The sequence below is a fragment of the Cervus canadensis genome, chromosome 4, assembly GCF_019320065.1.
Source record: "Cervus canadensis isolate Bull #8, Minnesota chromosome 4, ASM1932006v1, whole genome shotgun sequence".
NCBI classification, from domain to species: domain Eukaryota; kingdom Metazoa; phylum Chordata; class Mammalia; order Artiodactyla; family Cervidae; genus Cervus; species Cervus canadensis.
Genome location: NC_057389.1, coordinates 85958590 through 86078181, shown reverse-complemented (window position 1 = coordinate 86078181; position 119592 = coordinate 85958590). Strand labels below are relative to the sequence as shown.

The 119592-nt window shown below is 53.7% G+C and overlaps 6 protein-coding genes across 11 annotated transcripts; 4 read left to right on the top strand and 2 right to left on the bottom strand.

The window, feature by feature from the left end:
• Positions 1–1309: 1309 nt before the first annotated feature.
• Positions 1310–21581, top strand: LMNB2 (lamin B2). Its single transcript, XM_043466082.1, has 12 exons — positions 1310–1626; positions 10004–10140; positions 13391–13547; positions 13697–13822; positions 15440–15610; positions 15700–15825; positions 15953–16173; positions 16290–16578; positions 16671–16778; positions 17271–17390; positions 17555–17668; positions 18855–21581. Exons 1-12 carry the CDS (start codon positions 1354–1356, stop codon positions 18894–18896), a joined length of 1884 nt encoding a protein of 627 aa, XP_043322017.1. The 5' UTR covers positions 1310–1353; the 3' UTR covers positions 18897–21581.
• A 391-nt stretch (positions 21582–21972) lies between these two features.
• TIMM13 (translocase of inner mitochondrial membrane 13) lies at positions 21973–23204 on the top strand. Of its 2 annotated transcripts, none has more exons than XM_043466084.1 (3): positions 21973–22117; positions 22255–22323; positions 22494–23204. In XM_043466084.1, the coding sequence occupies exons 1-3, from the start codon at positions 22043–22045 to the stop codon at positions 22590–22592; spliced, it is 243 nt and encodes an 80-aa protein (XP_043322019.1). In that variant the 5' UTR covers positions 21973–22042; the 3' UTR covers positions 22593–23204. The 2 variants fall into 2 exon arrangements, with proteins under 2 accessions (XP_043322019.1, XP_043322018.1); XM_043466083.1 differs by having other exon boundaries at positions 21983–22162.
• Positions 23205–31859: 8655 nt separating this feature from the next.
• Positions 31860–88205, bottom strand: TMPRSS9 (transmembrane serine protease 9). Its single transcript, XM_043466081.1, has 19 exons — positions 88100–88205; positions 60600–60766; positions 57722–57849; positions 55661–55728; positions 55377–55552; positions 54486–54527; positions 50379–50492; positions 48473–48644; positions 43593–43867; positions 41879–42015; positions 40795–41113; positions 39664–39835; positions 38926–39197; positions 38242–38378; positions 35677–36070; positions 33577–33748; positions 32717–32982; positions 32468–32604; positions 31860–32021 (listed from the first exon to the last, which is right to left on the bottom strand). The coding sequence occupies exons 1-19, from the start codon at positions 88198–88200 to the stop codon at positions 31860–31862; spliced, it is 3411 nt and encodes a 1136-aa protein (XP_043322016.1). The 5' UTR covers positions 88201–88205.
• A 2443-nt stretch (positions 88206–90648) lies between these two features.
• SPPL2B (signal peptide peptidase like 2B) lies at positions 90649–105666 on the bottom strand. 5 transcript variants are annotated; one of them, XM_043466077.1, is made up of 15 exons: positions 105538–105666; positions 100840–100959; positions 99883–100065; positions 99405–99494; positions 98826–98965; positions 98192–98334; positions 97909–98005; positions 97383–97499; positions 96092–96173; positions 95199–95273; positions 95001–95063; positions 94821–94920; positions 94356–94433; positions 93024–93184; positions 90649–92301 (listed from the first exon to the last, which is right to left on the bottom strand). In XM_043466077.1, exons 1-15 carry the CDS (start codon positions 105595–105597, stop codon positions 92053–92055), a joined length of 1758 nt encoding a protein of 585 aa, XP_043322012.1. In that variant the 5' UTR covers positions 105598–105666; the 3' UTR covers positions 90649–92052. The 5 variants fall into 5 exon arrangements, with proteins under 5 accessions (XP_043322012.1, XP_043322011.1, XP_043322009.1 ...); XM_043466079.1 differs by having other exon boundaries at positions 92157–92301; positions 92957–93184; XM_043466076.1 differs by lacking the exon at positions 93024–93184 and having other exon boundaries at positions 98875–98969.
• LSM7 (LSM7 homolog, U6 small nuclear RNA and mRNA degradation associated) lies at positions 105581–110170 on the top strand. Its single transcript, XM_043466080.1, has 4 exons — positions 105581–105760; positions 105881–105971; positions 108533–108604; positions 109949–110170. The coding sequence occupies exons 1-4, from the start codon at positions 105596–105598 to the stop codon at positions 110089–110091; spliced, it is 471 nt and encodes a 156-aa protein (XP_043322015.1). The 5' UTR covers positions 105581–105595; the 3' UTR covers positions 110092–110170.
• A 505-nt stretch (positions 110171–110675) lies between these two features.
• On the top strand, positions 110676–113907 carry LOC122440908. Its single transcript, XM_043467578.1, has 5 exons — positions 110676–110700; positions 112495–112562; positions 112695–112952; positions 113120–113264; positions 113467–113907. Exons 1-5 carry the CDS (start codon positions 110676–110678, stop codon positions 113727–113729), a joined length of 759 nt encoding a protein of 252 aa, XP_043323513.1. The 3' UTR covers positions 113730–113907.
• Positions 113908–119592: the final 5685 nt, after the last annotated feature.

Below are 119592 nucleotides of genomic sequence, written 5' to 3'. Positions count from 1 at the left end.
GTTCCAGGATTAGGGGAAGTGGTTCTCAACTGAGGGTGACATTGCCCCCTTGGTGATAGGTGGCAAAGTCTGGGGACACTTTGGGTTGTCTTGACTGGAATGGGTGCTGGTGCTCCTGGCATCAAGGTGGCGGGGAGGGGGAGGGGAGCCCAGCGATGCTGTCTGCCATCCTATAATGAATGGGACGCCACCTCCCCCTCCCTACTCCCCCCCCACCCCCGAAATCGCAGGGGATCAAACCCATTCCCCCTGCACTGGAAGCGTAGAGTCTCAACCACTGGACCTTCAGGAAAATCCCTGGACATTTTATATGAGTGAAATCATACATTTGTGTGGCCTTTTGTGTTGCTTCTTTCACTGAACATTTTTTTTAAATTGAGGTATAATTGTCATAACATTATATAGCTTCAGATGTACAAACTAATAGTTTGATAAGTCTAGGTAAACATCTGTCACCTTACATATTAATAGTTACAGAATTTTTTCTTGTGATGAGAATATTTAAGATCTGTTTCAGCAAATTTCAAATATGCAATATAGTATTAACTCTAGACACCATGCTGTCCATTACAGCCCCATGACATTTATTTTGTAACTGGAAATGTGTAATTTTTTACTTCCTTCACCCACTTCACATCCCCAAACCCCAGCCACCAATCTGTTCTCTGTATGTAGGTGCTTGGGCTGTGCACCTGAAATTAACACGACTTTGTAAATAACTATACCTTAAAAACCACCCCCCCCAAAAAAAATCAAACACACACAAAAAAAACTGCAAAACTTTGCTTATAGACCTAAAAAGAAATTAAAATAAATGAAATAATTAAAAAGTTAGATGATGCATACATCTTTGCAAAAATGTAAATTGGTAAACTTCTTCAGAGGATAACTTGGCAATATCTCTATAAGCCTGGGAAATATACATGTATACTGATATTTATTTATTTGGCTGCATCAGGTCTTAGGTGCAGCCTGGAGTATTTCTGATGTGTTGGGTTTTTTGTTTGTTTTTTTGTTTGTTTTTTATTCCACATATTGGTGAGATCACCGGACATTTCTGAAGTTTCTTCACCACTCCACTTGTAATTTTAATGAGGCTCCGATGACGTAGGTAGGGTTAGGTTATGCAAGAGGGGAAACTGAGGCCCGGAAAGAAACCCAGGGGTCACACAGCGATCAAGCTGGGATTTGGGGTCCGGTTGTTTGGCTCCCGGACAACGCGGGAAATTGAGCAGGAGACTACAGCTCCCGGCGTGCTGCGCACGGCGCCGGCCGGACTACAAGTCCCAGGCTGCCCCGTCGCGGCGGCGGCGGCGGGCGACGGGCGCCATCTTGGTCGGCGGCGCGGATTGAATGAGCCCGCCGAGCCGCGGCCGCCGTTCCGAGCAGCGCGGACCCCGAACGGCTGCTGCCGCCGCCGCCATGGCCACGCCGCAGGCCGGCCGCGCGGGCGGGCCCTCCACGCCGCTGTCGCCCACGCGCCTGTCGCGGCTGCAGGAGAAGGAGGAGCTGCGCGAGCTCAATGACCGCCTGGCGCACTACATCGACCGCGTCCGCGCGCTGGAGCTGGAGAACGACCGGCTGCAGCTCAAGATCTCCGAACGGGAGGAGGTGACCACGCGCGAGGTGAGCGCAGGCGCCGGGGGCCCCCGCTGGGGCGGGCCGGTCTCTCAGGGTCCCCGGGGGTTTCGGGGAAGCTCCTGCAACAGGGGGAGACTGGGGCGGGCCCTGCCCACCAAGGGGTCCCCAGGGAGCTTCGGGGGCCCCGCGCGAGGGTCACACGCTTGACTGAGCCGCGGCCTATGAGGGTCCTCGAGGGTTTCGGGGACTTCTCCCGTGCGAGAGGTAGACTGGTTCCTGCCCCGCCCACCGAGGAGTCCGGGAACTTCTCAGGGTCTCTCGAGTGAGGGGTGCATGCCTAAGGGGCCCCTGGGAAGGTTCAAGGGGCTCTCAGTGAGGGGTGGGGGCTGGGGCGGGCGCCTACGAGGGATCCCCAAGGGTTTCTGCCGCCCCTACCCCATGCGAGAGGTGGAGACTGGCACTAGCTCCGCCCCCGAGGGATCCCTGCCGATCTGGGGATCCCCTGAGACAGGGGTGCAGGCTAGGGTGAGTCGTGTTCTCTGATGGGTACCCAGGGGGGGCTGGGGGACCCTGAGTGAGGGCTGCACCCTGGGGCAGGTCCCCCCACCCATCAGGGGTCTCCAGGGTGTTTCCTGTATCCCTTGAGTTTGGGGCTGACCTGTCCCCTGAAGTGGACTCGGGATTGGGGGGGGCCCGAGTGAGGGGTCCATTAGGGTAGTCTCCCCCTCTGAGGTGTCCCCAAGGGTTGGTGGGAGGTGCCCTGATTGAGGGATGCAACCTGGGCAGGCCCCACCCTTTGAAGGGTCCCCAGGGGACCTTGGAGGGTAGGGGGAGATGGAGCAGGCTCTGCCTACCAAGGGATCTGAGGAGATCGGGGAGCTCCTGAGTGATGGGGCGTGAGCCAGGGTGGACCCCCCCAACAAAAGGAGTTGTGGAGAGTCTTCAGGGATGTGTTTGGGTGTTCTACAGGAAAACTTGGGGGAGATTTCTCCAGTCTCTGAGGAGGAGTGGAGGGTCTGGGGTGAGTCAGTGGTCTCAGTTCTCCTTGAACTTTGCAGGAGTCCCATGATGAATCCTGGGGAGTTTGGGGATTGAGTGGGATTAAGCAGTAAATTCAGTCTTTTACCAGGACCTGGGGCATAAAGAATCTGCCTGCAATGTGGAAGACCTAGGTTTGATTCCTGGTTTGGGAAGATTCCCTGGAGAAGGGCATGGCAACCCACTCCAGTATTTTTGCTTGGAGAATCCCCATGGACAGGGGAGCCTAGGGTGCTTCAGTCCGTGGGGTCACAAAGAGTCAGACATGACTAGGTGACTAAACACAGCACAGCACAGGCAGTAAGTTCAGTCTTTTACTAGGACCTGGGGGGTAGGGGTCAGAGCAGGGGAGTCCAGTGTCTCCCTGGTCCCTTGGGAAATTTGGAAGGCCCTTCGTTGGGCCCTGGGACCCCCTTGTCTAATGGGCAGGAGCCTACGAGAGTCTGGTAGCTTCTGCCCTGTCCTGGGGGGGTGTGAGGGGCGGGGGAGGTGTGAGGCCTTGGGGAACCAGGAGAAGTTTTGGTGCACCTGAGGGGGCAGGGGCTGGATAAGCCCTGCCCCCCAAGTGGGTGTGAGGGCAGGGGTCTGGGGATCCTGGGTGGGGTGTATCATGACTGGCTGCCAACCTAGGGGGCTCCTTTTCTCCCACAGGCCCCCCCAACCCAAGGGCAGGCCCTCAGAATAAGGGGGAGGGGGCCACCATGTGGTTCCCTGTGGGCCCGGTGGAAGAGCCAGGACCTGAAGCTGGCACTTAGTGCTTGGAGCCTCAGCTTTCCTCTCCGAAGAATGGGCGCAGTGACGACCTCTGGGAGGAGAGCGTGGCGGGCGGAGTGGGAGCTAGGGGGGTGGTCATTTCTGAGAGCCACTTACTGTGTGTATAACCTTGGGCAGATCACTTAACCTCTCTGAGCTCACTGCCTCTTTTGTAAAGTGCAAATAATAATAAATACCTATTTGGGGGGCTTGTATGTGGGGCCACCATGAATTCACATTTGTTTTATAGAATAAAGGCAATAAAATACATGACAGTGCCCTGAGGGAACACTCCGCGGGCTCTGTTGCCCCTGCCTGGGTCCCCGGGATCAGGATGGGCCCGAAAGTGTGTCTCAGGTGTCTGGTGGCTGGTAGTGTGTTAGGTCATCTGGGATTAGATTAAAGCTTGGGATCCAAACCCTGCTTTTAATCTGTGACCTTGGGTGGGTCACTCAGCCCCCCGGAAGCTTGGTTTTGTCGTCTGTGTGATGGGACTGGAGTGGCTGCCCCAGTGGTGCCGCCTCAGCAGTGCATGCGGGTCCTCGGAGTGCAGGCCCAAGTTCTGCCTGCTGGGCTGGTCAGTGCTGGGTTCTTCACCCCGGCCTCTCCTCCCACCTGCAGGCAGTGGACGTGGGGTGCTGGCCCCTCTGGATGAGTGTGGTGCCTGAGAGCGCAGGTGCCCGGGGAACTCGATGCTGTCCACGTGTCTAGGCAGTGGCATGGTTTACTTCTCGGCTGCCCGTGCTGGTTGGGACGCAGGACTGCTGGGTGGGAGCGGGAGGGGCCCCGCCACACGGTGCCCCCCAGGGCTGTGCCCAGGATCTGGAGCCACCCAGATGACAGGTGTTTGTTCACAGCAGGAGTGGGGCGTTCCCACCAGCCTGATCTCCTGAAACTTGGGGGTGAGGTGACAAATGCCCCCTCAGCTGGTCAGTGGAGGGAGCCAGTAACCTGCTGGAGCAGTGAGGTGGGCTGGTCACGTGTGCTGCGTGGAGGGAGTGACCTGGAAGAGGCCAAGGGCTGTGGGAGGGCATGGTGTGTCAGGCCTCTGACCTGGATGGCAGCTTCTCACCTGGAAGAATCTGCCCCTGGGGGACACTGGGTGATGGCTAGAGATGTCTGTGGTTGTCACACTGGGGGACTCCTGGCATCAAGGCAGTGGATCCCCACTGAGCCTAGGACATCTCCCTACAGAGAACGATCCAGCCCCAAATGCTATTAGTGTCAAAGCTGAGAAGCCACTTAAGGAACCCAGTGGTGATGCTGTTTAAAATGTGAGCGTACTTGTAATCAACACAGAGGGTTCAGGTGCCTAAGGTAAAAGTTATGTTCTGGTCCGCAGACCCTCGCCGATCGTGTGTGGATGTTTGCCTTTCCCATCAGAAATCAGATGATGGGTGTTTTGGCCTGGTGAGCTGTACAGGGTGAATGGCCACGTGTGTACCCGAAGGACTTCTGGGAGGCTGAGGGCTGGCCAGATTTCTATGTTGGAAGAGTCTTGGGTGCTGGGAGGCGGAGGGTGGCTCGAGTAGACCAGGGAGGAAAGGGTTTTCTCCAGGGAGCCCCCAACCAGGTGTTGAGTTCCCCTGGGCTTCACATTTTTTCCCTTCCTGCCCAGGTATCCTGTTGCTGTGGGGATCAGGGGGCGGGTGCTCCCCAGATGGACCCAGGGAGCAGGAGCTGGGCTCTGGGAGTTGGAGGGTTTGCGGAGGGTCAGGGTTTGTGGAGTTTGGCGGTGGTTGTCAACTCCGGGGCAGTTTTGTCCCCGGGGACACAGGCAGGGCCTCACAGGGCAAGTCTGGGACCCTAGGAAAAGGCTACCTCAGGTTATGCGAACTCTGCTCCCTTCACGGCCACACATGCTAACGCATCTGTTGGGATTCCTCAAGTTTTACACTTGTGCAGCGCCGGTCGTTAAAGACAGAACAAAAGCCAGAGCTGTGCCCGGGGCTCCCACGGGACACCCCAAGCATCGTAGCACATGGAGGCACAGGCCTGCCGGGAACACCTGTTCCCTGCTCTGAAAGAGCCTTTGTGACCTCGCGTCCTCCTCTGCAGAGTTTTCTCCATCGTCCTGGTGCCATAGATCAGGTTCCAGGTTTGGTAGAAGTTTTTGGGAAAGGGCTGGGGTTTCAGCTCTGTGGGTCTCAAGTGTAAGCACTCAACTCAGGCATCACGGCTGGTGGGGAACCTGCCACGGACAGTACACGGAGGGGCAGGCCAGGGTGCGTGCCAATAAAGCTTTATTTGTGCACACTGAAGTGTGCATTTCATATGGGTACCTGTATCATGAAATATTTTTTTGTTTTTTTCTACTCAGCCATTTAAAAATATAAAAGCCGTTCTAGTCCCGCAGGTGGGTGGCTGGGGTTTTGTGCTGTGGGCCTGGCTATAGAGGATCATCTGACTGAGACACAGTTTTTTAATAGAAGGTCTGCGGCAACCCTGCCTCTGGCAAGTCTGTTGGTGCAGGGCTTCCCTGGCAGTCCAGTGGTGAAGACTCTGTGCTTCTTTGCAGGTGTGTTGGTTCAGTCCCTGCTCAGGGAACTAGGATCCCACAAGCTGTGCAGCCAAAAAAAAAAAGCTGTCGGTGCTATTTTTTTCCAGCATTATTTGCTCTCTTTGGGTCTCTGTGTCACATTTTGATAGTTCTTGAGATATTTCCGACTTTCTCATTTGTAGTATTTGTCAGAGTGATCAGTGACCTTTGATGTCACTATTGCAAAAGGATTACAAGTCACTGAGGCTCAATCGACGGTTGGCATTTTTTAGCAACAAAGTATTTTAAATAAGGGCTATACATTGTTGTTTTCCTTTTTGCTTTTTGTTTGTTTGTTTTGGCCTCACCTCATGGCATGTGGGATCTTAGTTCCCTGACTAGGAGTCAAACCTATTCCCCTTGCATTGGAAGCGCAGTCTTAACCACTGGACCATCAGGGAAATCCCCATGAATGGCATCTTAATGAGATATTTAAAAAATCAAAATTAACTCTGAAGTCACCATCAGTTAAGTGTCAGGTGTACGTGCGGGGTTCCCTTCACCCTGGGCTCTCAGGGAGGGACAGCTTCCCATCTGATCTCGCCTTTGTTTCCTGCTGTCTTGGCCTTCAGTGCTCCTCCTGCCGAAAGGGGAAGCTGGGGAGGAAAGCCCAGTAGGAGCCAGTCTGTGGGGCCAGAGATCTTGTCCGAGACTGCAGCCTGGGTGCCAGGCCCTCCTTTGGGGTCAGGAAAGTTCTGGAAGATGAGATGGTGGGAGACAGGGCAGAGACACTCCTGTGAACCCGGGTGCCCAGTGAGGTTGGCCGCTCTTGGTGATGGTGGGTTTATTCCAGAAGGTGGAGATGGGGCGGGGTGAACAGAGCACAGGAGGGAGAGGCTTGTTTCATCTTGATCCCCACGTGTGTCTCTCTCAGAACTGTCCCCAGCAGACCTCTCTGGCCTGTACCAACAGGAGAGGGCGGTGTGCTGTCCCGTGCCTCAGTTTCCGCATCTGTGAAATGACTAAGAGCCCACACCTGTGGGATGAAATGACGAGGAGAGCTGGACTGCGGCGGGAGGGCTGGAGAGGGTGGGGGTCTCAGACCCGCTATCAAATCCAACTCGCACAGGCTGGTCCTGACCTGCCTGGGACACTCTGGTTTTAACCCTGAGAATTCCCAGGTCTCAGGCAGACCAGGATAGTGATCCCCCCCACCAAGCGGCAGGGCCCAGGCAGCTCCTGTGGGCCTTTCCTGTGGAAGGAGGGCCCCTCGCCGGCTCTGAGCCGCCCTCTGAGCCCGGGCACAGACACTCACTGCTGTCTTGCAGCTTTGTGGGAAGTGGTGGTAGTTGTTCAGCTGTTCAGTCATTCTGACTCTTTGCAGCCCCATGTATACTGCAGCACGCCAGGCTTCCCCATCCTTCACTATCTCCCGGAGCTTGCTTAAACTCCTGTCCATTGAGTAGGTGATGCCATCCAGCCATCTCATCCTATGCTCTGTTGTCCCCTTCTCTTCCTGCCTTCAATCTTTCCCAGCATCAGGGTCTTTTCCAGGGAGTCGGTCCTTCACATCAGGCGGCCAAAGTACTCAGAGTTTCAGCTTTGGTGTCATTTCTTCCAATGAATATTCAGGGTTGATGTCCTTTAGGATTGGCTGGTTTGATCTCCTTGCAGTCCAAGGGACTCCCAAGAGTCTTCTCCAGCACCACAGCTCGAAGACACTCAGCCTTTTTTATTGTCCAGTTCTCACATCCATACACAACTACTGGAAAAACTATAGCTTGGACTAGACGGACCTTTGTAGGCAAAGTAATGTCTCAGCTTTTTAATATGATGTCTAGGCTTGTGACTGCTTTTCTTCTAAGGAGCAAGGGTCTTTTAATTTCATGGTTGCAGTCACTATCCACAGTGATTTTGGAGCCCAAGAAAATAAAGTCTCTCACTGTTTCCCTTGTTTCCCCATCCATTTTCCGAGAAGTGATGGGATTGGATGCCATGATATTCGTTTTTTGAATGTTGAGTTTTAAGCCAGCTTTTTCACTCTCCTCTTTCACCTTCATCAAGAGTCTAATTCCTCTTTGCTTTCTGTCATAAGGGTGGTGTCATCTGCATATCTAAGGTTATTGATATTTCTCCCAGCAATCTTGATTCCAGCTTGTGCTTCATCCAGCCGGGTATTTTGCATGATGTACTCTGCATGTAAATTAAATAAGCAGGATGACAATATACAGCCCTGACATACTCCTTTTCCAATTTGGAACCAGTCTGTTCTTCCATGTCCAGTTCTAACTGTTGCTTCTTGACCTGCGTACAGGTTTTGTAGGAGGCAGGTAAGGTGTTCTGGTATTCCCATCTCTTTAAGAATTTTCCACTCCCATCTCTTTAAGAATTTTCCACAGTTTGTTGTGATCTATACAGTCAAAGGCTTTAGCATAGTCAATGAAGCAGATGTTTTTCTGAAATTCTCTAGTTTTTTCTGTGATCCAGTGGATGTTGGCAATTTGATCTCTGGTTCCTCTGCCTTTTCTAAATCCAGCTTATACATCTGGAATTTCTCTGTTCACATACTGTTGAAGCCTCGCTTGAAGGATTTGGCCACTTGCAAAGCTAGCTGCCTTGTCACCCTCTGTCGGCCTTTTGTCAGTCCCAGGAAGGGTTTTAACTGCTTTTTTTGTTAGTTGCTCAGTCGTGTCTGACTCCGCAACCCGTGGACTGTAGCCCGCCAGGCTCCTCTGTCCATGGGATTTCCCAGACAAGGATACTGGGGTGGGTTTCCATTCCCTTCTCCAGGGAATCTTTGTGACCCAGGGATCAAACCTGGGTCTTCTTTGGCAGGCAGGTTCTTTACCGTTGAGCCTCCAGGGAAACCCCTGTAACCGCCTCATAGAGGCAGAATTCCCATCTCATGCAATTCATCCAATTAAACTCTTAAGTTCGGTGGTATTTAATTGATTTACAACTGGGTAACCATCACTTCTAATTCCAGAACATTCCATTCCCCTAAAGGAAGCTCCTTCCTGGGGAGGGGCAAGATAGTGGTAGGGAATTAAGAGGAACAAACCACTATGTATAAAGTATATAAATTACAGGGATATACTTACAACACAGGGGGTATACTCAGTATTTTATAATAAGTATAAATGGAGAATAACCTTTACAAATGGTGAATTACTATATTGTACACCTATAACTTATATGGTGTGGTACATCAATTATGTTGTTGATGTTCAGTTGCTAAGTCATGTCCGACTCTTTCTTGACCCCATGGACTTCCGCATGCCAGGCTTCCCTGTCACTCACCATCTCCTGGAGTTTGCCCACGTTCATCTGTATCTCTAACAAGGATCGCACTTAAAAAGGAAACCTCGTCCCCATAGCTTTCTCCTCCCCCCATACTCCTCCCCCAGCCCCTGACAACCAGGAGCCCACTCCCTGTGTCTGTGGATCGGCCTGTTCTGCACGTTTCCCATCAGTGGAATCGCACCGTGTGTGTCCTGTGTCTGCTTCTCTCACTGAGCATTGTGTTCTCAGGGCCTGTCCACGTGGTAGCGAGTGTCTGGGCTTCACCACTTTTCAGGGCTGAGGGATGCCCCAGGTGTGGAGGGACCGCATTGTGTCCATCCATCACCTGCTGATGGGCCCTTAGGGTGTTTCCCCTTTGGGGCTGTTAGCAGTGATGTGGCTGTGAACGTGTGTGCATGGGTTTTGTGTACACGTGTGTTACTTCTCCCAGGTAGATGCCAGCGGGCGGTGGGGGTGGCATTGCTGGGTCGGTGATTGCTGTTGGTCCATCTGAGGAACTGCCAACCTGTCTTCCATGATGGCGGCACCAACCCCCCCTGCCATGCATGGGGGTGCCAGCTTCTCCCCATCCTCTTGACACTTGCTGTGGTCTCTGTGATGGCCATCCTTAGGGGGGAAAAGGCATCTCCCTGTCCTTTTGGTCCCTGATACTTTTAAATATGTGCACAGCTCCGGGCCCCTTGGGGTAGAGCAGGGAGACCTGAGTGTGTGTCCAGCTGACAGGTGTGACCTGATGGGGGCTGGTGACCTGGGCAGGCTGCAGGGGGGCCCTGCCGGGGGGGCCCATGCGGGTGAGTGGCACTGTGTTGGTGGGGAAGAGGGCTTCACCTCAGCCCGCTGTCCCCACAGGTGAGCGGCATCAAGACATTGTACGAGGCGGAGCTGGCCGACGCCCGCCGGGTGCTGGATGAGACGGCCCGGGACCGTGCCTGCCTGCAGATTGAAATGGGCAAGCTGAGGGCCGACCTGGAGGAGGCCACCAAGAGGTGGGGCTGTGGCGGTGTGACCGCGCATGGGGCAGGAGGCGGGGGTCGTCACCCTGTGTGTGGTGGGAGGGCCCCGACTTGCAGGGCCCTCCTGGGAGCGGGCCGTGTGGGTTCTGGGGCCTGGCCCTCTGGCTGCCCTGTCCAGCACCATTATCCCCTCCAAAGAATTGGCCTCCAGAGGTGAAACCTCAGCAGATCCCCTGGGACTGAATCCTCTGGTAGCTGGCACCACCACGCCCCCCAACCCTTCCCCAGCGAAGAGGTGCTCTAGGCCACAGAGCCAGCCTTGACCCCCTTTCCCCCCTTGTGCCCGCCCTGGGAAGCCGGGGAGCGGTGGGTGACCTTATCTTCCCGATCGCAAAGCACCATCTCCTGGCTGCTCCCCAGTAAAAGTGTCACAAGTCTGGAGAACGAGGCAGCGCTGGTGATGACGGTAGCAGAAGGAATGAAGTGACGTGAACTCAGTGAGTGTTTAGATCAGGACCCCTCCACCCTTGCTCACGGCGACCCCGGCAGGCCAGCCTGGCTACAGGGACGCTGAGCACGAGGTCTGGAGACTCGGCCAGGATCCCCTGGCTCAGCGGAACCAGCTCCGGAGGCGCCGTTCACAGTCCCGGCGGCAGCTGAGGGTCGCCTTCATGTGTGTGGGATTCTTCTTTTCTAATTAGACTTTTTTACTTTTTTGGGGAGGAGCAGTTTTAGGTTTGCAGGAGAATGAGTGGAAAACACAGGGTGCCCCAGACCCCCCTCCAGGGTCCCCTGTGGCGAGCATCTCCCGGTAATGGGTGTGCTACATTGTTACACTGATGAGCCCATATGAACACATTTTCATCAGCTGAGTCCCACCTCACACAGGGGCTGGCCCTTGGTGTCCCGCGCGCTCTGGGTGTGGACACGTGTGCACCAGCATGGTGCTCACCTAGTGTGCACATCGTGTCACAGGGCGTGGTCCCTGCCCTCAAAATCTGCACCTCCCCACACCGCCAGCCCCTGGAGGCCGGGGGTCCTTCCTCTCTCCACAGCGCTGCCGTTGCCACAATGCCCTACGGTTGGGACCAGCGTGTGCCGCCTCCGCGGACTGTCCCCTGTCACTTAGCGGGGCGTTTCTGGTTCCCGCCTGGAGCAGAGCAGCGAGCCCAGAGGCAGACCCGCACGGCACGGTCACCTGGTGTCTGGCGAGGCAGTAGGGCCAGGTAGACAGGACAGCCCATCCGTGTGTTATGACTGTGAATTAAAAAGTGACATGCTTTTTGGAGAATGCTGGAGAGTTCTGGAATTCCCCCAGCCTCTCTCTGTCACATCCACACAGGTTCTGGAATCTTCCAGACACCCTGAACCTGCGTGTGACTCCTTGGGTGGGCTGAGAAGTCAGGTTTCTGCTTGTCAGAGACATAGATGCTCCCTGGGGAGAAGGCAGATAATGCAGTTAACGTAAGGAGGAAAACGAGGGCTCCCCGGGTGGCTCAGTGGTAAAGAGCCCACCTGCCAATGCAGGGGACACGGTTTCCATCTCCGGTCTGGGAGGATCCCACACACCTCAGAGCAGCTGAGCCTGTGCACCGCAACTGCCAAGCCTGTGCTCTAGAGCCTGCAAGTCGCAGCTACTGAAGCCTGTGTGCCCTAGACCCCGTGCTCGGCAATAAGAGAACCCTCACACCACAACTAGAGAGTAGCCCCCACTTGCCACAGCTAGAGAAACGCCTGCGCAGCAGTGAAGACCCAGCACAGCCACAATACAGAAGTAACATTTTAAAGAGAGAAAAGTGAGCGTGTCTGTGAGCCTCCGCGCACACAGAACCTCTGAGGCCGATCTGGGGCATGCTTTTCCGCCTTTCTTAATTTACACTCAGGGTGGGCACCCTTAGATAACAGAACGCTTTGTCTAGCTCGAGCCTGGCATTGATGTCACATGTGTCACGACGCCTCCCCAGGGCCTGGGCCTGTCACAGGCTCCTATGACGGCTTCAGTGACAGCTTTGCCCCTCCATCGGGCACCCGGGCCGGTGACTTACCTTGGCCCCCGCTCTCGAGGAAAGGCTTCCCCAGTCTCGAGTACTTGGGTCTGCAGGCGATTTGCCTACCGGCCTTACTTCCTGCTCTTGGGCTCAGAGCCCTTGCAGACGGTGTGGGTGGCCCGTGACCCTGAACAGGGTGTACCTGCTGTGAGGTGACAGCCTGTGCTTTTCTTTTTTTCAACCATGAGTACTGCGAAAACCCTGTGATGACGGAAACGCGGGTGGAGGACCTGACAGGCTGGGCTCTCCTGCCTAATCCTCCAGGAATTACGGTTCCAGGGGAGGAACTTTGTACCCTTAAGCTGTCAAGCATCAGAAACTTAAGCCACTGAGGGTCGCCAGCACCCCTGCTTCCCAGACCATTCTGTGTCCTTCTTCAGCTCCGTAGCACAGGGTGACAGTCTTGAGAGATTCTCCACATTTCCTAATGCCTCTGCTCCTGTCGCCCTGGCGACACCGGGCCATGTCTGGGGACGTCTGTGGTCATCAGGACCCAGGAAGGGTGATGCTGATCCAGCCACCACTGTGCTGTCCCCACTGGTGCTGGGCAGGGCGCAGTTTCAGTTCCTTGGTGGGGAAGTGGGTAGCTTTCAACCCCAAAGAGATTTAGAGCGCCATTCAGAAATGTTCACGCTATTAAGAGTTGTATGTTAAAAAAAAAAAAAAGAGTTGTATGTTGGTACTTCTCTGGTGGGCCAGTGGCTAACTCCGATCTTCCAGTGCCGGGAACCTGGGTTCGCTCCCTGGTCAGGGAACTAAGATGCCATATGCTGCACAGTGCAGCCAAAAAAACAAAAGAGAGAGTTGTGTATTTAGAAAGTCTCTTTGGCATCTTAGATGTTTCACATTGGAGATATCTATTAGAAGTTCAGGGAGCCTGCCTGAAATAGCTTAACTTTACAAATGAGATCAACGTTTAAAAGGCCAGAGTTTTAATTTGTTACTTTAGTAAATTATACATTAAAAAAAAAAATCAGAGTTCTCCTGTAAATAGTCCCTCCTCCTGTGCCCAAAAGTCAGGGAAAAGGACAGGAAAACCCACATCTTGAGGGTTATTTTCAGTGGCTGGCGGGGTCCCTGTGGGGCGGAGCGGATTTGAAGACAGGGCCCCTTTGGTGCTGACGATGAGGCTCTGGTACTGAGAGCATGGGTAGGTGAGGGTCTGGGCCCCGAGGCAGCCATGAACTTGTCCTTGGGGTCAGTGCTGCCTACTAACTTCTGCTCCTGACTTTCAGCGCCAAGAAGAAGGAGGGCGAGCTCACAGTGGCCCAGGGCCGCGTCAGGGACCTGGAGTCCGTGTTCCACCGAAGCGAGGCTGAGCTAGCGGCCGCACTCAGCGACAAGCGCACCCTGGAGAACGATGTGGCAGAGCTGCGGGCCCAGCTGGCTAAGGTAGCTGCAGGCAGTGAAGGCTGTGGGCTCCCCCTTCACCCCCACCCCTGCCTAGTCCATACCCCAGGGGAGTTCGGAGGCTCAGGAGATCCCCGAGGACCTTACGTGGCGGCAGACAGTGTCACCAGCTGCTTGTCCTGCATTTCCAGGCAGAGGATGGGCACGCGGTGGCTAAGAAGCAGCTGGAGAAGGAGACACTGATGCGCGTGGACCTGGAGAACCGCTGCCAGAGCCTGCAGGAGGAGCTGGCCTTCCGCAAGGATGTCTTTGAGGAGGTGGGTCATCCCCCCCACCCCCTTGCAGGAGCCAGGGTGTTCCCCTACTTCCCGCTTTTCCCTGCCTCAGGGACTCATCTGATACTTGCCTCCATCATCACGCCGCTGTCTTCTCTGTCTCTCTCTGCATCTGCGTCTCTTTATAGCGACACTTGTCCTTGGGTTTGGGGCCACCCGGATAGTCCAGGATGGTCTTGAGCCCTGTATCTTAATCACACCTGCAAAGACCTTTGTCCAGGAAGGCTACATTGGCAGACCCTGGGGATCAGCACATGGGCATGTGTCTCGGGGTCATCATTCAGGCTCCTGCAGACTTTCCCCGGCCTCCTTGCCTCTGGGCCTCGGCTCCCTGGTTTGGCAGGACTGACTAGGCCCTGCCCCCACTGGCCTCCCACCTGGTCCTGGCCCATTGTGCTGTCACAGCCCAGATGGAACCCGGAGGCAGCCACTGCCAGGCTCGCTGCAGTGTGCGGTCGGGGGAGATGCCCATGCAACTGCGGAGTGGCCTCCAGCTCCTGCCGGGCCCCGCTGCAGCCAGAGCCGCCCTGGATCCCGTGAGGAGGCCTAGGGGGCGGGAGGGCCCCTGAGGTGGGCCAGGGGTGGGGTACGGGCTGAGGGTACACTGTGCTCCTTGGCTGTGAACGCAGTGGCTTCCTGTGGACACGTTCCTGTTGTCTTCACCCACGGGGGCCAGACACATGTGACTGACGTCTGTGCAGGGAGTTTTGTCAAGTGGGGCTTCCCCACCTGCCCTTGACCCCACCACTGCCTGGTCAGCTCCTGGTGCGTGCGGTCAGGGCCAGCTGGTCACTGCCATGACCCACTGCTGTTCTATCCTAGATCCCAGGCCCCTGTGATGGGCCATATTAGGAATTTTTTTTTTTTTTAAGAATTCTTTTTTTTATTAACAGCTTTATTGAAATAGTCCCCTACCAGAAAGCTTTCAAAGTTTACCATGTAGACTGGATCTTAGTCCATTCCCAGAGCTGTGCAGCCATCCCCTTAATTCCAGAACATTACCCCCAAAAGAAATTCTGTAGGTGCTTCCATTAGCATTCTTCCAGTTTTCCTATATAACAAAACTATTTTTAAAACATACAATTTAATGAAATTTAGTACAGGATCGTTCAGCCATCACTGTTTAGTTCCAGAACATTCCATCACCGCAATAGAAGCCCACCCCCATCAGCAGTCACCCCCATCCCCTCCCCTAGTCCCTGACAACCAGGAACCCACTCTTTCTGTGGATCAGCTTTCTCTGGACGTTTCCCATCAGTGGAATCACACCCTGTGTGTCCTTCTGTGTCTGCTTCTCTCACTGAGCGTCCTGTTCTCAGGGTCCACGTGGTAGGGAGTATCAGGGCTTCTCTCCTTTTCAGGGCTGAATGATGCTCCTGTGTGTGAAGGCATAGGTGTGTTAATCGGCAGTTAGCTGGGGGCTCTGGGTCATGGTTCTTGGGTGGTTGTGAATCGTGGTGTGGGTGTGAACAGGTGGCCCGGGTCTACCCCAGACGGCCACCAGTGGCAGAATCGGGCGCCCTCGTTCCTGCTGCGGGGGAGTCAGGGACGCCTGTGACAGGACCAAGGCAGGCAGTGAGCGCGGGGCTATGTCTGCAGGAAGTGCGTGAGACGCGGCGGCGGCACGAGCGCCGCCTGGTGGAGGTGGACAGCAGCCGGCAGCAGGAGTATGACTTCAAGATGGCCCAGGCGCTGGAGGAGCTGCGCGCCCAGCACGACGAGCAAGTGCGGCTGTACCGTCTGGAGCTGGAGCAGACCTACCAAGCCAAGGTGCGCACGCAAGCATGCCTGCCGGTGGGCATTGGGCCGTCCACCCCCGCCCTCTGTGCCGGCCCTCATGCCTGCCCTTGTCTCCGCAGCTGGACAACGCCAAGCTGAGCTCCGACCAGAACGACAAGGCTGCCAGCGCCGCCCGGGAAGAGCTGAAGGAGGCCCGCATGCGGGTAGAATCCCTCAGCTACCAGCTCTCCGGCCTCCAGAAGCAGGTGACACACCAGAGCCCCAGCCCCGATCCCTCCTCGGGCCCTGTCCCGCCTCATCCCCTCCCACGGCCCCAGAGGCCTGCGGCTGGGTGGGCTTTCCCCACCATGACGCGCGTGGACCCTGTTGCAGGCGAGCGCGGGCGAGGACCGGATCCGTGAACTAGAGGAGACTGTGGCTGGGGAGCGGGACAAGTTCCGGAAGATGCTGGACGCCAAAGAGCGAGAGATGATGGAGATGCGGGACATGATGCAGCAGCAGCTGGCCGAGTACCAGGAGCTGCTGGACGTCAAGCTGGCCTTGGACATGGAGATTAGCGCCTACCGAAAGCTGCTGGAGGGCGAGGAGGAGAGGTGGGCGTAGCAGGGACGGGGCGAGAGAAGGGGGTGGGGCGAGTGCGCTGTCTCTCCCCCTCCAATACCCGACCCCTGGACCTCAGCCCCTGATAACCCCGCACCCCCGCCCCCAGGCTGAAGCTGTCCCCCAGCCCATCGTCGCGGATCACCATCTCACGGGCCACAATGAGCAGCAGCGGCAGCAGCGTGTCCACACCCGGGCGCCCGGGCCGCAGCAAGCGGAAGCGGCTGGAGGTGGAGGAGCCTCCGGGCACAGGCTCCAGTGGCCTTGGCTCCAGCAGCGGTACCAGCAGCAGCGGCAGCTTCCACCTGGCGCAGCAGGCCTCGGCCTCAGGCAGCGTCAGCATCGAGGAGATCGATCTGGAGGGCAGGTTCGTGCAACTGAAGAACAGCTCTGACAAGGTGAGGCCTCACCCCGTGCCGCGCCAACCCCCTCAGGGGAGGCCCCCCGGGGTTGCCCAGAGCCCTGTGCCAACGCCAGCGCCCTTCCTCAGGATCAGTCTCTGGGCAACTGGAGGATCAAGAGGCAGGTCCTAGAAGGGGAGGAGATTTCCTACAAGTTCACCCCCAAGTATGTGCTGCGGGCTGGCCAGACTGTCACGGTAGGTGGCTGCGGATGGGCAGGTTGTGAAGTGTAGCTGGGATGGGGCAGGGGGATGGGCACCGCAGGGGACCCACCACTGAGAACAGCTGACTGCGATCGCAGATGGCTTGTGTGTCCACATTTCTTCATCGGAGCCTTCCCTGGAGCTCTTGGGAGGCCTGAGTGATGTGCCAGGGGCCCACGGTATGGGTGGGACTGGGTCTAGGCTGTCTGTCTGGGCTGGCAGGCAAAGTGCCAGCCATGTTAAAGTCACAGGCACAGACTCTAGGTCACCTGATCCCAGCCTGGCTCATTTACTGAGATGAAAGCCCTTGGCCACTGTGAACCTGTCTCTTCTTCCATACTGGAGTGATTAACATCCCTGGGCAGGATCTAAGAGTCCTAGAAGGATTAAACACCCAGGGCATCAAGGGGACCTGTGATGAATGGCTGGCTGGTGACCAGTAGAATTGGAGCCCACTTTAACAGGGAAGCCTTCCTGTGTCCCCAGGTGTGGGCAGCTGGAGCTGGGGTGGCTCACAGCCCCCCATCCACACTCGTGTGGAAAAGCCAGAACAGCTGGGGCACCGGTGAGAGCTTCCGGACCACCCTGGTCAATGCTGATGGGGAGGTGAGTGCCTCCCGCTGCCTGGGTCTTGGGGCCCCTCCTGGGTGGATGGAGCCTTGGCCGCCAGGCACATGAGTGCAGCCTGGGCCTGGGTGTCCGACTGCCTCCCCTGCAAGCTGGGCTCCTGGGGTGGGGAGGGGTTTGTCTGCAGCTCTCATCTTGTACAGGAAGTGGCCATGAGAACCGTGAAGCAGTCTTCGGTGGTGCGGGAGACCGAGAATGGGGAGGAGGGCGAGGACGAGGCAGCTGAGTTTGGAGAGGAGGATCTTTTCCACCAGCAGGTAAAGGCTCCCAGGCACGCACGCGTATACACACACACACAGGATCTTTTCCACCAGCAGGTAAAGGCTCCCAGGCACGCGTATACACACACACACACACACCCCAGCCCTGTTCAAACACACACACACACACACACACACACCCCAGGCCCTGTTCAAACACACACACACACACACCCCAGCCCTGTTCAAACACACACACACACACACACACACACCCCAGGCCCTGTTCAAACACACACACACACACACCCCAGCCCTGTTCACACACACACACACACACACACACACCCCTGGCCCTGTTCAACACACACACCACACAGCCCTGTTCACACACACACACACACACACACACACACACACACACACCCCAGGCCCTGTTCAAACACACACACACCCCAGCCCTGTTCACACACACACACACACACACACCCCAGGCCCTGTTCAAACACACACACACCCCAGCCCTGTTCACACACACACACACACACACACACCCAGGCCCTGTTCAAACACACACACACCCCAGGCCCTGTTCAAACACACACACACACACCCCCCAGGCCCTGTTCAAACACACACACCCCCCAGGCCCTGTTCAAAAACACACACACACCCCCCAGGCCCTGTTCATGCAGCTGCCCTGGGCATCACCCAGGCCACAGAGCTCACAGCAGACAGGCTGTGGGGTCAGCTGCCCTGCCCCCTGGGCCTGCCTGTTGTGTGGACCTCTGGTACCCGCCTAGGGACACCGGGAATGGGGTTGCAAAGCTGATTATATCTCAAAGTGACTCTGGTACAGCCCCAGGGCTTCTCAGCCCACCTGCTGTTACTGTGATTCCACCAGACTGATAAGCTGGTGACTTCATAATGGTTTTGTGGGGAGGATGGGGGGCTGAGGAACCACGCTGAACGAGACATGAGTGCAGGGCTTTTCTGGCTCTAAGACCATTGTAATGAGTCTTGTGGCTCAGAACAGGAGTGAGGGAGACATGGAAGGTTCTGGAACAGGAGCCATGGAGGCTGGGGTCATCTTGTTGGAAGCTGAGCTTCCCTGGTGGCTCAGGCCCCAGCCTGGTTCAGCCCCTCCTGGTGGGAGGGCAGGGGGCCACCAGCTACCTGCCTGGCCAGGTTGGCATGTGCCTGCCACCCCGGGCTCACCTCACTGCACCATCCTTCCTTCCAGGGGGACCCGAGGACCACCTCTCGAGGCTGCCGCGTCATGTGAACCGAACACGCCTCATCACATGTCTTTCTTTACCCAGAGCCACTGAAAACTATTTTTATATCATTGGCTTCTTTAATCCTTGGTACATTTCTAGAGAATTTTTAAGCAAACTGCCAGAGCATGGGGGTGGGTCTCTACTGATCTTTCCTGTCAGCGGGTTTCCTGGGACCCTTCACCACTGACCAGACTGTGTGGGTGCCCTGACCACCAGCCCAGGAGCCTAGTGGCTAGCAGACTTTGGGGAGTCCAGCAGGGGTGGGAGGAGGCCCATCAGCTGCGTGGGTCTCTGCTGCAGCCTGGAGTCGGGGCAGGAGAGGAGGCCTGGGGTGGACAGAGTGAAACTGCATAAGGATCCCATAGTTTGTTTCATTTAAGCTTTCAAAAAAAACAAATTCAGAATCCAGCTTCTGACCTGGTGGGGAGGAGGGGCACCCCTGCAGAGTTTCCGTGGCTCAGCCAACTGAGCACCGGAAGGAGGGCTGGAAGCAGCTTGTACTGTCAGACCTGGGCTTCGGGCGGTTTCTGCTCGGCCCTTGGGAGTCGGGTGTGTGGGGCGGGCCGCTTGGCTCCCTCTCTGGCTGCCGGAGCCTCACATTTCTGGACCTTTCTGCAGTCAACTTCCTCACCCTGTGGGACAGGCAAGAAGGAAGCTTGGGACCTGGGGACGATTCCTCTCTGAGACTTACCTCCAGGTCAGTGTCAAAGGGATGAGTGTGACAACCTTGGACATGATGGCCATGTGCGACACCGCTTTCTGCCCTCCAGTCGGCGGAGGGCGACGAGGGCGAGCCGTGGGACTCCGTGGCTCCAGCTCTGTGCCTTGCGCACAGGGCACACCCACTCCTGTGTTCTTGGGTGCACACTGATACACTAGTTCCTCTGTAGCTTCCTGCTGAAACGAGGTTTCTTAGACAGACCTGCCCGTGCCAGCGGACCTCTGTGGGATGCTCCATGCCACAGCCCAGCTTTTGATCACCCAGAGACCCCCCTCCCTGCATCAGTTCACCTTTGACCCGCGCCACGTAGATACACAGAAGTTATTTTTTTAATGGATATTTATTTTTTTACATTGGTCAGTACACAGGTTGCCAGGCTCCCACCTCAGGGGCTCACTCAAGGGTCACTGGGACAGTCCCACAGTGGGGGTGGCATCAGGGGGCTCTGTCCCTGTGGGCTTTGCACCCTTGGCTGACTCTTCAGAAAGCGCAGCTCAAGTCTTAAAGACGCAATACTGAGCCATGGAGGCGGGCTGGCCCCTGAAGGCAGCGTGCTTCCAGGTAGGCTGAGTGCCAGCCCCTCGGGATTTACCCAAGGCTGGAGCAGCCCATCCACCTCCTTTCTGTGGGAACTGCTCATGGTGAGGAAGGCCCAAGCCCCAGAACAGAAAAGTGTCAGCCACTGGGAAAACCAAGCTGCTACCAGGTCAGAATCTTCCTGCAGGCCAAGGCTTTAAGTCTGGGCATCTTTCCTTGGCCACCAGAGTCCTTGGCCCGAGGGCTGTGCTTGCCCTGTGGAGGGAGGTGGCCTCTCCAGAAAAATGGTGCCGCCCCTGAGAAGCGTCCTGTCCTGACAGCACCTTCTCTGTACCCGCCTCCCTCACCCCTACCCCCCTCCAGGAGTGCCTCCGGGTGCAGGCTGCTCCCTTCCCCTGGCATAACAGGAGCTGAGTGGACCATGAGGGTCTGGAGAGCATGATGGGGTCTGGGTGGTCCTGGGACAAGTGGAAACTGCACTAGTCTCGGCCACACCCTTCAGGGTGTTTTGGAAATCTCTGGGGATCGAAGCTGTGTCCTGGAATTCCGGGTGTGAAGCAGGAAGGCTGGGCTTGAGGACTTCAGGAAGGAAAGGAGAGGGCCCCTCCCTCCCGGCAGGCCCAGAGGGCCTGAAAAACAGCCCCAGGGTTTGCCCAGTGCTTGCAGAACCCCCAGGCTCATTAGATGACTTCTTGATTTCAGCCAGGTCTTGGTCTCATCCCCGCCCAGTGATTGCCTGACTGAGGTCTTGAGTGGAGCCGGGGAAGTGGCCCTGGCAGGCTGGGATGCCCTTGACTGGTGAGGGGAGGGTCCGCTGGACCGGTGGCCAGTTGTGGCTGGATGTTGGTGACAGTCTTTGGTAATCAAGTAGTTGGAAACACAAGACAAAGTCCAATGTTACAAGGTCAGCCTTGGCCTGAAAAACAGAATTTGCACTTGTTCTTAAACGTGCTTAACTTTAAGCCACTTGAAATGATGCAGAAGCGATTTTTTTCTGAGCCGGTGTCATGTGAGGAGAAACAACCACTCGGCCCAGCCCTCGGAAGGGACCCAGTGCCCGGGAGACACGGACGCCTTTTCCCCCGTGGTCTGGGCTCAGTTTTCATCACAGCCAGGCTCTGACCTGGGCTTGTTTTTACCACACCGTCTACCCAGCAGTTCTATTTATATCAGCACATCCGAGCGGGGACTGCCATTCCTCAAGGACATTAACGCTATTGGAAAGGTCTTAATTCCGAGCCCAAAAGGGTCATCAGCACTACACGCCAGGGGACTCAGTTTCAGCAACCGGCTGTCTAGACACATTTCGGATGGTGATTTTTAAGATGCATGCCAAACGTGTGATCTTTTCTTTCCTCCAATGATTTGTAAACTACGTTTTAAGACTGGAAACTTTTTTGTACAACATCCAATAAAACATTTTGGTTTTAAATTCTGCCCGTGAGTTACTACTCCCACGCCAGGCTGCTGCAGTAGGAGCCCAGGCCACTAGTTAAGCGGGTGTCTTAGGACCCCCATCTGACCGCGCGGACCGCTAGGGTTTTCTGCATTCCCCCATCTGATCCACCGACCCCCCGCAGCGCTCTTGGTCCCCTACGGGGCTTGCAAAGCGCAGGGTAGGCGCGCCCATCGTCCAGTGTGCACGCGCGGCGGGACCTTGGGGGCGGAGCCTAAGCACGGAGGTGCGGGCCTCTCGACACGGCAAACCCGACTTCGGGGCCCCTTCCTTTCTGCTCGTGCGCGGGAAGCTTCGCGCGGCCTAATGGGACTTGTAGTCCGGACCCTGCTCCCACCCACCGGAACTCCATTTCCCGTGGGGCCCTGGGGCAGCGAACTTCCGGCGTGAGTGCGGGTCGGCGCACGCGGCGGCGGTCCGGTTGACTTTGCGGAGCCATGGAGGGCGGGTTCGGCTCGGATTTCGGGGGCTCTGGCGGCGGGAAGCTGGACCCAGGGCTCATCATGGAGCAGGTGAAAGTGCAGATCGCCGTGGCCAACGCGCAGGAGCTGCTACAGGTCCAGGGCTGGCCAGGGGCTGGGTGGGGGGCTGAGGGCTGCGGGATCCGCCGGGGCCGGTGTCGCAACTGAGGGCTCGCGTGTCCCCACAGAGGATGACGGACAAGTGCTTCCGGAAGTGTATCGGGAAGCCGGGGGGTTCCCTGGACAATTCGGAGCAGGTAAAACCAGGGGTGGCGGGGTCGCGGGCTGGACCCGGTGGGGTGGCCTCCGCGCGTGCGCTGACTTAATGAGGCGGCGTGAAGAGTATGCTGCGCGTGCGCAGTCCGCTGCCGGGGTGGGGGCACCAGCAGAGGTCCAGACCTGAGCGGCTCGCCCTTCCCTTCCCCAGAAGTGCATCGCCATGTGCATGGACCGCTACATGGACGCCTGGAACACCGTGTCACGTGCCTACAACTCGCGGCTGCAGCGGGAACGAGCCAACATGTGACCGCGACGCGCCAGCAGACCAACCCCCCACCCTGGCCCTACCCCCGGACCCATTTCCATAAACGCTGTTTGTGAGGCGGGGTCCTGCATGTGCGTACTGCCTCCCAGATGTTTGTGAGGACGACATTGGTGCTGGGACCGTTGGGACTCTGCCTGTCTTTTCCGCCTAGCCGCCCACCTGCTAGCCGGTGTAGCTTGGGTCTTGGTGGGGGCGGCCCTGGCCGCGGTGCCACCTCCCTTTGTGCGCCTGTTAACGGATTATGTCGTATGGACCGTCCGTGGTGGGGCCTCAACCCCGCTTACGCTGTCTGCCTGGGAGGAGGGTGCTGCTTGACACATCATAGGCTTCAGTGGCCAGAGAATGGAGAAGTTTGAACTCGTTCAGGGCTGAATTTCACAACCCCCTGCGAGAGGGATTTAATTTTAAAGGGAGGAGTGAGGTCAGTGATGGGGAGCCATGTTTATTAGTTTACCTGGGAAGGGGCAGGGCTTTTTTGAGGGAGTGGGGGACCACCCCCTCTTTATCCTGTTTTGGTCTTTTAGTGTATGGTACTGGCTGCTGGGAGGTGTGTTGTTTAATACGTTCATAAAGTAAAACCAACATGTAATGAGATGCAGGGTCTGTTGGAGTTTGAATTGCTGCCATCTTGGTCTCAGCTGGTTCCACTTGTTTTTTTCTTTGTGTGTGGTGGGGGGCGTTTCCTTTTTCATCTCTGGACCCTTGAACTTAAAGGTTTATGTTAACTCTTGCTAAACGTGGGGAGGGGGGTGTGGTTGGCAGGTTTTAAGCAAATTCCTGGCTTATCCCTGGTGACAAAGCCTCCCTTTTTCTTGTTACTGCTCCTCATTGTTGAGGCACGCTGGAGGACAGATGGTTTGACTTCTGAGGCTGTTTTTTTTGCTGAATACGGGTGTGGTGGTTCCCTGGTTGAGGGGGGCAGAACTGTTCCCTGATGAGCCTAAAATATATGTGATGGTTACCAGGCTGCAGTCCCACATGCTTGCATCCTTGCATTCGAATTGTCCTGAAGTTTGATGACTTCAAGCTGTTCACTGATGGAAGTTGAAGAGGCAATTAAGGAGGCCTGCCCAGAGATGAGCAGGCAGATGATAGCAGTTAGTGGTAGAGAAACGGAAGAAGCCGGGCTAAGCCAAGGAGGCCTCTGTTTGACCAATTCCAAATGGAGCTTGGGTTGGGACCGAGTGTGTTATATCTGTGTAACCACTGAGCTTGCTCATACCTGTGTTGTGTTTACCTTGATCTGGCCAGAATGATTGACACCCATGTAGCAGGTCTTAACTGTGCAGACTTCCCCTTAGATAGGAGATAATCAAGGGGCAGCCTGTCTTTGAGAATATTTGCTACTGAGTCCAGAGAAGAGTGGAGTCCTTGTAAGGCATCCGCCATGTTTTTAGACAAATCCTCTGGGGCCTGCGTGAGACTCTAGGGGGCTGCTAGTCGGAGACTGATGACTGATCCCTTCTCCTGCCACAGTGAGTCCCGTTGCTCTTCTATCTCGGGGCTGGGTGATGTCGTGAATGGTTATATCTGGGTTGTGAGAACTTAGCCGCGTGCATTGTGCACAAATTGGGATTTGTCTAAGCAAGGGTGAGCTGGGGACTTCCCTGGCAGTCCAGTGATTGGGACTCAGCGCTTTCACTGCAGGAAACCAGGGTTCAATCCCTGATTGGGGAACTAAGGTGCCACAAGCTTTGAGGCATGGTTAAAAAAAAAGGGGGGGTAACCTAAGGTCTGTGGTAGGTTCACTGGTATGTTGAGTGGGTGGCTCAATAACTTCTTTCTCAGGTGTAGGTGATGTCATTTTAGCATGGTGGCCCGTGGAATCATGCCCTGTAATCATCAGGCAGAGTGGGTGGTTGAGATTACTAGGGAAGGTCCTGCCACCTATGGTCTGGGCTTCCCAGGTGGCTCAGTGATAAAAGGATCCTCCTGGCAATGCAGGAGATGCAGGTTCGATCCCTGGGTCGAGGTGTTCCCCTGGATGAGGAAATGGCTACTCACTTCAGTGTTCTTGCCTGGAAAATCACACAGACAGAGGAGTCTGGCAGTCTACAGCAGCACCTGGGGGTCTGACTGGTCTTGCGGATTTCCAGCATCCCAGGTTCTCAAACCCAGTCCCCAGGGAGAAAAGGATGTGAAGTGATGTCAGAAGGGGAGGCAGCTCCAAACCCTTGTAGGTGTGTACAGCTCTGACTCCTCTCTAAGGCGTGTTTCAGTGCGTCCGTCTCCCTGAGGTGGGTTTTGGAGCTGGGTGCTAGAGGAAGGGGCATCCCTCACATGCCCCCACGTGGACCCCACCTGCGTGTCCCTGAGGGGCTGTCCACGTTCTCACAAGTGCTCTAGGGGAGGGAGAGCCGGGGCAGATGAGTGTCTGGACATTACTTGGCTGAGTTTCTTTTGAGAGTTTGATTTGTTTTAGTTTTCCTGACAATTGTGGTCTCCAAGTGACATGAAAAGCCCACTTAATTCCTAGAGCTCTAGAGACTTCCTTAGAAATTTGGGAAACAAAGGCAGGCCTGTCGTGACTCTGGATGGACTTGGGAAGCCCAAACCGAGGGGTTATTTCCTTGAGCAGGGTCTTGGAGAACTCCAGGGCAGTATCTGTTTGGGTGGGGCACGCCTCAGTCTAGCTGGCAAGGGTGTCAGTGACAGCCAGCAAACATCTGACGTTTCCTTGTGTTCGGGGCATCCCTAGAAAATCAGTCTGCCAGTCTTGACCTGGATGTGTGGCTCTATCCCACATGGGGGTCACTCCATTGACCTTGCGGGGGGTGGTGGGGGGTGAGTGTTGGGCTTATTCTGGAGGCAGACAGAGTGAGCTTCAACTGCATTTAAGCAGACTGGAGAACAGGGATGGTGGTGGACTTGATGAGCCACTGACATGGGGCCTCCTGACCGTACTGTGTACTCAGGTGAGCTGCCCGGATGGCCTGCAGTGTGATGGCCGACAGGAGGATCAGCTGCCTGTGACCATTAACCATCTACCCCAGGCATTCAGGGTTTTTAAGATATCACCATCTGAAAGCCTGCTCCCTTTGTTCTGGGGTGTAGATGGGAGCATACCGAAGTCCGTGATCCCTGCCCCGCTTGTTCAGCTGCTGTGTCTGCCCTGTTATTCCTGCATCTCCCTCTTGGTAGCCTCTGTGGTGAGTGACCGCTGCCTCCTTTGGCTTTAGAGTCAGTGTAGCTGCAGACAGCTTGCCCTTTCCCCAACTCTAGTGCCCTGGCCTGTACGCAGAGCAGCCAGAGGGCAGAGCTGTAGCGTCCTCTGCTGGAGTGATGGACCCGGGGCACGCCCTCCTTTGCGTTTCCATCTTCTGTGACGCTCCTCCCATGGGTGAAACACTCATGATTCTGCAGGTCCAGAATCCGGGGGTGACCCTGTCCCATGACTTCCTCCCAATCTCGGATTAACCTTGGACCTGGCTGAGGGTGCAGGCAGGCGAGGTGAGGACATTGCAGGACCTCCGTCACCAACAGGTTGTCTGCCTCCCGCCCCTTATGAAGGGCAGGACATGGTCGGGGTGAGGGGGGTCCAGATGGTCAGGAGCTGTCCAGAGGTTAATCCTCACCTCTCTGAGGAGCCAAGAATTAACAGCTACAGCCTGTGAGCACAGGGCAATGCTTCAGAACTTTGGTCCAGTTGCTCAGAATAGGCTGCAGCCTGAGTCAGAGGCCCCAGGTGTGGGGAGGCGCCCCTGGTGAGTTCTTCCGTGTGTGTGTGTGCGTGCGTGCGTGCGTGTGTGTGTGTGTGTGCGTGCGTGCGTGCGTGCACGTGCGTTCCCCTGGTGAGTTCTTCCTTGTGTGTGTGTGTGTGTGTGCACATGCGCTCCCCTGGTGAGTTCTTCCTTGTGTGTGTGTGTGTGTGTGCGCGCGTGCTCCCCTGGTGAGTTCTTGTGTGTGTGTGCACACGCGCGCACACATGCATGTGGATGGAGCAGCTGCTTGGGTCCCGTGAAGCTAACGTGGGGACTCCCGTGGGAGGCCTTTTCAGTTCCAGGAGCACTTGGTCACAGTCAGGGGTCCACTCTAAAGGGTCAGGCTCCTTCACTTTTTAAAAATTTGTGTTTGTTTATTTTTGGCTGTGCTGGGTCTTCGTTGCTGCGTGGGCTTTTCTCGTTGGGGAGAGCGGGGACTTCTCTCCAGCTGCAGCGCACTGGTTTCTCCTTGCACTTGCCCTTGTTATGGAGCACGGACTCCAGAGGGCATGTGCTTCAGCAGCTGCGGCCCCTGGCTCGCTCAGTGGTTATGGCGCAGGGGCTTAGTTGCCCTGGCGTGTGGGACCTTCCCCAGACCAGGGATGGATCCTGTGTTTCCTGTATTGGGTTCTTTACCAGTGAGCCCCCAAGGAAGCCTGGTCCTTCCCTTTTTTTTTTTTTTTTTAAAGATTTATTCTTGAGTCGTATAACATTTCTTTCTCATATTAAAGTCTTTGCAATCTGCTGTGCGTTTTGTGCTCAGCTGTGTCCTACTCTGCGACCCCATGAACTAGCCGGCCAGGCTCCTCTGTCCGTGCATGTCTCAGGCCAAGAATACTAGAGTGGGTTGCCATTTTGTTCTCCATGGGCCCTCGCTTTTAATTGTTCATACCAGAGCTTAGTAATCTAAGCTAAAGTTAGGGATCCCTATACAACAGAGCCCGGCCATCCCAGGAAACGCCAGAGCTGCTTTCTTGTACTGAAGGTGCCCCCTGACAAGGCCCCTCTCTCCTCTCCCTCGACTGTGCCCTGGGCCCCTCTGCGATGATGAGCTCTGCCTGCTGCGGGAGGGTTGGGCTTTCTCCTTTGAAACTTGAGGTCCTCTCTCAGCCAGGATATTGACAACGTTAACTGTGCTGTGGCAGACAGCTCTTGGATGGACTGGCAGAATGTCATCCACTCATCGGGTGGCACTGGTCGTAAGGAACACATCTGCCAGTGCAGGAGACATGAGACTCGGCGGGGGGTCATGCCTGGGTGGGGAAGATCCCTGGAGCGGGGAATGGCGACCCATTCAAGTCTTCTTGCCCAGAGAATCCCATGGACAGGAGCCTGGTGGGCTATAGCCATAGGGTCGCAGAGTTGGACACTACTGAAGCGATTTAGCAGACACACACCACTCATTGGAGAATACTTCCTATTCTGACTCGAGGTCCCTACAATCCTCAGCTTCTTGCTGTTTAGTCACTAAGTCGTATGCAACTTTTTGCAACCCCATGGACTGCAGCACGCCAGGCTTCCCTGTCCTTCACTATCAGAGTTTACTTAAACTCATGTCCATTCACCCATCTCATCCTCTCTCGTCCCCTTCTTCTGCCCTCAGTCTTTCCCAGCATCAGGGTCTTTTTCAAATGAGTCAGTTCTTCGCATCAGGTGGCCAAAATTTTGGAGCTTCAGCATCAGTCCTTCCAGTGATTATTCAGGGTTGATTTCCTTTAGGATTGACTGCTTTGATCTCGGCACCATACAGAGGGACTAACCCCCTCGAGATTAATTAGGCCATTGGTGAAACCGCTTTCCCCAGTGGTCCAGTGATTAGTACTCTTCACTTCCAGTGCACAGGGCAGGGGTTTGATCCCTGGTGGGGAACTAAGATTCCACATGCTGCTCAGTGCTCCCCCCCCCCCCAAAAAAAAATTATTCTTGGCAAAGGGCAATAGCACTAGGGTGACAGAACAAGCGAATCCACAGTCAAAGGTGTTTCAGTGTTGAGGTGTTTGTCTCGGAGATAAACCATAGCCTCCAGTTTCTATAGTATGTCTTTCCATGTTAGAGAAAGCAGGTGTTCCAGGACACATAAGAAAGAGTGAGATGACCTTCTCCCGAGTCGCACTCAGGAACTCTGTTCCTGTAGCTTCCCCTCCACTCCCGTCATTCTGCATTTATCTTCACTCATTCTGTCCTGTCAAGTGTTCAAGACAGAGTCGGGCCCCGTGTCCACTAGAAAGTCCACCGTTTTGCCCCCACGGTCAGGCAGCCAAGGCTCCTCCAGGGAGTTTCCTGGGCACCTTCAGTCCTCTTGAGTGTGTGCAACCGGCAAGGATGAACCAGGTTGCGGTGGTCCCCTGGGCTTGCTTCAAGACATTTGGGTCATCCCCCTTCCAGCGGCCCTGCTGCAGGCCTTGTGCATGATGCCTGGCTTTGAGTTCTGCTCCCCACTGTGGTCTTTGGAAGCCAGGGCGACTCATTGATATCACATAGTCCCTTTAGGGGGACCAATCGCTGAAGCCAGGTTACTGGCTGTTGGTTCTGCTCGTCTGTCTTCCTTGGCATCTGCCTCCATAACCCAGTTGTTGAACACCCTAAAGGCTGATTCCACCCCCGGGAAGTGGGTATCGGGGGCCCTGTCTCCAGCTTCTGTAATGTTCTAATGTCTGGGACGTTCTGGAAAGTCAAATGGGACTTTGCACATTATTAACCAAGGGATTTTTGAGGAACTAATGTCTGTGGCCAGTGATTTGTTATGTAAGTGAATATTGAAACATCTCCAGTCAATACTGTTCGGGTAACCAAAGATGCATTCATCCACCTGTGGTCAATAAGTTGTTAAGAATGGCCTGCCCATCCACTGACCCTAGGTTCACGTTTATGTACACGCAAAGGCATTCCCTGAGGCATTCCAGGAACCCTACAAATCACATCCCCGAGAGTGAGGTGCTGCTGGCTGTCTTCCTCTCGATGGTCCCACCTGGGGTCCATGTTGAAAACAGCCTGAATTCCAGGCTGGTCTGGGCTTCCCTGGATGCTCAGACAGAAAGAATACGCCTGCAGTGCAGGAGACCTGGGTTCAATCCCTGGGTTGGGAAGATTTCCCTGGAGAAGGAAATGGCAACCCATTCCAGTATACTTGCCTGGGAAATCCCATGGACAGAGGAGCCTGGCAGGCTATATGGTCCATGGGGTCGCAAAGAGTCGGACACAATTAAGCAACTAACACACCACAGAGCGTGTCCGGCATGACTTTGATGGGTCTTATCAGCTTCCTCCTTTGTATTAGTTATAATCAGTGCCTTTTCTTCCCCAGGAGAATAGAATGTCACCAAGCGGGGAAACAGGTTTGAAATATTCCCTGGACTAAATTAAGAAGGACTCTCTTAGGGTCCCCTTCAAACCCTTGGATCTGTCCTTTCAGTCCTATAGATCTGGGAGAAGAGTGCTACATACAGAGCGGTCACACTGCTCCCTCCGCTGGGGACCTCCCAAGGCGGGGAGTTGCCTACTGAGCCTGGAGGGTGGGCGTGCCGTGGACTGATCCCCCTAGGAGGTGCGGAGAGTTAGGGGTTGGAGAGAATAGAAGGCATGGGAACCAGGAGAGGTGGGATAGATGACTCAGGACTTCTGGGTGAGCCGGCGGAAGGGGAACACGGTCCTTGGTGGGGGAGGAGGCCATGAGGACCCTCAGGCTGGGGCCCCAATACCAGGAGTGAGGTTAGAAGTAACCCCACATTTCATGCATAACACAGAAACTGGAATGAGGTCTTGGGCCATGTTCTTCAGATGCTGGCGGTAGAGAAGTTGGGAAATGGTGTTAGGATTTAGAGAGCATGGTTGGGCATCTCTCCCCCTCCGCCGGTTTATACTGGGGCCAGGTGACAATTCAAAAGGTCATGAGTTCTGTGTTAGTGGCAGTGATGTCCAGCTATGGAGGGTTGCCCCCCAGTGGCCGTTCTGCTTGTCTGGCAGCTTGGTCACACACACATGCACACACAGTCCCCCTCCCCAGCCTCCCGGGAGCCCTTGCTTCTAGTCTGTCTCCAGCTCCCTGGGGCCTTGCTGGCTAGCTGGTGATGCTGCTCCCACCACATCCGGCACCCACAACGTGGTCTAGGTGCTCTGCCTGAAATCTGACCCAGTCCTCGTGAGGCTGGGAGCAGAGATGCTGTGGGAGAGGGCTGAGGTGATAAGGTCCCCTCTGATGTCAGCGACTGGAAGTTTCCAGTCCCACTGGACACGGCCCCGATCTGCAGCGAGCAGCAGCCTTGCTGTAGATGTGCTGGGGTGGGGACATTCTTCACCTGGGGGGTGCTCTGCTTGACCCTCGGCTGCTCTTAGGTCTCAGGATGAGTTCAGTAGCTCTCACTGGCCAGAGGGGCTCAGAGCTACCCGGTTGTTTAGCTGGCCTTGTCCACCCTGTGTCAGTGAGTAAGCCCTTAGTTACAGGAGGGCGTGGACCCCACATGTGTGCCAGACTGTGACCAAACTAAATAGTGTGGACCCTGGTCTCCCGACCACAGCTCTCTGCTTCAGGGGAGGTTCTTTCTCTTCAGGTTCCGGTAGGTGAATAAGGAGACCGAAGCTGAGATGGACACAGCAGGAGCTTTATTCAGTGACCAGAGAATGGCGGATCAGGAGCTTAGTTCACCATAAACTTCTCCCCGACCTGGCCAAAGGGATTTAATTTTAAAGGGAGGGGGAGAGAGGCTGACGTTGGGGAGGCATGTGTACTAGTCTCCCTGAAGGGCAGGGCTTTTTTGAGGGGGGCCACCCTGGTTGCCCTTTTTGATCCCTAATATCTGGTCCTGGCTTCCGGTGGGTGCGGCATCTAACGTGCTGATGTAAAGTGGGCGTCCATTGCAACTCGGTCTGGTGGAGGTGCCGTATGTTGCCATTTGTGGGGGTGTAGCGTCGTTTCTTATCTCAGGACCCTTTAACTTACAGGTTGCGTTCTCTCCTGCTGAAGGCGGGGGAGTCAGGGTTGGGAGCAGGGACCTTCCTCAGGGTCGGGGCTGGAGGGTTGAGAGCAAAGACCCAGAACAGCTCTGGCCACGCCCAGGTCAGGCAGCCGGACGCCTGAGCATAGAATCGGGGTTTGGACCTGTGGTTGTGGCCAGGCTCCTTCTGTACTCTGACCTCCTGGAGACAGATCGATGAGGGAGGGTCGGTGTGGGGTGGGGGGACCCTGTGTGTCTTCCCTGCTGGGGCCCCTGTGGGGACTGGCGTCAGCACCCCTCCCCCTCTTTCCCAAGCGACCCTGGGCTCCCAGGTGACAGGGAGTGTTGTTCACGTAAAGGGGAGCCTGCAGACAGGCTGCCCGGAGGCTGGGGGTGGGCCTCTCCCTGAAGTGCCCCCATCCCTCCCCCTCTAGGCCCCGTGTGAGGGGCGGGCAGTTGGTCATTGCTGTGACAGGGAGGTGCCGAGCCAGCAGGCTACAGACGAGGGGCTGTGTTTATTGGAACAAAATATGCAATTCAGCTGCACCCCCATTACCCACAGCCCCCCACCCACCACCTCCACGTCTCTGGTCCAGGTCTGGGCAGCCACGTGGTGGTCACTCCTGGATGTTCTGCCCGATCCAGCCTCTGACAGCAGCCACCCGGGTGTACACGCCCGGGAACTGGGGCCGCCCACAGCCGTAACCCCAGCTGGTGACCCCAGTTAGCACCCAGCGGCCGGAGGGCTCCCTGCAGGCCAGGGGTCCCCCAGCGTCACCCTGAGGAGGGGAGAGAGGAAGGGTACTCAGAGTGCGCAGTACTTCCCCCCCCCCCCCAGCAGCCAAGGGTGGGCTGGCCTGACCTCTGTGACCCCAGGTAAGTCATAGTCCTCGCCCCTGGGAGAGCCTCACTGCCATCTGAGAAATGGGTTCAGTGCTCAGGTGAGCTTTCATCCGGCTGGCAGACGTTGGTGGACAGCTGCCTGGTGGGCCTGGAGAAGACACGGCCTCTACCCCGCCACTCCTAACCCTCTACCTGGCTGGGGGAGGATGCAGTGGGGTGGAACCTGGCTCTCTAGAGGTGTCCACCAAGGCGGGGTTCAGTGGAAACTCCACAGAGCCAAAGGTGGCCTGTTTGAGGAAGTGCACTGGAGGTGGGGCCCGGATGAGGGGCTTTGGGTTTGAGGGTGTGGCCCAGGGGGCCGGTTCAGTTGCAGAGTGCTCACCGAGCAGCTGTCCACGCCTCCCTGCGGAAAGCCGGCACACAGCATGCGGCTGCTGATCTGCACCGGGTAGAAGCGGCGGCAGGTCTGCTCGCTGAGCAGCCGCACGGCCGCCTTCTGCAGCTGCCTGGCCATCGAGCCTGCAGGCGAGCGGTAAGGCGGGACTCGGTAAGGCCATGCGCCCACCCGCTACCACAGTGGGGCTCCGGGTGGGGTCCTTTCCGATGCCCCAGGAGGGGCGGCTGCGCCTACCTCCCTCGCGCACGGAGCCCCAGCCTGTAATGACGCAGCGTGCCCCGTCGGGGAGCCGCGGGGCCGGCTCGGGCAGGCAGATGGGCCGCACCAGGCGGCTGCGGCGTACTGGCCCCGCCAGCTCAAGCAGTGCCACGTCGTAGTCGAGTGTGTAGAGGTTGTAGAAGGGGTGCTTGTGGATGCGCGCCACGCGCTCCAGCTGCCCGTCAGCACCGCTCAGGAACGGCGTGCCCAGGAAGGCTGCCCACTGCTTGGGGTCCCCGTAGCTGTGGGATGTGAAGGATAGGCGTCCGCCCGGGTCCCCTGCACCCGTGGCCGGCCCCTGACCTCTCTCGGTTGAATGTCTCTTTTTCTTGGAATAGGGGGGAGGATGAAAGGGGCCAGCAGGCACTGAGGTGCCACTACAAGCTGTGTCCGTTCCCACCTAATGTTGGGGTTCTGGTGGCTAGAGGACCCCCGTCCTACCTCCCAACCGCTCCGACCTCGGCACTGTGAGGCGCATCCCGAGATGGGTGTTACCATGGAGGGCAGGAACCCTGGTCGGGCCCTCCTCCTGGGCACCCTGCCAGGAAGGGGACCCTCCTCTCACCTTGGAGGGCCTTTAGGGTGGTGCCGGTCCAAGCCATTTCGGCTGGGGATGAAGGTGTCTCACTGACACCAGAGACCTGGCCGGAGGCCCCCACCCCCACCCGCGCATTTGGTGGGGGCGGTGGTGGGTGGGCAGGGGAGGTTTGCGCGAAGGAGGGGCCTGGGGCTGCGGGTGTTGAGAAAGGGCGTTCTGGGCGGAGGCGCCATGCTTCGAATTTTCGGGGGCTGCTATTGGTGAACCACCGATGTGGGCTGGGACCTTTGGGACTCACACGTCGAAGCAGTGCGCCGCTGACAGCAGCCACCTCTCGGCCACCAGCACAGCCCCGCAGCGGTGCTCCCGCCGCCGCAGCCACAGGCTCACTTGCCACGGCCACTCCCCGCGGCCCGCAGCGCTGCCACCCACGATCCGGGTCAGCGCCGCAGCCGGCGCCAGACCGCAGTCTGCGGGAGAGGCAGGTGCTCGCTGGTCGGAGGGCCCGCGCCTCCTCCGTGCCAACTGTCCCGCTCCACCATGGAGCCCTGCGTGGCTGTGCTAGGGAGGAGGCGTGGGATGGGAGACCCACCTCAGGAAAACGCCCCACCCACGGGACACGGGGCCTGGCGCTTGGTCCTGCCAGCGCCTCTTCTGGCCTCAGATGTTTGAAATGCATTTGTTTCCTGTACCCTTAGCCTTGGTGCCGGGGCTCGGTGCCAGGATCCCCTCCCATCTCGACTCCTCCCAGGCAGCCTTCAGTCCCCAGGAGTCCAGTTCCTGCTGCTCCCAAGCCCTTGCACACCCAGCGGCTTCCCAGGAGGCTCTGCCTGTCTTTCTGGATGCCAGCAATGGGCTCTTTACCCGAGTCCAGTGACCCAGTGTCCTTCCCAGGGTGTCCCCCATCCTGTGGACCCCCCCACCCCCAGCACAAGGCGCACCCTCAGAACAAGAGAGGAGGACGCTCAGGTTACATATCTGATCCTGTCCCCACCACCCAGCTGTTCCCCCCCGCAGATACAGACACTGCAGGGAGCAGGAGGGCTGTGCCCTCACCTGGAGGTGGCGACAGATGGGGGCCACCTGCCTCCTTCCCCACCAGCACCACCACCTTGGCCCATCTGACCCCATCTGGAGCTTGCCCAGGACCAGGGGCCTGGAGAATTCGGCCGAAGCTGCACCCCTCTCCTGAAAACACTACCCCCACATGGAACAAAATGTGCCATTCCAGGGCTCCCTCCACCTCTCGGCCCCACGGTAAGAACTGTAGCTATTGGAAAATTTCATAAGCGTCACCAGGCTGGAGACCAGACCAGCCACAGAGTTAACAGGATGCAGTGTTTTTCCGAGGGCACACTGCAGCTCTGCAGTATCAACACCCTCCTCTGAGCAGCTGGCGGGAATTGCAGCCAGCAGAGGTCCCCTTGGATCCAGAGTCATCACAGAGACTCTGACTTGATTCTCAGGGGCTCTGGGCTCGACGTCCCACCTGTGTCTTAACCTTGTGGTCCCTGAGTGGGGGCCAGAAGGCACGGGGTGCAGATACCCCACACTCAACACACACACGTGGTCTGCTTGGCTCTGGGCTCACTCTGGCATGCCCAGCACCCGCTCTTTCCCCACACCCCACAGCGCTGGCCTCTCTGATGAGTCTCCCCATGGTTCTTTGGGGTGTGGTCTGCCTTGTAGTGAGTCCATAAACCTGACTTTGTGGGTGTAGGTCTATGGGGATTCAGGCTGCCTGGGCTCTGTGAATGTGGGGGTTGGCAGGGGTGGGGACAGGCCCCATTCTCCCCCAAAGCCTGGGACACTGCCATAGAAAACTGCCTATGGTTGATGGTGCTTTTATTTTTGACCCACAAACACAGCAGTTTTGTATGTTTCTGATTAATAAGAATGAACTCAATGGCCCAGACACAAGCTGAAGGCCACGTTCTCTGTCATGACATCTTCAGCCACTTAACTGCCGAGCTGTCCCCACTTAGACCCTAACGGGACCTGTGGGACTGGCCATTAACATGTGCGTCTGCATGGTCGGGGTCCACGATGGGGTGACTTCTCTCCCCTCTGAAATTCCTAAGTGGAAGTCCTGACCCCCAGGATGGGACTGTGTTCAGAAATGATTACAGTAAAATGAGGTTATTAATAATAGGGTGGGCCCTAACTGGTATGACTGGGGTCCTTATAATAGGGGATTAGGACACAGACACCCACAGGGGGAGACCGCCTGAGGACGGGGGAGAAGGCAGCCACCTGCCCACACTGCCATCTCCGACTCCAGCTTCCAGCACCAGGAGATGACAAATATCTCAGGCCCCCAACTAGGCCACGGTGACGCAGCCCCACGACAGACACAATAACCCGCCACCCACACGCGCCACTCCATCTCCCCGGGTACCTGGGAGCTGTGCGCCCACCGTGGTCTTCGGAGTGGGGGGCAGTGGTGTCTGCCCCCTTGGGGTGGAGGTCACAGCGGTGGTGGTCCTGTTGGCAGGTTGACTGGTCACCCTGCTGGTGGCCCGGGGAGTGGGTGTGCTGGCCGTGACTCCCGGGACCGTAAGGCCTGTCGTCGTCCTGGTGGTGTGACTGCTGGTGGGCGTCGTGGCGGGCAGCGGGGCCATGGGGAGTGAGTGGGAGGACATGGTGGCCAGGATCCAGCCTTTGAGCTGGGTGATGCGGGTGTACACTCCTGGCTTCTTGACCTGCGCACAGCCGATGCCCCAGCTCACGATCCCAGCCAGGTAAAACACACCGGGTGTCTCCTCACAGGCCAGGGGTCCCCCGGAGTCACCCTGGATAGGAAAGACAAAGGGCTGGCTGAGCACCCAGCATCCTCACTGTGGAGGTGCTGCCACACCCTCCCACATGCCCACAAGTGGAAGCGGCTCCTCAGTGGAGCCAGCCTCACACCCACACAGGGCTGCGGGACCTTGTGTGACCCGGAGCAGGTCACCCCTCTCAGCTGAGATGGCTCGCTCTTTTGCCTTGGCAACAAAACATCAGAAAACCCTGAAGAAAAAACAGCCCTCCTAAGGAATAATATAAAGTGGGAAAAAGAGGCAAGTGGTGCTGGGAAAGCTGGACAACCACATGTAAATCAATGAAGTTAGAACACAACCTCACTCCCTACACGAAAATAAACTGAAAATGGCTTAAAGACTTAAGTGTAAGGCATGACACCATAAAACTCCTAGAAGCGTGATAACATAGGCAAAACGTAAATCTTACCAATGTTTTCTCAGGTCAGTCTCCCAAGGCAAGAAAAATAAAAGCAAAACTAAACAAATGGGATCTAATCACACATAACAAGCTTTTGCACAGCAAAGCATAAAATGAAAAACCTATAGAATGGGAGAGAATATTTGCAAGTGATACAACTGACAAGGGCTTAATCTCCAAAATACACAAACTCCGCGCTATAAGATAACCCCATCAAAAAATGGGCAGAACACCTAAATAGACATTTGCCCAAAGAGACAAATGGCCAATAAGAACATGAAAAGATGTTCCAACATCACTAATTACTAGAAAAATGTAAATCAAAACTACAATGGAAAAAATAAAACAATTGAGGTATCACCTCACACCAGTCAGGATGGCCATCATATTTTTTAAAAATCTACAGATAACAACATGCTGGAAAGGATGTGGAGAGAAGGAAACCCTCTTACGCTGTTGCTGAGGCTGTAGATGAGTGCAGCCACTGAACAGTAGGGAGGGTCCTTAAAAAATGAGGGTCACCATATGATGTAGCAGTCCCATTCCTGGACCATACATACAGGAAAGATGAAAAGTCTAACTGGAAAAGGATACATGCACACCGAAGTTCACAGCAGCACTGTTGACAATAGCCAAGACGCGTAAGCAACCTGAATGTCCACTGACAGGACTGGATAAAGATGTGGTACGTGTATACAGTCGACTACTACTCGGCCACAAAAAAGAACGAAATGTCATTTGCAGCAACATGCTTGGAGGCAGAGATGATCATACCAAGTGAGGTAAGTCAGAAAGACGAATATCATGTATCACTTATATGTGGAATCTAAAATACGACACAAGTAAACTTACAAAAACAGACTCACAGAGAATGCACTTGTGGTTGCCACAGGGGAAAGGGTCAGGGAGGGATAAACTAGGAGTTTGGCATTAATAGATGCCAAACTTGAGCAACTGAACTGACTATATATAAAATAGATTAAGGGTTTACTATATAGTGTGGGGAACTATATTCAGTATCTTGAAATTATAATGGAAAAGAATATGAAAAGAATGTATGCATATATAACTGAGTCACTTTGCTGTATATCAGAAACTAACACATTGTAAATCAACTACACGCCAATAAAATGAAGATTTTACATGTTTGCTGTAGGTTTCTGTTATATTTCAGATGCTTTTCTTCTGATTTTGAAGGTGATCCTATGTCTCCTCTTCAAAGTACAAATGCATTGAATGACATTAATGAAGTCGAGCGTTTGGAGATCAGCTCATCTTGGTTGTGATGTTTTTCCTTATAATACCCTAGTGGATTGGATTTGCTTTTCATTAGGCTTTTTTGTGTCTATGCTTCTAAGTAACACTGGTCTGAATTTTTTTCTCTTTATATTTTTTTATATTTATTTTGCCACACCGTGTGGTTTCTGGAATCTCAGTTCCCTAACCAGGGATTGAGCCTTAGGCCAGGGCGTTCCCTGGACTTCTTTTCCCTGTAAGTGTCTCTGGCCCTGATTGCATGGTGGTCTAGCTAGCTTTTTATGTTCTGGATCCAATTGGTTTCCCCTTAAAAACGGGTCACCCTAAAAATAAATGGAAAAAAATTAAAAAAAACGGGTCACCCACATGTCAGGTGTGACAGGGTGGTCATTTACATACCCATGTTTTCTCAGTTAACATGTGCTAGGCAGCCCTTAAAATCAGGACTTGTCGCGGTCCCTCTCGGTCGGGTCCCTCCAGAACTCACCTGGCAGGAGTCCACCTTGCCCTCCAGGAAGCCGGCGCAGATCATCCTGTCCGTGAGCGAGAAGTTGTAGAGGGCGCTACACGCCTTGTGGTCGATGATGCCCACGGACGCCCGCTGCAGGAGGTCAGGCTTGGTGGCTGCCAAGACAAGGGGCACCCACCAGGGCCACTTACAGAGGGTCACTGTTAGGTGAGGGCTTCGCTCTGACCACAGCCGCCCCCACCCAGAGGGAGGCACGGAGGCTCGTGTCCTCGCAGGGACGTGTGTAAAGTCACATAGCGAGACAGAGGTAGACCCCAGAGCCCACAAACCTCACCACGGCCCACAAGCGGGTTCCTTAGCACTTTGGGTGCCCTGCAGGGGGGGCTACTCAGATTTCAAAGGAGGCATTAACTCTTGGTGGGGGCCTATGCATGGTATAACAAGGGTCCCCCAACTTTTTTCCGTAAAGAGCCACACAGTAGATACATTCCACTTTATGGGCCAGTCTCCATGGAGACCACTCAACTGCTTTTGCTGCCCCAGGGGGCCACCTATGAGTGAGTGGGTATGGCTGTGTGCCAATAAAACTTAATAAAAAGCAGCTGCCTTAGGCCGGAGTTTGAAACCCTGAGGTAGTGGAAAGGTGAGTGGTCTGCAAGCAGGGGGATCAGAGCCCCAGGCCAGGGGGCATGGGGAGCTCACCGTTGCCCTCCTGCGTGTTGCCCCACCCGGAGATCACACACTTGCGGCCCACAGGGAACTTCTGGATGGCCAGTGGCAGGCAGACGGGCTGCACGTACTTGTTGAAGACCAAAGGCTTGGCCAGCTCCAGCACGGCCACGTCGAAGTCCAGGATGCTGGGGTTGTACTGGGGGTGCAGCACCACCCGCCTGAGCCCCACCTTCACGGGGCTCCCGCCAACGCCCGACAGGGACGCGGTGCCCAGCTGGGCCCGCACCAGCTCCAGCTTCGTGCTGCCAGGGAGGGGCTGCTCAGACTCCCCGCCCCCACCTCTGCAGCCCCCAGGGCACCAGGCAGAGCTGGGGGACCCAGGCCCCAGGGAGGGTAAGGCAGGGAGCCCCTTGACCCCGGGCCTCATTTCCTTCTGGGACAAGAAGGCGTGAGAGGCCCCCATGGCTTTGTGACCATCAGAGGTCAATGCTGCTGCCTTTGAGCGAAGGGGAGGGGCATGTCCCCCCAACTACTTGGCCCCTGTGTCCCCTACAGACCAGCTCCTCCCGGAAGCTGCTCCCCAGAGCCCCCTACTTTTTCACGCTGCCCCCCAACCACCTCACCCCATCTGCATCTGGATGTGAGCCTGGTGGGGAGGGAAGGCCTCCCCCCGCCACCAGCCCTTGGTCCTGAGTGGTCTCTAAGTGTGTGGGGATGTGATGGTGGGGGACCTGCTGGGTGATATCAGGGGAGTCAAGGGGGCCTTACTGGTTGAAGCAGTGGGCAGCAGACAGCAGCCAGCGGTCCCCCACCACGGTGGCTCCGCAGAAGTGCCGCGAGCCCTCCTTCAGGCTGACCTGCCAGGGCACCTCCCCCAAGGCAGCCCCAAGCCCCCCCACAATCCGGGTGGGCTTCTCCAACGCCGGCCTGGCCCCACACTCTGCAGGGACAAGACAGGAGGGTCCAGGCACCTCAGCCTGCTGGTGTCGGGACCACCCTGGTTCCAGAGGGGCCCCGGGGCTCTGTCTGGCAAGCGGCGCATCACACAGATGAGGAAACCAAGACTTAAGGAGCCCTAAGTGCTCATCCAGCGGGGTACGTGGGTGAGAAAGGAGAAGGCAAGGTCGTAAGGGCCCTGGCCCCACCAGCCTCGGTGCAGCAGACACAGACCTGCAGCCCCTACAGCACAACCCAGGGGGCTCAATGGACAGAGATGGTTATTAAGGGGCTGGGGGCAGGGCAGGTGCAGGCAGCATTTAAATGAGGCAGAGTTTGGATTGGTTCCCAGACTTGCAGGTCTGTGGGACTATAAAGAGGGGTCAGCATCAGATGGGGCAGTGGGATCCTGGACGTGGGTCCTCAGAAACCACATGGTCAAGACAGGCGGACAGTGCATATGCTGCCTATGGGTGCCATGTCTGTGATAGCCTCAACTCAGCTTCTCTCTGACTCTGCCCTCCCCCGCCACATTGGTCACTGGCTCCCTGCTGAACCTTCAGGATATTCTGCATATACCCTTCTGGATGGCCTGAGTTTTGCTGATGCTCAGTCACATCTGACTCTGCAACCCCATGGACTGTAGCCCACCAGGCTCCTCTGTCCATGGGATTCTCCAGGCAAGAATACTGGAGTGGGTTGCCATTTCCTTCTCCAGGGGAACTTCCTTACCCAGGGATTGAACCCAGGTCTCCTGTATTGCAGGCGGATTCTTTACCACTGAGCTACCAGGGAATCAGGCAGTAAATGTGAAGGTGGACCACATGCCTTTGTCCATGCACTTGACAGACATCACTAATCAATCACCCATCTCTTCCCCAGAGTGCTTCAGAGAGCCAGTACCAAATCCATCCGACCCTGTGCAGAGCAGACACACACTGCTGCTGTCTCCCCAGAAAGTACCTTGTGGCTTAGAAGTGGTGGCCAAGTTGAGAGGCACAGTGCTGGTGGCCAGTGTGGGTTTGGTGAGGGTGTCAGTCACCAGGCTCTTGGGGCTGGTGGGCCAGGCAGTGCTGAGAGTGGTGGAAACGAGAGCCACTGTGGGGGCTGGAGGCTTGCTTGCAGCGGCGATGGTCTCCAGGATCCAGTCCCGCAGACTGGTCACTCGGGCATAGACCCCTGGACGCCGGGCTTCCGCACAGCCGATTCCCCAGCTCACGATGCCGGCCAGGAAGAACCTACCAGAGGGCTCCTCGCAGACCAGGGGGCCCCCCGAGTCACCCTGGGAGACAGAGGCACACCCTCAGGAGGGGTTGGGGCTCCCCGGCCACATCTGGCCCCAGATCCAGAGTGACAGGTCATAGGGGGAGCCCTGGTTGCAGGGTGCGTTTCCCCACGAGCCCACGGGGCACACATGGCTGATAACTCACATCTCAGAACCTCAGTCTCCTCCTCTAAAAATACAACAGGACACTCGGACTCCGGATCTCTAAGACCTCTTTTAGTTCTACCACTGGCAGTTAAAAACCCATCCCGGATAAACAACATCCCCTCCTCTCCTTAGCCCCATAGATCCTGGATAATGTCACCAGTGGCTTAGGAACCTCCAGTCATCTGGGCAGCCACGGCATCCTCCTGAAGTGCCCGGTCTGCCCTCATTCATCCTGTCTTGCTTTCCTTTGCCTCCTCCTCACACCCAGCTCACCGTGCACTCTTAATGTCCTTAAACACAAGCTCTCTCCTGCTATTTCCCAATGTTTTCTCCCGTTTCCGACTCTCACGTGGCAGCCAGAGCACATTAGCAGCCTCTCCCCACCCACCAGGCCTTAGAAAGGACAGCAAAGAAACAAACTAAAAAGGAAACCCATAGCCATGTGACCAACCCAGCAGAGGGTCTTGGTGGTGGACCAGAGACAGAAGACCCCGCCACTTCTGGGAGAGGGGTGCCTCGGGTGGGAGGATGGGGGGGGGGGCTGTTCCCAGGACCTCAGGGACTGGTGTGGCGTCCCCTGGGGCCCCCGGCCCCTTTCCCAGGTGCTGGGCTCACCTGGCAGGAATCCACCTTCCCATCCAGGTAGCCAGCACACACCATCCTGTCGGTGAGTGAGTGGCCGTAGAGGCTAGTGCACAGGGCCTGGTCCAACAGCTCCACAGTGGCCTTCTGCAGCATTTCTGGCTTGACCACTGCTCGGGACAGGGAGAGATGAGGGGGGAGCACCCCGTACCCCCGAGACAGGAGCCTGAACTTCAGTTTCTCCCACCCCATGCAGTGGACCTGCTGCAGCCCCAGCTCAGAAAGGAGCCAGGCCCACCAGTGCCCACTGACTACCCTCCCAACCTGGGACATCTCAAGACATCTCAAGACTAGGCTCCTCCCTCCCCTCCCCAAACCTACCCACCCTGAGCCCCCACTTCCCTGCTGGAAACTTTTCTTAGCCTGGCATTAGCCCCATCTTGACTAAAGATTAAATCAGATTAGGTAGCCTTCCCTCAAACCCTCCAGGGCATTTCCCTACCCCCAGCTGAACTTGAATGCCCAAGCCTGGACCACCTATCCTGGCTACCCCAGGCCCTTTGCACATGCCATTCCAGCTGGCTACAAGGTTTGTCCCTGTGAAATCTGTCTGCCTTCTTCCTTTCATCTCCTATTTTAAATTGCAGCCCCCTGCCCCTGCATCCCTGCCTGATTTTTCTCCACTTGGTACGTCACCATCTGTCACTTTTCTTGTTTACTATCTACTGCCCCTGAAATTGTGCTGTCCAACACAATAGCCACTGGCCATGTAAGGCTATTTAAATGCAGACTGAAGCTCATCACGATGAAATGAAACATAGAATTCAGTATCTCAGTCACACCAGCCCGGGTCACGGGGCTGCTGACTCCCTTAGTGGATGGCACAGACATGGCAGGTGTCTGCCACCGACAGAAGTTCTATCAGGCAGTGCCAGCCTGGACTGGGGGCTCTCTGTGGGCAGGGGTCTCTCTCTGAATGGCCTGCTGCCCAACCCCTGGAATACGGATGCCTGGTCTTATATTAGGCGCCACCATCTCAGGCCCTTTCCTAAAGATGTCCCCGACCCCAACTTCTTTTTCTTGTTTCCTTCCTAGCACCTCTCACCATCAATCACAGTTGATCTGACATAGTTACCCCTACACTGATAGTGAACCTGCCCTACCCTCCCAGGGCCAGGCTCCCCTGAGACTCTGGTCACAGCCAATCCACACGTAACCTCACAACAGTTCCTGTGTTTCTGTTTAGAGACACCTCACTTATCCTGTGTTGTTGATTCACTAATAGGGAGCTCACAGTCCATAGCGCTATAACCCTCACCTGAACAAAGCTCATCGAATACAGAGATTTCTTCCCTATGAGACATATTCCAGCCCTCCTGCGCTTAGGACCCTAGTCAGCACGTCAGCTCTATGCTTGGGGCCTATTTAGATTTTGTCAAACTTGCCACAGAAAGCACGAAAAAAAAAAAAAACGTGGTGGTGAATAGACCAGAAAAAGGACACCAGTTTCCAGTCTGAGCACAGCCAAGAAGGCAGGGCATCACCAAGCTCCCCCACCTCACTGGGAACAGATTCCGCACATTGTGGATGACCACAGTCCCCTACGAGTGTCCACCTGGGGGGACAAATGCATTTTCGCAAGTGGTCGAATTTGCAAATACAGAACCCGTGGCTAACCAGACCAGACCGTGTGAGGTTTGCTTGGTCGTGCTGTGCTGGCAGCCTAGCTGCGGGAGCGGGTGCTTACGGAAGTCCTCCTTGAGGTAGCCCCAGCCTGAGATGAGGCACTTCTTCCTCGGTGGGAAGACGTGCGAGGCAGCTGGCAGGCACACGGGCTGCACGTGCCGGCTGAAGGGCAGGGGTCCGCCCAGCTCCAACACCGCCACGTCGAAGTCAGCTGTGTCTGAGTTGTAGGATGGGTGTGTGATGATCCGGGCCACGCGGGCCCGCACCGTGCTGGCCTCTGAGCCGCTGAGGTAGGTGGTGCCCACGTAAGCCACCCACTCCGGGGAGTCCTGGAATCTGCGGGGCAGACAGACCCCGGCTCAGAGGCCCACCAAGGCTGGAGCCGGGGCGGGGGTGGGAAGGGTGGGGAGGGGGCGCGGGGCACTTACCAGGAGGCAGGTGCCCCCAGACTCAGCCATGTAAACTGATGGGAGTGTTTTCCATGCAACATTGGCAAAAATCAGAACGAATGCACAAAAATTAAAACACAGTGCATGAATTATCAGCATTTTAAACAAAGACAGGATCCACAGGGCCGGGATTAGGGTGAGGAGGGTGAGGCACTGAACACGGACTGGGCACCAGATGATACTGTGTAGCCACTTAAATTTTCTCAGGTGTAATGGTATATGTGTATTTGAGACTGTGCTTCAGTTGTGCAGATGTGCTAGGGTGCCTCAGAGGTGATGCATTATGATGTTTTCTACTTAATTTCAAACTGTTTGGCAAGGATATATATGTATGAAGTGGTGTGGGGGATATAGATTATAGATACAGCCAGATGGAGAGAGTGAGAGAAAAAGAGAATATGGTGAAATAGTAACAACTTTTGAAATCAGGTACAGTAAATCAGGTACATAAAAATCTTCAAGCTGGGAACTTTCAAAGGTGTGAACATGCCCCTGTATGTCAGCTATTGTACTTTTCAAGGGACTGTACTGTAAGATTAAAAATGTTTTCTTTATGCTTTGTGTTTGCTTTTTATGTATTATTTGTGTGAATTGACCTATAAACCTATTAGAGTACAGTAGCATATAACCGACTGTATTAGCTGGGTACCTAGGCTGACTTTGTTGGACTTACTCATTGGACTAAAGAACGCGCTCTCAAAACGGAACTCATTTGTATGTAGGGGACTTACTATACAGGCACATGGTACTTGTACTATTTGTCCATCTTTTCTATTGAAATAGTTTCATAGTAAAATGCTGAGAGGAATGTAATTTAAAACAATAAAAAGAAAACAACTCTTCTTGCCCTGAGTGTCATTGCTTATGTGACCTGTTTCCCCCAGTCTTCCCGGGACCGAAACCAGGTTACCCTGGGAATTAGCGACCCCCTGCCCCCGGGGCAATTCTCAGGCAGTGGTTTCCCAGGGAAGTCCATGTTGCCTGTTGCCCTGCCCTCTCCCGAAGGACTCTGCAGATGGAAACAAGTAGCGATGGCTGGCACAGCCAGTGCCTTCCAGAACCTTCTCCTACCTTTGGCCAGCTCCGTTCTGATTGGCTGCTCGGGTTGTTAAAGATTCTGACCATCTTCAACAACAACCAGAAACGACCCAATTCAAAACTGGGCAAAGAACCTCAACAGACATTACTCGGAAGAAGATACACAAATGGCCGACAAGCACTGCTCAGCATCACTGATCATTAGGGAAACGCACATCAAAACCCCGGTGAGAGGTGAGAGGAAGGTTCAAGAAGGAGGGGATATAAGTATGCCTGTGGCTGGCTGATTCATGCTGATGTATGGCAGAAACCAACACAACAGTGTAAAGCAATTATCTTCCAATTTAAAACAAATTAATTTAAAAAATTAATATTTTCATTGGAAGGACTGATGTTGAAGCTGAAACTCCAATACTTTGGACACCTGATGCGAAGAGCTGACTCATTGGAAAAGACCCTGATGCTGGGAAAGATTGAGGGCAGGAGGAGAAGGGGACGACAGAGGAGGAGATGGTTGGATGGCATCACCGACTCAATGGACATGGGTTTGAGTAGACTCCGGGAGTTGGTGATGGACAGGGAGGCCTGGCATGCTGCGGTTCATGGAGTCACAAAGAGTTGGACACGACTGAGCAACTGAACTGAACTGAATTAAAAAAAAAACCACAATAAGACACCACTTCACAGCCACGAGGATGGCCATTATGAAACAAACAGGGACTTCCCTTGTAGTTCAGTGGTTAGGACTCTGCACAAAGCAGGGGACATGGGTTCGGTCCCTGGCTGGGGAACTAAGATCCTGCATGCCAAGTGGCCAAAAAACATAAATTAATAAAAAACAAAACAAGCAAACAAAGTAACAAGTAATGGCAAGGATGTGGAGAAATGGGGAGCTCCGCCAATATGACACAGCAGAGACCCTGAGCTCATCTCCTCTCAGGAGCACACCCAAATGACAACTCTCTGCAGAACAGCCATCGACAGAAAAGACTGGAACCTGCCAGCAAAGAGGTCCTACATCTAAAGGCACAGAAGGAAACACAGCGGGACGAGAAGGAGACGCAGCTTCACAAAACAGTCACATCCCGTCCCCAGGTGGGCGGCCTAGGAGCTAGAGAACAACTGCTTTGCAGAGGTTCCTCTCCAAGAGTCCACATCAGGCCCCCTGGTCTGGGGGTCCAGCACTTTTTTAAGAGGAGTCCCCAGAGCTTCTGTCTTTGGAGGCTGGTGGAGCCTAACTGCAGGAGCCCTCACAGGATGGGGGAGATGGAGGCTTCATTCTTAAAGGGCTCACAGAGAACCCCAATGCACTGGGACCCAGGGCAGAAGCTGTAATTCGATAGAAGCCTGGGCCAGACCTGCCTGCTGGACTCCGAGGGTCTCCTGGGGAGGTAGGGGTGGCAGCTGTGGGGTCACCCTGGGGGCATAGACACCAGTGAGGGGCATACTGGGGAACATCCAGCCATGTGAACACTGATGTTGGTGAAGCCACCTTGGCTTTTTGCCCCAAGACCTGGCCCCGCCCAATGGCCCGAAGGTGCCAGGTGGTGGGACACCCAAAGCCAAGCAGCTACCCGAGCAGGGGGGACACAGCCCACCCGTCGGCAGACAGGCTGCCTCAAGACCTCCCCATCCCCAACCCCATAGCCACCCCTAGACACAGCCCTGCCCACCAGAGGACCAAGACCTACAGAAAACCTGCTAGACCAGCCTCACCCACTAGGGGCTGATCCCATGAGCGCCAAGTTGCTCCAGTCGTGTCCAACCCCATGCACTGTAGCCCACCATGCTCCTCTGTCCATGCGGTGTCCCAGCAAGAATACTGAGGTGGGTCGCCATGCCCTCCTCCAGGGGATCTTCCTGACCCAGGGATCAAACCCGCATCCCCTGTGGCTCCTGCACTGTAGGCAGATTCTTTACCACTGAGCCCCTGGGAAAGCCCTTAGGTGGCAGACAGCAGATGCAAGGAGACCACGACCCACAAGGCATGCCAGACCCTGCCCTCGGACCAGGCCCAAGCCCTGCCCACGAGCAAGCCAGTGCAACCTCCGGGACACTCCAGAACCCATACCTGACTGTGTATGGAACCAGCCCCCTTGCCCCACCCCCAACAATGATCTGACACCAGCTCTGGGTCCCTGGGCCCTGCAGCCAGACTCCAGGAGCCAGCTCTCTCTGCCAGTAGGCTGGTACCAACCCCAGGACCTGGCTTCACCTGCCAGTGGGTGGGCAACAACCCCACTTCAGTCTTCAAGATCCGGATTCCACCTGCCAGTCAGCAGTCAGCATTAGCCCCGGGCCCCCTAGGATCCCACAACTACATAGCTCGTGACCAGGACCCACTAAACAGCAGCCTGCAGCACCCACACAAGACAGTGCCCGGTGGCCAAGCAAGCCCACCAGACCACCCACAGAGTCACCCGGTTTTACAACAAATGTTAAAGGAACTTCTCAAGGATGTGGAACACTTGGAACCCTTGCACACGGCTAGTGGGGATGGAAAACAGTGCAGCCGCTGTGGAGAACAGGATGGTGGCTCCTCAAAGGAGTAAACATAGAACCACCATATGACCCTGCAATCCTACCTCTGGGTTTATACCCAAAGGAACTGAAAGTAGTGACTCAGATACTCTCATACCCACGTTTGTAGCAGCATTATTCACAACAGCCAAAAGGCAGGAAAACCCCAAGTGTCCATCGATGGATAAATGAACAGACATGTCCAACAACATGCTGGAATATTATTTAACCATAAAAAGGAAATAACTGACACCTGCTACAACCTGGATAAACCTTGAGGACATGATGCTCAATGAGAGAACCCAGACACAGAAGAACAAACACTGTCTGATCCCACTCACAGGGGGTCCTAGAGGAGTCAGATCCACAGAGACAGGAGGTAGATGGCAGGGCCAGGGACTGGGGGAGGGGATGGAGAGTCAGTATGGATGTTTTTTGTTGTTTTTGGTTTGTTCTTATTTTTTGGCCACTTGGCCTGCTGGATCCTAGTTCCCTGACCAGAGATTGAACCTGAGTGCCCCCTGCGTTGGAAGCGTGGAGTCTTAACCACTGGACCACCAGGGAAGTCCCTGAGTTAGTGTTTAAAGGGACAGAGTTTCAATTTGGGAAGATGAAAAAGTTTCAGAAATGGATGGTGGGGATGATTACATGACAGACAATGTGAATGTACTTAATGCCACTGAGCTATACACTTGAAAATTTGTGTTATGTATATTTTTGTATATTTGTGTATGTATATTTGTGTTACTTGGTAAATTTGTATTATGTATATTTTGCCACAACTAAAATACATTCAGATTTAACAAAAAGAAAAGAGAAGGAAAGAAAACAGAGAGTTCCAAGGACACTCCCAGGGTAGTGGAGTCCCCAGAGTGGAAGGAAGATGGGATACAGGTGCAGGGTGGGCTCTGAGCCCGCAGGGATGTGGACTCACTCGTTGAAGCAGTGGGCAGCAGACACCAGCCACCTGGCGCTGATGATGGCAGCCCCACAGAAGTGTTCGTTGTTTTCACGGAGGCTGACTTGCCAAGGGAACTCCCCTGGGGACGCTTCCACACCACCCACAATCCTGCCAGCTGTCTTCCAGCCAGGCTGCAAGCCACAGTCTGCAAGACAGAGATCACCGACCAGGACCCCCAGAAGGCAGGACTGCAGCTACACTCCTGGCACGTCTGTCTCCAGCCTCTCATCCCCACGGTCCCCACGTTCAGACGTCAAAGATCTGAACCAGCAAACCACCGGATTCTGGGAGACCACATGGAACAGATTCTCCCTCACGGCCTCAGAAGGAACTGACCCTGCCGACTCCTTGATCTCAGCCTTCTAGCCTCCAGAGTGGGGAGAGAGTAAATTTCTGCTGTCTCATCCACTCAGCCTGAGGTCCTTTGTTTTGCAGATCCAAGACAATCGTACACTAAACTCAGCTATATGAGTGCTACGTACCTATGTGACCAACCCCCTAACGCAAAACCCTGGACACCAAGACTTGGGTGAGCTCCCCCGGGTTGGAAATACTTTGTGTGTGATGTCACACATGCTTCTGGGCAAACTGGTTAAGCACTGTCCACCTGACTCCACTGGAAGAGGCTAAATGGAAGCTTGCTTGAGCTTTGTCTCTCCTGGACTCTGCACCTTTTTCTCTGCTGACTTTCAGCTGTATCCTTTCACTGTAAGAAGCTATAACCATGCATACAGCAGCTTTACCAAGTCCTATGCGTACTTCCAGTGAATCACTGAGTCTGAGGGGGTCGTGGGGACTCCTGACCACACCTGCCAATTTCAATCAACCTCTATATTATCCTCCACGTCCAGGCACTAGACACTATGAATGTGTTCCTCACCATGTATTTTGAAAGTTTCAAAGTCTTTATATGTCCATCTTTTCATAGGATGCCATATCTCTGTTTACTTAGTCTCCTTTTATGTCCTTCGGCAACATTTTCTAATTCTATTTAATTGTTAATATAGACATGACGCATCATGTTTATTTTGCGTTGCTGTTGATCAGGTGGCGCAGTGGGAAAGAATCTTCCTGCCAATGCAGGAGATATGAGAGATGCAGGTTCAATCCCTGGGTCAGGAAGATCCCCTGGAGGAGGAAACAGCTACCTACTCCGGTATTCTTGCCTGGGAAACCCCATGGACAGAGGAGCCTGGCAGGCTACAGTCCATGGGGTCACAAAAAAATCGAACACAACTGAGTGACTGAGCACATTGATCAACAGTGAGATTTTTTCCATTACATCTTCTAACCTGTTATTACTTGTATAAAGAAAAGCAATAACTTTTTTATGTGCTAGTATTTATCTCCCCCTCATTGTTGAACTGTCTTATTTTTCCAGTCTCCTTTCAGTCAATTTATTGATTCATTTAGATAATCATATCTACTGCAAATTTTGATAGTTTCCCCTCTTCCTTTCCAATACTTATACCACTGTTCTTGCCTTATTGCATGGGCTAGCATTGTTAGAAAAATGTTGACTACTCTTACAACATTTCAACTGTAATTTTCCCTTGCTCAGATCCTTTTAGTGACTCCCCACTATGTATAGGACAGACCTCCAGTTCCTGGTATTCGAGGCTTCCCACAGTTTGACCAGGAGCTCTTACCAGCCTGATATCTTCCCTCCTCACCAACCACCTCAAGCTCTCCCTTCTCTGCTTCCTGCTCATGTTTCTTGTCATATCACAGGTGCTCCCTCCCTTTCTCTGCCCAGCTCCAGTGAATGCCGGACCCACATGTCTGCATGAGATGGGCACAGTGGGCCAGAGAGCAGAGCCAGCAGCTGACCCTGGAAAAGGAATGTGACCTGTGGGCCAGGTCAGACAGGCGGACTGACCACAGTGGGCCTCGTCGGAGCCGTCGGAGCAGTCCGCTGTGTCATCACACTCTGGGTTCAGCTTGGTCACACACTGGCTGTTCCCGCAGGAAAAGGCAGTCCCTGGACAGCGACCTGAGGGCAGACAAGAACCAGGTACTTGACCTCACTCCATCTCTCCTGTCTGCACAGAGATTTCTCTCTCCAGGCAGAAACTCAAGAGCAGGAAAAACCACTTCTCTGCTTTCTTGTCACTGAGTCTTTCTGAAATAATCTTCTCTGTACTAACTAGAGTTAGTACAGACACATAACAACAAGAATGCCAGTCAGTGCTTGGGCCAGAGCTGTGAAACCCAAGCAATACGTGTCCCATGTGCGTACTTTTACATTTCTACCATCCATTTTTTAAAAAAAGACATAGGTGAAATTAATTTTTTAAATTGTAGTAGAGTACATATAACATAAAATTTGTCACTGAAGTGTAGGTTCACATTTAGGGTTGGTCATTGTCTGCAGGGTGGGGGGCCATCCTGGGCACCGTGGGGTGGAGAGCAGCATCGCCAGCCCACCACCTCTGGATGCCAGGAGCCCCCCAGTCATCATGACTACAAATGTTCCCAGACATCATCAAGTGTCCCCTGGGGGCAGGATCACCCCTAGTTGGGAACCATTGATGTAAAGCTAGATAAGTGTAAAAGAATCCACCTGCCAATGCAGGAGACACAAAAGACACGGGTTCGATCCCTGGGACAGGAAGATCCCCTGGAGAAGGAAACGGCAACCCACTCGGGTATTCTTGCCTGCAAGATCCCGTGGACAAAGGAGATTGATGGGGTACAGCCCATGAGGTCACAAAGAGGTAGACATTGTGTGATAACACATGTTGTGAGCCAGCTGGGAGGAGACTCATCAAAATATTTAAAGCAATGAAATTCTAGGTGGTCCATACTCTTTCCCCCCGCAAAAATTGTTTGCTTTCTGTCTTTTCTTTTAACAACATTAAATCACTTAAAAAAAAAATAAAGCCTGCTTCTAACTATGCTTAGCTCTGAACAATTAAAAGTGCCTCATTTTTTAAATCCTTTGCTCACACAGGACTAGGACTCCATCTCCCCCCACAAAAGGCTGGTGCACAAAACTAGCATTTACTGTGTTTGAGGGATTTCCCTTGTGTACCTTCAAGAAGCTTTGGGAAACCTCTCTTGGTGTTTGCAAACGGGAGAAAATTGGGCAGAGGGCAAGGAGCTGAAAAAAACATACTTGATTTTTTAAAACTGAAGTATAGTTGATTTATAAGCAGGACAAAGGCTAACAGAGTTTTGCCAAGAGAATGCACTGATCATAGAAAACATCTCTTCCAACAACACAACAGATGATTCCACACATGGACATCACCAGATGGTCAATACTGAAATCAGGTTGATTATATTCTTTGCAGCCAAAGATGGAGAAGCTCTATACAGTCAGCAAAAAAAAAAAAAGAGAGAGAGAGAGAGACCAGGAGCTGACTGTGGCTGAGATAATGAACTCCTTATTGCAAAATTCAGACTTAAATTGAAGAATGTATGGAAAACCCCTGGGCCATTCAGGTATGACTTAAATCAAATCCCTTATGATTATACAGTAGAAGTGACAAATAGATTCAAGGGATTAGATCTGATAGAGAGCCTGAAGAACTATGGATGGAGGTTCATGACATTGCACAGGAGGTGGTGATCAAAACCATCTCCAAGAAAAAGAAATCCAAAAAGGCAAAATGGTTGTCTGAGGAGGCCTTATAAATAGCTGAGAAAAGAAGAGAAGTGAAAACCAAAGGACAAAAGGAAAGATATACCCATTTAAATGCAGAGTTCCAGAGAATAGTAAGGAGCGATAAGAAAGCTTTTGTGAGTGAACAATGCAAAGAAACAGGAAAACAATAGAATGGGAAAGACTAGAGATCTCTTCAGGAAAATTAGAGATACCAAGGGAATATTTCATGCAAAGATGGGCAAAATAAAGGACAGAGACAGTAAGGACCTAACAGAAGCAGAAGATGTTAAGAAGAGGTGGCAAGAACACAGAAAAACTATACACAAAAGATCTTAATGACCTGGATAACCACAATTGTGTGGTGACTTACCTAGAGCATCCCAGAGTGTGAAGTCAAGGGGGCCTTAGGAAGCATCACTATGATCAAAGCTAGTGGAGGTGATGGAATTCCAGCTGAGCTATTTCAAATCCTAAAAGATGATGCTGTTAAAAGTGCTGCACTCAATACGCCAGCGAATTTGGAAAACTCAGCAGTGGCCAAAGGACTGGAAAAGGGCAGTTTTCATCCCAATCCCAAAGAAGAACATTCAAACTACTGCACAATTGCACTCATTTCACATGCTAGCAAAGTAATATTCAAAATCCTCCAAGCTAGGCTTCAACAGTATGTGAACTGTGAATTTCCAGATGTTCAAACTGGATTTAGAAAAGGCAGAGGACCCAGAGATCAAATTGCCAATATCTACTGGGTCATAGAAAAAGCTAGAGAATTTCAGAAAAACATCTACTTCTGCTTCACTGACTATGCTAAAAAGCCTGTGGCTGTGTAGATCACACAAAAAAACTGTGGAAAATTCTTAAAGAGATGGGAATACCAGAACACCTTACCTGCCTTCTGAGAAACCTGTATGCAGGTTAAGAAGCAACAGTTAGAATTGGACATGGAACAACAGACTGGTTCAAAATTGGACAAGGAGAATGTCAAGGCTGTATATTGCCACTCTGCTTATTTAACTTACATGTAGAGTACCTCTTGCAAAATGCCAGGCTAGATGAATCACAAGCTGGAATCAAGATTGTCGGGAGAAATATCAAGAACCTCAGATATGCAGATGACACCACCCTAATGGCAGAAAGTGAAGAGGAATTAAACAGCTTCTTGACAAAGGTGAAAGAGGAGAGTGAAAAAGCTGGCTTAAAACTCAACATTCAAAAAACGAAAATCATGGCATCCAGTTCCATCACTTCATGGCAAATAGATGGGGAAACAATAGAAGCAGTGACAGATTCTATTTTCTTAGGCTCCAAAATCACTGTAGACAGTGACTGCAGCCATGAAATTAAAAGACGCTTGCACCTTGGAAGAAAAGCAATGACAAACTTAGACAGCATATTAAAAAGCAGAGACATTACTTTTCCTACAAAGGTCCATTTAGTCAAAGCTATGATTTTTCCAGTAGTCATGTATAGATGTGAGAACTGGAAAATACAAAAGGCTGAGTGCCAAAGAACTGATGCCTTCGAACTGTGGTGCTGGAGGACTCTTGAGAATCACTTGGACATTTAGAAGATCCAACCCATCAATCCTACAGGAAATCCACCCTAAATACTCATTGGAAGGATTGATGCTGAAGCTGAAGCTCCAATACTTTGGCCACCTGATGCAGAGAGTTTGACTCACTGAAAAAGATCATAATGTTGGGAAAGATTGATGGCAGGAAGAGAAGGGGATGACAGAGGGTGAGATGGTTGGATGGCTCAATGGACATGAGTTTGAGCAAACTCCTGGAGATAGTGGACAGGGAAGCCTGGCATGCTGCTGTCCATGGGGTCGCAAAGAGTCAGACACAACTGAGCTACTGAACAACAACAATAGTTGATTTATGATGTGTTCAATTCTGCTGTGTAGCAAAGTGATGCAGTTATACATGTATGTGTTCTTTTTCATATTCTTGTCCATTATGTTTTGTCTCAGGACATTGAATATATTAATAGTTCTCTGTGCTATACAGTAGGACTTCCTTGTTTATCCATCCTATATATAATAGTTTGCATCTGCTAATCCCAAACCCATAATCCTTCCCTCCCTGACCCTCCTCCACCTTGGCAATCCCAAATCTGTTCTTAATATTGTGAGTCTGTTTTGTATATAAGTTTGTTGTAACATATTTTAAATTCCACATATAAGTGATATCATATGGTATTTGTCTTTCTCTGCCTGACTTACTTCTAGTATGAGAATCTCTAGGTCCATCCAGGTTGCTGCAAATGGCATTATTTCATTCTTTTTTACGGCTGAGTAGTTATTCCATTGTGTATATGTGTACATGTGTGGTGTAAACACCACATTTTCTTTATCCATTCATCAAAACATACCTGATTTTAAGTCTCTTTCTGTCAGCAGCCCCTTCTGGCTTCCTGCAACAAAACAAAGAGATAAAAGATTATTTAGCGAGTGGCGAATTTCTCTGACAACATCATACTGCGAAGCAGGGAACTGCACTGTCCACCCGGGAGCAACTTACATTCTAAATTAACTCAACTGAGGTAAAATCAGATAAAATATTCTCTTCCTCATAATAAGAGCACAACAGCCACATGGGGCGGGTGGCTGCCAGGGTGGATGGTGTAGACCTGAAATAATTTCATCTGTGCAGAAATCTCTCTTAGCACTGGTGAGGTTACTAAGACACCAAATATGTCAGGGGTGGCAGAAGGGGACTGTAAATGTCCTCCAGTGCTAGGTCAAGGCAACAATCTTTTAATCTGCACACTCTGAAATCACATCTGGCTCTCAAATCCCAACACACAGTAATATTAGAATTTCAGAGCATAACATCTACGCTTAGTTTTATACCAGGGGGCCAGGGGCCAAATCTGGCCCACCACTTGTTTTTATAAATAAAGTTTTATTGACATACAGATAAGTGTCCATTTGTTTATATATTGTCTTTGCTGCTTTTGTGCTATGATAACCAGGTTGAGTCATCTTGACAGAGACCCAATGGGTGGCAAAGATGAAAATAATTACAAGTTGCCACCCTGTGGTGTCTACCACTGAAGGTAAAGCACTGTATATATGTTTCCTTGTCACTGAAAGGGTCGATTATGGAAAGTGTCAAGTTTAATGCAACTTTCACCTGGCTCCCCTCCCCCAGCATGTCCCTCCCAAAGTCTCCTCGTCTCTGGGGCCACTCCCCTGTGAGCTGGGCAGGCACAATGGTGCCACAGGGGGCCGGGGGATGCCACAACCCTGGGGTCACTCACCTGTGAGCTGGGCAGACACAATGGTGCCATAGGGGGCCAGGGGGATGCCGAGGCCCTGCAGCCTCGCATGAAGTCCCTGCTGCAATAGCTGCTCCTCCAGGCCTGGGCTCGGCGTCCACAGGGCCAGCAGCAGAAAGTGCAGCCGGAAATGCACCAGGACGCTGGCGTTGCCCTCCCTGGTGGGGAGGACATTGGCCTTGAGAGGGAGGGCACTTCTCAGCTGGAATTCTCTACAAATCCAGGGGTCCCCCAAGATCCTTTACCCCCAGGAGGCCCTCACTCACCAGTAACTCAGCACCGTGCAGCCCACGCAGCTGGACTCCAACTCTGTCTCTTGAAAGCTGCTGACAAACTGCAACAGAAACAACAGCCACAAACGTGAGCCCCACGGAGACGCTGGCTGGGAGAGTCGGGGAGGAAGAGAAAAGCACCTCCTCTTCACCTCCACGTGTGCAGTCAGCTCACACTGCTGCGTGAATGATGGGGTGGGCAGTCCCAGGCTGTGCCTGTGGAAACACAGCTCCACCAACACATGATGGAGAAACACGCGGTCCCTCCACACACTGGAGCATCACTCAGCCATGAACAGAGGTGAGGGCCTGACACTCACAACCACGTGGACGGACCCTGAGGACACGATGCTCAGTGAGAGGAGCAGACACAGAAGGACACACAGGGCGTGATTCCACTGATGGGAAACATGCAGAACAGGCAGATCCCAGACACAGAGAGTGGGTTCCTGGTTGTCAAAGGCTGGGGAGGGGATGGGAGTGACTGCTGATGAGGAGAGAGGGTTTCCTTTTGGGGTGATGAAAGCTCCTGGAATTAGATGTAATAGTTGCACAACTCTGTACTAAATGTCACTTTACAAATGGATGAATTTGGACTTCCCTGGTGGTCCAGTGTTTAAGACTCTGAACTTCCACTGCAGAGGGCATTAGTTCCATCCCTGGTAGAGGGTATCTGCCTGCAATATGGAAGTCCTGGGTTTGATCCCTGAGTGGGGAAGATCCCCTGAAGGAGGAAATGGCAACCCACACCAGGATTCTTGCCTGGAGAATCCCATGGACAGAGGAGCCTGGTGGGCTACAGTCCGTGGGGTTGCAAAGAGTCGGACATGACTGAGCAACTAACACTTTCACTTTCAGGGGAACTAAGATCCCACATACCACATGGCATGGCCAAAAAAAAAAAACAAGTGAGGTATAAGTTGAACTTCTCTGGTGGTCTAGTGGCTAAGTCTCTGTGCTTCCACTGCAGGGGGTACGGGTTCAATTCCCGGTCAGGGAAGTTCAACATGTCACACAATGCAAAAAAAAAAAAAAAAAGAGGTATAAGTCACCTACCATAAAAACTCACCTTTTAAAAGTATACAGTTAGATGGGGTTTTAGTACATTCACAGATTTGTACCAGCTCATCATGATTTTAAAACATTCTCATCACTCCAAAAGAAGCCCATCCCATTACCAGTTACTCCCCATCCCCTGCCCCAGCCCCTGACAACCAGGAACCCACTCTCTGTGTCTGAGGATCTGCCTGTTCTGCACATTTCCCATCAGTGGAATCACACCCTGTCTGTCCTTCTGTGTCTGCTTCTCTCACTGAGCATCATGTTCTCAGGGCCTATCCATGTGGTAGCAAGTGTCAGGGCTGAGTGACGCTCCCGAGTGTGGAGGGATCACAACTGTTTACCCATTATCTGCTGATGGACAGTCCAGCTGCTTTCACTTTGGGATTATCATGACTCATGGTGCTGTGAGCATCATGTGCAGGTTTCTGCGTGGACACACACTTTTGTTTCTCTGGGGCAGACACCCAGGAACAGAATGGCTGGGTCAGATGGTACTGCTATTCATCATTCAGTTGCTTAGTCATGTCCAACTCTTTGTGACCCCATGGACTATAGCACACCAGGCTTCCCTGTCCATCACCAATTCCCAGAGTTTCCTCAAACTCAAGTCTATTAAGTTGGTGATGCCATGCAACCATCTCATCCTCTGCCGCCCCCCTCTTCTCCTGCCCTCAATCTTTCCCAGCATCAGGGTCAAATTGCCACACTGCTTTCCACAGAGGCTGCCCCTTTTCAGATTCCCACCAGCCACACAGGAAAGTTCTGATTTCTCTACTGAAATGCAGTTTACAACCTTCCAATGAGACCTATGGGTCTTGTAGACAGAGGTTCCCACACGATGCTGCCATCCCCTGCTTTCCAAAAAGCACCAGCTGCGCCCTGTTCATCCCATGGCCCCTCTCCCTTCCTCAGCCTCCCCTCTGCCCTGCTGCCTCAGTCAGAGCCCCTGGCCACCCACTTGCCAGCCACACCCCTGGCTCCCAGGAGCCTCACCAGCATTTCCAGAGTGGGCGTCAGCGTGCGGTAGTACTCTGAGGTCTCCTGCTGCAAGCTGGGGGCAAACCGGATCCCACGCAGCTCGGCTGTGTGCTCTACGTCGACGCCCTGTGTAGAGAGGGAGGCTGCGGACGAGACCAGGGCCCCGTGAGAGCGCCCACTGCAGGGGCAGGGCTCAGCGAAGCTGGCCTCCAAGGCCCCCCGCCAGCCCAGGGCTGGTCATCCCAACTAATGGGTGTGGGCTCACTCCCTGGGGGTTGAGTGACTATTAACAGTGCTCTTTTTTTTTTTTTAAGAGGACTGTTTTTTTAAAAGTCTTTATTGAATTTGTTCCAACATTGCTTCTGCTTTATGTTTTTGGTTTCTGACCACCAGGCATGGGGGATCATAGCTCCCCTACCAGGGATCAAGTCTGTACCCCTGGCAAGTTCTAACCACTGGACCATCAGGGAAGTCACTATGTGCCCCCTCATCCACTCTCACCCATCACTCACCTCAAGGCCCCCAGGTCCAGCACAAAAGCCCCAGTTGTCCCCAGGTTCCCTTAAGGGGAAGGCTGGCTGCCCCTAGAAATGCCTGGCCTAGGGCCCTGGGTCAACTTCAGCCAAAAATGGCTGAAATGGCCTCAAAAGACCTTACCTCAACTTTGGGGCAATTCCCACCTTTTCCCTGGCAGCTCAGATGATAAAGAATCCACCTTCAAAGCAGGAGACCAGGGTTCGATCCCTGTGTCAGGAGGATCCCCTGGAGAAGGGAATGGCTACCCACTCTAGTATTCTTGTCTAGAGAATCCCATGGACAGAGGAGCCTGGTGGGCTACAGTCCCTGAGGTCGTAAAGAATTGGACACAATTGAGTGACTAATACTTTCACTTTCCCTGGAAGAGGGTGCGAAGTACGATAGGGGCATGGCCACAGTCAGGGGTACCAGGACCCTCAGACCCCCACCCGTGATGCCACCCTCTGAATAACACACTTTCCAACTATTGGAAACACTGTGGAAACCACATAATAGCAAAGAACATAAAATGTCTTAAAGTAAAGAATACAACCCTACAGAGTACATGAAGACACCTGTTTCTGTCAAAAAATATGCAAGACTGGCAAAGAGGCCCACTGGTCAAAAATGATCATAATTGCAAAATTTTAAACATAGAGGGACTTCCCTGGTGGTCCAATAGTTAAAACTGAGGATAAGAGGCAGGAAGGCTAGAGGTCCCCAAGGGGAGGAAATAGACTGTAAGTGTCAGACGTTTCTTCTTCTCTCTTAATAGGAGGAGGAAACAAACTACAAGTGTCAGAGGTTGTTCTTCTTTCTCTGTGCAAAATTAAAAGGAGGTTTCTTGTAAAATTCTGTGTTGCCATGAGGACACCTGGTTCCACCTGAACTGAACTTGTCTCAAACCTTGAGCTAACCAATGCAGTTTTTCGTATGGAAATGTTTTTCTTAAGCTATGTTAATGATCTGTCTATTTATCTTAGAATCTGCCTTTAGAATCTGCACGCATGCACGCACACACACGCACACACACAAAAACCAGTTTTCCTGCACTTCACCTCACAGCCATCAGAGGGCATCTATCAGCCATGCCAGACTTCCAGCTATTTCAGATATTCACAAACATACATCTATACATTTTAAATATATATTAAAAATATACACGTTTTAAATATTAAAATATATACATCCCACATTGGGTTGCCAACTTATTTTGCCACATGACACCATTTCCCCCCAAAACTGCCAGTTACCATCATTATTTCATGAACGAAGGGTGACTTTCACGCCCCCACACAGAACTAAGAAACTCGTCTCAGAAGGAGCTCGGATCAGAGCAGAATTTCCTGTGATGGCAGAAGATCCTAGATCTGAGCATCCCCAGGAGGAACCACACAAGCCACCCGTGAAATGTGGCTGGCTGGGACGGAGGAACTGGATTTTACCTGTCATTTAAATTAAGTCTAAATAGCGCTGGGGCTCAGGGCTACCACGTGGAGGTGCGGGGCAGCCCTGAAACTCTGTGCAGTCAGCAGGCGTCCACTGGAGCCTTCCACTGACATAAAAAGACCTCCGTGCGTTTCTGTAACTGCAGCCTACAGCACTCACAACAGGTCATCATTTTGTATGTGTGGGTGTGCGGTCAGTTGTGTCCAACTCTTTTTGACCCCATGGACTGTAGTCCATCAGGCTCCTCTGTCCATGGAATTGTCCAGGCAAGAATACTGGAGAGGGTTGCCATCCCCTCCTTCAGGGGTCAAATCCATGTCTTTTATGCCTCCAGGATTGGCAGGTGGGTTCTTTACCACTAGCGCCACCTGGGAAGCCTTATTTTCTATGAAGTGAGAGGGACTTCAAATATGAAGTGAGAGGGACTTCCCTGGGGGTCCAATGGTTAAGACTCAGTGCTTCCACGGCAGGAGCATGGATTCAGTTCCTGGTTGGGGAACTCAGATCCAGCATGCCGTGTGGCATGGAAAAAGTAATAATAACAACATGGGAGCCACTGTTGATTGTGGCAGGTGGGAAAGTTAACGACTGCTCACTCATTTCTTATATTTTCGGGGACTTTCCAAATTTCTCAAAATAAGTTCATTTCCCTAGTGGTCTCCATTTCACTCCGGCCATGAATCTTCATTAAGAACCCCAAAGATGGGAGACCTGAAATTTGCAGGTATTACCGTGATGCCCAGGCTCCCAGCACCCAGCCTGGCACTAAGTGCAGCCACATCCAGCGCCGGGCCCCCCTGCCATGCTCTTGGTGGCCTCTGTGGCCTGTACGCATGACCCTTTGCTCTGGGACACCCCTGAGCGACTCCTAGGCATCTTTCTGCCAGTCTCCTGGCGTGTGGACCCGAGCAAGCCCATGGCCACTCACCCACAAGGACTCCCAGGGTGACGAGGACGATGCTGGTGGCCACGACGGTGGAGAGGGCCGCCCGGCAGCACATGGCATCTGCAGCCAGGATGCCCTTGGTGGCTCCAGGCACCAGCTCTAAGTCACCGGCAGAGGGCTCCATGGCTCCCGGACACAGGGACGGAGACCTGGAGGCCAGCAGAAGGGAGGCAGAGAAGTGAGGTCAGAGCTAGGGGGGCACTTCTCTTCCCCTAAGCAAGGGTCTTCCTTGTGCAAACGTAGCTGCCATCACTAGCGCCTGAGGCGAGCCTGGACTCTTGTTAATAGATGTGAGTTGATTTAAGCCACTAAGCGTGTGGTGATGTTGTGGTGTGGCATAGGCAGTGAATACAATGCTCCTTCATCCATTAAATGCTATTTGAAAATCAACCAATGGCTTTGTCTTTTTTGTTGTTTTTTGGCTGCACCACACAGCTTGTGGGACCTTAGTTCCTCAACCAGGGATTGAACCCACAGCCGTGGCAACGAAAATGTGAACAGAATCCTAACTCCTGAACTGTCAGGGAATTCCCAATGGCTTCATTCTTTTTTTTTTTTTTAAGTTTTTTAAAATTTTATTTTCAGTTGTACTGGGTCTTCATTGCTGCACTAGGGTTTTCTCCAGTTGCAGAGAGAGGGGCTCCTCTTCACTGTGGTGCTCAGGCTTCTCATTGCAGTGGCTTCTCCTGTTGTGGAGCCTGGGTCCTACAACATGCAGGCTTCAGTAGTTGCGGCTCCCCGGCTCTAGAGCACAGGCTCAGTAGTTGTGGAACACTGGCTTAGTTGCTCTGCAACATAGGAGATCTGCCCAGATCAGGAATCAAACCTGTGTCTCTTGCATTGGCAGGTGGAGTCTCATCCACTTTGCCACCAGGGAAGTCCATTTAAAAAAAAATTTTTTTAAGTCTTTACTGAATTTGTTACAACATTGCTTCTGTTTTATGCTTTGGTTTTTTTGGCCTTGCGGCATGTGGAATCCCAGCTTCCCAACCAGGGATGGAACCTGTACCCCCTGCATTTGGAAGGCAAAATCCCAACCACTGGACTACCAGGGAAGTCCCGTGGTTTTTTTTTTAAATTGTAATAATTTTTATTGGCATATAGTTGCTTTACAACAATGGCATTTTTATGAGTATGCAAAATTTTAGCATTAGGCTGATTCTCCATCATAACAGTTAATGATATATATATTTTTTAATCTCTTATTAGGGAGGATGGTGTCTCAGTGGTAAAGAATCCACCTGCCAATGCGGGAGACAAGGGTTTGATCCCTGGGTTGGAAAGATCCCCTGGAGGACAGCATGCCAACCCACTCCAGTATTCTTGCCTGGGAAATCCCATGGACAGAGGAGCCTGGTGGGCCACAGTCCATGGGGTTGCAAAGAGTCAGATACGACTGACCGACTAAAACAACAAGGGTAAGAATAAGCTGTGAGATCTAACAGCTCTGGCCTCCAGCTTCCTCCTCTGTGAAATGGGCAGAAGACAATGCCTGCTGCCATCTGGCTAATCCCTGCCTCTCAGGATCCAGGATCTCAGACTCTCAGTTCGCAGAGAGCAGAGCTGAGAGGTGGAGACAGGCTGAACTCTGGCACTTCTGCCTCTCAAGTGTCTCTGTGTCAAGTGCCAACAAATTCACTTAAGGCAGTTGGCTTCTGCTCCTTGCAACTACAAGAGCCTTGAATGTGTTCAGCCCTTCCCACCCACAGCATACCCCTGCCCCCGACCTGGCTGGATAATTCCCTTCCATTCATGAGACCTGAGCAGACCTCTACACTAAACTCTCAGCCTGCAGAGAAGCCTTTGTCTGGGAGCGGATGAGTCACCTTTACAGCTCTGCAGCGGTGGATCTCATTACCTCCCCCCACCCCTGCTCCCCATGGATGCTGCCTCCATTGTGTGGGCAGAGAATGACTCATATCTGGCCTCTGACACACTCTTCCCCTTTTGAACAGCACCCAGAAGGAAGTGGGGAGACAATCCCATTCTACTTCCCTTGTCGGCGCTCCACGAAGGTGCGCACTCGGCCAGGTGCTTCTCTGGGGGGAATGGAGCTGCTTTGTAGGCCCGTATGGATGGATGGCAGGTCTGCCCATCAGGTAAAATACGGTGTGTGCATGCAAAGTCGCTTCAGTTGTGTCCGACTCTTTGCAACCCCATGCACTGTAGCCCACCAGATTCCTCTGTCCATCAGATTCTCAAGGCAAGAATACTGGAGTGGATTGCCATGCCCTCTTCCAGTGGATCTTCCCGATGCAGGGATTGAACCCACATCTCTTATGTCTCCTGCATTGGCAGGCAGGTTCTTTACCGCTAGCACCACCTGGGAAGCCCATAAATACAGTACACCCTTCAGATGCATAAGACCTATAGACTTCCCTGGTGGTCCAGTGGTTAAGACTCAAAGCGCCCAGTACAGGGGCACAGGTTTGATCCTTGGTTAGCGAACTAAGATCCCACATGCCACACAGCTCAGCCAAAACAAACAAGCAAACAAAAAACATGACAAAAACATCCTGTGATAGTTAATTTTATGTGTCCATAGGGCTAGGCCATGATGCTGGGTTTTGGCCAAACATGGTTCTTGACATTGCTGTGAAGACATAATTAACATTTAATTAGTTGATGCTGAGTAAAGCAGATGAGCTTCTGTAGTGTGGGTGGGCTGTATCCAATCAGTTGAAGGCCTTAAGAGAAAAGATCAAGGTCTCCCCCCAAAGAAGGGAGAATACTGTCTCCAGGTGGCCTTTGTACTTGAGCTGCAACATCAACTTTTCCCAGGGTCTCCAGCCTGCCCTGCAGATTTTGCATTTGCCAGCTCCCATGATTGTGAGCTAATTCTGGTCTCTCTGTCTTCCTCTCCATTCTACTGGTTCTCTTTCTCTAGAGAACCTGACACATACAGTTCCTAACATGCCTTGTTCAAAATCTGGAACAAAATTGTATTAAGAAAAAGCATTTTAAAATTTTTTATTCAAGTCTTTTATTTGGCTATGTTGGATCTCAGTTGCAGCATGCAGGATCTAGTTCCCTGACCAGGGATCGAACCCAGGCCCCCTGAATTGGGAGCACAGAGTCTTAGCCACTAGACTGCCAGGGAAGTCTCTCCAAAAAGTATTTGTTGTTTGTCTGAAATTCAAATTTATCTGGGTGTGCTGTATGTTTATTGTTAAATCTGGAACCCCACCCCTGGGCCCAGCCAGAATGTCCTATCCGATCAAGGTAACACGTCCTACTGGGAACAGCCACTCTGCGCCTCACCACCATCCACAGTGGTAAGAAAGGGGAGTAGTGCAGGGGTGGGGAGCAAGGTCGTACAATGCTCACCCCTTTATTCTTACACTTGAGCTGAACTGCCTTCTGAGGAGCCAGAGAAGCTCTAAGAATCACTTGATGAAATGTTTTAAGGACAAAGACACCAAGGTTCACTTTTGTGATTAGGGCTAGAAACACGAATATAGTGTATGAGCTCATTGACAGCACCCCCTACAAACACATACACTACGTTCATTCAACCCCCACCGGCCCTGCCACCCCCTATCCCTTGGGTTTTCTAAGGATTCCTGTGTTCTCCAAATTGTCTTGTCATCGCCATCATTAGGGCACAGAGGGGCCTCGCTGCTATTTAGCACTGAACATAGAAGCTCCATTCACTGTCCCCATCAATCTGGTATTTACGACGGGCCAGGCCTGGCTGCTCTGTGCTGGGTACCCAGCCATTAAGGAGACAGATGTGATTCTCAGCTCACAGAGCATAACTCTTAGTGACAGAGACCCAAGTAAATTAAAACTGTGGCTATAATAATGGCTGGAAAAGCTAGAGATGCGTCCATGGGGCTTTGGGTCTCTGTCAAAATGAAGCTTTGATCTAGACAGGGGTCAGGGGAGGCTTCCTGATGGAGGGATGAGTTACATAAGTTCTGAAGGATAAACAGGAATCCAGTCCGTGCCTGGTGGAAGCAACAGATGTCCATACAGTAAGAACAAAATATGTAAAAGCCCTGTGGCAGGAGGGAGCAAGCAAGGGCCCTCTTAGGGGAGGTGTGCTAGTCAGCTGCTACCACGTAACAAGTTATCACACACATATCTGTGTAAAACAATGCATGTTCGTTATCTCATGGTTTCTGCAGGTCAGGAATCGGGCACGTTTTAGGGGTCCTCTGCTCAGGGTCTCACTCAGCTGCAAACAAAGCATTAGCTGGGGGAGTTCCCTGAAGGTCCAGTGATTAGGAACTTTCACTGCTGTGGCACCGGTTCAATTCCTGCTAGAGGACCTAAGATCCCACAAGCTGTGCAACGCAGAAAAAAAAAAGTGTGAGCTGGGTAGCATTCTCATCCAGAGGCTCAACCAGGGAGGATCCACTCCTGAGCCCCCTGCTGTGGCCAGAATCTGGTTCCTTGTGCTTGCAGGGCTGAGGCCCCCTCTTTCTGCTGGCTGTCAGCCAGGGGCGGCTGGCAGGAGCAGAGGGCTGTTGAGCTTCACACAAATTCAGAAAACACTTCCAGCTCCTTCTTGACTCTCCCTCTAGATATCTTGCCAACACCTACAGTGACCAACTGTCTCAGCTGCCCTGGGATTTCCCTGTTTTAGCCCCATAAGCCCCACATCTGTGTGTGTGTGTGCGCGTGCGTGTTACTTACTCAATCCTGTCCAACTCTTTGCGATCTCATGGACTGTAGTCCATCAGGTTCCTCTGTCCATGGGATTCTCCAGGCAAGAATACTAGAGCGGGTCGCTATGCTCTCCTCCAGGGGATCTTCCTGACCCAGGTATCAAACCTGCATCTCTTGTGTCTCCTGCATTGGCAAGTGGATTCTTTTCCACTCAGCCACCTCGGAGGCCCCTATATGCAATCACTAAGTTATTTTATATAAGGGATTTGAGCGTCTATGGGTTTTGGTGTCCCTCGGACAGTGAGGGACAAGTATAATTAGTCTCTTCAGACCGTGTCTATCACCAAGTTCTGCAGATTCAATATCCTGCACTTCTCTAAAACAGGGGGCACTAAACTTCGTATGCAGAGAGCCAGAGAGTGAATAATTTCAGCTTTGTAGTCCCACAGTCCTACTATTAATACAACTCTGTCATGTTATAAAAGCAGCATCAGGCACATGTAAACACACAGGTATGGCTGTGTTCCCATGAAACAGGCAATTTGCTGGGGTTAATCTGAGGGCCATAATATAGTGACCCTTGGTCTAGGGTTCATCTTTTGTCTTTTGTTTGTTTGTTTGTTTTTGTTTATTTATTTATTTATTTATTTATTTTTGTCTTCATCCATACTGCCTAGTGCAAGCTGTCACCACCTCAAATCTGCATTATTGCAACAACTTGGATTCCACTTCATTTTCCACACTAGAGTCAGACCGATCTTTCACCAGGAAAACCCAGTTACTCTTCTTCTTTTAAGCAGTCAAACCCAATGGGTAAAGGGCAGAAAAACAAAGTTAGACAAAACTTTTTAAGAGAGACACACCCTCATCTTAGATTCTGAAGGATTCCAACAGATAAAAGCATGCTAAGGATAACTTCTCAATCTCAAAATTGCAAAACACACTAAGAAAAAGAAAAAACCAGCAAGAGTCAGCGGAAAAAAAGACGACAGTACTAGATACTGAAGACATTCTGAAAGTGAAACCATCTGAGATTATAAAACAATATATATGAAAATACTTTATACGCTTAAAATTCATTCAGACATAAAATAATTGAAAACAGACTGGATCACAGGCTGGATGGACATGAGTTTGAGCAAGCTCCGGGAGTTGGTAATGGACAGGGAAACCTGGCATGCTACTGTACATGGGATCACAAAGAGTCGGACATAACTGAGCAACTGAACTGAAGGTTTAAAAAATTATTTAGAACTGAATGATAGTGAATATGAAAGTAAAAAGTGAAAGTGTTAGTCGCTCAGTCATGTCCAACTCTTTGTGACTCCATGGACTGTAGCCCGTCAGGCTCCTCTGTCCATGGGATTCTCCAGGCAAGCATAATGGAGTGGGTTGCCATACCCTCCTTCAGGGGATCTTCCTGACCCAGGGATCAAGCCTGTCTTTTACATCTCCTACATTGGCAGGCAGGTTCTTTATCACTAGCACCATCTGGGAAGCTATCCTCATACTATATGACTGTTATTTTTTTCTGGTTGTGCCACATGGCATGTGGGATCTTAGTTTCCTGACCAGGGACTTAACCCATATCCCCTACTTTGGAGGCATGGAGTCTTAACCACTGGACTGCTAGGGAAGTCCCTATTCTATGACTTAATGACAAAACAGTGGGGGGGGGGGCGATAAAATAGAACACTCTAAAAACAAACAAACAGAAATAAACGTTGGCCTTTGCCTCCAGTTCTGGGAAGTGGTCTCTGGGAGACTGAGGTCAACCATGTGGATGACCAATGAGTCAGTCAGTGAACCAGTTGTGCCCAGGGAAAGCTCTGTACCCTGGAGCTTGGGGGAGCCACCCTGACTGGCAAAGCTTCATGTGTGCTGTCACACACCAATGCCGGGAGAATACTGCATCCTGACCGCGCAGGAGAGGACATGAACTTGCTGTTTGTGTCCCCCACTCCCAATTCATACGTTAAAACCCTAACCCTCCATGGGATGATATTTGGAGGTGGGGGCCTTTGGGAAGTGATGAGGGTGGGGCTCCCAGGAATGAGATTAGTGCCCGTATGAGGAGAAGAAAATGGAAACCCACTCCAGTATTCTTGCCTGGGAAATCCCACAAACAGAGGATCCTGGCGGGCTACGGTCCATGGGGTCGCAAAAAGCCAAGACATGACTTAGTGACTAAACAACAGCTAGCCACATATGACTACTGAGCACTTGAAATAAGTTAAGGTACACTATAAGCCAAAAATGCACACTGGATTTCCAAGACAGTGTGAAAAAAAAAAAGAGAGAGTGTAAAACATCTTACAATCTTTATACTGAATATATGTTTAAAAGGTATATAGACTATATTGGGCTAAATAGAATGTTACTTAAAAAACTTTTTTTAAAGAAATGAGATGAATAACTAATGAAAATCTACTGTGCTCTGTGGTGACCTAAAGGGGAGGGAAATCCAAAAAAAAAGAGGATGCGTGCTAAGTCGCTTCAGTTGTGTCCGACCCTTTGCAAACCTATGGACTGCAGCCCACCAGGCTCCTCTGCCCATGAGATTCTCCAGCAAGAATACTGGAGTGGGTTGTCATTTCCAACTCCAGGGGATCTTCCTGACCCAAGGATCAAACCTTCATCTCTAATGTCTCCTGCATTGGCAGGTGGGTTCTTTACCACCAGCGCCACCAGCATGTCTATACATATAGCTGATTCTCTTTGCTGCACAGCAGAAATCAATCTGGCACTGTACCCCAGAGACTCCCTGGACCCTCTGCCATAAGAAGACACAGCGAGGAGATGGCCATCGATGAGCCAAGAGGCAGGGCCTCAGCAGACACTGGACCTGCCGGTGCCTTGATGCTGGATTTCCAGCCCCCAGGACTCTGAGACGTAAATGTCTGCTGTGTATCAGCTGCCCAGCCTTGCTATTTTGGACCAGCAGCCCAAAGGGTCTCAGACAGCTAGACTCAGTACTGTGTCTCTCTCCCTTTAGTTGATCTTAATCCATCATCTTATTTTTGTTAATATTTTTATTAACTTATTTAGCTGCATCAGGTCTTACTTGTGGCTTGTGGGATCTAGCTCCCCGACCAGGGATGGAACCCGGGACCCCTGTATTAGAAGCATGGAGTTTCAGTCACTGGACCACCAGTCATATTTGACTCTCTGCAACCCCATGGACTGCAGAATGTCAGGCTTCACTGTCCTTCATCATCTCCTGGAGGTGGGGCAAACTTATATCCATTGAGCCATTGACGCCATCCAACCATCTCATCCTTTGTTGCCCCTTTCTTCTCCTGCCTTCAGTCTTCCCCAGCATCAGAGTCTTTAACCATCAGGGAAATCCCTTAATCCATAATCGTTATCCCTCTAACTGTTACAGCTAATCTTAAATCATAACTGTGACTATGACAGCACTTACTGATTTCTGAGTCTTACTAGGGAATTGTCAAACTTCATGGTGATTTTGGGAACCACCCCTGCTTACTAGCTTCCTGGGGTGGCATAACAAAGCACCACAAGCATGGGGTCTTATTTAAGAGACGCTTGTTGACTCCCAGTTTTGGAGGTCAAGAATCAGAGGTCAGCGTGTCAGCAGGGTAGCTTCCGCTGCAGCCACGAGGGAGGACTTGTTCCAGGCTCCCTCCTGGCTTCCAGGGGTGGCTGGTGACCTCTGATGTCACTTGGCTTGTGGCAGCATCATTCTGTCTCTGCCTGCATCTCTACACTGCCTTCTCCCAGTGTCCAAACATCCCCTTGCTATAAGGACAGCAGTTGTATCGAATTAAAGCCCACCCTGATGACCTCATTTTAACTTGACTGAATCTACAAAGACCCTATATCCAAATGAGGGCACCTCCTGAGGTGCTGGGGTTAGGACTGCAATGGTGGGCACACATTCACCCAGTACCTCACTGAACTTGCAAATGACCTCAGAATCAAGGACAGTCCTGCACAGAGACTGTGACCTCTGACCATGCAATTCTCCCCACCAGCCTCACAAAGGAAAAGTGTTAAAAAGAGAGGGTATATGCCCATTAGGATGCTTATTGTCAAAAACCAAAAGATAGCAAGCACAGGCGAGGATGTGGGGCAATTAGCCCCGTCATGCCCTGTCACTGGGAACGCAAACCGGTGTAGCCAACAGGGAAGCAGTCTGGAGGGCTGTCAAAAAATTAAACACAGAACCACCATATGCTGCAGTAAGCTGACTCCTGGGCATACATACACCCAAAGGAACAAAAAGCGGGGTCTCAAACAGATATTTGCACACCTATGTTCACAGCAGCATATTCACACTGGCCAAAGGTAGAAGCAACCCAAGTGTCCACTGGTGGATGATGGATAAACACAACATGGTCCATCCACACCGTGGAATGTTACTCAGTCTTAAAAAGGAAGGAGATTCAGACACCTGCTACCACCTGGATGAGCCTTGAGAACATGATGCTCAGTGACAGAAGCAGACACTGAAGGACAAATACTGATTCCACTCACAGCAGGTCCTGGAGGAGCCAGAACCACAGAGACAGAAAGTAGATGATGGGGCCAGGGGCTGGCGGAGGGGACTGGGAGTCAGTGTGTAACGAGAATGGAGGTTTTGCTTGGGAAGATGAGAAAGTTCTAGAGAGGACGGTGGGGATGGTTGCACAAAGATGCGAATGTGTTTTAGTGCCACCAAGCTGTGTACCTAAAAACGGTCACGATGGTGAATTTTACATTATGTATAATCTTCCCTGGTAGCTCAGATGGTAAAGAATCTGCCCGCAATGCGGGAGACCTGGATTCGATCCCTGGGTTGAGAAGATCCCCTGGAGGAGGGCATGGCAACCCACTCCAGTATTCTTGCCTGGAGAATTCCATGGACAGAGCAGCCTGGCAGGCTACAGTCCATGGGGTCGCAAAGAGTCAAACACAACCGAGCCACTCAGCACACACACATAATCTACCCCAATAAAAATAGAAAGAAATTGAGAGAGAGGAACTGACATATGCCAGAAGCAGAGAAGTGAGAAGGGAAAACTGTTCACAGACAGAAACACCCAGAACGTGAAGGCCAAGAGGGATTATCTGTGAACAAACGAGGAAACCCAGGAGAGGCCAGGCGGCTGGCAGCGCTGCCCCAGCTCGGAGTCCGACAAATTCTGGCCTGGACGCGCACCAGCGCATTCATGCCCCGGCACGACCTCAAAGCGGCCTCCTAGAAGGGCGCAGAAACCGCATCCAGATGTTGGCAGGTCTGGTGTAGGGCAGATAAAAATCAGACTCTGAAATCTGCCTTGGAACCAAGCGAAGCTCAGAAAACACAATGACTGTTTGGTCCAAAATACCCGACAGTGTCTCCAGGCACTTCCACAGAAACAGCATTTTGCCTGGACACTGAGGCAGATAAAAAAACGTCCAGAAAGACGCCCCCGTCCTAGTCCTGGGACCATGGGGACATGTCACAGGGCAGAAAGGACTCTGCAGGTGGGATTAGGCCCCTGAGACAGGGCCCCTATAAGAGGGAGGGGGAGGGTCAAAGGCAGAGAGACGGGAGATGCTGCTCTGCAGGCTGTGAGGATGGAAGGAGGGGCCGCGATCCAGGGATGCGGCGCCTCTAGAAGCTGGAAAAGGCAGGAGCCGGTGCTCCTTGTAGCCCCTGGAGGGACCGGCCCTGCCCGCAGGGGGATTTAGCCCCCGTGAGGCTCCCTAAGTTACAGCAGCAACAGGAGGCTAATACAGGCTCTTTGCAGGCCATGCCACACAGTGCTCACCCAAGACAGAGTTGTGTGTTGAGCGGGGACACTGAGCATCGTCGTAGGAAGAACACCATGAACATGGGACCTGCCCTTCCCCCACTGCTCTTTCTGGTCAGGTGCAAGGACTGCTAGTCGCCAGAAGACCAATGGCCACATTCTGGCTTCAGCCCAGCTAGTTCCATGGCCCCAGCAGGGCAGTGAACCTCTCCAGGCCTCAGTTACTGGCTGGTCGTTGATCAGCTTTGTGCTTTTAGTTCTAATTTTGGATAGCAAGGGGCTGACCATGTCTTTTGTCTTCCTAGAATTCTTTTTCCAAGGGGAAAGTCCATCCCAGTCATATGCCCCACCCACTATACTAATCACAGTAGTGACTGGTCCACACTGGACCCAGGGCTGCCAATCACAATAACCAATCATCCACCTGCATCAGTGATTGGTCCATCCTGGACCTGGGCCTGTCAATCACATACTCAAATCTCCATCCCTATTGATGATTGGGCCACACTGGATGCAAGCCAGCCAATCACAGTAACCACCCATCTACCCCCACCAGTGATTGGTCCATACTGGACCCAGGGCCTGCCAATGACAGTAAGCACCCCTCCATCCCTGTTGATGACTGGCCCACACTGGACACAGATCTGCCAATCACAGTAACCACCCTTTCACCCCACTTCAGTGATTGGTCCAAAGGGTTGCAGGCCAACCAACTTTCTTCCCTGAATTTCAACTATATGAAATTGCCACTTTTGTAGACCAAAAACAATAGGACATGATCAACTTCATAGGGGCTTCTCTGGTGGCTCAGACAGTAAAGAATCTGTCTGCAATTCAGGAGATCTGGGTTCCACTCCTGGGTGGGGAAGATCCCCTGGAGAAGGGAATGGCTACCCACTCCAGTGTTCTTTCCTGGAGAATTCCGTGGACACAGAAGCCTGGTGGGCTATAGTCCATGGGATCGCAAAAGGTTGGACCTGATTGAGTGACTAACACGTTCACACAACTAACAACAGGAGGGAGGGCACAGCCTTCTTCCCAGTGGGGCTCCTTGGCTGCCAAGGTTAGGCTTGAGGCCATTGGCTGCCATCTTGGCCTCCAAAAGAAAGGCAGGAGGATGTGGTCAATTCTGAAGGAAGAGGCTGGATGGATGTAGGGAGCACAGCCAGGAAAGGACCTCAGGTGACAAGACAAAGTGACCCAGCCCTGCCTGGAGCCAGGTCTTCTCTGGACTGACCAGGCACAGGAGCCAAGCTTGGCTCAAACGGTTCAAGCTGGGGTTGTCTCTCTTACATGAATCTTGGACAAACCAAAGTGGGGAGCTGTAACTTCTACAGGGACCCTACAACACTTCACCACCTCTCCCACCATTGTAAAAAAAGAGACCACTTGATCAACATGACATCAGATTTATCCAAATTCTAGATGGCGTCACCTCTGCATACATGGGGATGCTTGTTTCCATGAGGCCTGGGCAAAGCCATGCACAGCCCATGATTAGGAGAGAACCTCCTCGCTAAGTGCACTATTCAAGTCTGAAAAAGGTCCCTGGAGACAGAGGAGCCTCACATCAGGTCTTCATGTTCTCATTCACTGGCATCCTTTTGGGAAAAATCTTGATGGACATCACAAGCAGTCACAAAATAAAGCCTGTCAAATGATTTGTAAGTGGCACCCATGCCACGGTCTGTGCAAAAGCCCTTCTTCCTCCCCAGGAGAGCCCACGACAGCAAGGATCACTTATCCACTGACAACCTCCGAGTATTAACAGAAATTTCCAGTTCAAGTTGCTCTTGAGCTTCAGTCAGGACTGACCTGGACCTGGACATCTCCCCCTGCAACTCAATGTGTCCCCAAGGTGGGGGAATCCTCCCCCGACAAACCTCTCACCCCTCTTCTCCTGAGTTCTCGTGTACCACCTCTCTCACAGATAGAGGTTAATTAACATTGTACAGGAGATGGTGATCAAAACCGTCCCCAAGAAAAGAAACCCAAAAAGGCAAAATGGTTGTCTGAGGAGGCTTTACAAATAGCTGAGAAAAGAAGAGAAGCGAAAGGCAAAGGAGAAAAGGAAAAATATACCCATCTGAATGCAAAGTTCCAGAGAATAGCAAGGAGAGATAAGAAACCCATCTTCTTAAGTGAACAATGCAAAGAAATAGAGAAAAACAGTAAAATGGGAAAGACTAGAGATCTCTTCAAGAAAACTGAGATACCAAGAGAACATTTCATGCAAAGATGGGCACAACAAAGGACAGAAATGGTATAGACCTAACAGAAGCAAAAGATATTAAGAAGAGGTGGCAAGAATACACAGAAGAACTATACAAAAAAAGGTCTTAATGACCTAGACAACCACGATGGTGTGGTCACTCACCCAGAGCCAGATGCCTGGAGTGTGAAGTCAAATGGGCCTTACAAAACATTACTACCAACAAAACTAGTGGAGCTGATGGAATTCCAGCTGAGCTATTTCAAATCCTAAAAGATGATGCTGTTAAAATGCCGCACTCAATAAGCCAGCAAATTTAGAAAACTCAGCAGTGGCCACAGGACTGGAAAAGGTTAGTTTTCATTCCAATCCCAAAGAAGGGCAATGCCAAAGAATGCTCAAACTACCACACAATTGCACTCATTTCACATGCTAGCAAAGTAATGCTCAAATTCCTTCAAGCTAAGCTTCAACAGTATGTGAACCAAGAACTTCAGGTGTTCAAGCTGGATTTAAAAAAGGCAGAAGATCCAGAGATCAAATTGCCAACATCTGCTGGATCATAGAAAAAGCAAGAGAATTTCAGAAAAACATTTACTTCTGCTTCATTGACTATGCTAAAGCCTTTGACTCTGTGGATCACAACAAACTGTGGAAAATTCTTAAAGAGATGGGAATACCAGACCACCTTACCTGCCTCCTGAGAAACCTGTATGCAGGTCAAGAAGCAACAGGTAGAACCTGTTATGGAACAACAGACTGATCCAAAATTGGGAAAGGAGTACCTCAAGGTTATATGTTGTCACCCTGCTTATTTATCTTACATGTAGAGTACATCATGTGAAAAGCCAGGCTGGGTGAATCGCAAGCTGGAATCAAGATTGCTGGGAGAAATATCAACACCTCAGATGTGCAGATGGTACCACCCTAATGGCAGAAAATGAAGAGGAACTAAAGAGCCTCTTGATGAAGGTGAAAGAGGACCATGAAAAAGCTGGCTTAAAAAAAAAAAAAAAAAGCTGGCTCAACATTCAAAAAACTAAGATCATGGCATCTAGTCCCATCACTTCCTGGCAAATAAATGGGGAAAAAATGGAAAGAGTGACAAACCTTATTTTCTTGGGCTCTGAAATCACTGCAGATGGTGACCGCAGCCATGAAATTAAAAGATGCTTTGCTCCTTGGCAGAAAAGCTTTGACCAGCCTAGATAGCATATTAAAAATCAAAGACATCACTTGACCAACAAAGGTCCATCTAGTCAAAGCTATGATTTTTCCAGTAGTCATATACAGAGGTGAGAGCTGGACCATAAAGAAGGCTGAGCACAGAAAAATTGATGCTTTTGAACTGTGGTGCTGGAGGAGACCCCTGAGAGTCCACTGGACAGTAAGGAGATCAAACCAGTCAATCCTAAAGGAAATCAACCCTGAATATTCATTGGAAGGACTGATGCTGAAGCACCAATACTTTGGCCACCTGATGTGAAGATGTACCAGGTGGGTACACCCAGTTCAGAGAAATTTCCAGACTCTCATCAACTCCTCAAGGACAGACCTGGACCCTCCACACCTGTCTCTTACCTCATCTCCCTGCCAAGTCTTTGCAAATGGTTGGCACAGAAAACGTGTTTGTTTCTTTACTTTTAAAAAATATTTTAAATTTTTATTTATTTGGTTGTACCAGGTCTTAGTTGCAACATCTGGGATCTAGTTCCCTGATCAGGGATTATACCTGGACCTCCTGAATTGGGAGTGTGGAGTCTTAACCACTGGACCAACAGGGAAGTCCTAAAAATGTGTTTATTGCTTAAGTGAAAAGCTGACAGTTTTACCAAAGGAGAAACGGGTGACTGCTGATTAGCTCTGCAAAAAGTGGAACAAAGCTCTCCATGTTGCAACATCTCTGGGTTGATTTATCTTCTATATAATTTTTTAAATGATTTATTTGGCGGCTCCAGGTCTTAGATGCAGCATGCAGGATCTAGCTCCCTGACCAGGGATCAAACCCCAGCCCCCGGCACTGGGAGCACAGAGTCTTAGCCACTGGACCACCAGGAAGTCCTCTCCATATAAGGTTGAGGCATAAAAATTGAAGGTGGGATTGATCGCCAGTGAATTTTCTGTCTTCAGTCATCATGTAAAGTCTATTTGAAACCCAGCTTTCCCTAAATACCCATATATCTAAATTGAAATAAAGTTCTGAGCAAGATGTAAAGTCCAGGGAATTTCCCTGGTGGTCCAGTGGTTAGGACTCTGTGCTTCCACTGCAAGGGAGGCATGGGTTCTATCCTGGTTGGGGAACTAAGATTCCATATACTGCACTGTTCAGTCAAGAAAAAAAAAAAGATGTAAAGTCCATTTAGGATTTTTTAAAAAGTCAGCTTAGACAAATTATTTGGGGCTGGGTAGATCAAAAAACAAAGCTGTTTGGATGTCTCTCCTCCCTTTCACTCAGATGTAATGGAGACAGCCTGGCTGGGACAAGCAGGTGTTTCACTGAGGACAGAGGCAAAGGGGGTGGAAGATCAAGAAGATCCTTCGAGCCCCTAATCTCAGACAGCCAAATATCTTCTAGAATTGGCTTCATTTTTATTTTTTGCAAAGATCAGGGGTGGAATACAAAAGCGGAGCAGAAGGAGGGAAGATAAGAGAGAACAGGAGACTGCTGGCTCCACTCGGTGACCTCGGGCTGAGAGAGCACCCTTGACAGGATGAAGCCTAATTTAGTTTTCTAAAAGCAACTTTGGGGGATAAGTTACCACCTGGGCTTGAGAGATACCTGAAAACACCCCAGGCAGATAGATCTTAAGAACGACTCCGAGGCAGTGAAGCAAGAGAAATGAGTAGGTGGGAGATGCCATCCCCAGTTACAGGAATGATCCTTGAAAACTTCCAAAAGGATCCTCACTGGCTCTGAGACCCGAAACGTGAGCCAGACACAGGGATGGAGAAGGAAAGGGCTGGGGAGGAGGGATAGTCAGGGAGTTCAGGATTGATATGTACACACTGCTATATTTGGACTACATAGGGGACTTCCCTGGTGGTCCAGTGGCTGGGACTCCATGCTCCCAATGCAGGGGGCCCCGGTGTGATCTCTGGTCCAGGAACTAGATCCCACATGCCACAACTGAGAGTTCTCATGCCACAACTAAGACCCTGTGCAGCCAAATAAGTAAATAATATTTTAAAAAATAGAATGGATAACCAACAAGGACCTGTGGTAGAGGACAGGGAACTCTGCTCAATATTATATAACAATCTAAATGGGTAGAGAATTTGTAAAAGAATAGATACATGTGGACTTCCCTGGTGGTACAGTGGATGAAAATCTGCCTGCCAATGCAGGGGACATGGATTCAATCCCTGGTCCGGGAAGATCCCACATGCCGAGCCGCAATAAGCCCCTGAGCCACAACTGCGGAAGCTTTCAACCCTACAGCCTGTGCTCCTATCAAGAGAAGCCACTGCAATGAGAAGCCTGAGCACCAGAACTAGAGAGTATGCCCTGCTCGCTGCAACTAGAGAAGACCCAGCACAGCCAAAAATAAATGAAATTATAAATTCTAGTGCAATTTAAAAAATTGACACACTTTAAAAAATAGAATGGATAACCAACAAAGACCTACTGTGTAGTGCAGGGAACTGTACTCAGTATTATGTAGTAACCTAAATGGAAAAAGAGTTCAGAAAAGAATAGGTATATGTATACGTATAACTGAATCACTTTCCTGCACACCTAAAACTAACACAACATTTCGGTCAACTGGTGACAGTCATTCAGTCGTGTCTGACTTTTTGCGACCCTCTGGACTGTAGCCCACCAGGCTCCTCTGTCCATGGGATTTCCCAGGCAAGAATACTGCAGTGGGTTGCCATTTCCTCCTCCAGGAGATCTTCTCAACCCAGAGATTGAACCCGAGTCTCCTAAGTCTCTTGCATTGGCAGGTGGATTCTTTACCACTGAGCCAAATATTGTCAATCAACTAGACTCCAATATAAAATAAAAAAGTTAAAAAAAGAAATTAAAAAAAAAAAGGAAAAAGCTGTAGAATCTACTGTCAGAACCCACAGACTGCAGATCCAGACTGTGAAGCTCAGCACCCAGGTCTCCAGCTGAGCCCACAGCTGCATCAGCCCCCTCCCTGGAATATATACCACTGTCATCCCACGGCTCGACTCTCGCCCCACCAAGGCAGTGATGGGGTGACCAATATGGGGTGACAAATCACCCCAGGTCACCTGGGGCTCTTCCAGATTAAACCTGGAAATCAGGACATTTGGTCACCCTACTCCCCCTCTGTCTTCATGTGCCAGGGAGGGTCTGGAGCCATCTGAGGCTTCCCAAGGAAGGGCTTGAGCTTTCCAGGTGGTGCTCTTGGTAATGCAGGAGATGCAGGTTTGATCTCTGGGTCGGGAAGATCCCCTGGAGGAGGGGATGGCAACGCACTCCAGTATTTTTGCTTGGAGAATCCCATGGACAGAGGAGCCTGGTGGACTACAGTCTGTGGGGTCACAGAGAGTCAGACACAACTGAACATGCACACACACACACGGAAGGGCTCAGCCAGGGTCCCCCAAGAACTGAGCCGTCCTCGTGAATGAGGCAGGAACAGTGTCTGTCCTCTCAAATGCCTGCCCGAGCCTGTTTCCAACAAGAGTGAACCTCACGCACAGAGCCTCCAGGAAGGAGCCAGGCGAGCGGGGGTGGGGTGATGAGACAACAGCCTCAGGGGACACCAATCACCTCCTCCGTCAATGAGATCAGTGGGGACTGACATACACACGTGACTACACAGAAAGCAGATTAACTAGTAAGGACCTTCTGTGCAGCACAGAGAACTCCACTTAATGCTCTGTAATGACCTGTATTATGCTCAAAATTCTCCAAGCCAGGCTTCAGCAATACGTGAACTGTGAAATTCCAGATGTTCAAGCAGGTTTTATTTATTTATTTTTTTCAAGCAGGTTTTAGAAAAGGCAGAGGAACCAGAGATCAAATTGCCAACATCTGCTGGATCATCGACAAAGCAAGAGAGTTCCAGAAAAACATCTATTTCTGCTTTATTGACTATGCCAAAGCCTTTGACTGTGTGGATCACAATAAACTGTGGAAAATTCTGAGAGAGATGGGAGTACCAGCCTACCAGAGATGGCAGTCTCAGACCTGCCTCTTGAGAAACCTGTATGCAGGTCAGGAAGCAACAGTTAGAACTGGACATGGAACAACAGACTGGTTCCGAATAGGAAAAGGAGTACATGTCAAGGCTGTATATTGTCACCCTGCTTATTTAACTTATATGCAGAGTTCATCATGAGAAACACTGGGCTGGAGGAAGCACAAGCTGGAATCAAGATTGCCGGGAGAAACATCAATAACCTCAGATATGCAGAGGACACCACCCTTATGCAGAAAGTGAAGAACAGCCTCTTGATGAAAGTGAAAGAGGAGAGTGAAAAAGTTGGCTTAAAGCTCAACATTCAGAAAACTGAGATCATGGCCTCCGGTTCCATCACTTCATGGCAAATAGATGGGGAAACAGTGGCTGACTTTATTTTTCTGGGCTCCAAAATCACTGCGGATGGTGATTGCAGCCATGAAATTAAAAGACACTTGCTCCTTGGGAGGAAAGTTATGATCAACCTAGACAGCATATTTAAAAGCAGAGACATTACTTTGCCATCAAAGGTCCATCTAGTCAAGGCTATGGTTTTTCCAGTAGTCATGTATGGATGTGAGAGTTGGACTATAAAGAAAGCTGAGCACAGAAGAATTGATGCTTTTGAACCGTGGTGTTGGCAAAGACTCTTGAGAGTCCCTTGGGCTGCAAGGTGATCCAACCAGTCCATCCTAAAGGAGATCAGTCCTGGGTGTTCATTGGAGGGACTGATGTTGAAGCTGAAACTCCAATACTTTGGCCACCTGATGTGGAGAGCTGACTCATTTGAAAAGACCGTGATGCTGGGAAAGATTGAGGGCAGGAGGAGAAGGGAACGACAGAGGGTGAGATGGCTGGATGACATCACAGACCCAATGGACATGTGTTTGGGTGGACTCCGGGAGTTGCTGATGGACAGGGAGGCCTGGCGTGCTGCGGTTCATGGGGTCACAAAGAGTCGGACACGACTGAGCGACTGAACTGAACTGAATGACCTGTATGGGAACAGAACCTAAAAAATAGTGGATATATGTGTATTTATAACTGGGTCACTTTGCTCTACACCTGAAACTAACACAACATTGTAAATCAACCATGTGTATGCTCAGTCATGTCCAACTCTTTGTGACCTCATACAGGGACTATACCCACTAGGCTCCTCTGTCCATGGGGATTCTCCAGGCAAGAGTATTGGAGTGGGTTGCCATGCGCTCCTCCAGGGGGTCTTCCCCACCCACAGATGGAACCCACATCTCTTGCATCTCCTGCATTGGCAAGCGGGTTCTTTACCACTAGCACCACCTGGGAAGCCCTTAAAGATCAATAGTATTTTCTGAAATGAAAAATCAAAATTACCACCAAGAAATCCATGAACAATCAAACAGCAACATTTTACATAAAGGCAGGCTCCCACACTGCACTCACTCAGTCACCTTCCTCTCTTCCTCCCCATCCCAGCCCTGTGTGTGTCATCTCTGCTTAAAATGTGGATATTTTGCTTCTTAAGCTTTCTCCTGCTTTCACTGGGTGTGTCCATTATTGCACTGTGATATCATTTCTCTTGATCTTGAGCTTCTTGGCATTCCCTTAAACTTTGGACTGGAGGTGAGGGTCCTGCTTACCGTGTCTTAGTCTGGGCCCCAGAGGATGGTCACGATTCAATAGCACCGTCTGACTTTTTCCTCATTTTGTTTTTTAGTTCCACTCTCTTATTCATTTTCTGTCTGTGCACGTCAGCAACCAAGTTTTCATTTTCAAAAAGCTTTTAGGTTTAAAAAGTAGACTTCACAAATTAAAAAAGAAAATGTTCTAGGGACTTCCTTGGTGGTCCAGTGGGTGAGAATCTGCCTGCCAATGCAGGAGACACAAGTTCCATCCCTGGGTTGGGAAGATCCCACATACCTCAGAGCAGCTAAGCCCATGCACCACAATGAGCCCTGCACTCTTAAAGACTGTGCTCTCCAGGCCATCGCAATGACAAGTCCTCGCACCACAACTAAAGTGTAGCCCCTGCTCGCCACAACTAGAAAAAAGCCCACACAGCAGTGAAGTCAAAGCCAAAAACAAAAATAAATAAAAAATTTTTTAAAAGAAAATGTTCCAAAATTGATTGTGGGGATGGTTGCATATATTTGTGAAGATATCTAAAACCACTGAACTGGTTTACATTGGTGAACTTTATGAAATGGAAATTATATCTCTATACAGCTGTTATTTTAAAAAATCAAAAGAAAAACATAGACCATTTAAAGAATATGAAATATTTTCATGGACTATCTGCAGATATGCACCTTGCCCCGTGATCCCATCCAGTCTGTGGTTTTAATAACACCCTGACATCTCCAAGCTCCAGGCCAGATTTATCTTCTGAATGCTCCACTTGAGTTGGCTTCTGGAACCTCCTTCCAGATGACCTGAGGTGACCCCCACACCTGTGTGATCACCTCCCCTTGAGTGTGGTCAGGACTTGTGTTAAGTTTCTAAGCAGTAGGATATGAGGACTCATAAGAATCCCTTGAACTTCAAGGAGATTAAACTAGTCAATCCTAAAGGAAATCAACCCTGAATATTCACTGGTAGGACTGGTGCTGAAGCTCCAATACTTTGGCCACCAGATGCAGACAGCCAACTCATTGGAAAAGACTCTAATGCTGGGAAAGATTGAATGCAAGAGGAGAAGGGGGCGGCAGAGGATGAGATGGCTAAATAGCATCATCGATTCAATGGATATGAATTTGAACAAACTCCAGGAGATAGTGAAGGACAGGGAAGCCTGACGTGCTGCAGTTCATGGGGTCACAAAAAGTCAGACAGGACTTAGCAACTCAATAACAACAAAATGGGGACTTCCTTGGTGGTCCAATGGCTAGAACTTCACTCTTTCACTGTCTGGTTTCAATCTTTGGTCAGGGAACCAGATCCCATGAGCTGCATGGTCAAAAAGAAAAAAAAATGGCAGTAGGATACAGCAGACGTGATATCACATTTAGTTAAGACTAAATTATATAAGACTCCCACCTTGGCAGACTGAAGACCTTCCTGGCTGGCTTGCTGAAAGGGTGAGCTTATTGGAATAGCCTGTGTGGGAAGGAGCTCTGGGTGCCTCTAGGAACCGAGGTGCCCGCCAGCCAGACCCTTGGTCACCTGCACCAGTTAGGAAGGGGATCCTTCCCTATCCAGCCTTCAGATGAGAACACAGCCCAGCCAGCCTTCTGACCGCAGCCTTGTGTGACCCTGAGCAGGGGACCCAGCTAAGCCATGCCCAGACTCCTGACCCACAGAGACCAGGAGATGATAGACATGAGCCGCCTCAAGCGGCCAAACTGGTGGCTATTTGTTACCACAAGCCAGTGACTGACAAATGTCCTGGGTCTGACACACGCCCACCCAACTGACAGCCCTTCTCAGCCCCAAGAATATCTGTTCTTCCCAGGTTTCCCCGCCTCAGACAGAAGCTCCATCCTCAACATCACTCAGACCACCAATGCCTGGGGTCCTCCTGAGGCCTTTCTTGCAACCTCCATCCAGTCTGCCTGATAATGTTGTCAGTGCCTCCTCTAAAAATGCACATGGGGGATTTCCCTGGCGATGCAGTGGTTAGGACTCCCCCTTCCAATGCAGGGGCCTCAGGGTTGATCCCTGGTTGGGGAGCTAAGATCCCACATGCCTGGCAGCCAAAAAGCAAAACATAAAACAGAAGCAACATTGTAACAAATTCAATGAAGACATTAAAAATGGTCCACATTAGGGCTTTCCTGGTGGCTCAGTGGTAAAGAATCCGCCTGCCAATGCAGGAGACTCAGGTTCGATCCCTGATCCAGGAAGATCCCACATGCCTTGGAGCAGCTAAGCCCAGGTGCCACAACAATCAATTCTGTGCTCGAGAGCCCAGGAGCCGCAGCTCTTCATTTGTGTTCAACTCTTTGCGATCCCATGGACTGCAGCCTACAAGGCTTCTCAGTTCATGGGATTCTCTAGGCAAAAATACTGGAGTGGGTTGCCATTTCCTCCTCCAGGAGATCTTCCCAACCCAGGGATTGAACCCATGTCTCTTATGTCTCCTGCTTTGGCAGGTGGGTTTTTTACCACCTGCACCACCACTGCCCTGGGCTAAGCAGAGATCTCCCAGACCTTGTCCTAGGGCTGGCTGGTGAAACCTGACCCAGGCCATGTCCTAGACTTCTACCTGGCGCTCACTCAGGGCATAAGCCCCTCGTGACCTGGCCCCACCCACTCTTTGCTGTGTGTCCTCAGCTCCCTCCTCCTGTTCCAGCCACATCAGCCTCCTGACTGTTCCTCAAACACACAGACACAGCCTTGCCCCAGGGACTTTGCATGGTCTGTGCCTTCTATCCAGTGAGCTTGTCTACACCCTCAAGGCCATTACCTCCACTTCTCCTCTGCATCCCCTGCTGTGTGGGTTTTCTCCCAAACGGTGCCAAACTGCACCAGTGACAGTAGAAGGTAAGGTGGTATCTGCCAATGTGTAGAGCCTGGAGTCCCTTTGGAAGAAGAGGCTGAGCACTGGAAAGGAAGCCAGGACAAGAACAAGCACAGCCCAAAATGTACAAAGAAAGCAAGTTATCCTACTCTCCACCCTGACCTCGAGCGCCAGGGAGTTCTAGTTTGATCGCTCCAGGTGATACATAATTTCTCAAGAGAATGGAAGTGCACTGGGGAAATGCCTGCAGTAAGTCACCAAGCATGTACGGCAGATAGATGCATGTGTTCAATTGCTCAGTTGTGTCCAACTTTGCAGCTCCATGGACTACAGCCCACTATGCTCCTCTTTCCCAGGCAAGAATACTGGAATGGGTTGCCATTTCCTACTCCGGGGGATCTTCCCAACCCAGGGATTGAACCCGTGTCCCCTGTGTCTCCTGCATTGGCAGTTGTGTCCTTTACCACTAGCTGCACGTGGGGAGCCCACCTGGGAAGTCTATGTGGCAGGCATTGCACTAAATGATATTTACACGTGTTACCTAATCTATGATCACAACCATCCCACAAGACCAGTGTATTCTGACTGAAGAGGAAACAGAGGCACATAGGAACTGGGACACTTGCCCAAGGTCATGGGGGGCTGGTGGTTCTAAAGGAGGTCCACAGATTTCTTGCCACTCTTCTCTTTGGTGGAGCCTAAATCTCTTCCCTGAATATTCATTGGAAGGACTGATGATGAAGCTCCAATACTTGGGCCACCTGATGTGAAGAGCCGGTTCATTATGAAAGACCTTGATGCTGGGAAGGACTGAAGGCAGGAGGAGATGGGGTGACAGAGGATGAGATGGTTGGATGCCATCATCAACTCAATGGACATGAATTTGAGCAAACTCCGGGAGATAGTGAAGGACAGGGGAGCCTGGTGTGCTGCAGTCCATGGGGTTGCAGAGTTGGACATGACTTAGTGACTTCCCTTAGAGTGTGGACTAGACTTAACTCACGCCTAATGAATAAAAATACCAAAAGCAATGGCCTGAGACCTCTGAGTAGGTCGTAAAAGGTACTGAGGCTTTCTCCTGCCTGTTCTGGGGGAGTTGGCCACCATGTAGTAAGGAGGCTCAAGCAGCACCGTGGGAGGTCCTGGTGGGGAGGAGCCATGTGAGGGGCTTCCTGGAAGCTCCAATCCCTGTCCCCATCAGGCCTTCAGAGACAGCAACCTTATGAGGGACTCTCAGCCAGAATCCCCAGACAAAGCACTCCGAGAAACTGGAACAATAAACATTTGTCTTCATGTGTGAACTTTGGGGAGAATTTGTTACATAGCAACTGAGAATTGATACACAAGACTCCAGGGCCCAGGACTTTTCTGTCTGACTTTCAGGTTTCCTTCTCAGGAACCACACATTGTTTTCTTGGTGTTCCACGCCATTCTGCTGTGAATCTTCATCTTGTGTTTTTTTTTTAATTTGGCTGCACCAGGTTTTACTTAAAGCATGTGGGATCTTTGGTTTAGCCTATGGGACCTAGTTCCCTGACCAGGTATGGAACCCGGGCACCCTGCATTGGTAGCATAGAGTCTTAACCACTGGATCACCAGGGAAGTCCCTCCTTTGCCAATTACATCTCGTCGGTTCAAACCATAACTCAGCCTCTCCAAGACGAAATGAGGGGCTTGGGGTCACTTTTTTCCAAGCAGAGTCAACTATCAACTTAGCTAAGTCTTGGGATTTCCCTGGTGGTCCAGTGCTTAGGACTCTGCCCTTCTAATGCAGGAGGTGTAGGTTCAATCCCTGGTCAGGGAACTAAAATCCCACATGTCCTGTGGTGCAGCCAAAAAATAAAAATTAAAAAAAAAACGAAAACAAAAACTTCAGCAAAAACCCAAACCTCACCCCAGCTTTGCTCCCGGGCTCCTGCATTTCTTCCCCTCTTCCCTCTCAACTCTTTGCCCACCTCTCTCTGTAACTTTTTTCTTGCCACTCATCCAAGACAGTCTTCCATCCCGTTGGTCTTCCCTCTTTGCCTCCACGGCAGCCAGCACTGATCTATACAACAGGCTTCTCTCATCTGCATTGCAACCTCTCCTGTTTCTCTACCTGACTCCACTCGGCAGGCTCACGTCCAGCCAGGACACCGCCCCTCCCCGACTGCCCCAACCTCATGAAATCAATCACTCAGCGAGCCTTTAGGAAATTTAATAAGCTTGGTCTTTTTTTTTTCCCCCTTTTTGTCTGTGGACTTTTTGTTAGGTTTTCATAGGAAGAGGTGTTTGTGAGAGAACTATTTGCGGTGATGATATCTCATGTTTTTGTAGCTTTTTAATGAGCACAGAGGAAAGGGGAGTCAGAGAGCCTGTGGGTGGAGGGGGGGCGGTTGAGGCAAGAAGCTGATAAACATGGGTGATACCCAGGGAAACAGATACAGACATGTACATGAAAAAAAGAAACTTCCAATCACTTGTGACTTGTATAGTTAAAACAAGTACAGGTTTTCAGTGCAGTGGGGAATCTCAGATTAAATACCAGAACAGAGAAAGGTCATTAGTGCAAAACCCAGGGAAATCTAGGCAAAATTGATTACAAGTGTTTATGTTCATTTTAATGTCAATTTCTTTTTTTTTTTTTTTTCTTTTGGCCACACTGTACAGCATGTAGGATCTTAGTTCCCCGACCAGGGATCAAACCCATGCACCCTTCAGTGGGAGTGCAGAGTCTTACCCCCTGGTCCACCAAGGCATGCATAATAAGTCTCTTCAGTTGTGTCTGACTCTGTGACCCTATGGACTATAGCCGGCCAGGCTCCTCTGTCCATGCGATTCTCCAGGCAAGAATACTGGACTCGACTGCCATGCTATCCTCCACAGTATTGAACCCATGTCTTTTACATCTCCTGCATTGGCAGGCAGGTATTTTACCACTAGCGCCACCTGGGAAGACCAAGGATGGTCCCTAATGTCAGTTTTTTTAGTTTTAATCACTATGCTATGGCAATGCAAGGTTTGAACACTAGGAGGCACTGGGTGAAGGGTGTACCGGGACCCTGTGCCATCTTCACAATGAACAGGATTCTGAAATCACCTTTCTTAGTTAATAGAGGTAGAGTGGGGAAAACAGCAAAGCCTGATGTAGACATGAGCCAGCCACCCGGAACACGTTAACCTCTGCTTTACTCGAGAGCCACGCATATTCAGATAATGGGGAACAGCTGTTTCCCTGGTCCCACTGTTACACCCATGTGATGTGCTTATGACCAAAGAGAAGCAGCCAGGAGCGGAAAGGTGGTGCCTAAGATCTGTGTGGGGCTCACAGCCTCAAGTTAATTAATTCGGCCTCCCAGCACCCCCACGGGGAGGGGGCCAGCAGGAGTATCCCCACTTTATAGATGAGGACACTGTGGCTTGAAGAGACAGCTCTTATCTGTCTCTGTCATTCTCTCCCTCTTTCTCTACCTCTGTATCTCTTTGTCTCTATCTCTGCCTCTCCACGTCTCTGTCTCTGAACCTCTGTGTTTCTATAGGTGTCTGTCTCCTTCCCCCACCCCCTGTCTACACACACACAGAGTACATGGAATTCAGGAATTTCCCCCACTCTGTTGGTGGGTCTCTATCACGAAATGCGCATGGCTCCCCAGGACCCTGCAGAAAGGTAGAGCAGGTGAGCCATGGGAACAGGGACGGAGAACTCTGAACCATGCCCCAGGGCAGGAAGAGATGTGAGAGGGGGAAGCGACCGGGTCCAGGCCCCAGCTCCCCTGGAGCCAGCCACAGACCCACAGGCACTTCCCGCCTCCTTGCCGCTGGTTTCTCTCTCTTTCCTGGACTCCACGGATGGAAGCAGATGCCCAGACCCTCACATCCTCCTTCAGGAAGGACACACACCTGTGTGTGGCTGTGGGCTCCCCCCAGGGTCTCTTTCCTGCCACCCATGTCTGTGGTACCAGGAGCAGACATTTCTCCATGAATCCTGTGCCGAGTGGGGTGCCCAGACTTAACCAAAGGCCACCCAGCTCGCCTCCCTCTGAGGCTCTTCCAGTTCCACACTTTACACTCTGAACTTTGAGAATCCTGCCTTGAACACACACACATGTCCTCTCTGGTGGGCTGTGGGGTCCGCCCCTCCAGTCCCTCACTGCAGGCGCATCAGTAGCAACACTTAAGAAACAGGGAGAGTGAAGTCGCTCAGTCATGTCCGACTTTGTGACCCCATGAAATGTAGCCCGCCAGGCTCCTCCATCCATGGGATTTTCCAGGCAAGAATACTGGAGCGGGTTGCCATTTCCTTCTCCAGGGGATCTTCCCAACCCAGGTATCGAACCTAGGTCTTCCGTATTGCAGGCAGACTCTTTACCTGATCAGATCACAATGAATCAAAACACCTGACTGGCTATTTGGTGGGACAGGAGGGCTACACGTGGCATCCTGGGGGGTCCCAGGGACTCCATCCCCACTTCCCAGACAAGCAAACTGGGAGGGGGTCCACACACACAACCACCCACAAAATCATACAGGATCTCACAGTGCAGTCACGGTCACACAGACAGGCAACGTACAGGCAACCCCACGCTTGAGACCACACAATTATGCACAATCGGCTCACACACCACGCGTGCCGCAGGTAACTGACTACGACCCCATTCGAAACGCAGGCCTTGTGAGCACCCCACTCCAAATCCTGGTCGGTTTTTCACGCCCTAGCAAGGGACTGGCTGAAAGAAGCCACAGGGAGGAGAGCCGAGAGACCCTCCCCAAACCCCCGGAGACCTCCCCGTCGCTGCTCCCGCACCCCGTTTTCTGCCGCCCCATTCCCACGCCCCCACGCGGGTTTCCTCGAGCTAATGGTGGGAAGGCAGGAGAGCAGCCTCTGGGCACAGGGAGCCCTCGGGATCGGGAAACACACAGGGCCCCCGGCCGCGTCTGCAGAGCAAGGCCTCATTCACACTCCCCGAGGGCGTCTACACAAGCTGGGCCGCATCGGCACCGCACCTGCTCCGTCTATACAGCCTGAACCCAGGCGTGGGGAGAGGGCGGCCACCTCATATCGGGAGGCCCCAGACTCACCGCTCTCAGCCCGAGGCTGCACAGCGCGACCCGGCGGCTCCCTCCACAACCCACCGGGACTCCAGCGGCCTCGGGGATGGGGCGGGCCTGGGGGCGGCACCAGGTGGGAGCACCGCCTTCCCCCGACCCGGGCAACTCCTGGGCTGGCCGCCCTCCTCCTACATCACAGGCCCCCAAAGTACCCCTCCCCCCATCACCGCCCCCCACGCGGCACCCCTCCCCATCACTGTCCCCAACGCGGCACCCCTTCCCCTGCTCACCTGAGACCCACCCGCGCCTCTCCCGACTCCCCGAGGCTCCGAAAGGACAACTGGGTGTGGGCCGTCCTGCGCACCTGGTCAGGAGCCCAGGTGGATCCCATGAAGGAGCTGGGCCGGCGGAGGGAGGGAGTGGGGGCTCCGGGTTCTGGCCCCTCGGATTCTCTGGGAGCTGGGGAAGCCAGTGCCGCGGAGGTAGAGGGTGTGGCCTCCGCAGGTGAGCCCACGTGGGCAGGTGACCTGGGACAGAGGGCAGCGGAGGACAGCAGAGAGCTGGGGGGAGGGGTGTGTATGTGACTATCCAGGGTAGTTTATTAAAGGAACTTCTACATTGTAAAATGGTTTCAGAGTTTTGAAAGATTCCTGAACATAGTTTGGAGAGCTCCTATATACTTGGTCCAAGGTCCCTGCGTACCTGACAGCTTGCTTTAGCGTGGTGGTTCGTGGGCACAGTTACCAACCATAGTCCCTAATCCCTTAGGCTAGAACTGGGTGCATTCCCCTTGGAGCTCCACAGGAGGAGCCCCTGACCCCTGGCTCCACTCCCTCCTTCCCTTAGAGCAGCCTCAGAGATTTCCAGAACTTTAGTCCCCTCACCTGCAGGTGATATACCTTGCCCACCTGGCTGGAAACTCCCACCCCTCTCCAGGCCACAATCCAGCCTCCTGTCACCTCCCCATCAGAGCCCCAGACAGACTGTCCAGTGTCCCTCAGGCTGGATGGTCACCTCCTCCAGGAAGCTTTCCCTGCCACCTGCCCCCGAGGGATAGAGCTGGGGGCTGCTCCCTTGCTGACCCTTGGACACACTGCCTTCATAGACAGACATGTCCCAGGCCTGAGCAGAGGACTTGGTGCAAAGCAGACGTGCGGTGAACCAGTGAGTGAACGAGCAGGTGGATAGATGAGAAATACACAAGATCTGGTCTGCTTAGTGGAAGAGAATTGCTGTGCTCAGGTCCGCTTCTTAGCTCAAACACTAGATGCTGCTGTCGATGTGGTGAGAGGTACAGCCTGGTGGGAGCCTGGAGGAGCTGGGCCTGGAAGCCTGAAGGAGGGTCTGGCATCAGCTGACATACTCCAGTGCTCCCACGGGCAGTGAGTGAAGTGAAAGTCACTCAGTTGTGTTTGACTCTTTGCGACCCCATGGAATTCTCCAGGCCAGAATACTGGGGTGGGTAGCATTTCCCTTCTCCAGGGGATCTTCTCAACCCAGGGATCGAACCCAGCTCTCCGCATTGCTGATGGATTCTTTACCAGCTGAGCCACAAGGGAAGCCCAGTGCTCCCGTGGACAGGCAGGGATCTTAATGGCTGGGGCTGCTGCCTGTCTTTGCCCAGCTTCTTGCTAAGCAAAGGATTTGCATTATTATTTACTTATATTTCACTTTATTGATGCTTTGAAATTGCAGTGCTGGAGAAGACTCTTGAGAGTCAATCCTAATGGAAAGCAACCCTGAATATTCATTGGGAGGACTGAAGCTGAAGCTCCAATATTTGGGCCACCTGATGTAAAGAGTCCACTCATTGGAAAAGACCCTGATGCTGGAAAAGATTGAGGGCAGAAGGGGAGGACAGAAAATGAGATGATTGGATGGCATCACCAACTCAATGGACCTGAGTTTGAGAAAAGTCCGGGAGATGGAAAAGGACAGGGAAGCCTGGCGTGCTGCATGCAGTCCATGCAGTCGCAGAGTCAGATATAACTTAATGACAGAACAGCAACCATTTATTTTTAATTGGAGGATAATTTACAATGTTGTGTTAGTTTCTGCCATACATCAAATGTGAATCAGCCATAGGTATACAGATGTCCTCTCCCACCTCCTACCCTATCCCACCCCTTTAGGTTGTCAGAGCACGGGCTAAGCTCCCAGCACCATACAGCAAATGCCCACTAGCTGTTTTACATATGGTAACGTGTATGTTTCAGTGCTGCTCTCTCAATTCCTCCCACCCTCTCCTGTCTGCTGTGTCCATAAGTCTGTTCTCTATATTTTTAACTGATTGTGAATAAGTATGTTATGATCTCTGAAAATGACACGAACACACGTTTTGGTGTCCACCAAGTTTTTGGCCACAATCACACCTGTCTGCTTAACTGTTGTCTGATGTTTCTGGTTACATCGCTGGGTTGACCGGTCATGACAGCGACCATGTGGCTCTAAAAGGCTCCAACAATGACCACCTGGTTCTTTACTGACAGCCTGAGGTTCCTGCCATGGGTGATTCCGTCCCTGCTTCTTAGATCAGCACAGGCAAGCTGACAGCATCAAACGCAGGCAACAGACCCTACTACTTGCCCCTCCCCACGAGGCCCCCGGTCGTCAGAACAAGTGGCTGTCCAGCGGCAAAGCTGAAACCTGGCTTGGGTAGCACTACCCACATAGGCTGCGGGTTTGCTCAGGACGTGTCCCTCCACACAGGAATTACTGCAGGACCAAGGCCTCCTGGGTGCGGCCCACCACGGGCTTCCCCTCACAGCTTCCCTGCGCCCCCCCGCCCCGCCCATTTACTCCCAACCCACTAAACCACAGAAAAGTCAAACGCCCGGGCATAAATATCAAAAGCTGTGTTTAATTACAAGATTCAAACAGAAGCAAGACAGAAACTGCAAATGGAAACTTCAGGAACTAATATCCCGCTTTGAATTCCTTGACATTTGTCAAACTTCAGAAACAGGAAAAAAAAAAAGAGAGAAATGCCATCCGCGTTCGAACATTGACGACGTACAAAATGGCTTACAGGAAGGCGTGGTCCTCCGGGAAGGACGGGGTCCGCTCGGACCCTCCCTCCCCTCCCCCCCTGCCCGGTGGCTGCCTCCCCGTCCCGCCTCCGAGGCCAGGGGCTCCCGTGGGGTGGGGCGGGGCAGGTCCAGCTGCGCCACCCCAACCCAACCGCGGGGTCACCTGTTCTTCTTAGGAAACACAGAAACAGGTGGTAGACGTCTTCTGGGTTTTTTTTTTTTTTTTTTTTTTTTCAGAAACAAACATGGTTTCTTCCTCGGAGGCGTGGCTGAGACGTGAGTCTGGCGCTGGTATCAATTGGAATGGATCATGGTTTGGAGACCGGCGGGACGGGAGGGACGCGGAGCCGGCGTGCGGTCGAAGGGTCTGGGCCTCGCCTCTCGTCGTGGACGTGAAGGAGTAGGCCGGGGCCCTGGCGGTCACAGCCCCGGATGCCTGTCCGGGCGGTGGCTCCCTGGCCAGCCCGACGTGGGGGCGGCGGCATCTCCGTCCTGAGGTTCAAAGAACCCTGTCTGTGAGGTAGAAGACGTAAGCCAGTTCCAGAGCCCCCCTCCCACATTCCGGAAGCTCTCCGCCCGCCCGGGGTAGCTGGAGGCCCAGGTGCGTGCACTGATGGGGTGCTGAACGTGCAGGTGACCGCGGCAAGGGTGGGGGCCGAGTTCCTCTAAGCGGAAAGGCAAAATAGGGCCACCGGCCTGGCGCCAGCCACCCCCCTGCTTCGGAGGAGCAGTCCGAGGGGCTCGCACCCCAAGAGGCGACACTACCAAGATCTCAAAAAGCCGTGGCCATTTATTAAAACATGGAGGAGCTGGAGCACAGGGGCTGTGCGCTCACCGCTGGGGCCCAACCCCACCGGACCAGCGACAGCCCCAGTCCAAGCCCCGGGGGCCCTGCGGACCAGAGCCCCTCCCTCTCCCGCCCCCGACCCCAGGGAAGCAGCAGCGGGGTAAGCACCAAACTGGGCATGTCTGAGGCCACCGGCGGGGGTGCCGCTCTGCCCTCCCCAGGACACCACCGCGCAGGAGGTGGATCGCGCGTGGGGGTGGCCTCTGCCGGCCGGGGGCTTCACGGCCACGCGAGCTCGGAGCAGGGCTGGGGGCCGGGGTGCGGCCGGCGGGCTGGAGGAGGACGTGCGCATCGGCCAGACCAGAGCACCAAGTTGGGGGCCGCGCGGGTCCAGTCCGGGGGCGCGGCGCCGAGTCTGCACCCTCCCCTAGGCCGAGGGGCCGGATGGGGCCGAGAGGCGTTCGGGTTCCTGGGGGGGCGCGTCTGCCTCGAGCTCCTTCTCGGGCGCAGACGGTTCTGGGGTCTGCTCCGCCGGCGGAGGGGTTGGGACCGCGTCTTCGCCAGGAGTTTCCCGGCCTGGGGCGGGGGCGGGGGCGGGGGCGGCGTCGGGGTCGGCACGGGGTTGCTGCGGGCCGTCGGCGGGGGCGGGCGCCCAGGGCGACTGAGGTAGGTCCTTCTGCGAAGGAGAGGCCTCGGGTTGGCGTGGCAGCGGGGTTGACGGGAGGGCAGGGGAGCCCCCGAGGGTGGGCTCAGACCGGGAGAGGGGCTGCGCTGAGACCTGCACCACCACCACCACCACCACAGGGACCCCGCGAGGGCGCGACCTGACTGCTCTGGCTTGTTCTCCCTCGGGAACCTTCCAGAACCCACCCACCCGCTCTGGGCCGAGCCAGGCCTTGGGGAGTGAGAGCTCTGAGGAGGGTGGGCACTGAGCCCCAGAGGCCTTCCCGAGAGCCTGGGGGAGGGTCCAATTGTAGGCGGACTGAAGGGGGAGCTGGAGGCCCGGGAGACACAGGCCCCGGGGATGGAGGGGGTTTCCCAAGGGCCAGCCATCCATCCCTGAGTTCCAGGACTACAACGGCCCGTCCTGCACAGGGCGCGGCCTCCGTCCCCACTCCTCTATGGTTTCAGACAAGAACAGGGCCCAGCTTGGGCCTCGCCCACCCCAAAGCAGCAAGAAGCTCAAGTGGAAACCCGCTTCCCAGCGACACCCGCACAGGTACCCCTCCCCGCATGCCTCCCCACCTCAGCAGTGGCAGGAGGGGAGGAAACCCAGCACCCGGGACGAGGGCTGTGGGATTTAGGTGTGAGGCTAGGAGGGCTTACTCAACTTTAACTCTAGTTAGGGCTTATTAGGCTATTACTGCTCGCAGACAGTCATAGCAAACTGGTATTCACCGCTAAGCCGCCGCCCGTCCAGAACACGCCCAGCTCCCTGCGCCAGAGCGCCAGGGCACAGCTGGTGACGAGCGTGCAGGGCACGAGGTAGAGGAGGGCGGGCTGGCCACGCTGCATGAGGGCCAGCGCCATAAACGTCACCAGGAGCCCGATGCCATAGGCTGCGGGGACAGAGACGGGCAGCGTGTCACCCCACGGTGACTGTGACGCAGCGGGAGTCGATCCTCCCCACCTTCCAGGACATGCCCCACCGCCCAGCTGGGGCAGGCAAGAGCCCACGCAGGGGTCAGCCCCAAGACTGGGCCGGGGGGGCCACCATGGGAGGGCCTGGAATCCTTGGGGTGGCTGAGAAGGAGCTGCAGAGGTGTCCGGATATCTCCGTTTTATAAACTTCTAATCAGAAGAATAATCTGAACCAAAGTAACATACATACAGAATTAGGAAATCTTTCCTGAGTGATCACATGAAAGCCCTGAAGGGTGAGATGGCGTCTACACTTGGCACTCCTCATTCAGAATAAACATGGTGTTATTTAGGGCTGTGTGAAGGCAACCGTGCACGGATAGCGCGAGGATGGGCATACAACACGGCAAACGCGATGAGGAGTTAGAAAGGGTCGCCTGAAGCCAGCAGAGGGTGTGGTACTGCACTGACCGCTGTACAACTGCACAAGTGCAGTTACTTCCAGGCCAAGAGCGTCATCTCCAGCACAGGCCTCCACTCCAGGCCACTTGCCCTGCCCCTCACCTCCATGTTACTGAGCAATAGGATTGTGCTGGGAGAGTCCAGATTATCAACTGTGGACTCTCCACGTATCCTGAAGTGATCCATCGGAACAAACTAGGGATCTCAGTGACAGGAACTACAGGACAATCTGACACACGGTTCAAAGGAAGGACCTTGTGGGTGCACGTGGACAGGCTGAGCCTGGGGACTGTGACCCTGGGGGCCGGCCTGGAGGACAGGTCTCCACCTCAGGAAACCAGGGAAAGGGCGGACAGCAGTGGCTCCAAAGTACGCCAGATGGGAAGGCCAGCCTGTGTCCGCCTGGCCCACTGGTGGCTGTGGCAGGGCCTGTGCCCTCTGCAACCCCACTCATCCTGAAGAGCTGACCCAGTGGGACAAGAGAAGTGGTCTGGACCATCTTAGAAACCACCAGGCTCGACAGAAAATGAGGAAGCATCCTTTTGGTGTCAATGAATTTGCAAACGAAACAAACTGAAGACAAAAGGAAAAAGAGAAAGACAAAGACCAAAAAGAAAAGAGAAACAGTAACCACAGTGTAAAGTGAGGAGGCTGTGATGTGGGTGGAAGACCGGGCGGTGGGCTTACCGATGGTACAGGCCACGAAGTAGACCCTGGAGGACTGCACCTGGATGTCGAAGCGGTGGCAGTAGGCCACGAGCAGCCCTGCAGAGACAGGCCATGTGCAGAAGCTGTGGGCAGAGGCCTGGCCATGCCCCAGCTGGGCAACAGGGTTTCCATGGAGGGATGGGGCACCACCATGGAGAGGGCCCAGTGCTACCCTGGACTCCTGGCAGGTGACTGAGACCTCAGGCCAGTGCCAACCCCAGCCTGGAAGCCACCTGGTGAGGCGCCACCTGGGAGGGGTGGGGCCTTGGGGACAGAGAAGCTGGAGAGGGGGGCAGGTCTGTGCAGCTGGGACCATGCTCCGTGGAGTCACCTCCCGCCGCCCTGGCCCACCCAGCCAGGCTCCACCTCTGCCCCCTGACCCACCAGCCCCTCTGGCCCAGCACCGCCAGAGACCCCCAGGCCACCCAAGCCCAGCCCCAGTACCTGGGACCAGGATGTCCCCGAAGCCCAGGAGGGAGAAGGGGCGGTCACACAGGGCCAGTGGTGAGGCATTCAGTCTGGGAACCTTCAGCACCATGGGCAGCTGCAGAGAGGGGCAGTGTCTCCAATACCCGCCAGCCCTGCTCCCTGCACACTCAGCACTTCGCCGCAGGATACCCCTACCTTCTCATGGGTGGCTGAGTCCGAAGGCCCGGTCGCCACCTCCACCATAATGCTGTTCCCGCTCTAAGAGAAGGGGGACGCTGCGTCAGGAGGGGCTAAATGCAGCAGCCGGACCAGAGGGCAGGGCATGGGCAGGCTGGGGTGGGCACATGGGGTGTGGGCAGGCAAGGGCAGGGCACGGGCTGCGGCAGGGCCCACCTTGGTCAGGAAGGGCGTGATGAACACGAAGAAGACGTCGTAGATGAACAGCACCAGCAGCAGCAGTGTGCAGGCCTACGGACAGATGGACCAGGCGTCCGGAGGGCTGCCCTCCACCCAGGGACCTCCGCCAGCTCTGCCCCACCCCCACCCCTGCCCAGGGTGCTGACACACAGACCCTCCAGGATGCGTCAGCAACCCAGCCTAAGGCTCAGACTTTCCCTGTGGGAAGGAACATCTTGCTACATCAACGAGAACGTCAGAGCATGGGCAGCCGAGGCTCAGGGAGAGCCAAGATCTGGGCTTCTCTCCTTTTTGGCAGCATTGTTCAGCTTGTGGGATTTCTAGTTCCCCAGCCAGGGATGGAACTCTGGCTGTAAACAGTGAGAGAACCAAGTCCTAAGCTCTGGACCAAAAGGGAATCCCCTCCGCTTCCGAGTTCCTGATGGAAAACTCAAGAGACACATGGCTGTGAGCAGCCAGCCCCGAGTTTGGGCAGGTGACACCCATCTTCGCATTTCCCCGTGTCTCTAGGTTCCCGCTGCCGGGGTCCCAGTGCCAGCCTGGTGCTCCAGGAAGAGCCCCATCCTCCTGCCTGTGGGTTTCATCTGGTTTTCCTCCTCTGTTCACCTCCCCAGCACAGCACCATCACCAGGGAGGATCCCCTCAGCCCAGCAGTCACTGGTGCAGCAGCCATGCCAGGAGGCAGCCCTGTGCTAATCCTCAAGCCCGAGGTGGCCAGAGGGACAGAAAAGCAAAAACCATACCACCTACAAGGGGCCATGCTCAGAGCAGAAGGCCCTGGGCGAGGCCACGTGGCAGGAGGGCAGTAGGCAGACACCAGGAGGCTCCACCCCTCAGCCAGAGCTCCCTGAACCCTAGGGGACCCTCACCTTGAACGTGGGGAGGCGGATGGTCTTCAAGGTGTAGAGGCAGAAGGCGATGCCCAACGCGTCCTGAAGGATCCAAGCCCACCTGGAAGGCGGCACAGCCTCATCCTTCAGCAGGGTCTCCTGAGAGCCTCCACAGGTCAGGCCCCACCCTCCCAGGCCGCCAGGTCCAAGCCACCCAGTGCCCAGCCTCCCACCAAGTGCCAGGGCCCCGTCCCTCTGCAGCAGTGGCCTTCACACCTGGGGCACAGGACGGGGCAGGGGGTGAGCGGGAGGGGGGCCATGCAACTACAGATTCAAACTTCTTTTCAAAAATATCTTTTAAATGATTTAGAAAAACAAAATTCGCACACACACCCCATCTTCATCCAGCCAGGTGCCACACACTCTTGGGAAATAGAGGCTTGGGGTTCTGAGGACAGTCTGGAGCCCTAGGAGGCAGGGCCACTTCCAAATTTGCATGTTAATGCTGTGATGAAGCTCCAGTACTGGGGCTCCCCTGCTGGAAATTGGCTCCCACCACCTGCTCCATCCTCCCTGCCCCTAATCCTCAGAGTTTCATCTGAGCACAGGGTGAGAGTCTCTGGGCCAGGGCACTGGTGGGAACAGTGAAGGCTCACAGGCTGCATCGGTGCCCAGACATGGTAGAAACCAGGGCCTGTTCTAATTTCAAGTGGGGGAGTGGGCCTTCTGGCTGGGACTTAATCTTGAGAGCTCATATTCTTTTTGTGTACAGAGAACTCTAAATATTTTCACGTTTTCCTTCTGCCAGTTAAATCTGTTGTGGCTCCAAACAGCAGCACAGCCAAGAGTGTTTAACAGAGAAGCTCAGAGAAAGTGCCAGATGGTGTTGGTGACAGCAGGGGCGGGGACATGGGGACTGGCAGTGGCTGCCTCTGGGGGGAGGCTGCCCAGGGGACACGGGTGTTTGCAGGCACAGAGCAGTGGGCCCAGTGGCGCCAGGCCACATCTAGGCTGCCGCTGAGCCCATGGCTCCACACCCAGTCAGCAATGCCAGTGGCATCTTCCGCCCAGATTGCAATTGCAGACCCCAGGGCACCAGACAGGCCAGGAGGCAGCTAGGGCTGGGCAGCCATCCGTTGAGCCTGGTCGGCACCTGGATAGCATGCAGTCACTGCGTCCAGAGCACTGACAGCAGGTCTTTTCATAACTGGGAGCTGGCCTGGATCCAAGTGCCCGGGTCAGACAGCTCGGGGAGGCGAGGGAGGTCAGAGCACCTGAGGACAGCACCCTGCTGCCCCCCGCCCCCCTGGGGCGGCGGCACTGCACTCACTGGTCCTCATTCCGGAAGATGCCCCACACCACGCTGACGGCCGCACACAGCAGCGCCAGGAGCAGTGTGCAGACCTGAGGGCGCTTGTGGAAATAGGGCAGGCTGTTGTCGGGGACCCTGCAGGCAGGCAGGGGCATCAGGGCTCTGACCCTTACAGCGCTGTCTGCCCAGCACCGCAGGCTCGGCTCAACTCCCACCCCAAAGCCTCCGATCCATCCCCCTGGTGCCCTACCTGGTGCCCCCCACCCCTACCCAGATCCCAGGGGACCTGACCCTGAATGGGATGTGGGGGGAGGAAGGCCGACTCAGAGCCATCCCCACTTCCCCATGAGCCCCCAGCCAGCACTGAGGGGGCACCTGCTATATGCCTGCACTGTGCCAGACTGACTGAGGGCTCTGGAGAGGGTCCTCAGCCTTGCGGAAGCTGTGGCACCTCAGAGGTGGGGAAAGGGGAGGGGAGAGGCCGAGAGGTGGCAGAGTGGGACCCCTGGGAGTAGAGCCGGTGCGGGCCACCCCGGGGGCTCACCTGCACTTGCAGAACGGCAGCCTCTGCACGAGCGGTGACAAGCAGCTGTAGAGGCCGGTGGAGGAGGCCAGGCAGAAGATGCCAATGATGACATAGACTGGGGGGGAGTTGCGGGGCGGGGGGCAGTGAGGGGCTGAGGGAGGGCTCTGCACCTCCCCTGGCAGGTGGGCGCGCACCAAGGAAAGGGAGGGGCAGCCCCCCCCCCCAGGCACTCCTTGAAGGCAGGGACCACAGCCTCCACCCCCCACACACACCGCCCTGAGGGCTGAGGCAGGGGACCCACCAAGCTGGTCATAGAAGAAGTAGAGCAGCACCAGCATGGAGCAGCACATGACCACGAAGACGCAGATCATGACAGGCGTCACGTCCACAGCCTCGTCCTCCTGCTTCTCGGGCCCATCATCCCGCTTGTGCTTCATGTATCTCCTGGCAAGACGGGCCGGTCAAGGGGCGCCCTGCAGCCGGCACTGCTCCTGGGGCTGCAGGGATGGGGAGGGGCAGGCCGAGGGACAGCGCACCTGGCCCCCATCCAGGCCCACCGTGTGTATGAGGGTCCCCCTGATGAAGGACCCTGCCCCCAGGACCTCACAGGAGGGCACCGGGAGCTCTGGTCTTCACAGGGAGGGCTACCACAGGTGGGGCTCTGGCACCTGGGCCAGGCTGTGGCAGCGTTCTGGGAGGAAGGCTGTGGGTCCCATGGGGCCGCCCTGGCCACGCCCCAACTGTCCTACAGGCTGCCCCGGGCTGCTGGGGCACGCTTTCCTGGGGACGCCCCTGCCTGGATGGGCCAGAACCTGGGGGCCTCTCAGCAGGTCTCCTGGGTGTCATGCTGCCTTTCTCTCTCTATAGAGGCCCCTCTCGTGGTTCCCTGCCCAGGCTGCCTGGCTGGCACCCACCCACGCACATGGGGCACTTACTTCCTGACATCCCGGCTCCCGGCCCAATAGCCCCCAAGCGCGACGGTACCCACGGCCATGAGGAAGATGATGACCATGTTGTAGTCCAGCATGGGCTCCTTGGGGGCATGTAGCGCCGCCCGCACTGCCTGGCCGAAAGTCTGCCTCAGAGAGCACAACGGAGCTAAGGCTGGAGAGACCCCACCTTGCCCCACCCCACGCCCTCTCCCAACACGTCTGACCCCAGAGAAGTGGGCCCTGCTGGGACGAGCTAACCAGGGGGATGTGAAGCAGCCGGGAGGCTGACAGTGGGTCCCTTGGTGGGGAGACGGGGAGCCTAGAGTGGGACCCCGACTGTTCCCACCTCACTCGTGCTGATGCTCACCTGCTCTGGACCCGACTCCCCACATCAAAGACGACCAAGCCTTTGGTCAGCCCAGGCCAGGATAGGCCAGGAGGGCATGAGGGGGGCTGGCATTTAGGGTCTCTGGCATGTGGGCAAGGTCGGGGTCTCCTCTCCTGAGGTTCACAGCACTGTGGGCCCATCTCTCCAGGCCCTGGCCCAGCTGCAGATGGTGGGGGGCAGGTGGGGAGCCCTACCTGGAAAATGTCCAGCATGTCTCGGTAGCTGAGCAGGGCCACGGGAATGCCAATCTCCTCATACTGTGTCTTGTTGCCTCCCGGGGGTACCTGTGGGGACAGGGGCAGGAGAGGATGACTGCCCCTGGGTGGGGCACTGCGAGCCACCAACACCCAACCAGCCCTCAGGAGGGTCCTGCATGTGTCGGGGTCCTCAGGGCCAGGAGGGCAAGCCTGTGGGTTCAGCCCCTCCCTCCCAGGGCTGGGTTGGGGGCACCAGTCAGTCTCAGGGAGGAAGAAGCTGATCCACGCCATCCACCCCCTCAGAGATCCTCCCCAGGCCTGGTCATACCCCAAGCACAGCTCTGGGACATGACCCCCTCCAGACCACAGTCGGAAAACCAAGCTCCCTGTCTCCTCCGCCCAGACCCCTGCCTCACACCCTAACCCGGTCCCGCCCCCAGGGCCCCAAGCTGCCCAGGAGGCCTGGGGGCCGCACCAGCGCCTCCTTGCTGACAATGAGCAGCCCGCGGGCCCCGCTGCCCTGGGCGAGCCGCACTTTCTCGTAGAAGGTGCAGTTCCCCCGTGCCACCAGCGGAATCTGGTTGCTGAAGCCTTTGGGGGGGAGGTCAGCAGGAGAGCAGAGCACGGAGCTGGTCCAGTTCCGCACCTGCAGGAGAGACTGAGGGAGGAAGGCCCTCAGAGAGGCAGAGAGGATGGTGTCCCGGGCAGCCAGGTGGCAGGGACCCCATGGGACATCCGGGCCACCAGTGACACCCCCACACTGCCTCACTGCAAGGTCGGGGGGCCAGCCCACACCACGCTCTGCACACAACACACACATGCGCACACGCACACACAACCCACACCCACACCACACACAGACACACATGCATGCATGTTTGCACACAGCATACAACACACAGGTCCCAATCACCAGGCAGACGGGGGCGTCTGGAGCCCATCACAGACACCACACGGGTAGGCAGGAGCTCTGGCCTTGGTGATGACAATCGATCCACCTGCTAAACCAGGCACTGGGCATCCGTGTTCTCTGGGAGGAGTCAGGCCAGACCAGGGAGCAGCATGTCTGAGCCGCCCCAACAACAGGGATGGGCAGACCTCCGTGTCACTCGTCTCAGGATTTCTGGCCAGCCACCCCAGCCCAGCATGGTGGCAGGGAAGGGATGCCCCAGACAGGGGACATCCTGCAGCAGTGCCCCAATCTTTTACTTACAACTGAGGAAACCGGGGCCCAGAGAGGCTGGGAGCTCCTCTGGGGTCACGTCCCTCCTCAGACTCCCAGCAGAGCCCTTCCTCCATCCTCAGGGGCCCTCCCCAGGATCCATCCTGCAGAGTCCCCCCAGGGACCCAGGGCAGGAGTGGAGGGAGAGGTGCCTTGGTTGGTGAGCCCCACGGGGAGGGGTCCCAGCACAAGGCTGCCTGCTGGACTCACCGCTTTGCTGAGGTCATGCGGCAGGTGGGCCCACTGTGGGTTGTAGAGGATGCAGTAGTCTCTGCCTTTGGGGCCACCGGTCTCAGATACCACGTGCACCATGCCATACTCACAGGCCACCTGGACAGGGGGTGGAGTCAGAGTAGGCAGGGGCTGGCCCAAGGCCCCGCCCAGCTCTGGATGTCCCGCCCTCTGACAGCGCAGCTGGGGCCCTCAGCGCAGGTGGACACAGCGCAGGAGGGCAGGGCTAAGCCTCCTCAGGGAGATCTGCGCGCTGACTGTGGCTGTGCCAGGGCCTCTCCATGTGGCTCCAATGGCTGAAAGGGAGGAGTAGAGCCACACCACACATACACAGGGCCTGGGCCCACACCGGCCCCTTGGCTTCTTGGAGCCAGAGGGACCCAATGGGACCCCAGCTCTGCACACACCAGTTCCCAGGTCCATCCCTCTGTTCCACCCAGAGGTGAGACACAGACTGTACCCCTCAGTATCCCCCTAGAATCTTCCCCAGACGACAGGCAGGAGCCCCTTTGTGCTGGTGACAGACCCACACCCACCCCAGAACGTGTTGTAGCTGCAGGGGGCGCTCTGACTCAGCAAGGGGTCCCCAGGGGCCACGGCCCCGACAGCGTGCCTGAGACACATACTGGCTCTCAGAAGACCGGGTCCTCTGTGAACAGAGGCCAGGGTCAGCTGGCGGTGGCACAGAGAGGGGCTGGGGTCCCCACCACCCCAGCCCAGCTGGCCCCGCGTCTTGGTGTGTCACCTGGGTCTGCTGGGTGTGTTTGACAAAGCTGTGTTTACAGGGCATGGAGCGCCAGAGAAGCCAGGCATGCAGGGCTGCCACCAGCACTTGAGGGAGGGAAGGTCAGTCAGTGTCGTCCTGCACGTGCCCCTGGCCCAGCCAACCCCTTTCCCTCTACCTGAGGCAGGACTAGGAGCCCCAGCTTCCAGGTTCTCCCCACCACCGTGCCCCACTTAGAGCCCCTGCCACGCCCCACCTTGGGCCATTGCAGGGAGGCTGCGGTCCCTCAACCCCCAGGCTGAATCCAGCCCACCTTCTGTATTTGTCAATAAAGTTTTACTGGAACATGGCTGCCTGGTTCCTGAATGCAGAGCCTATGCTGCTTTCTGCAGAGCCAGGGAGTTACAGCAGAGGCCATGTGGCCCAAAAAGCTCTTAGAAAACGTCTGCTGACCCCTGGTCTATGAGCCCTGAGTCGCTTGTATAACACGGGAATGGCTAGAAGCATTTCTTTTTAATTTAAAAAGGTCACTTAGAAGCGCAAGAGCACACGTCCCAGACCCCACCACCACCACCACCACCGTGTGCCCAGCTGGCGTTCCCTTCAGATATCAGCCTGGGCCTGCGGCAAAGCCCGGAGAGCACAGTCTTGCTGTGGATACGGTCTCCTCCCAGGGGAGGTACAGGACTGGGAGCAGGTCTTCCAAAGGGCCCAGAGCTCTCAGTGCCCCTCCGTCCCCCCATTCCAGAACTGCCCACTCCAGTTTGGAGAATGAGAAAAGCCATTAAGGACAGGCCACCTCCCAATGCATCACAGCCACACAGCAGGTTCAGGAACTTCAAGAGAAGTTATGCTTCAAGATGACACTGACAGCATCCATGCCAGGGTGCTTAGAGAGAAGCTAAGGGGTCCAGATGGGGAGCAGTCTACGAAACACTTGGTGAGTTCTAGGAGAGGGTGGGGTAATCAGGACCTGAGAAACTTAAAAAAGATGTTTAGGTGGAGGAATGTTGGGGAGGGGAGCAGGACAGGAGGGGGGCAGTGGAGGGGTGAAGGGGCAGATGCAGAGTGGGTGAGGAGGGGAGGTGAGGGGTGGGGACAGGTGGGGGGATGGTGGAGGGGTACACGGGCAGGTGAGGGGCAGAGAAGGCAGCCACGCATTCAGATCTGCTGAGTAACAGGCCCCATGTTGGCCACTATATACACAACTTGTACCAATGGCGTGGGGGTGCCCAATCCCTTGTCCAGAGTCACAGAATGATCGGGAGTGAGCTCACGGTGGTGAGCAGGCATTCTCTGGCCCCATGGAGAGCTGGCCATACCCTTGGGTGCCATGAAGAACCATGCCCAGGGGTCTGTACTAGGAAGAGCAGGCCCAGGTGCCCTCCTCACTCACTCCCACACACTCCTTGGTTGCCCACACTCAGGGTGAAGTTCAAAACCCTCAGCCAGCTGGGAATAAAGTGCAAACACCGCAGCACCCTGCTCCGACCAGCCCAGTCCATTCCCCTGGACCCCAGCCCGTGGAGGCCACACACCCCGCCTGCCCTTTACCCCATGCTGGAGCCGCTCCCACTGCTGCTGCCTCCACAGCCCCGCCCACCAGAGCACCTGACAGGCCTCCACCTCCCTCAGGTGTAACCACTGGAGCGTCCTACAGGCCATTACAGTGGACCCTCACCATCTTCAGATAAATCATCAGCTCTCAGGAGGTGACGGAAAAGGAAATGGCAACCCACTCCAGTACTCTGGCCTGGAAAATCCCATGGACGGAGAAGCCTGGTAGGCTGCAGTCCATGGGGTTGCTAAGAGTCGGACACGACTGAGTGACTTCACTTTCACTTTTCACTTTCATGCACTGGAGAAGGAAATAGCAACCCACTCCAGTGTTCTTGCCTGGAGAATCCCAGGGACCAGGGAGCCTGGTGACCTGCTGTCTATGGGGTTGCACAGAGTCGGACACGACTGAAGCGACTTAGCAGCAGGAGGCGAGGGGGAGAATGAGACTGATGTACACACTATCATGTATAAAATAGATAACTACCAAGGGCCACTGTACGGGCTTCCCACGTGGCTCAGTGGTGAAGAACCCACCTGCCAATACAGAAGACTCAAGTTGGAACCCTGGGTTGAGAAGATTACCTGGAGAAGGAAATAGCAACCCACTCCAGTATTCTTGCCTGGGAAATCCCATGAACAGGGAACCTGGTGGGCTGCAGTCCACGGGGTCATTAAAGAGCTGGACACGACTTAATGACTAAACAGCAACAAGGACCTACTGTATAGCACAGGGAACTCTACTCAATACTGTGTAATGGCCTATATGAGAAAATAATCTAAAAAAGGGTAGATATATATATAACCGATTCACTGTGCTATACACCTGAAACTAACACAATATTGCAAATCAACCACAATCCAATAAAAATTAAATAAGTATCTGCTATTAAAAAAAAAAAATCACCGTATCTCACACCTCCAGCCCTGCCCTCGTCACCTGCAACTTTCTCCCTGGAACACCTTCTTGACCCAGCAAATTCCTACTCATCCCTCAGAACGCCCCTCCAGGGTTTCCTTGCTTCTTGCTTCAGAAAGACATTCCCAGGCCAACTGTGCCCTTCCTTCTGTGATGTTCTTGTGACCCTTCGCCCACCTATCACTTTGCCATATTTTTTTTTTCCTAAATATTTAGAGAGCTCAAAGTCTCTGCTTCCAGTGGGTCAGACTGCTGAAGAAGACAAGCAAACAGGGCTGGGGGAAGTACTGGGGGCTGGCAAAACAGCTGGGGTTGGGGTGAGCCAGAAAGCTGCTGGGAATGTGGCACCCCTAAGCTGAAACCAGAAACACAATGTTGGGGGGAGTTAGGTTTCAGGGAAACAGAGCCAGGCGAGCAGAGTGCCTTTAATACGTTAGAGCTGGAAGCAAAGGGTAGTTTCCTGTCAGCCGGATCACAGAGTCCTCCTGAATGTGCCAGTGGCTTCCTGGCACCAGAAAGCTCTCATTTGGACACAAGATCTGACACACTTTGAAAGAGATCCCTTCTGCAGGGCTGAAAATGAACTGGGAATTTGGGGGACAAAAGCGACCTTGGAGAGAAGCCAGCAGGCTGAAGCAGAGGTCGAGGGGCTGGCACAGAAAGGTTAATGGCCCGGTTTGTAAGGCTGTTGGGGGGGTGGCACCATTTCCGGAGTTGTGGAATTGGGGAGAGAGGGAGGATTTGGAAAATAAAAAATGCACTCATGATAATGTACATCAACCATCTCCAGGTCTGTCCCCCAGTGGTGACCCTTGAAATTAAGTGACAAACAAGTAGCATGCCCCGCGTTCGTGATCCCCTACATCATCTCGCTGACACCGCACTGTACACTTATCCTCCTTTTGCAGACGACCAACTCAAACCGGGGACCTCCCCTGCCAAGGTCAAGGGAGAAAAAGATGCGGCGGCGATTCGACCCTACTCCAGGACTGGGCTCCTAGCTGCTTCTAGACGCCGCCAGACACTGGGTGCCACGCTGGACAGTTGACTACAACCACGGGGAATGGGGGTAGTATCGCTTTCAAGGGGATGCCTGGGTCAGAGAGGGGTAGCCCCTCGGCTAAGGCCACGGAGTCAGAGATGGGCGTCCCAGAGGCGGCTGGAGACCCCGAGACAAGACCAGCAGGGGCCGGATCGGGAGCGGGGTAGTGGGACCTCAAACTTTAGATTCGGGCGGAACCCAGTCAGCGGAATCCACGGTTGGGAACGGCGTCCAGACAGGGAAGGGAGAAGGGCCGGGGGACAGACCCGCAAGGTCACGGACGGGCCCCAGGCCCGCGGGTTGCCGGCACCGGGGGCGCGGATCCCCTAAGCTGGCCCCAGGCCGGGCAGGGCGGGGTTTTGCGCGGGGCCGGGGAGGGGTGAGGAGCCGGGGCACCGCGGCCGGCGAGGCCAGCGGGGTCGGCGCCACCCTCACCTGGGCCGCGAGGAGAAGGAAGGCCGCTGCGAGCCGCGCCAGCGCCGCCGCCGCCGCCATGTCGCCCGGTCCCCGCCACAGGCGTCGGCAGATGTCTCCCAGCAACGCCCCAGCGCAGAGCGCCGCGCAGGCGCCCTGCGTCTTTCGCGCATGCGCGCAGGGTAGGGTACAAAGGGCGCAGTGGCGGCGCCTGCGCATAGCGACGCGGCGCGACAAGATGGCGGTGAGCGTGCAGCGCGGATGGTGGGGTTGGCGGGGTTCGCCGGGTTGGTGGGGCTGGCGGGGTTGACTGGGCAGAGTCCTGCCGTGCTCCCCGCCTCACAGCGTTCTGCATCCCCTGCAGGATAAAGAGAAGAAAAAGAAAGAAAGCATCTTGGACCTGTCCAAGTACATCGACAAGACCATCCGAGTGAAGTTCCAGGGAGGCAGAGAAGGTGAGGCCCCGCTTCCCTCCCCCTCCATGAGGAGTAACGAGGTCCACGAGGAGTAACGGGAGGCGGTACTGGTAACGGATGCCTGGGCCGCGCTTTAGGCGCTTGGCTCGGACAACTCGTCCGGCCTGCTGCCGGCGCCGGCGGGTAGGAACGGTTACACCCCGTTTGCAGGTGGGGAAACTGATGCTCGCAAAGGGGCCCATCCTCACCCGAAGCCACAGGGGCTGGGATTCAGGTCTCTGCCTCCTTTGGGTCTTGTCTCACCCAGGCGGCTGCCCCAGCCCCTCACGGGCCCCGTCAGCACCAGGGTTTCTTAGTTTCGGCACTGCTGACATTAAGGACGCATTGTTCTCTGTAGGGGGCCGTCGTGGGCGCTGTAGGGTGTGGAGTAGTATCTCTGGTCCCACCCACTCGATTCCAGGAGCCCTGTAGTCCTGATGACCACAGGCATCCCAGACATGGCCCAGTGTCCCCTGGCAGGGGCAGAATTGCCCCGGTTGAGAACCCGGGCCCTATACTCAATTTCCACGAAGCCACCTGAGGCACCTGCTAAAAGCAAACCTCATCTCCTTGTTCACCGCAGTTCCAGGGTAAAGACTGAGCCTTTTGCTTTTGAGTGAGGCAAACAGCTCTCAGCTGCTCTGGGAAGCTCTGCTTGACTCTGCATCCCAAGTCAGGGTCCTTTGGTATAAGCTCCTGGTAGCAGCTGTCAGGGCTTGGCAGGTTTGTTCAGTTACTGTGAGGCTCTAACTCTGCATCTCCCTCTGAGATCTGGTGAGGAGACTGGCTGGAAAGATGATGCAAGGTTATGTGGAGAGTGCAGTCCAGGGCAGCTCACTGGCTGTGGGACTTTGGGCAAGTTGCTACCATCTCTGAGTCTGTCTCACTTGTCAGAGGCTGTTAACTCCACCTGCCTCAGCAGTGGTGGTGAAATTAAAGGGTAACATTGTTAGCCAAGTTCCTGACAGTTAGTGAGCACCCAGTGTTTCACTTATTCAGCTACCTCTGATCTTCACTTTCTTTGTTCCTAAGATGGTGATCCAGACCCCTTCTCTGAGATGTGGACAACTGGGTAGCATCAGAGTGGCTAAAAACACAGTGTCTGCCCGTCTAGGTACCTGGCCCAGTGAGGCTCTGAATCTGAACAAACACTGGCACCATGCCGGCTCTGGGAGAGGAGATGGGGCTCCTGCTTCTCAAGGCGCTTGTGTTTTGTTTTTTGTTTTTTTTTTTTTTTAAATTAATTTTAGCTGCATCAGGTCTCAGACTCCAGGCCAGGTCTCTCTAATTGTGCCATATGAGTTTAGTTGCTTCATGGAATGTAAGATCTTAGTTCCCTGACCAAGGATGGAACCCACATTTGCTGGACTGCAGAATGAATTGTTAACCACTTGGACCACCAGGGAAGTCCCTTCTGTTCATTTTCTGTGCTTCAACAACCCATTTTTATCTCTCAGCACCTGTGGTTCCAGACTCTGGGTGCCTCAGGCTCAGGTCTCCGACGAGGTTGCAGTAAGGGAGTGTCTCTGGGAGCCTGTCATCTCAGGTCCCGGGTCCCCATTTTCTGGCAAGTGTTGGCCAGGGACCCTCTGGGCTCCTAGAGGCTGCCCACTGCCCCTGCCACAGACACTGTCCACAGCATGGCAGTTGACTCCTTCAAGGCCAGCAGGAAAATCTCATTTTTTTCAACTTCTCTTTTCAAAAAGGGCCCATCCTTTTAATGGCTCACCTGTCAGGTCGGGCCCACCCAGCATAGCCTCCCTTTAGATTCACTAAGAGTGGACTGACTCGTGGACTTTGATCACACCCACAAAGCCCTCTGTTACAGCCTAACCACAGACTAATGTCTGATCGAGGGTCCCATCCCACACCACAGCGGGGGGTGAGTGGAATGTTGGATGCATCTGAGAATCCCACCCATCTGCTGCAGCACCTCCCCCAGTAAGAAGGGAGGACCCACAGGTGTGGGCTCACTTGCCCGCCTAGGGCCAAGTGCCCAGATATATTATTGATTTGTCACTCTCCATCACCCCACTTGGTGCGTGCCATCTCAGGGTTGAGGAGGGCTGTAAATAGGAGAGGAAGCAGAGCCAGGGCCTCGCGCTCAGGCAGGGCTGGCAGACTTGTTCTGCAGAAGACCAAACAGGGAACATTTTCAGCTGTGCTGGCCAGACGGTCTCTGTTGCAATTCCTCAACTCCACCATTGCAGCAGCTGAGCCACCACAGTGACATTTAACAAACAAGCGTGGCCGGGCGCCAGTTAAACTGTTTACAAAACAGGTGCAGGCGAATTTGCCGACAGTTGCTGTGGTGACGGTATGGGGTCAGCTGTCACTGCTCGCCTCCCGGGAGCCCTTCCCTTGCTCCCCCTTTGGTCCTCCATCTGTCCTGTCCCTGGAGAGGCTGCTGCCACACCTGCGTCTGGCTGAGGGTGGCCCCTCACCAGTGAGAACACCCCAATTTCATGTGCTGACACCCGCGTGCGGCTCGCACTTCCCCCAGAATGACCACTGATCTTATGCTTGTCCATCTCTCTTCTCTGCTTGGTGATTCCGACAAGCCAGTGGAATCCTGAAAGGGTTTGACCCGCTGCTCAACCTCGTGCTGGACGGCACCATCGAGTACATGCGAGGTGAGTGCAGCTGACGGAGCTCGGAAACGTCCTTGCTAGGCCTGCCTTACTGTTCCTAAGCCGCCACCCACATGCTGATCCACCGTGAACATGGTGCCTGGTGGGTCAGACGGCTGACAGGTGTGTTTGCTCTCCCACTGTCCCAGTGGGGCTCCGTAGACTGTCATCTTGGGACTTCGGGGGTGGAGTGTTTTCTGGATTCACTCATCACGGACCCTGAGCACTTGCTGGAGTTGAAGTGTGCCTGGTGGGGCTAGAAAGGTGCTGCACCCGCCGCGATAAAGCTGGCTCGCAGGGTGCTCGTCCTACCCCCTCTCTCCTGCTGTCCCTGTCTGTCAACTCCCTGCTGCTGGCAAAGGGTCCCCTTCCCTTCTTTTCCCGTCTCCACAAGTCCCCAGACCCTCCAGCTCAGCCTGAGTGTGGCACAGCGGAGCCCCCAGGTTCAGGAGAGAAGGGGGTCTCGCTCCGCCGGGGACTGGCGATGTTGAAGTACACGTTACTCTGGTGCAGAGTAAATGCGGCCACACACGTGTCAGAGGCCACCGGGCAGAGGCCCTCTTTGTGGGAGGAGCAGCCCTGTGGGGCCTCTTGCCCGCTCTTGTTTTCTTTCTCCCCTTGGGGTTTACCCAGAGTCCTGCTGCTGGGGTCCTGGCCCAGCCTCCTCGGGCAGATGACATTCTGGAAAAGGACAGCCTAACCCTGTGGGGCTACTGGGAGAACCACATGAGCTGGTGTGTGCCGTGCACTTACATGGGGTCCCAGCTTGCTGGTCCAGTGAGTTTTTGCCCTCTCCTCACCCCAGAACAGCCCCAGGCCCAGAGCCAGCCAGACCCATCCCTGCAGCTCCAGGAGGGAATGGGCAGGCTTGGACTGCTGTTGTCCTTAGGGTCTGGGAGTGGGGAGTGGCACCCCAACTCAGCCTTTCCCATCGTGCAGTAATCTCTGAGAGGAAGCTCTCCTCCATGTGCTGTCACTCCCCGCCCCCTCCCCCAAGCTGGGAACAGCCCGTTGGTGCGGGGGTGAATGGTGGCCCTCCAGGAACTCCCAGATCCTGCAGATGGGTTTTTCTTCTCCCCACCGCCCCTCTGAGCACTCAGTCCATCTCCCCAGGGCTGTGTTCTCATTGTGGAAGGAGGGCAGGCTGCACAGGGCCGTCTCCAGAGCTCTTCCTGAGCCTCTCTGTTCTTCTCCAGAGAAGCTGCCAGTGGACTGGGGGAAGCGGAGGTGGGGGATGAGAGCTTGGCCTGCCTTCCCTCCCCCCAGCGCCCACACCCCACTTCCCACCCAGGCACATCTCCGGGCACCTTCCCACACTGCATCACTGCCGCCCCTCTTCTCCCACAGACCCCGACGACCAGTACAAGCTCACAGAGGACACGCGGCAGCTGGGCCTGGTGGTGTGCAGGGGCACTTCGGTGGTGCTCATCTGCCCGCAGGACGGCATGGAGGCCATCCCCAACCCCTTCATCCAGCAGCAGGATGCCTAGCAGCCAGGCCACCCATCTGAATGGAACTCTTTTTGTATAACTTACATTTTTGTTTTCTTAATAAAATTGCAAACCTCAAGTGTCCAGGAGCCCTGGAATCTTCCTTTCAGCTTTGGTGTTCTGGCAAAACCCGGACCTGGGGATCTGGTTCATCTGGCAGAGCTTGAGCACTGGCCGGGGACTTGGCAGTGACTGAGCCTGCATAGTGCAGGCGAGAACCCCCGGGGATCACCACCTATGTGGACACCCCAGCCAGCCTTCTCAGCAGCAGGTCCTGTCCTTTCAGTGCCTCTATGCTCTGGCCCAAGGGGTCCTGCAAAGCCGGGTCTATTTTTGTTATGTCCCAGCACAGCCATGATCCCACAAAAAAACAACTAGATGGACCCTTGCTGTCCACCTGGCCCACGACCCCAGAGGTGATCTAAACCTCTTCCCCGCTCATCTCAGAGGACACACCCACCCCTGCCCCTCAGCCGGCAACCCCAGGCCATCATCATGAACGTCCCAAGTCCTTGTCCTCAGGCGCAGGGATTTCTCCTGGCCTCGTTCCATAAACCCCATGTCCTTGTTAGGACCCTGCCCCCATGGGGCCATCCCTGCTGACAGCAGGCCCGTGTCTCATTTGTCACTTGGGAGCACTGATGAGGGTGAACGGGGGAGGCCGGGAGTAAGCATGAGTTGTCCTGGTGGAAATTGTAAACTGGGGTCCCTCCACCAACACCAACACCTGGGGACACACTGGAAGCGGCCACAGAAGGAGACCCGGCTGGATGACTCCCTTGCTACCTGTCCTCCATCGTCGCCACCAAATAAAGGGAGAGCAGCTGGCTTATCTCAGAGATCTGAGCTCTGCCATGGCCCGGCAGCATTAGCCCCTGCTGCCGGGAATTAGCTGTGGGGCCGCTAGCCAACCCCACATGCTCCTCCTCCCTCTGCCCCACTTCCCTGCCATCTGGCGGCCCTGCCTCCTCCAGTCCCCTGGCCAGCGGGGGGGCCCTGGGCAACCTGGGGTCACAGCCCCAGAGAAGGCTGTGACCTAGAATCTGTGCGCACCCAGCCTGCCAACATCCAACCCCTGTACTCTGGTCTTGGGGAGCAATCGACAGCTGGTGCCTGGGACTTGGGCAGGGGGCTCACGCAGTGGAGAGATTGAGAACCCAGGCACCGGAAACTCTGCACCTGCGCAGGCTGCGCTGTCTGAGACCAACATACAAAGGCAGAGACCCAGAACTCAGGGTCAGAGAGCCCAGGGGCCTGGACCCCAGGGTGGGGTGGGCGTGGGGTAGGGGAGCAGCGAGGCCTGGAGGCTAATCAGACCTCCTTAGAGCCCAGAGGTAGCCAGGGACCAGGACAGAAACTCAAGAACGCCTGATTTTTCCAGCCCCCAGACAAGAAGGCTTGTCTCTGAACCCTCTGCCCCCAGGCAGCAGCCCCTCCAGGCTTCAGACCACTCTCCACCCACCCGTCCCCTCTGAGCTGATGAACAGACAAGTTCTCTGTAGCCACAAAGCCCAAGGCTACAGTCTCCTTCCCCTACTTGCTGTGTGACTGACAGCAAGTGTCCCAACCTCTCTGAGGTCCCGTTCCTTCCCTCTTAAGCTCAGGAAAAGCCATCGAATATCCACTCTGCAGCCGGGCACTGGGACCCTGCCCAGTTGGTTAAGAGCACAGGTGTTTGCCCTCGAGTCTAAGGACGGGAACAATGCTGTGGGGGCCAAGAGAGGGAGACCCTGACCTCCTGGGAGCTCAGGCAGAATGCCCCAGAAAGGCAGATGAAATGAGCCTGTTCACTGAACCACATCCACCCTGGAGAGTCACTTTGACCTTGTTTGTAATAACCTAGCTGCCCATCATTGGGGGATCTGCTGTGTGTGTAGCCACACACAAAGTGACTTATTACAGAGAGGCGGAGCTGTCTGTGCAGAGGTGGATTAAATATAGCCACAAATTCCCTGAGTTAACCCAGGTGACACCATCAGAAGAATTTCACTGCCAACCTACAGAATCACAAGGAATAATACATTGTTTTACACCGCTATGTTGGGGGATGTTTGTTACACAGTGGACAGGTCACTGAGACTTGCTGACATACAAGTGTAGCATGCGGGTGGTGTAACATCATTTAGTCAAGATGATCCTTTTTAAGAAAATCTTACGTTTCTATGCTTTTAAATATATATAGAGAGAAGGATCTAGAAAGATCCTGCTGACCCGGGATTGAAGACGATGATCAGAGATGGATGTTAGACTGTTCTTAATGTTTTAATATTTCACAAGGAGAAATTTAATATTTAATATTTTACACTGAGTGTTATATTGAAATTTTAATATTTTACAAGGAATTTGAGAAAGAGATGGCCAGAAGCAGAAAGGGAGATGCAGAGAGAGACTGAGGGAGACAAGGAAAGGCAGATACGGAGGCGGAGACCGGAGCAGGAACAGGGAGAAATGAGGACACGGCAACCTGGCTGGTGACACTGATATTGCCCTCCCCTCCCCCGCCACCCCGGTATAAATCCCCAGTGGCCAGCCAGCCCGGCTGCCAGCCCACCATGCTCTCAAGAGGCAGCCCGCTGACCCCGGCCCGGATCCCGCCCTTCCAGCTCCCCGCCCACGGTCAGCGCCCTCGGAGCACCAGCCGGGGGCTGCAGCCATCAGATGGGGGACCTGCCCTGCTCCACGTGCCCACGGTCACCACAGCCCACGGGTTCCAGGTGCTGGCCCAGAGGCCCCAGGTGCTGTCTGCCGAGGCCCCGCTCTGGCGGACATCACCAGAGACCCCTGCAGACCCCAGCTGGATCCTGGACCAACCCGAGATCCCCGGGACCCCGCCCCATGGCAGATTCCAGAATCTCTCGAAGGTGGACAGGATCTTGACCCTGCTGACGGTCAGCCCTGCCCCTCCTTCACTGCCTTGTCCCCTGAATGGCTTTAGTGACAGGATGGGCTGATGTGTACCTGGTTCAGTCACCTCTGGTTCACTCAGCTCCCCACCAATCCCAAACCCTTTCATTATCCCCATTCACAGACAAGGAAGCTAAGGTCCAGAGAGGTCGACCAACGTGTCCTGGGTCACAGAGCCGGGGTCCTAGCCCAGGGGGTGGGCTGCCTGCAGCACCATCTGCCCCCCACACCCATCCTGTGCTCTGAAGCCTATCATGTGGGTGCAGAAAGTAAGACCCAAAGCTGGATGTGTATGGGTGGGGGGGCACACGCTGGGAGGGGAAGGCACTGGATGCATAAAGGGGGGCACACGTTGGCAGGGGAAGGCACTGTATGCATAAAGGGGGGGCACATGTTGGGAGGGGAAGGCGCTGCCTGCCTATCCGGTCCCAGGAATGGGAAGAAACAGACTCCCTTGCTCTCCCAATCCAGGTCTGCCACCCCCAGCCCCTGGAGCCCTCACTCCACCCCGGAGCACCAGTGACACCGCAGAGCCCTGCAGCCCCCCAGGACTATCCAGGTGCGGCTGGCCACCCCCAGGTTCCTGGCCAGTGACGCAGGAGAGGACTCCAATTCCACGTGGACATGAATGTAAAAATAAGAAGCTTTGGTCAACTTTGCAAATGGGGGGTGGAGGGGAGAAGGGGTCTTCAATCCCTGGGGCCGTTGGTTTGAGCTCAGGCTGGCCCAGGTGAGACTGACAATGCCCCTGCCCCGGGGATCTGGCCCTCCTGCTCCCCACGTCCCCGTGCAGCTCCAATCCCATCTGGAGCCTCCACTATCCGCAGAAATAGGTCCCCCTGCCACCCCCTCATCAGAATGGGAGCTTTGTGGGGGTGGGCTCTGATGCTCAATAAATGTCCTCTGCTGATGAACACATGTCTTCTCACACTTCCTGCTTATGTTCAGAGCCCAGGTCAGCCCCCTGACTCCCCGCTCCAACCAGCACCCACCCACCCTGTGCCAAGCCATGCTGACCCTAGCCAGCAGGGGTCAGGGCTTACCTAGGAATGAAGAGCCCAGTCAGAAAACAACATTCCTGGTTTGTAGATGAGGCTGTGGGGAGGGAGGGGGGGGAGAGGGGCAGGGAAATAAGGGTTGAGGGGAGGCTGACCAGGAGCCTGAAACCGGGGCAGATATGCCTTTGGACTCCAGCTTGTCACTGAGAAATTCTGAGTTCCCTTTCCTGGCCCCCATCACCCCCAAAGTACACATCCACACCTACTGCATGTCTTAGAGGAATCCCAAATTAACGTGCCCCAAGCTGACGCTCCCCCTTCCTCTGGCTGCCTCCACAGCTATCCTCACCCCAAGATTCATCCCCACAACTCCTTGAATTGTCCAGGTCGAAAAAACCCTGGGGTCACCCTTGACAAGTACTGACAACTCTACTTCAGAATTGATCCCAAAGCTTTTAAGGAACAAATTACACTAATCCAGCTTCAGAAACCTGGGGAGGAAGGAACACTCCCTACCTGCTACATGAGAGCAGCATAAGCAAAATCTGTCAAAACACATTGCAGAAAAAGAAAACTACACACCAATATCCCTCATGAATACAGATGCGATACGTATGAAATCTAGAAAGATGATACTGATGGAGCTATTTGCAGGGCAGCAATGGAGACCCAGGGGCTTTCCAGATGGTGCGAGTGCTAAGAAACCTGCCTGCCAACGCAGGAGACACAGGTTCAATCCCTGGGCCAGGAAGATCTCCTGGAGGAGGTCATGGGAGCCCACTCCAGTATTCTTACCTGGAGAATCCCGTGGACAGAGGAGTCTAACGGGCTACAACCCATGGGGTCCCAAAGAGTCAGACATGGCTGAAATGACTTCACACAAAAGGGAGGCGCAGACATAGAGAAAAGACCTGTGGACACAGCAGGGTGGGAGGAAGGAGAGGAGGGGACGAAGGGAGAGAGCAGCACGGAAATACATACACTACCATATGCAAAACAGATAGCCAGTGGGAATTTGCTCTATGACTCAGGGAACCCAAACCAGGGCTCTGTAACAACCTAAAGGGGTGGGAAGGGATGGGATGTGGGGGTAAGGTTCAAGAGGGAGGCAACATATGTGTACCTATGACTGATTCATGTCGAGGTATGGCAGAAATCAATGCAATATTGTAAAGCAATTATCCTTCAATTAAAAATAAATAATTAAAAAAATACAGGTGCAAGAATCTTTCACAAAACATCAGTAGATTGGATCCCAAGGATTGTACGTCATGACCACAGAGTATGGCCAAAGCCAGGAATGCAAGGTTGGTTTAACGCTGGAAAATCTGTGAATGGGATTCACCTCATTGACACAAGAAAGGAGAAAAACCCTATGACCGTTTTTTTTCATACCTGCAAAAGAAGCATCTGACAAAATTCAACACTCAGTTCAGGTTGAAATCTTGTCAAATAGAAAGAGGGAATTTCCTCAACTTGATAAAGGTCATCTGTGAAAAACTGACAGCTGACATCACCATAAACGGTGAAAAACTGATAGCTTTCCCCCTAAGACCAGGAGCAAGGAAAGGATGTCCAGTGTCATCTTGGACATTGTACTTGAGAGCCTGAACAGTATGAAAGGACAGGAAAATGAAATTAATGATAAATGTCAGAAAGGAAGAACTAAGGAAATTCCCTGGTGGTCCAGGGGCTAAGACTCCATGCTCCCAGTGCAGGGGACCTGGGTTCTATCCCTGGTCAAGGAACTAGATCCCACATGCTGCAACTAAGAGTTTGCATGCTGCAACTAAATATCCTGCATGCTGCAATGAAGATTGGAGATCCCACATGCCACAACTAAGACCCAGCACAGCCAAATAAACATTTTTTTTTAAAGAAGAAAGGAGGAACTAAGATGAGCCCTATTTGCAAAATCTGAAACTGCTTACTAATGCAAGATTTACTTGCTGAAAATCCTTGCAAGTGATTCAGGCCCCAGGACCCTGCAACTAGATCATGATGGTGCCTGCTGTGGGTTCCCTTGGCTATAGTCAGATAGGTCAATTCAACCAAAAAAGAGCTGGGTTCTGGTAAGCTCCATGGGGCACATGCAAAGAGGCCCTGAGGGGACTGTTTATCATAACCATATCAGGGACCTACGCTTACTTGGGACTGGGGCTGCCATTGAGGGCCCACCTTAGATAGGAGTTAGTGTCAGTTTGAGGCCCCTGCACGGCCACACAGAAAAGCTGCAGGAGCCCCAGTGCCATGTCTGGGAAGCCCTCCAGCCTATGCCTTCACTGGGCTCTCTTCTGTCGGGCCGTTCTCACCCTCTGCAACCCTCAGAGCTTGTCCTGCTAGCTTGGGGGCCTTTTGTTCAGTGAGACCTGTGTTTGGGGACCAGCACAGCCCGAGGAAATGTTGACTCAGTAAATAACACCACTGTTTATCATGGATCCGGCAGACCTGTAAACAGCACAGGCCCATGTCAACCTCCTAGAGGGATGGGTTGTTATGATTCCCACATTACAGATGAGGCTACTGGGGCTCAGAGAGGTTAGGTCATCCGTCAAGGTCACCCAGCAGGGACCTACCTGGGGTAGCCCATGGGGTCTGGAGTCCAAGGCCTCAATCCCTCTGCACTCTTGTCTCCCAGAAACCCAGGATTCCCCTCCTATTACCATGGGAAAGCCACTTGTCCGAGGCCACAGCTGAGGTTCCCAGGCCATGTGACCGCTGCGTCCCCTGGCCCCGACCGCCAGTCCTACACATCTCGCCAGAGAAAGGAGAGAAGAGAAGGCCTTTAATTTTAGAAATCATTACTGCTGCCTAAGGGCCCCTGCTGGCTTTCCCAGGTACGAGGACACAGGACGGGGAGAGTCAGGGCCCTGCTGTACCCACAGCAGCAGTGGCGGGGGAGGGGGGCGGACACAGGGTGCCAGGGATGCCCCTGGGGCTGGCAGCCACCTCCAGGCCCCCTGCCCAACCTACAGCTCCCCTATCTGGAGCCGGCCTCTCCTCCCAGGGGTCTGTCTCCATGGCAACATCCCCATCGCAGGTGTTCGTAACCTTAGCAACCAGGTACTGCCGCCCCACCACCTGGGAGGCTGGAACCCCTAGCTACACCCCCTTCCCACACCCACCTCAGCCCTCACGGCAGCATCCCACTGGGGATGCTGGGCCCAGAGAGGCCATTCAGTGACTGAGCCCACCTCCATGTCCCTGCTAAATGCAATAAAACAGCAATGCCAATGTGCACATTCTAGCTGGTTACTGAGGGCCTACTACATGCTCCTGGGCTCCCTTTCAGTATACGGAGCAGGTTGACACTGACCAAGAATGGAGAGATGATAAGACAGTGGTTTCAGGCAGCAACAGACACTTCCTCACTCAGACTCCCCAGAACCCCCACTTCCAGGGGCAAAACCTACAGCCCTCAGCATCACTGGACCATTTGTTCATTCAGCCAGCATTTACTGGACACCTACTCTGTGTCTACTGGAGCCGTTACACAGCAGGGAAGAAGGAAGAGCCCACGATCAACAGGATAAATCAGTAAATTACATGGTGTCTTAAGTGGGGAGAGTGCCAAGGAGGCAGGGAGGGGACAGAGGAGGCAAGGGGTGGAGACATGAGTCAGGAAGGGGTGAGCCGGGCTGGTGGCTGGGAGAAAGGTGCTGCAGTGGAGGGAAGAGCCATGCAAAGGCCCTGAGGCGGGCAGTGTCTGAGGCCTCATCCTGCCCTTCAGCCAGGCTTCTGGAGCAATGAATGAGAGCTGGGCAGGGCCACTGAGAGCCTTGCTTTCCCCCTCTGTCATTGAGTGGAGTCCTTGCAATCCTTGAAGATGGGTATACAGTTTGAGTCCCCATTTTACAGATGTGAGAACTGAGGCTGGAGGGGAGTCTCCCACAGTTCCACAGCCAGGAAGTAGGTTCCAATTCTGGCCGCCACATCAGTTACCCCTGCCCCCTGTAGGACTCATCTCAAGAGCCCATTCCTTGGAAGAGCATCACTGACTCCCACCCTAGATTGGGTACCGGCTCTCCGGTGAGTTTCCCATCAAACCCTTTCGTGACTGTCTCACTGGTCTGCTCCCCCAGGACCATGGCGAGCCCCCTGCTGCATCTCCTCCCTCTGACACTTGACCTGGTACACAGTAGGTGCTCAATAAGCACTTTCCTCTAAGAGCCCTGGTCGGCAGTTACCAGAACCTCATTTCACAGGATACAGAAGCTCAGAGAGGGAAAGTGACTGCCCCGAGGTCACACAGCCTCTACAGCAGTGATTCCTCTGTGTGGGCGCTGGGCTGCCCGTGGGGATGGAGAACCACCAGTGAGGGGACCCCATGTCCTCCCCTTGGACCTCTGCAGGCTGGGAAGGGATCCGTCCTCTTGTCCCTTGGGCACCTGGCCTGCAGCCTCCCGGGATGCAGTTTCTGGGCCTCGGGCCAATGCGACAGTCTGGGAATGGAGCCTGCTTGAGTCACAGGTGGCTGAGTTGACGCCAAGCCACCATGGGAGCAGCTAGGAGGGCACAGAGGGTGGGAAGGGCTGGGGTGGGATCGTGCAAGGTTACACACCTAGCCTCCTGGAGCAGCCAGGCCCACCTTGAGCCCCTCGCTTGGGAAAGATGGCATCTTTGAGCCTCAACTTGCTGATTTGTGAAATGGGGATAATTAGCCTCCACCTGTAATGGGTGGGGCTGCAGCAAGCACCAGAGGGCTCATGTTAAGAACAGAGCCCAGGGACTTCCCTGGTGGTCCAGTGGCTAAGACTCCACACTCCTGATGCCGGAGGCCCTGGTTCGAGCCCTGGTCAGGGAACTAGATCCCACGTGCTGCAACTAAGACCCAGCGCAGCCAAATAAACACAAAATAAACATTAAAAAAGAGCCCAGCATATAGTGAGCATTCGGTAATCTTGCTACTAATCATGTCTTAACATGATGGTTGGGGGGGTTGGGAGGTGCCCCCCTCCTCTGCCCCTGTGCCCCCCACACTGGAGTACCATCTACCTCCCACCCCAGGCTCCACAGCATGAGCTTCCTAAACGGGGCCGATGGCCGGCAGGCCCAGTACTAGGGGATCAGGAAACTACATACATCACAGTATGTAAAAGTAAGAGTCATTCTTTCCACTAACATCCATTGAGCAGGCTGCTGCATAAACACGAGTAATTACACACTGGCCAAGAAGGATGAAGGGAAAGGCAGAAGGAACAGTAAGGGGAAAGGCCCTGACCCGGGCAGGGCCCTCTTGGCGTGTTCAAAGAGGAGCAAGGGGACCTTCCGGCGAAGGAGTGAGGCACGCGTTAGGCGGCGGAAGGAAGGCACGGGCACAGAAGATCCAGAAACATACACCGGGTTTAGACATGAATCCAGGTTCGATAGAGAGACATAGTCAATTCCAGAGGCCAGTGGTTAAGCAGCCTCTGCGACCTGCGTGGGGAATGGGTCTGGAGGGCTGGCAGGAGCGGAAGAGGCTGGGGCAGGGGTCCAGGTGTCAGGTGCTGGAGACCCGGAGTTCGGGCAGAAAGGAGGGGCAGAGGCCAGACAAGCGCAGATGGGGAGCCCGGCGTTTCCCGCACCGCAGCCTCTGCAGGTCCACAAAGGCCCGGGT

Excerpts from the sequence above, each read along its gene's own strand:
- LMNB2 (XM_043466082.1), top strand. The coding sequence starts at position 1,354 with ATGAGCCCGCCGAGCCGCGGCCGCCGTTCCGAGCAGCGCGGACCCCGA. Across the intron at positions 13,548-13,696 it reads TGCGGGCCCAGCTGGCTAAG|GCAGAGGATGGGCACGCGGT; the intron begins GTAGCTGCAGGC and ends CTGCATTTCCAG. Across the intron at positions 13,823-15,439 it reads GCAAGGATGTCTTTGAGGAG|GAAGTGCGTGAGACGCGGCG; the intron begins GTGGGTCATCCC and ends CTATGTCTGCAG.
- TIMM13 (XM_043466083.1), top strand. The coding sequence starts at position 22,043 with ATGGAGGGCGGGTTCGGCTCGGATTTCGGGGGCTCTGGCGGCGGGAAG. Across the intron at positions 22,163-22,254 it reads ACGCGCAGGAGCTGCTACAG|AGGATGACGGACAAGTGCTT; the intron begins GTCCAGGGCTGG and ends GTGTCCCCACAG. Across the intron at positions 22,324-22,493 it reads CCCTGGACAATTCGGAGCAG|AAGTGCATCGCCATGTGCAT; the intron begins GTAAAACCAGGG and ends TCCCTTCCCCAG.
- TMPRSS9 (XM_043466081.1), bottom strand. The coding sequence starts at position 88,200 with ATGGGATCCACCTGGGCTCCTGACCAGGTGCGCAGGACGGCCCACACC. Across the intron at positions 54,528-55,376 it reads TGTGTCTGCCCAGCTCACAG|GAAGCCAGAAGGGGCTGCTG; the intron begins GTGAGTGACCCC and ends GTTTTGTTGCAG. Across the intron at positions 43,868-48,472 it reads GCTGCCCACTGCTTCAACGA|ATTCCAGGACTCCCCGGAGT; the intron begins GTGAGTCCACAT and ends TCTGCCCCGCAG.
- LSM7 (XM_043466080.1), top strand. The coding sequence starts at position 105,596 with ATGTCGCCCGGTCCCCGCCACAGGCGTCGGCAGATGTCTCCCAGCAAC. Across the intron at positions 105,972-108,532 it reads GTTCCAGGGAGGCAGAGAAG|CCAGTGGAATCCTGAAAGGG; the intron begins GTGAGGCCCCGC and ends GATTCCGACAAG. Across the intron at positions 108,605-109,948 it reads CACCATCGAGTACATGCGAG|ACCCCGACGACCAGTACAAG; the intron begins GTGAGTGCAGCT and ends CTTCTCCCACAG.
- SPPL2B (XM_043466074.1), bottom strand. The coding sequence starts at position 105,597 with ATGGCGGCGGCGGCGGCGCTGGCGCGGCTCGCAGCGGCCTTCCTTCTC. Across the intron at positions 100,066-100,839 it reads CGCATGACCTCAGCAAAGCG|TCTCTCCTGCAGGTGCGGAA; the intron begins GTGAGTCCAGCA and ends TTCCTCCCTCAG. Across the intron at positions 98,966-99,404 it reads ACATGCTGGACATTTTCCAG|ACTTTCGGCCAGGCAGTGCG; the intron begins GTAGGGCTCCCC and ends TCTCTGAGGCAG.
- LOC122440908 (XM_043467578.1), top strand. The coding sequence starts at position 110,676 with ATGGGGCCATCCCTGCTGACAGCAG. Across the intron at positions 110,701-112,494 it reads GCCATCCCTGCTGACAGCAG|GAAAGGCAGATACGGAGGCG; the intron begins GCCCGTGTCTCA and ends GAGGGAGACAAG. Across the intron at positions 112,953-113,119 it reads GATTCCAGAATCTCTCGAAG|ACAAGGAAGCTAAGGTCCAG; the intron begins GTGGACAGGATC and ends CCCCATTCACAG.